The sequence below is a fragment of the Equus quagga genome, chromosome 11 (assembly GCF_021613505.1).
Source record: "Equus quagga isolate Etosha38 chromosome 11, UCLA_HA_Equagga_1.0, whole genome shotgun sequence".
Lineage (NCBI taxonomy): Eukaryota > Metazoa > Chordata > Mammalia > Perissodactyla > Equidae > Equus > Equus quagga.
In genome coordinates this window covers 70,889,141-71,033,319 of record NC_060277.1, presented here as the reverse complement: position 1 = coordinate 71,033,319, position 144,179 = coordinate 70,889,141, and the positions used below count along the sequence as shown (strand labels likewise).

Here is a 144,179-nt window from a genome sequence, read left to right as displayed (position 1 = left end):
TATAAAAGCAGATCTAGTCTAGCTGACAAGAGTACAGGTGTGGGGTGTGCAGCTGCCCAGCATGCAGGACTCACCAGGGAGAAGGGCAGGGGCTTGGCCTGGGGCATAGAACCCGCCGCCTTGGGCTTGGTTGTGTGTAATGGGGAGACTCCCAGGACTTTGGCCCCTGGAGCTCTGTCTCCACATGTGGCTCCATCCAGAGGCCTGTGGGCAGCCAGTCGCAGTCTTAGTCCCTTGCTGTCCCCAGAGCTGCTGTATGAGGATGTGTTTGCTGTGTGGGAGGTGATCTGGGCAGCCCGGCACATCTCATCGGAACACTTTGTCCTGTTCATCGCTCTGGCCCTGGTGGAGGCCTATCGTGAGATTATCCGTGACAACAACATGGACTTCACTGACATCATCAAGTTCTTCAATGGTAGGAACTGGTCCAGCCATCCTGGCTGCCCCCATCAGGGGTATGAGGGCCTCCTCTCCTGGCCTGAGCAGAGTTGCAGGGGCTGTCAGAAATACCAGGTCCCTTCCCCGTAAGCAGATGTCAGGAGTCCAGCAAGTGGAAATGGAGCAGGGTGGGTAGCCACAGGGCTCCTCCCAGACTACTGCCTCTGCTCCGGCATCCCCACTGTTATCCATGTTTCCCCAGAACGGGCTGAGCATCACGATGCCCAGGAGATCCTGCGGATTGCCCGGGACCTCGTCCACAAGGTGCAGATGCTCATAGAGAACAAGTGAGGGCTGTGGCCAGGAGGCAGCAGCCGGCCAGAGCCAGGGCTCCGTGCCCCTGGGTCCCTGCAGGAAGCGTGCACAGGGGCAGTGCAGCTGAGTCTGCCCCAACTCCCAGCTGATCCTCACCTGACTGTGTTCCTAACAAAGTGCTTGTGAGCCTGGGATCCGACTCTGGGCAGTGCTGGCCCTGCAGGGCGAGTTGGGGCCAGGATGCCCTCAGGTCAAGGTTGGGATAGGAGGGATCGGCTTCAGGGAGCGACTGCTTTGGGGGATACCTACTGTGCTCTCCACTCAAATGCCCAGGAATAGCCCCACTGCCCCCTGCAGCCTCAACCTAGACTGTTCCCCATGGCCTCTCCAGGTCAGCCCGGGGCCCTGCAGCGTTAGCAGGGCTGTAGTTGCCTAGACCCCACCTGGCGAGAGTTGTGTTGGGTCAAGGGACTCTGTGCTGTATCTCTCCTGAGAGTCCCTTTGCAGGCCCAGTGCATGTCTGTGCACCAGCCCCAGTTGGGGCAGTCAGAACTGCTGCCAGTTCAGGCGTGCGCCCTAGGTGTAGGAGACCTGGGCCACCTTACAGGTCCTCCCCTAAGACCGGGGCATTCAGAAGATGGGACCCTGGGTGGGAACAGGCCACCTCAGCAGCACTGCCACTGCCTTTGGCCACCTGGGGTGACCCCATGCACGCCCAGCCCATACAGTGTACCCGCGTGTGTCTGCACAGTCTCACTCCTGCCAACTCGCTCTTGCTTTATGCATTAGATGCATCCCTACAAACTGTGTGTAAATGACGCTTTTGCCAGATGGATGATCTGGAATGTGGTAGGAGCACTTGCTCTCAAGGAATCCCAGAGTGATTCTTTAGGGAGGCAGTCCTGTCACAGCCTCCTCTCAGGAACAGGCCCCAGAGTTTAGGGGCAGCCCATTGCCTATCCCAGGCATCTGCTGAGTCCCTGAGGCTTTGGGGGTGGTTACCTGTGTCTCCCGTTTGTCCCTGGTGAGAAGCAAGGCTAGCTCTGCCTTCCACACATTTCTCAGGATGTCGAGAGGCCTTGGGAGCTGGGAACTCCCCTGGAGGAGCCTCACTCATGGGGATGCTAGGAAGGGCCCAGCCCCTGACCCTAGGCCCAGGAACACTGCTTGCTGTCATTCCTACCTCCCTTCCCCTCAACACATTCAGGGTAGGCCTTGCTTTGGGGCCAGGAGGCCACTCTGCCACTGGGGCTGGGGCCTGCCTAGCAGTCACTAAGGTCTGGAGACTTCTTGCATTTAAGAAACATGAAAAATGGCCCAGCAGCCCTTCTGCATCCAGCATAGCTCCCAGCCCACCTCTGTCCCAGGCACTGCACGCCTGTTTGTGGGCCAACCCACCTGCCCTATTGCCCTCCCGTCGTTGTCTGTGAGTCCTTGGCCTCCACCAAAGCACGGTGGCCATTGTGTCCCTGCCTTAGTGACTCAGTGGTTTTGTGAGGAGCAGAGTGTGTATGTATGTTTTTTGGCTCAGAAACTATACTCTTCAATGTAACAGACCAATAAACACAGCATTTGGCGATGCTTTAGGCTCTGGGGGCTGCTTTTGGGCTGGCACTGGACAGCGAGTGACTATGTGTGTTAGGGAATTCTGTAAACTCCACAATCAAATGGTAAAGAGGGCCAGCCCCGCAAGGCAAGGATGGTGAAGAGAGAGAACCAAAGTTTCCAGGGGAGAGGGCCTTTGGCTGTGGGCTGGGGTGGGGGTGATAGCCAAACCCCAAGTACTCAGAGGTAGCCCTCGGGGGGACTTCACCCTAGAGCCAGCGGTCCTATCTCAGACTGACCATTGACCTCTCCAGCCTCTGGATGAGTGTAGGTCCCTGTCCCATCCCTTCCCCAGCCTGCCTGCCCTTCTGGCTGGCTGCAGTGGAGTTGGAGTTTGACGGGGAATCTGCAGGATCTCCTGACCTCTCCAGCCAGTGGAGAAGGATCCTGTCTCTCTGGCCTTGGCTTCTGCCCACTGAGCACTGTCTTTAAGATGCCTGCTTCAGGCTAGGGTGTTGGGGGAGTATTGGGAGGGATCAGACCTGTTGATGTATGGAAAGGGCCCAACTATAATAGCTTCCCACCTGCTTTCCCCGACCCCAGAAGGCCACTGCCCCATCATCTATGGCTCCAGGTAGAGGCTCCAGTCACCAGCATGTGGTCTGGTGTAGCTTTCCGGGCATTAGGACCTGTTGTCAGCTCCCTCAGACCCATTCAGACAGACAAGGAAATCAGTTGACACAGGGAGCTCTGGGACCAGGGAAGCTTATAAGCCCCTCAAGGGAACACCTCCCCACCCCCTGGCTGATCCTGTTGCCTGGAACAATCAGAATTCCCTCTGCTGTTTCTCCTCCTGAAAGAAGTTTACTAAAGGCCCCTGATAAACTAGCCTGGAAATGGCCTGGTTCCTTCAAATACCCACCCCTCCCTTCCCTGCTCCACCCACAAGTACTGGCACTCCCCAGGTCCCTGGCTGGGCTTCTAAGACCAGAGGGAATCCCATAGCCAAAATGATGCATCTGCTGAGGACAATGTGTGTGTGGAGAGGTGGAGCTGGAAGTGTGAGCAGGGCGCTATAATGCCATCTCAGGGAGCCCTCCTACCCTGGAAATGAGTCTCCCTCTCTTACAGAGCAGGAGCTGGTAAATGGAAGCTCCTGGATTCCTACTTGGGATTTTTGTTTTCTGTTACCTTAACCACAGGCCCCTTTCTTGCAAGCTCTAGCTGAGCAGAGAGAGGGGAGTTTCTGCCTACTCTTAAGATATAGTGATAGCCCTTAGATGATATAATACCTACTTCACTGTCAGGGGCAGTGTTTTCATCCCCAGTGCTGGGCACAGTGTCTGACACTGAGTGGGCACTCATGAAATATTAACCCTAACCCTAGGCCTTCCCTAAAGTGGAAGGGACCGGTCTTCCTGGAGCTACCAGCAGAGGGAGCTAGCATCCCACAAGTGAAAGGGCCTGGAGGGATTGTGGGGCAGTGGGGAGGGGCGCTGGGTCCGGCCTTTCTTGAGGCTGGCTCTTCAAAGAAGGGGACTCCAAGACATTCAGCCACCACTCCCTTTCCTAAGGATAACCCCTCGCATCCCCAGACCCACCCCAGGAAGAGACGCTGAGTCAGTTCCCCTGACTGGGGCTGGGAGTGTGACAGGTGTCAGGGTGTTAGATGAGGCAGCCAGCCTAGTCTATAGCTAGGCCCAGCTAATTCATTCTCCCTCACCTCCCCACTTACTCCCAAGACAGCCTGCCAAAGGGCTGGTTTCCCCTAAACTGGGGAGAGAAGATGTAGTTATAGGGACAAAGGTCTTCCAGGCCCAGGTTTGCAGACCCAGCTTAGAACATGGCTCTTTGACCTCTGACCTCCAACTTCTTCCTCTTCTTGTTCCTTTCCCTGAGAGGACAGCCCATGGACTCCTCAGATGACCTGCCCTAACCACAACCCCAGAAGCACATCCCTCTCAGGAAGCCTCTCACCCTTCTGTGTACAGATCCTCCACCTTTTTCCCATTGGAGCTTTCTTGAGTTCAGGTTCCTGACTCTGCAGCAGGCCCCAGGGCAGGGTGGCACACACTCAGGGGAGAACTCTGCAGAGTTGAGATCTGACTGCAGCTCCACAAGGTTCCAGGCTAGCTGTGTGACCACAAGTCACAGCTACCTCAAACCTGTTTCCTTATCTGCCAGAATGGGGCTAGTTCTTATTTACTTCATTGTGCTGTTAAGAGATGAAACAAGATAGCGTTTGTAAAAATGGTTTGAGGAAGTATCAAGTAGTACAAAAGTTCAAGGAAGCCCATAACTGCAGTTCTCAGAGCTTGCTGAGGATTGAACATTGGGATCAGAACTGGAAGGTCCCTAATTGTTTTCTAAAATTGACCAGCACGGAAGCTACTGGAGGACAGTTCCCCACAAATGTCAACAGGGAAGACACTGCTGCTTCTTGCTGGAGGTCTTTCCCTAAAGGTGGCTGCCTCCTTTTGCAACAAAATGACCCAGACGCTGCAGGCTGGCAGCTCCATCTTAGGTTTCAGTGCAGGTTTATTTCAATTTTATATTTTATTCCAGGCAAGTGCTTATTACATGGATAGTATTCATGTCTCAATACCTAAAGTCTTGGAGCATGAACAGCCACTAGAATACAGTTCAATAGTAAAAATACAATATGTACAAAATTAGGGTTTTTGTAGTTTTTTTTTTTTTTCCCACACAGCAGATGTATCCAAACACATAAAAATCTCTACAGTCTGGGGTCGCTACGGTTTATATTTCAGGAAACGGAGACACAGTGACCAAGTCCTCACTGTAAACAAGGGCCACCTCTTTGGGGGATGGGGGTGGGACCCTGGGATGGGGGAAGAAACTGTTCCTGGAGAGAGCAGGGGTTATGGTGACCCCGCCATTCCCTCCAGGCATTCCCTGCCCTTCTTTGGCCCCCCCAAGGAACTAACCTCCCCCTCTCCTCGAGGTAAAGACTCCCAGCCAGTGAGTCACTCTGAACATCAAAAAGTAAAACACGCATGAGAGGTAAGATGTGTGTATGTGTGCGTGCACGCGCATGCACGGGCACACGCGTCCCCCAGGCTGGAAGGGCTAGGGAGGGGAGGGGCGGGAGGTCCCACAGGCGAGGACAGATGTGGTCCTGACAGCTCTCAGGGGAGATGCCCAAGGAAGGGCTGGCGGTGGCTGCCCTCTTGGGCACACAGCGTCACAGCGTTCACAAACAACAACAAAACAGCAACAAGACCCATTGTCACCAATCTGGACATAGTCATTCGGCACTAGATTCAGAGGCCCCCACTGATGGGGGGCTGGGAGGGGCAGGGGCGGAGGGCAGATGAGGTATCTGTGCAGGCCCAAGGGGCAACTGGTTAACATAACCGTTTCATCTCTGGAATGGCCTCAGGATGCAGGTGGTGAACAGAGCTGAGAGGAGGGGCGGGTTCACCAATACTTCTCTGACTGTTCCCTGGGCGCCAGGCCTACCCATCTCCCTCTGCTTTTTCCATTGTAATCACACTGGGAAGAATGAAACTGGCTCCCCCAAGAACAAGGGTGGCAGGTGGCAGTGGCTGCAGGCGCAGGGAGGCAGCAAGCTTGTGAGGTGGGAGCTCTGCATAGGGTGGGTACGGGGCCCTCTCCTAGAGGCCTCTAAGGCGTCCATAGGCCTTCCCCTTCCCCACCCACAGGAGAGAAAAACAAGAAGACAGTCCCCTGGGAGGTCTCCAGCACCGGGAACTGAAAGGGAATTCTTAAGTGTCTAAATCTATTCAAGACCGTTGCCAGGCTCCCCAGTGTCCTGAGGACACTCCAGAGGATCCTGGGCCCTGACACTCTCCCACCCCCAGCCTGTCAAACTTCACACTTAGAAATACTCACATCCTCCTCCCACACTGAAAGGCCATTGGTGAGTGTGTCCAAGTGGGGAGCAGAGTGTGCACATGTGTGTAACTGAGTGTGTCCAACACAAGGCCACTTGTAATAAATACCCACATAAAGAGAAGCCAAAGCCCTTGGCCAAGGCAGAGGCAGGGAAAGCAGCATCCCCTACACAGGGCCCCCCACTCACTCCTCCCCACCCCAAGCTGTGCCCTGCTCTCAGCCCAACTAAGGACTTTTCCTCAAAGGAAGGCAGTGGCACACAGCAGCCCCCACCAGGGAGGGGACACTCAGAAAGGCCCATGGAAGAAGGGGGATGTTCAGGAGAAAGAGATGACACTAGAGACAGAAGTTGGAGCAAAAGCAGCAGCCCTCCTCCCTAGTCTGGCCCTGCTCCCTCTCTACAGGTCCCCAGGGGCCTGTGTGGGAAAGGATCAGGGGCCAGATTTTAACTTCCTGATTGCCTCAACAGTGTGGCTTCAGGATCCTGGAACCCAGACCAGATGCTGGCCAATGTCTCCCAGGCAGCATGAGGCACCCAGGGGCACCTATCCCTTGAGGGAGTACACAGCACTGAGCAGAGGGGAGTGGAGGCCAGACAGCACACCTCCTCTCTGCCTTCTGGAAGCTGAGAGCCATATCCAGGGATGGGGGCAGGGGTCCAGAGCAGCTCTCCTCAGTCCAGACGCAGGCTGGGGGCGAAGGTGATGGGCACAGCCAAACCCTTCTTTCCCTGCCCCCACCCTCAGCCTGCCCTCCTGAGGTCAGGAGCTCAGTGGCAAAGATTGGCGGGCTCAGGGAGCTTGGCAACAACTTGGGTTTGGTTTACTATTGGCAGACAATCGTTAACTAGTTTCTGCTGTAATGAGTCATAGTGACTGCAACTGGGTTGGAGAACCCCATGCTGGGGCACCCACCTGTCTGGATGGGACGCCAGAGCAGCCACTTCCTAGGATTTGTCACCTGTACTCAGCAGGGTCCCCACAGTCTTCAGCTTTCTGGGCCAAATTGCTTCAGTTCTGCTTCCCCGTTTCCCCTCCAAAGGCCTGGGAAGAGAAGGCTGAGGCTCGGGAGGGGAGGGCCCGGGCACTCAGCCACCTCACCAGACAGAGCAATAGCAGCAGCAGCACAGGAAGGCGGGCAGGGTAGGGGAAAGTCGGAGAATACCACGTCCACATCGCACTGATTTCAGGGGACAGGGTTGGGAGGCAGGGACGGCACTGGAGCTGGCACCAGGCCCAACAGGTGGCATGGTCACCAGAGCGTCTCTCATCACTTCATCAAGTCCTAGTGCAGTGGGGTAAGCCCCTGCCCTGTGCCCAGCTACCTGGGGTGGCCCCTCCCTCCCCTGGCTCAGAGTCTCTGCACCCCCTTCCCCTAGGAGGCCTGGGGGTGGGTGTGGGCGGGGTGGGCCTGGCCTGGCTGGAATGTGTGGAGCTGGTGGGTGGGAGAGTGGGGGACAGGTCCCCCTCCCTGCCCCCACTGAGGGCCTCTGAGTGGCCTCATCCTCAAGCCAGCTTGAGTGTGCTGACCGGGAAGGAGGGCATGGTGACCATGGTCACAGGGTTGAGCACCGTCTGGCCCACCAGCTGGGGGTGGTGCACCACCTGAGCCCCCACAGCTGGCTTTGCCATGACGGTGGCTGGGGGCCCCAACCCAGCTGTGCCATTTACTTGCTGGTGCGAGAGGGTGTGGGCGATGTGGCTCACTGCCACAGGCTGGCTCACTGCCACAGGCTGCGGGTACAGGGGCAGCTGGGAGCCAAGGTGGGCCACGTGGTTGAGGGTGGCAGGGTGTACTGTGATGTGGCCAATGGGGGGTGTGGCAGGTGCCAGCTGCACAGCAGGGCTGGGGGCCGAGGGGGCGATGTGGGCGATGTGCTTGCCACCCGGCCCCTGTAGAACATGGTTCACAGTCTGGATGACTGAGGCGTGGGTGGTGGCCGTGTGGGCGATGACTGTAGAGCCTCCCCCAGCCGCGGCCACCAGATGGGCTGGAGCGGACACCAGAGCCTGGGCAGGGGCAGCTGGTGGGGGAGGAGGGGCCGGCAGAGGTGTCTTCTGCTGTGGCGGTGGCTGCTGCCCGGGCAGATGGGCAGGAGACAGGGCCACAGGCTGGGAGTGGGGGTGTGGGTGGGGAGGCAGAGGCGTGGGGGCAGTGCTGGGCGGTGGCTTCGGCAGCTCCGGGTGGGGGTGATGGCTCAGCTTAGGTGGGCCCAGGCCGGCCTGGTCCTCCTCCATATCCTCGTCTATGTTGTCCTCACCCTCTGTGGGGGGACACAGGGAGAGGTGAGAGGGCTTGGGAAACAAGAAGTTAGAAATATAGATGTCCCTGGGGATACGATGGGGCTGGGGTGAGGGGCATCTTTTCCAGCAGGCAAAGGCCTGGCCAGGGCAGCTGTCATTTGTGAAGGGCGGAAGCAACATGGAACGGGTGGCAGGCAGGGCTCACCAGAGGCTGTAGAAGTGGAGGCCTGGTCGTCCTCCGGCTGGCCCGTCTGCCGGAGCACACGGTCGATCTCCAGCACATCCATCCACTGGCTCAGCTCGTGCTTGAGCTCCGCCAGCCGCTGCTGCGTGGCAATCTTCTCTCGCGCCAGCCGCTCCATCTCATGCTCATATTCCTTCTCCTTCCTCTTTAGGGACTGGAGAACAGGGCAAGGGACAGCAGGATACCCTGAGCAGCAGCCATGGGGCCCACAGATTACCATAAACATATCCCCACAGCCACCCCTGCCTCCAGATCACTCAGCCCACAGGGCAGGTCTGCACTGACCGGGCCCCAGGCTGACAGGGGCCGTTGGAGACAACACCTGCCTCCTGGTCCTGGCTCTGCCTAGTGAGGCCCAGCGTCCCGGGTACTGCAGGCTCTCAGGCAGGCGCCATTGAAAGAAAGCACAGATCCAGGTCAGCCCCTCTCCCATCCCCACATCAACTCTGTCCTGAGGGGCTTCCCCACCTCATGCCCCATCCACCCTCCTGGCAGCATCTCTCTCCATTCTGCAGAGAAGGACAGGAAGGGTAACACAGACTTCTGGGGTCATGCCCAAGGCCTCCACCGCTGTTCATACCATTCTGTCACTCACGGATACCACAAGCTACTCTCCTTGGAACGCATTCCCCAAAGAACCCCCAATGATCCTGCCCTTCTCTCCACTTCATCATTCACTAGTCTCCTTAACTTCAATATCCTTGGAGGATGACCCGCCAGACTTTGTGGCCGTTTCATCTTGACCTGCCTCCATCTCGTCTCCAATAGCTGCTGGCTCTGTACCTCCTCTCCAACTTCCTGGGCCCCTATGGTGCCCACCTGTGTCGCCACTCTACAATGCTCTATTTTCACACTGCCTACAGGCCTCCAGACTCCCCAGGCTGCTAAACAATCCCCACGCCCTGGAATGTGCCCCTCCTTTCACACAGTACCTGAGCTGCACTCTTCAATGAGAAATGGCTCTTGGGGTGATGGACAGCACAGCTGACTCGGACTGAGCACCCCTGGAGAGGTTTCTGTCCCTCACCACAGGTTCCAGGTTGCTCCCACTCCCACAACGCTGATGCCACCCCCTTCCCTAAGAACACCAAGAGGGAGTTCCCTTATCCACGGTGCCATATCCCTCTCAACTCCTTCAGGGCCACAGGTGACCTTGTGCCACTTAGGTTGCCCCCTCACGGAGGTGCTGGACGCCCTGCCTCCTAGACTGTGGCAGCGCTCCCTTATTAGAAGGGTCTCCAGTTTCTCTCTGCAGGAGGCTTATTATTAGCAGTTCCAAAGGCCAGCTCCTATCCTATTTCTCAGCTCCCTTCCAGACCAAAAGCCTCTCCCCTCCTCCATGACCTCCCAACTCTGACACTTCATTAAACCAACTCATCTAAGTCTCAACGGCTTCCCTGTTGCCAGCTTCTCCTCGGCGTAGGCATGTCCTGACCGCTGGGTCAACCAGACAACATGGACAGTGCTGCCTTGCTGCCTCCTGAGTTTCTTACCTGACCTGCTCCTCAACTTGTAGCTTCCAAGGCTCACTGGTCATGGCCAGGTGCAGAGCCCACTGGCTCTCCACACCAAACTCCCCAGCTCGTCTTAGTTTTCCTCTCCAAACTCTGTCTGCCCAGATGCTTACACACGGAACGCCCCCTTCTCACCAATCTAGATCTTCTCTGCTCCTCTTCTGAGACCACACCTGAGCCCCTACATTCTCCACTGCCCTTCCCCAACCCATGCCCTTCTCAGCACCAGCATGCACACCTGAGCGTTCAATGACATTGACTGTCAAGTAGTACTTAATCAGACACTGGCTCCTATGACCCCCTAAATATTTCCTGTTTTGTCTTTCCACCTCAACACACACTGTTCCTGTCCAACCCTGTAAGTGAAGGCAAGCGCTGTTCTATAATTAGCTTATATCCCCTGACCCTACCAGGCCAGGACAGAGCTAGGCACAACGTTTTGCCTAGCCCCAGGGGAAGGATCTGAGGGGACTTCACCATGTTAGCTCCAACCTCTATCCTGTCTCTCCCCTTCATCACAGGAGAATCACAGTCACCCAGTAGCCTTGACTCCATTTCCTATGGGCAGTTTTGCAGTAGTCTTTCCTGACTGTTCATCTGCCCCTCCTGAGCATGGCAACGTCTTCAACTCAACACACCAACTAGGACTAACTTCCCCACGCTCCCTCCTACAGCCCCAAACTCCTTGCATTTCTGACCTCACCAGTAAGAGATGCCTCAAACCATTAGTGCCTGCGACACATAACCCAGATACAGCCATGCTCTGTACTGGCCGGAAACCTGGTAGCTCTACACTTTTGTCACCAGTCCCAGGCTACACACAGTCCCTTCTACCATCCTGGCTTTGAGATTAACCTTCTCCCCATATTTCTGCCAGAAAGATCCCTCCCCTTACACACTCACCTGTTTGGTTTCTCACCTGGCTCTACCCCAAAAGGCCAATGCTGGACACGACATGAGATGAGGCCTCATCATTGATGTGAGTCAGCCCTCACTTGAATCTGGCTGCTGGGGGCTGGAAGTGGCCATCCTGAACTCTACTCACTAGCAGGGAGGGTAGGCTTCTGGCTCAGGGAGAGAGAACATCAGAGGCCAAAACCTCCTCTTCTCACTTAGCCCAGTTCTCCACAGGCCTAGAGGCCCCCAGAAAGTTTCCCCAGGGTCTAACTTTAGACCACATTGCTTCATCTTAGACCCATTTCCTTTCTAAGACTACCTAGATACCTGGTTTGGTAAATGCCCACTCCTCTTCCTGTTTCTGTCCACTTCACCGTGGCTTTCTTCAACTCCTTTACCACCTCTAAGCCACTATAGGTCTGGCTGGGTTCTCCAGCTTTCCCACAGCTTTCCACCTGGACACACATCCCAAGCCCTCAGTCTACATGCTCTGTGTGATCTCTCCAGTACTCCCTTCTGGCTCTCATCGAGTGCCCTGCTGCCCCCCATCTCTACCTGGCAACCCTCCTGACCATCTTTAACTTCCAAAAACGCATCCTGCTCCCTCCTGCTGGAGAAACTTTGGACTGTGCTGGGCTCTCTGCCCTCCACTTTGCCTTGGTCATCCGGAGACCTTCAGGTCTCAGCTTGAATGCCCCTTCCTTAGCAACAACTTCCCCACCTCCCCAGAACAGATCCTGTGATCTGTCCCTGTGACACCTGCATGGCACAGTCTTCCATCTTGTTTATAATCTGCTGCAAGACAAAACCCATGAGGATGCAGACCTACATTTTCCTCTTTGCTCCCCCACTATATCCTCAGAATCAGACACAGAGCTTCCCAAAAGTACCTGAATGAACAAATAAATGAGTGAAGTTCAGGATTTATGCAGTCTTCTAAGTTTTCGACTGTTTCTGCTCTCCCCTCCCTAAATATGTATCTATAAAGAGGAACGTGCCATTCCATCCTCCCCACTTCTTAATAATCGCAATTAAGTTAATATTTACAGAGGCCCAATCCTAACATCCTCACGACGAAGATACTATTAATTTTTTTCCCAGTTAGCCTCATCGCAGTACAGAAAGCTGATATTCGCAGAAAATGTCACCGCATTTGGACTGAGATTTTCTCCCAGGCCATATAACTGCGTATGATTGAGGGACCAATCAATAACATACTCAAGCCCACGTTCGGCAAATACATCAAAAAATAAGCCTCCTGGGTACCCTCGGAAACCCAAGGCAAGCCCCCGACGCCGTGCCGTCCGGGCCGCAAGCGAGGACCCGCCCCTCCCAGAGCACGCGCGCACCCACGCGGCCCGGGCCATGCTGCGTCACTCCCCGCCGGCCGCACCCTCCCTCGGCGCGCGCAGGAGCCCCGCCCCCCGCCCGGCCTCGCCAATCCGCGGGCCCGGCCCCGCCCCTCCCGGTGCCGGGAAGCGGCCTGGAGACGCGCCAGCACCTCCCCGCGCTAGAGGGCGGGCGGAAGGGCGCGCGTTCACGGGAGGCGGGGAGGGAGCCGCCGACTGAGAGCCGTCGCGAGTCAGGCTCCGGTTACCTCGGGGCTGTGACCCCGCAGTCGAGGCCGGGGGAGGGGTGGCGACCCGCTTCTGGCTCCTCGCCCGGCCCGACCCTCTACCATCCACTCCCGCCAGGGCCGTGACGCCGCCCAGCCCCCAGGCTTCCCAAGAGCGACGACCAGGGGACCCTGAGGCTCCTCCCCCCAGCTGGCAGGGAGCCCCCAAGCCCCTCCCACTCCCCAACGGCTCCGTTCGGACTCCGTCTCCGCGGCAGCGGAGCGTGGCCACCGCCCCACCCCCACCGCCGCCCTCCCCGCGCGCGCAGCCCGCCGCGGGTTTCCAGGGAAACCGAAACTCGGGCCGCCATGGCAACTAGCTTATCTGGCGGGCGCCGGCCCGGTGCCGCAGAGGGGAGCCAGGGCTCACGGCGAGGGGACACGGCCAGGAGGGCGCCCTGGAAAGGGCTTTTTTAAAACCCTGACGGAAGGAGAGAGTAGTTTTTAGAGGTTCGGTGACCCCGGGGCTGCTTGTCTCCCACTCAAGCTGCCGCATTCCTCCAACCCCGAGGTTTAACCCCCAAACTCGGGTCGTGGCACCTCAGTGCGCTCACTGCAAGGATCTGAATCCTTCTCGGGTAAAAGTCGGGGGCTTCACTGGCGCGCAGCCGACTGGAGGGAGCCACGCCCGGGGACACCCCTCCCCCGGCCCAGCGACAGACTCTTGGGCCGAATCCGGGTTCCGCCCAGGCGCTGCGGGCGGGGTGGAGGCGCCAGGCTGCTCCACGCCCTCCTCACCCGCGGGTGCTCTAACAGCGGCAGGCAGCTAAGCGGGGCCGGGCGCCGGGGTGACACGGATTCCGCAGGGCGGCCCGACGGGGGAGGGGAGGGAGGCCGAGGGCAGCACCGCTCCCGCCCTGCCCGCGCACGCGCGCCCGTCTGCCCGCCCCCTGACGGGCGGGGAGCCCCGTGACGTCACCGGGCCATGTGCTCAGCGCCCGCGTGGAGGAGGGCGGGGGAGCCGGGAGGGGGCGGGACCGCGACGACCGGGCGAGGGCGGTGGGGCGCCGGGAGGAAGCTGGCTCTGCGGCCGTCACCACCACCGCCCGCCTCCTCTGGGCCGCGCTTCCCTCCCCCATACCTGGATGTACCGCAGCGCCGTCCGCAGCACGCTCAGATTCGAAGTCTTCTTGTCGTCCACGTTGGGGATGTTTCTCTTCAGGGTCTCAAAGCATTCCTTCAGATGGGCCCTCCTGGGGAGAGGTAGCAGCGCGGGTCAGCCACTGCCGGGGGCAGAGGCACGGCCTGGAGGCGGGGAGGGAAGGCCCAAGGACAGCTTGGGGAACCAAGGGTGGGACCAGTCCCCACGGCGGGCGGGGCGGGCCCAGAGTCACACACGCTCGCACACACACCTGTTCTTCTCCAGTTTGTTGTGGACTTCTCTGGTTCCGATCCTGAAACCCAGACAGACAGGAGGCTCAGAGAGGAGGGCCCAGATTAGGTGGCCTTCCTGCCCCCTGTTCCCGTCCTCCAAATGCCACAGGCTTTTTGTCCCTGACATTTTCTCTCTATAAAGCAGCAATGGGAGATGCTCCTTCTGTGCCATGGCACGTACACCCCATGGAGGACACATGTATGCTCATAATTCATGACCCCTTTAACCCCCAATGCCACCTGTCCATCTGTGAGGAGATGGAAGTACTCCTGGGACTCAGAGAAATAGCCAGTTGACCCCATCCCTCAGAAGAGGCCCATAACCCAATACTCTGTTCAAAGGCTGGGAAATGCCATCAGCCCCAACTTTGGAGGAGGTCAGAGAAAACAGAAGTCAGAGAACAGAGAGCAATGGCCATTCCCCACTCCCGGGGCCGGGATGGGCAAGAGCACAGTGAAAATGTGTCCAAATATAGGAGGGCACTTCTAGGCTGGGGAGGTAGGGTACGGCCCTGAAGGCCTGGCTGGGGAGGGAACTTTCTCTTGCACACACAGCCCAGCGGGTGGGCAGTCCTCCTCTCCACCCCAACAGCTCTGACTCTGCCACACCTCACTCACCCCCCAGGCCTCTTCTTCTGTTCACTGGATTTGACTTCTTCAGCTGGTGCCAACTTCAGTGTCCCAAGAGTGGGTGGGGGTGGCTGCTGGGGGGCCAGCTGGGGCTGGACTCCAGGGTGTGGTGCGATGGTCAGGATGGGTGTGGGGAGGGGCTGCAAAGGCTTGGGGCTGCCAGTGGGCGGAATGGTGGTCTTGGAGTCTGGCAGTAGGGGAGCAGGGGTGGGCACCTGTGGCCTGGTGGGCAGGGCAGCAGACTCCTTAATGCTCAGTCCAGGGGTGCTCACCAGGGTGGGCTGGCGAGGTGCCAGGGGCAGAGGCTGGGCTGCAGGGGGCAGTGGTGGGGGTGGGGGCAGAGGCTGAGGGGAGTTGGTCACTACTGGAATAGGAATGACAGTCAGTGGGGTGGGGGTGGCAAGTGGGGGTGGAGGTGCCGGCGGAGGTGCTGGGGGGGACAAAGGCAGGGGTGGTGCCTCGTTGCGGGGTTCTTCCACTGGCAGGGCATGGGCCAGCCTGGCCAGGCTGCTGGCCTTCTTCTGCTCCTGTTCCCGCTCCCGCTCCAAGCGAAGCCGCTCCTGCTCATCTACGCAGAGAGAACACAAGGGGTGTCTGAGTGGGCCAACAGCCCTGGGCCCCAGCTTCACCTGTCCTCCAGCCATAACCCATCCTCTGACCGTGTCCCAGTCAGTGCTCAGTGACACCCCTGCTCTGCCTGAGACACCACAAATACCCATTCACACCCAGCCAGGCGCTGGCTAAGCATTGAGACACAGCAGTGAACAAATCACACAGACCTGGTCCGTGTCTTTGGGGAGCTCAGGGCGGGCGGGTGCAGGGAGGGACAAGAGACAGAATAACAGTCCAGGCTGGGGGGAAAGAGGCTGTGTAAAGGCAGAGCAGGAGCGTCCCAGAGAATGCTGGAGGCCTGGCAACCTGGAGGTTGAGGGGTTAGGCAGATGGTGAGCAGGGATGGTCAGGAGCAACAAGGTAGAGGGGAGCGGGCTGATAAGGTGGGCAGAGGCCAGTCCATAGAAGACCTCACAGGCCACCACAGGAGAACGGAGCGGGGCAGACAGATCATAGTTTCTGGGAAAGACCTTCAACAGTGTTTAGCAAGTACCTTGTAGAGGACAGGCAGTACCTTCATTTCACAGATGGGATAAATCAGCTCAGAGAGGCAAAGTGATCTGTTGAGGGTCACACAGCAAGACACAAGTAAAACTGGGGCCAGACCCAGCCAGGTCTCCTGACACCTGGCAGATTCCTGGTACTTGCTGTGCCAACATATGCTCACTAGGTGTCTACACACACACACACCCCTCTGGATCCTCACAAGAGCCCCACACCACAGTCAGGGTAGGGACACCACCTTCAGTTCCCACATGAGGAAACCAGGCCCAGGACTCTGGACTCCCAGGCTAGGTCCCAATGCCTCTGGTTTGTCCTCAGGGGGACCACACAAAACACACTTGGTCCTTCTCTGCCCTTTGTTATGCTAGAACTAATTTCCCCCAAATCCCCCTCCCTCCCTCCCATCCCCTCCACCACCAGCAGCACAAACTAGAAAGACACAAGGCAGCCAGAAAGGAAAGCTGGGCTTTGTAATAGGGGTGAGCAGGGCCATGAGCTCAGGCAAGCACGCACCCATCAGTTCAGCATCTCTGCTGAAAGCCCCGCAGGAAGGGGAGGCCTGCTTAGCAGCTGGCTGAGAACAGGGGGAGGGGAGAGGGCCCCTCTCCATCTCCACCCTGCCCCGTCCTCTCCCAGGCCCATCATTCCAGTCCCTGGGCTACAGGGCTGGGCCAGGGCCCTGGGGAGCAGCTGCAGCCCCCCAGGCCAGGGAGCAGGCTGGTCACCCAGCCCTCCCCACTGCCCCGGATTCACCACACTGCTGACTAACAGAGCTGACAGCACTGGCAGGTAGCCACGCCCCAAACACGCCCCCCCACAAGGGGTGGGGCTGGGGTATGAGGTTGGCTAAGTGCCCCCTAGGGAGGAAGGCATCCACCCTCCAACATGTTTTTCGGGCTGGGGTGGGGGCGGCCCCCAGCAAACCTGAGGCCTCAGGGCCCTTTGACCAATCAACAATGAGTGTGAGCCAGGCCTGCTCTGAGCCGAGCCCTCCCTCCTGCAGAGGAGAGCAAGGAGGAAGTAGAGGGGGAAGTGTTCCGAGAGGGGAAGCACTCAGTGGTTTCCCAGCAGCCAGAGTTCAGGGGCTGGACCGGGCAGCACAGGCTTCTTCCTATCTCCCCTGCCCTTCAGGAAGGGGAGCTGCCAGTCCGGTGCAGGCCTGCTCCAATGAGGGGAGGTCTTGCTCTCCTAGGCCTTTCCAGCCAGCACTAGCTTATGTTACAGGTGCAGAGAAAACCAGCTCTCTCTGCCCCAGCTTCCCAGACTACACTGGGAAAGAAGCCTGCTGAGTTCCAGCTCCGGAGCCCCGCCTGGGACATCCCCAGTCCTCTCCCCACTTGCCACCCTCTAACCCCACCTGCCCCCATCTCATCCCCAAGACAAGGCCCTGTAGCTCAGGGCCCAACACAGCCCCACCTCCATTCCTTTGACTGAGCCAGGCCCCTAACTTTCCTGGGCCTTGGGGCAAGTGTTCCACTCTCCCATAAGCGGTGGGACAGACAAGGCCCCAGGCCCCAAGCCCCAAGGACAGGTGCTCTGGGAACCCAGACTGATGGTAAACCTCATATTCCCCATGTTTTAAAGCAACTCCAAAGCTCACCCAGGAGACGGTAACCTCCTCCTCACCTACTCTCTTCCAGAGCGAGGCAGGTGCGCCTCACAGGTGCCAGGAGGAACCCAGGTGAATGGCCAAGTTCTATCACACCTGGATCAGCATGAAAAAGCTTGACTGGCGGGGAGGAAGAGAGCGTGCCCCAGGCCAGATTCAGCTCACCAAAGCTTCCTGCCTCCTCCCTGCCACTTGGACTCATTCCTTACTCAGTGATGACCCTCTCCCTGTGCCCTGGAGTGGGGGACACAAAGCGGGGGAAGCAAGCTGGCAGTCACTCAGGGGCCTCCCTCAGCAGCAAGATGAGTTTAGGCTCTTTAAAATAATGCTCTGCTGCACCCATGGGTGCACACCCTCCCTCACTCCCATACATGCACGCACACTCAGGCACTTTCCTTGGGCTCTACACTCAGAGAATTTAGCACGACTCCTCTGGGGTGATCCAGGGGCCACAGGGGAGAGTATGGGCATTGTGCTCCCTTCAGCCATCCCAAGTCACTGTGGCCAAAGGGGCTCAGCAGGCACAGGGCTGGGGCCTGAGAAGCCCACACCTGGTGCCCCCGAATGTTCAGGGGGATTCCCCCTTCATGCTGACAGGGAGCTTGGCACATAAGGCAGGCCCAGGGTACGACTGGGTCAGGAACCTGTGGACACTCCCACCAGCTCCCTCCAATCACGGCAGAAGAGGGTGCCATTCGAGCTACCTCCATGAATGCTAGAAAATGACCAGGCCCCCCTGCTGACCACCACGATGCCTTGCCCTTTCCTCTCTTCCTCTCACACAAGTGCACACATGCCCTAGGCTCATCATGTAAATAAGCTAGCTGGTCTAGGTCGGGAAACCAACGCTTGAGGTTGAACGAGGGCACAGATAAGACGATCCCTGTTCAGAGCTGCTCATCAGGTATGTACCCCGGGAAAGCGCTTCTGGTCAGCAGGGTCACATACCACCTCTTTCTCTCCCATCCTTCCCACCCCAAGTCAAAGGACAGAACCTCAAGAAGGAGATAAAATGAATTCTGGAGATTAAACTGCTGTGGCCAGATGCAGCCATCTGTATGACAGTTTTTGGAGTAGATGTGGTTTTCCAGCATCCACCTATCCCCTAAACCCACCCCCCCCCCCCAACAAGAAGCTGTGACTGGGCAGCTAACCTAGACCTCAGCTCAGCTCCTTGCCCCTGGTTCTCACCACCTGAGGAAGGGGGCTGGGCTCTCCAACTTAAGAGGGAATGTTCCCCGGTTCCTTCACAGTGTCACATACACACATTCTTACTGGTCAGCTCCGGATTTACTTATTTTGCAAAGGATGAGAGAGATGACAGTGTGAGTCTTGTACCATTCCCCATATAGCCAACCAGCCTAGGGGTAAAGTGAGGGTGAAGTGAGTGTTCCCTTGGGGCAACATCAGGGTCAATCCTGTTCACCTCTAGCACAGTGCCTGTTACACAGTGGGGACACAATAGGTATTCTTGAACTGCATTGTGTTGATGGTGGCAGCAGGTGACTCAGTCTCTCCAAATCTTGTGCACGCTCTCCCCCTCCCCCGCCCGTCGCTGGGCCCGCACGCAGGACATTCACGGTCACCAACAGCACTGTCCACCTCCTGACCCTGCTCTGGATGCCGAAGGCAAGGGGGAGGGGCGCGTGGGCTGATGTGCCAGCCCATCAGTTCTGCAAAACTCAAGCATCTCAGTCTCACATAGCTCGAGTGACTCTTGACCTTGAGAGGCCGGTCTACCCGACTAGGCCGACGGACCCGCAGCTTCCCCGCCCCTGGCCGGCTGCCGCTCCCCCCCCCTGCCTGCTCAGCCAGCGCGGCGGCGGCAGCACACGCTACAGGCGCGCGCGCGCGCGCGCGCGCACACACACACACACACACACACACACACACACAACACACTACTACCTCCTGCATGACTCATCATTGAAGCAACAATAGGCAGAAAGAAAGGAAAGGAGGGCGAAGCACTCTCTCCACCACAACCAACCCGGCCGCAGGGTTGGGGGATTGGGTTGGAGGGGACAGGACTCTCCGGATAGTGCACACAAAACGATCCAGGGCTGAGGCCCTCGTCGCAGTCCAGCAAACGGAGGTCTTCCCCCCAGCCCCTATTTCTGCATCACCCGGAGGGGCGCGTGGGGGTAGGGGTGGCATCTAAAATCTTCGTCTCCCCCACTGTTCAGGAAGCCCCCAAATTTGCCCATTCTCAGCCTGGCTCATTCCACAGTGTGGCCAGGGGTGTTGCCAGGAGGTCCTGGAGAGAACGTTTTGGGCGTCAGAGGGAATATGCGAGCTCTAAGTCTTGTCGCTCTGCGATTCTGAGCGTTTCCCTCGCCCCACGATCAAAAACAGAAGGTTAGGGCGAGAACCGACAGGTGAGCTCGGCTCCACCTTCGCAGGGCCCAGGCCCTCCCTGGGAGATGCCCAGAGGCCAAAGCTGGGGCCCAACCCTGCGCAAGGCCCCTCGCCGGCCCCACCCAGGCCCCGCCCCCGGCTAAACGCGAGGCTGCGGGGAGGGGCCGAGCCGCGCCGTCCCCAGCGGGAGTGTCCCCCGTGCACGTGGTCGGGGGCGGGGCCCATCCACGTCACCACCCGGTGTAACCAACGGGCTTGGAACGCAGGCACGCGCAACATTCCAGCCGAGAGCGGGTTTGGAACGCGCAGACACGCCACATTCCACACCGGCTAAAGTGGGGCGCAGCAAGGGGGGCCCTGGGGCTGCCCCCAGCGACCCGCGAACCGTTTCACATACACCCAATCAGCCCGGCTCTCGCCCAAACCCCTGACGCGCGACCCAGCCCAGCTCTGGGAGGCGGGGTCAGGCGGGGCTGGCCAGGATCATAAGACACGCGATGTCATTTCATTCTGCAAAGGCCGCCTCCGCCCCAAGCGGCGCGTAGATCTGCCGGGAGCGCCCCCCGCACCCTCCCCACAAGGCCAGGGAAGCCGGGGAGCTGCTCGGCGTAGAGTAATTCCCACCCCCCACTCCGTTACACACACGCCCACTCGTGTGCACTATACACTCGCCCCGTGTACACGTCCGTTCATCCGCTTTCCTCGAGGCTCGCATCACACATCCCCCGTGCACACACGCACACACACGCGGGTCTGCCACCTCCACGCAACACCATTCCTCACCCCACCCCCCCGGCTCACACATCCTTAGCGCTACCGAGGGCACCGCTGGCCCAAGCGAAAGAAGCCCCCCGCGAAAGGTGCACAGGGGGTGGCAGGCGGCTGGGGTGGCGCCCACAGGAGACAGGTTCCTCGCTGCATGTTAATGAATTCATTAATTAATTTCACTGCCCACAACACTCCTCCCCGAGCAGAGGCTCTTGCGCGGAGCTGCGCTCCCCGGCTTCGCGGGCTGCTAAGGAGCGAGTCCTGCCCGTGGTTCCACGTTTGTTCGGGGACCGGGGTCGCTCGCCTCCCCTTCCCCGGTGCCCCTGGGGCCCAGCCCGGCCGCTCACCACGTGCTCTCTGTTGTTGCTGCGCTTGCCATTCCAGGAAGCGGGCCGCCTCCAGTAGCGTCTCTATGCTCATCGCGCCGAGAGCTGCCGGGGGCGCGCCGGAGCCGAGACTGCGGCCCGCGAGCCGGGCACAGGTCAGGCTGGCGGGCAGGCAGGAGGGAGGGATCACCTCCGGGGGGCGACAGGGCTGGGCGGCGCAGCGCACTCCGCAGGGAAGAACGGGGGAGCACGGGGAGAAAAATCAATGTTTCCCAAAATATTTGCAAGATAGAATTTGCAAATGTAAAAAAATTTGATGCAAAAAAAAAAAAAGGCGGCACTGCCCCTCTCCTCCCCCCCCTTCCTCCCGTCTGATGCCTCCCGCCCCGCGGCCCCCGGGAGTCCCGCCGACAAGAAAAGGCTTTGCAACAAGATGGCGAGGAGGCACCGACACACACAACAAGGGAAGGAGCCGCGCTGCCCCCGGCCGCCGCCCCCGCTACTACACCGGGGCCGCAGCCAAAGCCCGGACCGGAGCCCCCGCCCGCAGGGCCGCGGCGTCTCACGAAGGGAGGGGCGGGGTCCGGAGCGGGCTGACCCGCCCACTATAGAGCGCGCGCGCACACGTGGCCTGGGTGGGGGTGGGAGAAGCTCGAGCCCGGTTCGCGCCCTGCATTTCCGCTTTCCCGCCTCGCCCCGCCCCGGTTGCAAGCCACAAGTTGTGCAAGGGCTGCGTGTTTGGGACATTCACAACGAAATTTGTCCTACAGGAGGGAAGGAAGGGTGGAAAATTCAAGACTTAAGTTAGCTCAAATAAGAATACTCCAGGTCCGGGAAACCTTAGGTAGAGACTGGCCTGACCCCTGGGTCTCCACTCCCTACCCACACGTGACCTAATTCCTGCAACCACCCGCCTGTCGCAATTCCCCCGGGATCCGCCCCTGGGCGGAGCTGTCGGCAGAAGGCTGCCAGAGAACAGGCGGGAGGACCGGAGTGTCAATCCGGTTCCGTATCTTGTCTCCGTTCCTCCCCCCGCAGTGCGTTCGCATCCTATTAGGCGACGTCACCGGGCCGCGGGCCAATGGGCGGGCAGGACAACACGGCATGGAGCAGCTCCACATGGACACCCCGCGCCGCCAGCCTTCGGTTTAAAGGGCCAGTGTCTAGCAGGGTCACACTCGCGGGTGCGGATGGGGCCCAAGGGAACGGAGGGTGCGACGCAGAGAGGGAAATTCCGCAGTTGTGCCCTGGCCTATCCTTTACTTTTCACCACCCTCCCTTTAAAACCAAGTCTGTCTCTTTCCTTCCCCTAAACTCTTGTCTTTGTCCACGCGTGTCTGACGTGGGTGGAGGCGCCAACTATGCCACCTTAGAGGCCACCCTTTGCTCTGGTGCCGGGGCGGGGGTGGTTAAGGCGAGGCCCCCCACAGATCAGATCAAGGGGGCGTGGCCCAAATCGGGAACAACAACGTGGAGAGCGGAAGCCCCGCCCTCCCTGCGGCTCGGCGACTGAGGCCGCGGGCGGGGCGCGGGCGCGGGGCGCCGGGCGCGCGGGAGGGGCCGCTCCGCCGGGCCTCCGCCTTGCTCGCTGGGAGGGCGGGGACCCTCGGCTGGAGCTTCCTACCGCCGCTTCTTGTGCTGGTATTTTTGGGCGTGCCTAGGGAGTACAATCAGAAAGTTAGACCTTTGAGATCAGCTTGCCGAAATCCTCTCATTTTGCCCGTAAGGAAACAGAGGCCCAGAGACGAGAAAGGACTTATCTAAGGTCACTCTGTGTTCCAGTTTCTCCTCGCCCGGTAGGGAGGAACATTTACCCCTGACCCCACGGACGAGTCTTTTGAAGCAGCTCTGGGGCAGGGCCCACAATTAGAAAAAAGGCATGGAGGAATATCACACTGCCCAAACGGGAAGGAGTCTGACAACTTAACATATTATGACTGGGGGCCAACAAAATTCTCACCTGAAACCCTGCTGTTCTGCTGCTTTAGTGGAGGCCGCATAAATCCTAGTGGTGCCGTTGGTAGTGACAGGCACAGACCAGTTGAAGACGTATTTGGGACACCTTGGAGCATGTCCAGCTCTGCTGTCCCAATGACGGCAGGCCTACGGCCCCTCGGTCCTGGCCCCACCTTCCTTTCTTTGCTAACCAGTTCAAACAGTGGGACAATGCCAGTTTGGTTCAGGATCCTGCGGCCTGGGTTTCACCATCATAAAAAGCCAGAAAGCAAACCTTTATGAGGACAGCTGAGTGGCCGACCACCCCGCTATTCCATGCCTTCCCATCTCCACTGCGGCCTCAGAGGGGGTGTGTTCCTATTTTGGGGACTAGGTACAGGAGAGCTAGACGCATAGAAAGCTGGTATAAATGCATACTTTCTGGCTTTGCTCTTTTCCTTTGAGGGCATAATGCATCCTAGGGAAAGAAAATCTGCACAGACCCTGGAAATCAAGAACCCAGTGAAGAAGAAGGTTGTTTGCCAGCATCAGTCTACAGGGGGCTCTGATCTTTGCACATTTAATGCCCCAGCAGGTGTAGCTGAGCATGGAAAGGCCATTACACACACAAATGCAGGGGTGCCACTGGCTTTGCTTATGATGGAGCTGGAAAGCAATGGGGAATTAGAGCACAACAGCCCAGTTCTTCTCCATGGGATGAACTCCCTTTTCCTGTGCTGCTCCTGACATTGCTTCAAGGTGTTTGTCACCTGAAAATGGGGAGTTTAAAGGCAATATATAGGTGGGGGGGAGGGAGTGTTAAACAATATGTATAATATATATAGTAGTGACCTGAAATAATGTTGTTGACCAAGTTGTCATTTTGTTTGAGGTCAGTACTGTACCATTCTGCCCAGTGGCCCAGGATGCCCAGAAAGCTACATCTAGCCATATCCTTCTGCTTTCCTCAAGTGGTCATGGCACTCGTACATCCCTGGTCTCTTCTAGAGGCTGAAGTCCAATTTTTCTGACTCTTCTTGTCGGAGGCCAGCTCTATCACATTAAGAAGGCAACCATCTAAAAAGTAGTATTCTGAAGACACTTTTTCCTTCAGGGGTTGGGAAGCAGGAGATAAAAGTGCAGTGGACACAGATTCAAGTGCCAGCCTCTCCCTTGCCCCCAATACCCCATCTGCTCCAGAGATTAGCAGAGACGCTTGCTATTTAAAACAAACAGTCTTACTGGCTTCACATGATCATCTGTTTATTTGGGTCATGTGGGGACAGCAGCCAGGGGATGTTAGGCAAAAGCAAGGGTTTAGAAAAGAGGCTTTTTCTGGGCCTGTTGTTGCCTACGGGAACCTAAAAATGGCCAAACAGAATTTCTCATCAACCAAGGTGTCCCCGAGTGGGGAATGGACAGTGCAGGTGGGAGACACCGATGGGGGGCGGGGTGGGGAGAATAAAAGGAAAGAAGGGAATGAATATGAGGGCTGTTCAACATTTTAGCCCCAGCTTCCTTTTCCAAGGGGGTGGAACTGGGGTAGAAGCTGGCAATTGTATTCATTCAAGAGAAAGGGAAAAAAAGTCTTTGATGTTTCAGCAGAAAAGTTAGCATGTTTGGCGAAAGATTCAAACCCAAGCCATCTCTAAAAATTTGTTCCTCAGGTTTCTTTATGGCTTCTATGTACTTAGGACCTTTGGGGCAGAGAAACCCTGGGCCATCCATCACTGCGTTTTTCTCATGAGAGAATTTCTATTTTCAGTCCTTCTCAAGTCTTGTGCACCTCAGCGCCCAGTTCCAACCCCTCAATTGTTAAATATGCTGCACCAGAGACTCCCTAATGAGACTGTCTTCTCCACAAAGCTTTACGTATACACACCACTCCAAGAGCTATGCAAGTCAGTTCCCTGACCCCTTGAAGTATAAGTAATGAATGGGACAAGGGCATGAAGCCAGAAGTGGAGGTATTCACACTAGATCCCACAAGAGGTCCTAACTCTTCAGGCCTGACTTCTCAAGTTTGGCAAGTGGTTTGCAGTTTTTCACCTATCATAGTTAAAACAAGAGCAAATGGAGAAAGTCAGCTATGAGATGCAGAGGAAGGGACAGAAAACTAGTAGACTCAGGGACACACTAGATGACATTCATTTAACAAATATTTATTGTGTGCCTAACATGTGCCAGGAACTAGGCTAGGTGTCCTTGTAGCCAAGATCAGGTGACCTTTGGTAAACCAGACTGGGGTGAAAGGTCACAGAGCAGAACTCAGTTCCACAGTAATACCTAGAAAAGGGTAGCTTTGTTCTCTACCACCATGTAGCACAGATCACATGTCTACACAAAGACCCATTAAGGTAGTGATATACTCATTTTAGAAGCTTAGGTTCCTAGATAACCACATTTTTCTAAGAAGGGATAAGAAGAAATTAAGTGAATTTAAGGTTGGATTGGCCAGCTGAACCAGATTCCTGACAAGCCCAGTCTGAATGATGAACAGGAGTCTGAATTGCTTCGACAGAGGTGTACCCTACAGGATACTCATTCGATCATTAGCAAGTGGGCTCCCCAGAGCCGAAGTTTCCACCCAAGTCTTCACCCACCTTCCTCCACTTGCAGTAAGTTGTCAAAGGACCTCTCCTGAACCTACAAACAGGTACAATCAAGTTCCACCTTCCCATATATGTACTTCCCCCTTCACTGCATCAAGCAATGTCACAGGTGGAACAGTTGAGATCACTTAGTTCAACTGCCCAAGAGAAGATGTCTTATCCAAGGTCACAGAGCTGCTTAGTGTCAGCTGGGATGAGAAGCAGCCTGGTTCTCCCCCAACTGTGTGGCATGGCCTGGCCTGAGGAAGTGGGTCCACAGTCCTTGAAAAACTCACTGAAATGGCTGATGATGGGGAGATAACTTCTTCCCTCCTGGCTAAAGACAGGAATAATCATTAACTTTGCTTAGTGGTGCCCAATAAACAAGCTTAGCAGATGAGTGAGATGGCAAGGAGCGCAACAGACTTAGGATCCAGGGGCAAGATGACCTCAGAGGACACTGTACTGCCTCAGGTCACTCTGAGGAATTAAATGCTTCTAACTGGGCCTGGGTAGACAGCCATTTCTCACGGTACTTATGTCCAACTTGAAAAGGTAAATGGGGGAAGGGGCAACTGGCCTGGGTGTGGACACTGAGTAATAAGGAAAGAAATGCAGTTCAGAAGCAAAAAGGGAGGAGCTACACACTCTGAGCTTTCCTCAGAAACCAAAGAGGCTAGCCAAGCTATGCAGCTAGAGATGGGGCCTGTGGATGACTTCAGAAGGAGGAAGCTGATCCAAGTGGAAAGGCACAAGGGATAAGGATGAGGATTTCAGTTATCCCTTTGGAGAGAAAAAGAGGTGGCTTGGGGCAGGCCCCATGGCTGAGTGGTTAAGTTTGTGTGCACCGCTGCGGCGGCCCAGGGTTTCGCCAGTTTGGATCCTGGGTGCAGACATGGCCCTGCTCATCAGGCGATGCTGAGGCAGCATCCCACATGCCACAACTAGAAGGACCCACAACTAAAAATACACAACTATGTACCGGGGGGGCTTTGGAGAGAAAAAGGGGAAAAAAAATCTTTAAAAAAAAAAGTATTCACTACATATGCTTAAATGAAAACTGGAAAAAGTCAGGAAAGCAACTCAACTAAATGCATCAATGTTAACAAAGATATGATACTATGAAAACCAGGCCAAAATAAATACAAGACGTAGAATGGATCTGTATTTATTTGTGCCTCTCTGCAGGGCAGAACAATGCTGCAAGATTACTTAAAAAAAAAAAAGAGGTGGCTTATGAGAGTAAATTAATTCAGGTCAAGGGAGGGAGACTGGGCAAAATTATGAGGATAGGCAGAGTCTTGGAATGTGAGTTAAGAACCAGATGGATGAAATGGGGGGGGTATGCTGACAATAGAGAAGGCTCCTCCCAGGACAGAGGGGAATACAATCAGTGTCCCAGGGAAAGGCCTAAGGTGTACTGTCACAGCAATTCAAGCTTACACCTAAGGAAGGCTGCAGGGCCAAGCCTTTAAAACGCAAGAGATCAGCTACCTGTGCTAGTGACTGACGCCCTCAGGGAGTATGTAAGGCCCAGAACAGTGGCTTGTCACTAGCTGGACTACCTAGATCCAGGGCTCAGCTCCACGCCCACAAACATTTCTTACCAAGGCCCCAGGGCCCATGGGGAGAGTCTATACTGGGCAGTGCTGGGGACACTCTAGGACACTCCAGGAGGTGGGTCCACCCTGTGCCTTGCCTCCCACTTCCAGACTGGGGGCTGGAGCAGTATGTGCCCCTGCCCCAGCCTGCTTGAGCCCCCGGCCCATCACCAGCACCTCAGAGGGCGGTGCTCAAGCTTACTGGTCATCTCTCAGAAGAGTGGCTCTGGGACAACTCTGAACCATTGGTTACACACAGTTAGGTCCCTAAAACCTCACACCACACACCAACATAAATTCAAGTGTTAAATGTAAACAATAATGCCCTAAAAGAACCATAATAAAAGAGCCAAACATTTTTCTGCTGCAAGGGTGTGAAGGAGGTTTCTACCCATAAAGGCAAAGAAAGAAAACATAAAGGAAGAGTGTGACACATTTGATTGCATAAACCCTCTAAAAGCTCCTAATTGTAAAAACAAAAAATCACCCATAAATAAAAGAAAAAGGTAAATGACAAAATGGAGGGAAATAGTGGCAAGATGTGCCCTTGCAATTCAATAACAAAAAGAATACTTGCATAGAAAAATGAACATAGAACATAATTTAAATTTTACAAAACAATAAACATATGAAATAATATATTTAACACAATTATGTATAAATATATGAAAACCCTTGACCTTGCCAATACCATAATAAAATTTGAAAAATGAAAATATTCTTGCCTATCAACTGATAAAGGATTTTTTAAAATTCGCCTTCTAGTGCTTTCAAATGAAGGCATGGTAAAAACAGGCACTTGTGGAAACATAAACTGGCACAACCTGTTTAGTGAGCAAATTGGCAATATATACGAAGAGCCTTTAAAAGAGTCAGATCCTCTGCTTCAGCGATTTTTTTTTTTTTTGAGGAAGATTAGCCCTGAGCTAACTGCTGCCAATCCTCCTCTTTTTGCTGAGGAAGACTGGCCCTGAGCTAACATCCGTGCCCATCTTCCTCCGCTTTATATGTGGGATGCCTCCCACAGCATGGCGTGCCAAGCGGTACCATGTCTGCACCCGCGATCCGAATTGGTGAACCCCGGGCCGCCAAACCAGAACGTGTGCACTTAACCGCTGCACCACCAGGCCGGCCCCTGCTTCAGTAATTCTTATATAAATTTATCCTAAAACAATAACACAAAGATTTTTATACAAAGATATTCACTAAAGCATTATTTACAATAGTGAAAACCAGAAAATCTACATTTCCAACAAAGACTAACTGGTTTAGTGAAGTAACACGTACAATATGGCATGTGAAGCAAGCAGGGTTGTTAATAAACCAAAATATTAACAGCGGTTGTCTTTGGGCAGTGTGGTTATTGGTAATTTTTATTTTCACAAGTTTTCTGACACAGAGACTACTTTTATAATCAGAAAAAGGTTGTCACAACATACTGTTAAGTGAAAAAGATTATAAAACAGTAATACACAGTATGACCCCACATTTGCTGTTTAAAAATATATATGCATATAAAAATACTAAGATAACAAATTGTAAAATAACTCCATTTTAGTGGAATTATAAATTCTTATTATTTTCTAAATTTCTTATAATGAAAATGCATTACTTTTGTAAAATGAAATAATTAAAGGGGAAACAATTCCTCCTGTGCTTTATCAGGAAGAGCCTCCTATCTCTTGATCTCCACTAACTTGACCTGTTGCTATGGGTCTCCTTTCCATCCTAGTCTGCCTCTCAAGCCTCTCTCGTTTCACCCCCATAAGCGTTTTTCTTCATCCTTCATCTTTCCCCCTATCTAAAACTGCTCTTTCTGCGGCTTAGCTCTGAAGTTCCTCAGAAATGGTTCAGGCTACCCTTACAGCCCAGGTGAGAGGCGAGGAACAGCACTAAGCAGGGGTATCATGGATGGAGAGGCTGGGCTGCATTTAGGAGAGATTTCTAAGGTGAAAGATTTTAGTCCCTGGTGGTGAAGGGAAGTGGAGAGAAGAGACGTCTCATCTGGACAGCTGAAGGGATGGGGATCAAGAATATAGGAGAGAAGCAGGCAGAGACAATAAGTTGAGTTTGACACAGCCACGGTCCTGGGGGAGGTGTCCAATAGGTGGCTAGGTATGTGGATGTTGGAAGTTGAGGAAAGGCCTAGATTTTGGCATGATGAATGTATGGGTGAACAGTAAGTAAAGTCATGGGAGAGAATGAGGCCAGCTAGAAGTGGGAGCAAAGAGCAAACAAGGCCCATGGACAGAATCTTTAGGATTCTCCCTTTAAGAGGAGAGAGCTCTAAAAAAGGAGGGTGGGCAGTAACCAGACTGAAGTAGCTGAAGTAAATGAGAGTTAGGAAAGTAGAGGCAGCAAATATTTGGACAGTTCTACTGCCCAATGGTAGAAGAGGTCACAAACAGATGGTCTATTAGGGTTTATAAAATACTGAATTAGTTGTCAGTTTCTCATAAATGTGGCGTTCTGGCTTCCCTCAAAATATCAGAAGATCCAACAACACTGGGCACCTATGTTTGTATGGCAGTAACCAGCTGGAATTAAATAAAAGCTACTTCCTTTTAGTCAGAGCATGAGCTCTGGCCCTTTTTGCCTGGCCCCTGGTGTAGAAGATGAAGAAATACTTCCCTTTGTGAATGAAAAAGTCCTTATTAGTGCTCATCTAGAGTTCACTGAAATACAGGCCAGAGCTGAATCCATAAAGCCCCACGCTTGGCCTTGAAGGCGGGAATCCTGAGAAAAAGATATCTGAAACATACCCCATGTCAGACCAGACTGGGAATCTCCCCTTCCCAGCAAGAGACATCAAGTCTCTGGAACGTAAATCTATGGGAGCAGGCCCTGCCTCAGCCACTGCCCCAGGAGGAGGTCCGGCTCAGCACTGCTCCCTGGATAGCCCTTTTTGGACAGTAGCACAAGCTGCCATTTCTCTGGGGGCTAACTGGCTGCTGAAGCCGGCCAAGTACCCCAGCTGGGAATTTCCTGGCTCTAGTTTCTAGACTCTCAGGCCACACTTCCTGAATGGGTCCACCAGATGGCACACAGCCTTTTCTTTTCTCCGGATTGACACAAGTTTATTCACCCTACCTAGGGAAGACGACTTGCTGTTTTTCTGACAATTGCTACCTTCTCCAGCAGGATCAAAAAGCACATCAGCTTTGTGTTCTGTAAGTGAAATATTTGGAGCTGCCTATTAAAATATTAAAAAATAAAACCCTTCTTCTATTATTATACAATTACACATTGTCAAAGAGTCATTATCTAATTATCAGTTATTTTACATTGATTCTGATCCAACATGTGCTTGCGCTAAACATTTTATTTTGTGGTTTCACTGACTAAAATATCTGCACTACTGCCAAATACAAAATTCTATGAAGATTTGGTAGCATAAATTAAAAACTAATCATAAGCAATTTCACTTATTAAGGCTCATTGATCATAGGCTGGAAAATAATATTACCTTAACGTACTAAATCGTGAAGTTGGGTAAGAGACAGATGCTTGTTCTCTCTTCCCTGTGTTCTGTAATTGAAGTCTCCTCCCCTAGAGGCAGGTCGAATGATCCTAGAAGTCCACTGCCATCCTAAGTGCAGCGCTCGGCTCAGATCTTGAGACGTGGCGCAAGATCCCAGTCTTGGACCTGACTTCAAAGCCCCTTCTGTGACTTAGCTCTGTGAACAACCTTAGGGACAGTCACTTAAGCTCTCTGAGCTTCCATTTCTTTAAGCTATCACACAGGGACACCACACTACGTGGCAGGGTTACTAAATGAGACAATTTACGTAGAAGATGGCCAATCAATATTGGCTCCCCGTTTGTCCCCCTCCAGTAAAGGGAAGCCTGGGTTTTGCTCTTGGTCAAAAAAAGTGACAGAGGTCTCGGCCTTTTCACTCAAGTCTACTGGTAGAAGATTTTCTGACCAAAAATTGAAAACTGAAAGAATAAGAATAGATGAGCAAGTTGAGAAGCCTCCTCTTTGTTTATGCACCCTTCTAGGTGTTTTAGTCCTTCTCTTACTTATCTATAACTGTGTGAAGCAAGAATTCCTCATCTTTTGTATGAGGAAGCCAAGGCCTAGTGAAACTGACTGACCCTGGAACGAAAACCCAGGCCTGATGAACTGTGAGGTCTGGGCTCTCTTCTGTTTTTCCTTCCCCTGGAAAAGCATCTGGGATTTACACATCCTTTGCCCTCTTGAGAACCATCATATACAAGCCAATTCTGCCAAGTACACCTGCACTTTCTGGTCCACTCCTCGTCTCAGTTCCCTGGCTCATAATAAGTACCCATGATCCTCCACCTCCCCACAGAGAGCCTAGTGTCCCTGACGTTTCTGCTTGGACTGAGACAGGCAGATAGGCTACACCTCAAAAGGCATTCAGAGGTGCAAAGCCTTCACTCAGTAACAACACAGCTCCCCAGAGTAAAAGCACAGCCTCCAAAAGGGAGCATGAGCTGTTCCAACCAGCAATTAAAAAAATAAACCGCTGTTTTAGTCATCTGGATGAGTCACAGCAGAGGATCTGAATGTCTTTACAGAGCAGAGCGGGAACTCTCTGGTATGTGTGTGAGGCCCTGGTGCTAGTGGGGTGAGCCCCATGCAGGGTTTTCTAATACTATGCTGGCACCAGCACCAGGAGGTTTGTACTAAGGAGCATTAGAAAGGTTCAAGATCAATGCCCTGCTCCAGGAGGCAGAAGCCAGTCCATTCTCACAGGTAAGCCTCTTCTCAGTTTCACCAGGGTTAGTGCCGTTTGGCAAACCAAATCTCCCGAGCACTGACTTCTCTAAAAAAGATGTGGTCACGCCCCCCTTTCCTAGGGGAACCTCCTGGATGGCTGTAAAAGTGCTGCACCGCTGAGACTTTTTCTGCTCCCAGAGGGCTCCTTAGTTTTCCAAATTGGATTTTCTTCCTCCTAACGTGGAGATCTGTTGAGTGGCCGCTCATAACATCTGATCCTGTGCCATAAACATAAGGGTAGATGGAACTTCTCCTTGAAGCCACACAGACCCCAGGGTGAGTAATTTACATGTTCCACACACAAACACCCCTTGTGGAAAGAAGGCCCACTAACCCATGTAATACACACAACACCAACTGTGCCCACTTTTGATGTAAACAACACATTATATGCATGCTAGTCACCCTGCCAGATAAACCAAAACAAGAATTAAAAGACAAAAGAACATCGGAAACAGTTTCTTTCTTAGAGCTCTATTAATCTTCCTGGAACATAAAGCTTTTGAAAAGTTACTATTTAAGATCACTAAAAATTCACCTTCAGTACCCTCATTAACTAGATACCAATAAAAAGTTGATCCAAAGGACCACCCCAACTTGGATATATTCTAGAGTAGCAGGACAGATGGAAAGAAAAGAAAAAATAGTCAATTGGGACTATCAAGAAAAATAAAAAGGTTAAAAGATTATGCCCAGATAAAAAGACCACAGGGTGGTGGGTTTTTTCTTCTTTCTGTTATTTTTCAAATTTTATTTATGTGAAAATGTACTTGTTTACATAAAAATATTTAACTGGTTAGCAACTGGATATTCCAAGAAAATACCAAGGACACAATTTTATCCATTTCCACAGTGAAGTTAAGGCGCTTCATAAAAGGGCCAAAGATGCCCCCGTGTGGCTAAAGAGGAAAATGCTGTGGTTTAAGTAAGATGGACGGGCTACTCCTGTCTCTTAAGAGGACTTGGATTTTCCACAGGCTTTGGCATCTTTTCCACACCTTGTAGTTTTATTACTTGTCAGAGCTTAGAAGATGGTGTGATCATATGGTAAGCTTTGACTCCCATCAAGAGAAGAGAGGTTTCACGTTTTAAAAGACATATACTAAAGTTGTAAGAAATCAACATGAACCCTTAAGATTAGCTGAACCTCCACCATGGAAACACTGACCCTGCTAGGACACGCAGGAGTGCTCCGGTGCGTGACGAGTTGGGCAAGGATGTGGGGTGAAGGAACCACACTGGTGGAAGCCAAGCAGATCCCAAAGAACAAAAGCAGCCTTAGTCCCCTTGGAAAACAAGTTCAGCCTCTGTTCTCACTCTAGTTATCAAGAGGTCAGAAGCCAATGCCAGGGACCAAAACAGAATTTAAGATAATACCACAAAGATTTAATTCCATACCAGTCTATCAACATGAATTTGACCTCCCCATACTTAAGGCAAGTATCACTCAATATTATGATACATGGGTGAATAACCTATTTCTTTAAAGAAAAAAATTCCTTTCCCCCCCTGTATCAGAGGTCTATGCTATCACACATCACACAATTATAAAGTATATGCATAACTAAAAGAACTTTTAGATGTCTTTTAAAAATGTCTCCAATGTTCTCTCATTAGATAGAAATAAACTATTCTTATCAGAGAAGAAAATGAAGATATGCAAATGCAAAGAAGGCACTCAACAGCTCTAGTAGTGGAAGCTCCTTCATCACATACTTTTTAAATTCTAAGAGCGTTAACACCTACAAAACCTCCTCCATGACACCAAGCCTTAAACCTGGGCCACTGGAAGAATACAGACACAAGATCCATTTTTTGTGTCTCCAGTTACACAGAGTATTCTCGGGAATCTCTAAGTACTAGACTTAAATACAGGCTAACACTGCGCCTGAAATACATTTTGAACAGACAAGGAGTATAAATAAATACATTACTGTTAATAATATAGAAAAATACAAGATGTTAAATGAAAAAAAGCATAATATAAAATTGAATACACACCATGAGTACAACCAAAGTTAAACCCACACACTCACATACCCCATCTACAGAAAGAGACTAGAAGGAAACACTAAGATACCAATAGTGGTTGTGTTTAAGACGGCTGAGACTTAGGAGTGATTCTGTTGCTGTTTTCTACTTTCATTTCCCCAAATCTATAATGAGCATGTGCTACTCTTTTATAATGAAACAAACAAGCAAACAATAAATACTTATTGATCACTTTTCCAATAAATAGTTGCCACCTAACTCAATTATCTTAAAATTCTATCAAGATGGAAACTAGGTTTGGGTCCAGCACATGATTCCAATGTGTCATCAGAACTAAGCACAGGGGGTGGTGTGGGGGGCACAGATTATTGGATGGGAAGAATCCAAGGCCCTGGACTGAATCTTGGCTCTATGAGGCCCTGGGCACTGGTTTCCTCATCTTATCAAATGAGAGGTTGGACTAGAATCGTGGTTCCCAATCCTCAGTGGGTTACTGATCCATCTAAGTCAGGGACCCTTCTCTCCAGGAAAAAAACCCACACATGTTCACAGAGCTTTTGGAAATAATCCAGGAAGTTTATGGATTCTCCAGAGATGCATGGACCAGGTTAAGAACACTGATTGGTTAACAGGTTCTCTTCTGCAGCTCTGTCTCCAATGCCACAGGGAGGTATAATATGGTCCTTTTCTCATTTCCTGTTTTTCTGCTGAGGGACTGGTCTAGCTGCTGCCAAAATATGCCAAGGTCATCAGTTTTCTGCCCTAACCAACAGCCACCTTTCAAAAGCATGGCTTAACCACTCATCCCCAGTCTTCCTTGCAGAGGGTAGGGAGCTCTGGCATCACATTCAAAACTTTCAGTCTAAATAGAACCCTAGGCTACTGGTATAAAATCAAGCTGTGACAGTCAAGCACAGCAGAGGGTAACTGAGACACCAAGAGAACAAAAAAAGGGACTCCTTTTCCAGAGGCATTCCTGCTGAGCCCTGATATTCCAATTAGAAACATGTTTTAAGGCCTCAGAATTCTCCAATGCTATCAGGTAAGCATAGAGGGGAAGAGAAGAAAATCCACAAAAAGCAGTATTTGATCAGCTATAATTTGTATACCAATAGATCAGACTTTCTTAAGCAACCTACTGCACCTAACTATCTTGCTCCATTTCTTATTTCTATCATCAATCATTTACCCATTCGAAGCCAAGAAAATACTTTCCACAACCCTAGGATTCAAACAGGATTGACAATTTTCAATTCTGAATACTCTTATATTAAACACAAAACAAAGCTCCACTTTAAATGTCAAAACAAACAAAAATGATACAATGGTGAAGCCGTTACAAAACAGTACTTTTAACAGGTTAGAGGTAAGGGTATGGCTTCATTCTGCTGTGCCTCATCTGGGAGTTGTGCTTACCTAATTCTGTTTCTGAAATAAGCAACATCAAAACAGGCATGAGTTAGGAATGTGACATTCCCAGGTGTCCTCAGATTGGCCCTTCTTCCTGGCATTACTAAGCTTTCCTTCCCTGACTCCCCCACCACCTAGCATCAGGCCAGTTCTTTTCTCAGGATTGACACAGGGTAATCAGTCATATGTACCCAGACAAAGTCTTCAGTCTTGAAGTTGACTCTAGAAGAAAGCAGAGGGTGTATCTGCCCTGGTGTACTGCCTCAACATGGGAGAGGAGAAAGTCACCCCTGCTCGAGAAGCAACTATGGGTGAGAGAGAGCATGACACTCTGTTCAGTTCTGACTCAGACTTCAAAAATAATCCTTTTGGCCTCAGAGAACCAGTCTAAAGGTAAGGTGATCAGCTCAAGTCAGGTTTAAATCCCTTATGAGTTTACTGATGGCTTTTTGTTGATGCTGATAACCACAATTCTTCCTCCTGAACTACCATACTACAATGCCCTGTTTAAAAAAAAAAACAGGGAATTGGGGGGTGGGGGGAGTGTGTGTGTGTGTGTGTTTAAAAATGGACTAATTTATTTGTTTTTTAGGACAACTCCACATAATGGGCCAATGGTGGAATTCCTCTTGCCATCCCACAGGCCACTCCAAAGCAAGCTGCTTTACACGACTTTCCCAACTATGCAAAAAGTTTGGAGTTAACTAGCAACAAGCCTGAAGATCTGGTTACGTATATAGGTACAAAGCTGGTTCATCAAATCCCTGTTCTGGCCCTCAACCCAATGCATTTCGACCAGGGCATCGTCTACCTCCTTCTTCACGTTTATCAAACACTTGAACAGGTAATGTCCAGCTACTTCCTGGAGATGATTCCCCCTGTCAGACACTGGGTTGCTGGACTGCTCAGAAGCCTCTTCGTCTTGGGCTCCATTGCTAGAGCTTTTACAACTTTCCAAAACCTCTCTCTCTCCCTTTTCCTCATTCCTTTCATCCTCCATGGGTTCTGGGTTTTCTTCCTGGGAAGGTGAATCTTGCTTTGGGCCATGGCCCTCAGCACTGGCAGTCTCGCCTTCCTGCAGAGTGGACCCACACGGGGTGCTCTCCAAGGGGCCCTGAGCCAAATCTTGGCTGCTGCCAGACTCTCTGGGGGTGGACTTTTTCTCTTCCAAGGCTTGGATGACGTCCTCAGGAGCTCGGGGAACCTCTCTCAATTGTCTCACTCGTTCTCTTTTCTTTCTCCTTAAATGAATCCAGGAGTTTTCTACGGCTGTTAGGAAAAGGCTAACTTCTTCCTTTCCACAGGGAACTCGTTTATGCTGGACCTATTTGGAGGAAAAACAGAATTTTATAGGAAACCACTTTTTTCTTCTCAAAACTCCTTTTTAAAAAAGAAAAAAGAGAGAGAGATTATTCTAAGTACTTCTTCAATGTGCTTAACCAGGTACCTTCAAATCAGTGAGAATTTTTTCAATCCATGTCGTCACAACTACTATGCCTTCCACCGTCTCAGAGCCCAAAGATGATGCTTTGAGGGATAATTCTTTCATCACAGACTCCAACACTACAAATGTAATGGGTTTTCTCGGCTTCTCTAATTTTCTTCGCTTACTTGGTGGTGACTGAAAGGAAAAGAAGGCATGAGAGAAGAGGGGAAAGTCATCCAAATAATTAAATCCCATGTATTACAATGAACTCAGCTACACGAATTTCCATAACTTCTGCTATCAAACACAGGGCACTGAAAACACAAAGGCCTTTCATGTTTACTTTTCTTACATAAAAAAACCTTATAAAATAGGTTTATCACTCCCCATTTTGCAGAAAGGAAAACTGAGACAGAGAGAGGCTGTGTAACCAGCTCAAGGTCACACAGCTAGTAACTGCAAAGTTAGGATCTGAACCAGAAACCCAGGTTCTTTCTGCCATACCGTGCTGCCTGTGTTCTGGCTATCAGTATGTAATCTTAATTACTGAATGTCCTTAATCTATCTGTTGTGCCCAAAACAGGCCTATGCAATTATTTCTTTCATGGCATCTCAAGGACCCTGGGGATACTGTGTTCTTTTTATACTCTTCCTACTCTTTCTACTCGTCTGTATTCTGAGTTTATGCTTGCTGAGGCTTGAAGGCAAGGAGCCGGTGAACCACAGCTTGTAAGATCACATGCTAGGAATGACCAGGGCCAGCAGAATCACATGGGCAGAAGAGAAGGGCTGCTGAAGCTTGGCTAATGTCAGGGCCAAGCCAGTGGCTAGCTAAGCACTGCCCCTCAGCTGGGGAGAGGGGACACCAGCACTGACAAGAACATGTGAAAAGCTGGTTCCACATAATTCAAGACTGTCATCTTTCTATTCAAGCTTGGAAAGTGAATCATACTCTACCCACTAGAGGGACTCAAGTTCCATTTTAAAAACCAAATGACACGTCTGTATTTAAAATTTATTTCTTTAATATGTCATCTATACTGAATAAAAAATAAATAAAATTTATTTTTTTAAGTAAAAACTTACTAATTGTTTCTTTTAAATGACTCTTAGCTAAGACCAGATATATTATGGATGCTTCATTTTAAGTGACAGACTTGTACTTGTTGACTAAATTTATCAAAACTTTGAAAAATAATTCTAAGATCAGGGTCAAAACAAACAGGTGAGGATTATATAGAGAAAGGCTCAAAAAGAGAAAACATCTAGTCAGCTCTTTTTTTTTTTTTGAGGAAGACTAGCCCTGAGCTAACATCCACTGCCAATCCTCCTCTTTTTTGCTGAGGAAGAGTGGCCCTGAACTAACATCTGTGCCCATCTTCCTCTACTTTATGTGTGGGATGCCTGCCACAGCATGGCTCGATAAGCGGTGTGTAGGTCTGTGCCCAGGATGCAAACCAGTGAACCCCAGGCCCCCGAAGTGGAGTGTGTGAACTAAACCACTACACCACCAGGCCTTTCTCCCTAGTCAGCTTTGAAAATCTTTGCCTATAAAAAGGAGCTCCTGATAATTGTGCTCCTGTTAACTTCAATTCTGCCTGGAAACAGTGACAGAGCACACACAGTAAGGTCCAATGGCTGAGCAAGGTCTTATAAGAACTAACCAGCAACCCCATACCCCATGCAACAAAACAGCTAGTTTATTCTATGCTAGAAAACTTTCAGAAGGTATTTCTAAGAAACAATCCACATTTTCTCTTTATATCAAATATAAATTAATAAAAAATGGAAATTAAAGAACACTGGAAGACAAGTTTAGAAGGAAAGGACCAAAACCAAAGGGTGTGTGTATAAGTAAGAACCTGCTCTTGAGAAATGGATAGTGGACTCCTAGCCCTGTCTGAGTCTGAACTTGTTTAATTAATGTTTCAGACAAGATGAAAAAAATTAACAGGGACTGTAAGACAGTAGCATTGTTATTACTCAATCATGCAGCATAAGCAACAATTTCTACAGTCTCCTGAGAGCCTAACACTTTGCACTCAAGAGCTTAAGATACAACTATTAGGCTGGGGAGGAATAGAGATGGTAGTGTGTAGGAGGAGAAAGGCAGACAAGAATCAGACTCCCCATTCTACTTCCCAACACCCAAGGCTGATACTACAGCGAAGTCACTGTAACAGGGCCACCTATGACAGCCCACCCAGCACACCAAAGGTCATCCACGAACAGGCCTAAAAGAATAGCACCTCATATCTCTTCCGACAGAGGCAGTAATTATTTGTGCTCACAAATTCCAACCAGCAAAGTGAAGATATTGCTGTGTTTCTCATTCGCCATGCTAGAGCTGGCCTGCAATACTCCTCCAAAACGGACTCATCGTCACTTTACAGGAGAGAAATGCGTCCTCACCAAACCTAACAAGAGCTCTACCAAGGATCCACTTTCCAAGTTCTGAGGGAGTCAGAAACAACAAAATAGACAATTTATTGCCCTTTATCCCAGGACTAAAATGAAAGCTTCTCCACCTCATATATGGCTCCTTTACCTTGCATCCGGCCCCAGTTATCTATATACAATGGTCAATCAACAAATCTGGTATTTCTGAAGATTTTTAGTGAATTGTTTTAATACACACATCCACATACATATGCTCAGGATTGTTTTAGTTTGACTCTATTACAGAAACTAGGCATTCAACAAACAGATAATTTATACTCTAGAAATTCTCAAAGTTTTTAAATGATTGAAGATTAACTTAAGCCTGGCTTATAGCAATCATTCCTTTTCTCCTCTTGTTTGTATGGGAAATTCTTTCTTTTTTTAAAGAACTTTTAAAAATTTTTCCTTTTTCTCCCAAAGCCCCCCAGTACATAGTTGTGTATTTTTAGTTCTGGGTACTTCTAGTTGCGGCATGTGGGATGCCGCCTCAGGGTGGCTTAATGAGTGGTGCCACGTCCCGCACCCAGGATCTGAACCGGCAAAACACTGGGCTGCTGAAGCAGAGCGCACAAACTTCACCACTTGGCCATGGGGCTGGCCCCCTTTCTTTCTTTTTTAAAGATTTTTTTTTTTAATGGGAAATTCCTAATAGGCAAGGGCCAGAGTAAAATACAAGAGCAGGTGTTAGAAATTAATAGTTAAATTCAACCCCACAGGTCCTTGGTATTGGTAATTTTATACCCTGCTACAATGCTAGTAAACAGAAGCTATCTGTTTTTCCCCAACTGAAATGATCTTATTTTGCTAATATGCTTGTAATCTCAAACCACAAATATTTTAAATAAAGAGTGGTACACTCACTCAAACTGTCGTAATCTAGTTTAGCAGGCAAGATAACATAAATAATTCAACATTTTCAAGTGTAATAAAAAAATAAATCATTTACAATGGCTAATTCAGTTTAATGCGAAGAACCAGAAGATGAATTTACAACTGATTTCAGATTAGAAAATGCACTAGTATATCACCCAGATGAAATTATAATGTGAAAGAAGTTTGGTGGGGAGTTGTAAATCTCATAGGGGATACAGGTCTTATATCTTTGGAATTGCAAGGATTCAATGAAGAGTAATCAATAGGAGGAGGAGCTTCAAGTGTTATTTTGTTGCATCATTAAAAACACATTAGACTGAAACCAAAAATTGGACAAAAGCAGTTCTTAAATTTTGAAATATGCTTTACCTAGCAGGGCTGCCTATAAATTCCCTACATCCTCACTCTTTCTTTAATTTCTAGATCTCAGTGGTGCAGTCAAGAGACCTTCAAATCAGGTGTAACTTGACACAAATCCGTGTAGCATCTGCTATGCTGCCAAAGTTCTGCGTTAACTATAGCTAAGACAAAAACTTCCAATGAAGCCACAAGCTGCATGAAATCACTAAGTTCTCCCTGGTATCTGCAGGAAAAGAAGACAGTCATTCACTAGAGATCTGCTGAGCATGAAGCCACGGCCTCCTTGTTGTGACAAAGCAGCTTCTAGAATGGTCCTGATTCGGGGAAAGGAGTGCTCTTGGCCACTGCACTGGAGTCTTCGTTGCTCTACCACACTCTGAACGGCTACTGCTCCAGGCCCTTCAGGAACAAGCAGAATGCCTGTGAGCTGTTATTTGGCACAGGCCGTCATTATTTGCAGAAATAAAGCCAAGGAGCCAACACTGACACCTGGCTGGAATACTGACAGGAGGTGTGCTGGGAAGGACAGCCAGATTATCTCACCAACTGTGTCTTATTCAAACACTGCCATGAAGTAGACTGAATACTTTATTGTTTAGGAAGGGTGCAGCTTCCTTATTAACAGTGCAGTGGGTGTTCCTATTATCTTAATCTGACAGGTTACTACTTAAAACTGAAATCAATCCCAGGATACATGTAAAAACTGTACAAGTAAGAAAGCAAGGGGAAGAAAAGTTTATGTAGAATGCTACCTATCTAAGAAGGCGTTGGTTATAACTCTTTATGTGTATTTCCTTATATTAAGAAAATAAACAACGGAAGGATAAATTATAAAATCATTTAATTGGTAACCCATGGAGAAGTGAGGGATTAGGGTGAAAAAGACAAGAGAAAGAAGCTAGATTTTCTGACTATATCTTTTTTTTCAGATTCGATTTTCGAAACCATGTAAATATCTTTTACAATTATAAAACAAAATTTAACACAAAAAAAGACAATTCCTAAGAATATAATGTAAAATGAAACAAATGAACCTGTGTATAGACTAGGTGGCATAGACCCACAAAGAGGAAACATTCCAAATAACTTTAAAATCCATCAGGACATAGTCCCCAAGGACAAAAGAAATGAAAAAGGAAAAAATAGCTATTTTCACAAATCATTTTCTTGATGGTAATGTTAATTCTGAGATAGTTGTGGGATACTGTGGACCAAAACAAAGAAGTAATTACGTAAGTATGGTTGAGGACTAAGATTTTTGGTATGCAATTTTTGAACGGGAGATATTGATGGACAATTGACGAAGGTAAGTAGAAACTGAATAGAAAGTATCACGGTGGGGGCCGGCTCAGTGGCGCAGAGGTTAAATTTGCACATTCCACTTTGGCAGCCCAGGGTTTGCTGGTTTGGATCCTGGATGTGGACACGGCACTGCTTGTCAAGCCATGCTGTGGTAGGCGTCCCACATACAAAGTAGAGGAAGATGGGCATGGATGTTAGCTCAGGGCCAGTCTTCCTCAGCAGAAAGAAGAGGATTGGTGGTAGATGTTAGCTCAGGGCTAATCTTCCTCAAAAAAAAGAAAAAGAAAGAAAAAGAAAGTATCAGGGTGAACTTAGGATGTATTTTATCTTTAAAAAGAAAATAATAATTCCTAACTCTACCCACTGAAAAATCCTAGAAACAATGAGCAACTTAGTGCCCATAGATACCTTTAAATACCATTTCCCACTGAAATTAACCAGATGTCCCTGGAGAAATGGTTGATGCCAGGTCTGGGACAGGAAAAAATATGAGCCATGAACAACTTATCACCGTAGAAAGCAAGGAAGCTACCAAAGACTATGATGGTCATGATCAGAGCACTCGGGAATCAACTTTGAATAAACTCCTCACAGCCAAAGCAGGGACACAACTTGTGCATCAATAAAGAAGGCAAGTGCAATGGATTGAAAAATATTGAAAATGCAAATCCATGAGTTCATAACACTCCAAAAACAAAAACCAAAGCACCCTCTCTGGCCACTGTGGGAGATGCTAAGGAACCACTAACTCACTATTTTTAAAACTGAAAACTAAAGTAAAATAATCAACTATTTATCCTACCTTTACCAGAGGAACTGTACCTCAAGGTAACCAAATAATTGATAAGGGGAAGTTTCTCTTTATAAAAGTACTTAGCTAATAAACAAGGTACGATAGAATTGTCAACATTTTGCAACTCTAAATGAACTAATGGATCTAGGCAATGATCATAACGACTGCTCACATTTCACAAAGACACAAGCAGACATTATGTGCCTCCCAATGGAAGTACACCAAACAGCTCCTAGGAAGCAGTCTTGTACCTCCCCTCCCCAAAATCAAGCCTGTATCTGAACAAGCCTCTAGCTCTAACTACCAATTTACAGGAAACACAGGGTCTGAGGGCCATGCTGACATCATGCAGATTCACTCAGAAAAATCCAGATGTAAAAAACTCAACAGAACAAATACGCCCGTTTCTTCAACAAACTGAAAGGGAGGGAATGAAAGAAGAGGGGAAGGAGAGAAGGAGTGAGAGAGAGACAGAGAGAAGGGGGAGGACACTGCAGAGAAAAATCAATTTAAAGAACATATCACCCAAGTGCAATGTATAAAACATTAAGATTCTAGTTTGACAAACTTTAAAACATTTGAGACAATGAGAAAAATTTGATCAACTATATAGTTGACATGAAGGAATTACTGTTAAATTTTTTAGGTGTGACTATGACATTATGGTCATTCTGTTTTTTAACAAGAACTTTTACTTTTCAGAGATAAATATGAAAATAGCTATGGATGAAATAATAACATTGTCTGAGATTTGCTTCAGAATAATCAGGGCAGGGGGAAAGGAGTACGTGGGAGTACAGATGGAACAAGAATGGCCACAAACTGTCAATAGTTGAAGTGAGTGAGAGGTAAATGGGAGTTTATTAAACTGTTCTTTTTTTTATAAATTTGAAATTTTCCATAATAAAAGTTTTCTTAAAAAGTTCTTTGAATGTGAAAAATGAAATGATAAAGCTTCTTGAAAATAATATAGAAGAATATATTCATGACCTTGATGTAAAGATTTCTTAAGACACAAAAAGCACTAACGACAAAGGAAAAGACTGGTACATTGGGCTGCATTAAAATCACAAATATTTTGTTCATCAAAAGGGTTTCGCAGGGGCTGGGCCAGTGGTGTGGCAGTTAAGTTCAGGCACTCTGCTTCAGCAGCCTGGGTTCGCCGGTTTGGATCCTAGGCGGGGACTGTGGCAGGCGACCCACACAAAATAGGGGAAAATGGGCGCAGATGTTAGCTCAGGGCCAATCTTCCTCAGCAAGAAGAGGAGGATTGGTGGTGGATGTTAGGTCAGGGCTAATCTTCCTCCCCCCACCGGCCAAACAACAGGTGTTCGCAGGCTATAGTCTAGGAGACAATATGAGTAATACACACAACTAAAATGGGCCTATGTCCAGAAAATTTAGAAAATGCTTACAAATCAATTTTTTAAAAAGACAGAAAATCTAGTAGGAAAATAGGCAAGAACTTCAGTAGGAAAATATGTCAAGAACTCTTGACATAAAGAGAATAGCCAAATAGTCAATAATTACGTAAACAGATGTTAAACTTCATTAATTATCAGGGAAATGCACGTTAAAAACACAATGATACAACTGTTAGAATATCAAGTGTTGGTGAGGATGTGGAGCAACTCCCAATACTATCGAACACCACTGGGTCTGAACAGCCCCTTTAAGGAAGATCTACTATGGTTACACTCACTCATCCCCACGACCCAGCAGCTCCACTCCTAGGGTTATACTCAACTGAAACGTAAAATCACTGTACAAGAATGTTCACAGAAACATTATTCAGAATACCTGCACACTGGAAACAATTCAAACGTCTCTAAATAGTAGAATGGATAAATAAATTGTAGTATATTCATACGATAGACTAATACTATTCCAAAGGATGAACTCTCCTTCCCATAACAATACGGATGAATCCCACATACACAACTTGCACAAAAGAAGCCAGATACAAAGGATTGCAAACAGGCAAAACCAACCATGGTGACAGCAGAATATTGAGAGAGGGAGGGTTAGTAATTGGGAGTGAGCACAAGAGGGAATTTGGGTTACTGGTAAATAAGTCATTAACGCATAAATTTATAACATATGTTTTTATAAAAGCATGTATTTTTCAATATTTTTCAAAAGTTTACAGAATTATGAATAGAATATATTTTACTATACATACTACAAAATTATGAATAGAAATTCTGAATAGAAACAGAATCAAGGCAATTAAAACTGTCTAAAGTTGGGGCTGGCCCCGTGGCCGAGTGGTTAAGTTTGCACGCTCCGCTGCAGGCGGCCCAGTGTTTCGTTGGTTCGAATCCTGGGCTTGGACATGGCACTGCTCATCAAACCACGCTGAGGCAGCGTCCCTCATGCCACAACTAGAAGGACCCACAACGAAGAATATACAACTATGTACCACGGGGGCTTTGGGGAGAAAAAGGAAAAAAAAAAAAATGTCTAAAGTTGATAAATAAAGTTATTTGGCACATGACTGTAACTAAGAAGAGGGTCCTTAGCTTTGGTTTGGCTCAAGAGTTCAGCTCCCTAATCGTCACATCTGTTTTATAGCATAATGTATAGCCTGGTATAGTACTGGTTTCCAAACTTCTTAACAACAGAATCCATGCAACAAGTAAAATCAACACAAGATATTGACAAAAACAGATCAGCTCTGATGAAAATGAGAGTGAGGCCTGAAGTACCAACCTGATGCCTGCCCCCAACTAATACTATCGAACCCTGGGGTATAAACAACCCCTTTAGGAAGATTTACTAGTGTTAAACTTACTCATACCCCATAACCCAGCAACTCCACTGGGGGTATCATACCCTGGGGCACCTACACGGAATCTATCTACAACTAGTCTGAGGGGCTAGCCCCAAAGCATGGTGGCTAAGTTCGGCACACTCCGCTTTGGCAGCCCAGGGTTCATGGGTTCAGATCCTGGGTGTGAACCTATACCACTCATTAGCCATACTGAGGCAGCGACACATATATAAAAAGTTGAGGAAGACTGGTACAGATGTTAGCTCAGGGCAAATCTTCCTCAAGCAAAACAAGAGGAAGATTGGCAAGAGATGTCATTGCAGGGTTAACCTTCCCCAGGAGAGAAAAAAAAAAAGAACTAGTTTGAAAACCTATGGAGTAGTAAGTAGAGCACTGTTGAGAGACTCCAGCTCTGACACTAACAAGGCTACCTAACTAATTTGACCCCTTACCCCATCTGCTCTCCAAAAAGCCCTCTAGTTACTACTCCCTAGACAGGAAAGTCTCAGGAAATGTCTTAAATGCAGGGGAATAATTTTTTAAAACCAGAGTTCCTGGGCAAGGCTCATACGAACAGTGCACAACTTACTAGAGCCACGTTATTTTTCCTTTTCTTTTAACAAGTGTCAAACTTCCGAAAGCAAAGCTAAAACGACACCTTGAACAACTAGAGGAGAAGCTGGGACAAAGAGGCATTCTAAGTGGCTTGTTAAAATTCTGTCAAGAATAGTCCTTACAAGATGCTTCCTTATATTCATCAGAAGTCAGAAAGGATAGTACAAAAATTCTATCAACACTAAAACTTGTCTTTTTGTTGCTAAAATAAAGTTTGCACGCTCCACTGCAGGTGGCCCAGTGTTTCGTTGGTTTGAATCCTGGGCGCAGACATGGCACTGCTCATCAAACCACGCTGAGGCAGCGTCCCTCATGCCGCAACTAGAAGGACCCACAACGAAGAATATACAACTATGTACCAGGGGGCTTTGGGGAGAAAAAGGAAAAAAAAAATGTCTAAAGTTGATAAATAAAGTTATTTGGCACATGACTGTAACTAAGAAGAGGGTCCTTAGACAAGAGCAAGATGATGCTCTTGTCCTCCCAGACAAGAGCAATGGGCTTAGTATAGGCACTTGAATCAGCAATAAATCGGAATTTTTCAGCATTCAGCACCAACAGAAAGGAGTCAGTAGGCCTGAGATAAGTGAAAACAGAAGTTGCCATAGTAACTTGCACATTTACCCTAAAAAGGCGGGAATGGGGGTGGGGTGGGGAAGTAGGTCAATACTTCTGCTTAACTAGCTCTAGTCCTTGGCTTCCTCTCCTTATCTAAGGCAGAATCCTCCTCCCTCTCCACCTCCAACAGGAACAAGGTGGGGGAAAGCCAGATGAGCATTTCAAAAGCGAGGGGTAAGGAGAGGTCCAGGTAGAGGGAAGGAGAACCAAGACAATAGTCCACTGAACACCTCACAAGGCGCTGGTGTTACCCCTGGGAAAGCAGTTGCTGATCAAGGGAACCAGTGCTAAGAAACTGTTGCTGGGTTACCACAAATCAGAAATTGCCATTTTCCCTGTAGCAGTTTAAGTGCACCTAATGGAACATCTGGGAATGCATTATTAGCAGCTTTGGGCTGGGGTAGCAGTGGGGAGGGATAAGCACTCTGGCATGGGAGAAACCTGAGGTCCTTAGCAAGAGGCATTCTTTGATGGCTGAAACTCTGAACAGGGCTCAAGGATAGCCTAAATGACAGGGAGGGAGGGAGGAAGGCTTAGAAGATTCCTTTTCAAAATAAGCTGATTTTCCTAACATAGAAACATAGTGGCCTTTGATACTTTGATCTGAAATACCTACTAATCTGAGAGGGCAAGGTCGACTCTGGTCTCTGAGATGGCGTGGAGAACGCCAGAGCTCATTATCAGCTCTTCCAACTGCAGTGCCGACAAATGTGGGAAGCAGGTTAAACAGAAAGCATTTGCAAACAGGCGCAGTTCCACTTTCCTGCAGCTGTTAGCGTCTGCACAGGGATAGCCTAGGGTATTACTAATGATTTCAACCATTTGGTGTGAAAGCTCTGGTATTCTAAAAGATGACAGAAAGGAGAACCTGTCAGGGAGGTCAAAAAAAGCAGAAACATCTTTTTAACTAGTGAATATTTCAAACAGTAACCTCTAGATACCCTACTGCATTGTACAGAAGTGAGTCTAGGCTTCTAAGCAACAGGCCATTCAAACTTCACTAGGAAACTTCACTAGGACTGCACTTGAAACTTATTTCAACCCAGCAGCACATCTAGTTGCAGAGTACAGGAAGGACGGGCTCAGTTTTGAATTTTGAACTCATGTATTCAGGAGCATCTGTAAACTGTCCCCTTGTACTTCTGCACATGTCTCTAACTCCTCTGCCCTATGAGAGAAAGGAAAGAGGCTCACAGACACAACAACATTTAAGATGACTTTAGAGACCAAGAGCGGCCAAGACATTGGGAGAGGAGTACCCAGAACAAGCCTATTGTATGGACAGGGGTTTAGAGACCTGAAGGACCAGGTACCAGGCTTTCATAAGTACTATGGGAAGAAGGAGCATGTGCCGAGCAACGTGTGCATAAACTTAAGGCAGGAGGCTCCAGGGAACAGTAAGTCAATCACTCTTGTGAGGGAAATGTGAGAACAAACAGGTGCTATTCTATTACCACCTCTCAGTACAGCCCAGAAACATTATTCAGTCCAGCCAGTTCATAAGCATTTTTCCTCTACATATAGCAGTACAGAAGACAAAGAGAAGTTTGTGGAACAAATCATTTTTTTAAACATTCTACTACAGAAAATGTTCAAGGTCAAGTATACACAAAGCAGAGAGAATAGGATAATGACGGATCACCCAGCTTCAAAACTGATCAATATTCTAGTGCTCATCTTAAAGCCAAAATGGGGATCATTCTAGTGAAAGGTTCTAAGTGTTACACATCAAAAGCCCGCAACCCAAAATCACAATTTCTGTATTCACCCAGGAAACCCAGGAGACAGCTAGGAAGGCAGCAGTGATAAAGTAAAATTAAAAGACTTCAATTTAAATTCTTGAGGAATGTCCAAAGGAGTAATTACACCCACAAGGTGTTTCTAACAGATTACATTACCTGAATTTTTAATTCCTAAAAGATATATTTCCAATTCATTTATGTTTGCTGAACAAGAATCAGTGTGTTGCACAAACCCAGAGAGAATGGCCCCACCGTCACCACAGTCAGCCTTTCAGGACCGTGTCTTATTTAAAACCCTCTCTCCATTATGACATAAACATTTGAGGCAAACTTCATGGAAACAGGACAGTAAAGATTTAGTTCATTTAGGACCTACTAAAACCCACCATGTGCTTGTATTAGGAGAAGCTGAAGCAAGGTCTCTACTTACTGGTACTGTTACATCATCATAAAAACTCCAAGCTAAAGCCCATCTCATTGTTCGACCTTGACAGAATTCAGTATAGGTGACTTTAGGAACCTGAAACCAACAAACAGCATCTCATCAAATTGAAGTCATTCTACCAATATGTTTCTGGCTACTGCCTCATGTGAAATTATATGTTAGTTTTTCTTTTTATCAGTTAACAGACATTACTATCCAAAAACAGTTATGCACAGCTGCCTAATAATCAATGAATAAATGATCTCTCAACAAAGTTGTGTTTCTTTTCCTCCTATAAAACATTAGAATTTATAGTTCCAGCTGGAAAGTCCAAATATATGAAACACCCAAAACATGTGAAATACCATGATTTCAGAGAATCACTGGTAAAATGATTCAAAGGGTTTTCTGTTTCCTTTCTTAAGAAAGACAACTGCCAAGGCCCGGCAAGACACAGCTATGTAGTCTCCCTATTGTCTATTGGCTTTTAGGAAAGAAAATGGAACTACTTTGTAGCTGTTACAATTTTAACAAAGAAGAGGTGTGGTAGGGAAAACAGGATAAGAGGAACATCAGAGAGAAACCAGAAATCAGAAACTTGGTTGCTACCACTGATTCCACATCTGACCCCTTTCTCTGAAAAGTCATCTTGCTCATGCTTACTCATGCTGAAATACCAGAAACTGGGAATATTTATTTGCCACCTGCTTTTCCAAACAGAAGGAGCTGAACTCATATGGACTGCACTCCAGTGGGAAGCACACTGGACCAAGAATCTTTCTGGGTCTAGTAACTTATCATGTAGCCTTCAGTTTCTCCAACTATAAAGGAGTCAGATGAGAGATCAGCAACAGTGTAGACACCAGATTTTTTGATTTCTGGTTTCTCTCTCATATTCTACTCATTCTCTTTTCCCTACCTTTTCTCTGTTATAAATGTCAAAGAAGTCCTTATTTTAATAATTTATAAGAAGTACCTTTTAGCCCCAAAATTACAAAATTAAAAAATAAACAAGCAAAAATAGAACAAAAAAACCACACTTAGAGTTTTAAGGTATAAAGGAAAATTCTTTACTCCAATTGCCATCAAAAGTAGATAGAAACAGAAATGACAAAGCCTTACTCCTTGGATGCGAAGTTCTTCCTTCAGAGGAGCCAGGCTGCATTTCTTTCCCAGCATACAGCTATACCACCTAGGAAAAAAAATTCAGACAAGTAAAACACTGTTTGTGTGGTTACTCTTTTTTTTTTTTTGGCTGAGGAAGCCCTGAGCTAACATCTGCTGCAAATCTTCCCGTTTTGTACATGTGTCACTGCCACAGCACGGCCACTGACGAGCAGCATAGGTCCACACCTGGGTACTGAACCCAGGCCACCAAAACAGAGCACACTGAACTTTATGTGGTTACTTTCTGTGTGTGTGTGTGTGAGAAAGATTCACCCTGAGCTAATATCTGTTCCCAATCTTCCTCTTGTTTTGCTTGCGGAAGATTAGCCCTCAGCTAACATCTGTGCCAGTCTTCCTCTATTTTGTATATGGGTCGCTGCCACAGCATGGCTTGATGAGTAGTGTAGGTCCATACCAAGGATCCGAACCTGTGAACCAAGGCCACTGAAGTGCAGCGCCCTGGACTTAGCCTCCATGCCATGGGGCCAGCCGCATGTGATTACATTTTTAAAATAAGCATTACTCAAAAACAAATACTGAATCAAGTTACAAATGATAACAAGAATTGTATATAATGTATTTAGACAAAGAACAAATCTAGCAAAGAAAAACAAGCACAGAGCAACTTAAAACAAAAATCCACTTACCCTCTCCAGTGATTCAGGGCTCTACTATATATTTGGAAAGAAAGTGAAAGAAAGAGTGATCTCACCTGTGATGCTCAGAATGAAGGTCATTTAGCTCTAGGACAGAAGTTAGTTAATAAATAACAATAAAAACACGTATACCTGAAACTAATAGGATGATGTATGTCAATTATACCTCAATTAAAAAAATTCATAAACACCCCCCATGCCATATTAAGAGAAATTTTTAAATCTAGCACAAATCTGTATTTTGAGATACTCTCACCTCAAATAATTTAATGATATATATTACATTAGAGTTTCAACAGAACATGAAATCAATTTCTTATATGGTAAATAGCAATCCAGAAGAAGTGTGGAGAAGAAGAAGTGAACTGGTTAAAAGATAAAAGGACAGAATTTATTTCTTCCAATTATTCCAAAAAGTTTTGCAAAGTATAAAATTTATATAGGACTTCTGCTTCAGCCTATGAAGAATTAACTACTATGAGAATTGCCCTTCCACCATAAACAACTAGGAAACTGAACAAAATATGTGAAACAATTGTTTTTCAGACATTGGATAACTGCAGTGAAGACCTATGATCTCAGAGAGAGAAACAAATAAGGTGAACCCTACAACTGCCAGAGCTTACTGCCTGAAGGAAATTTCCAAGCTGCAATGCAGAGAAAAGAAACTCAAACAGAGCCTGACAACCTTGCTGAACTGATGGGCTAGAGGCTGGAGTTCAGAGAGGCCGAGGCAGTAAGGATTTGAAGAGCAAAATACACAAGAGAAAGGAGCTGCGTAGAGAGAGAATTCTGGGCATCTGCAGAGAAGTTCCTTGGAATATTTTGCAGAATAATGATCTGCATGTGTGGGGGTGGAACTCTATGAGGCTAGGGAAAGAACTCCGAGAAAGCAGTAAGCTAAACAATTCCTCAAGTCCAGACAGAGCTGGGACTAGTTTGCGGTTCTACTAGCCAAAGCAGAAAGCCATTGTTAATAAAAGGGGCATCTGGTAGAGACCTGGAAAAAGATACTGCTTTGTAATGGGGCTAGAGACTGCTTGATTTCTACCCTAATAAAGCTTAAAAAGCAAGACTCAAAAGGACCAAACTAATCACAAGTAACTTAAGCAAGCATCAGAACAAAGCCCAACACTCTTTAAAGGAATACAACGAAACAGCACCCCAAAATATAAGATTTGCAATGTCTAGCATCCAATAAAAAATTATCAGACATTAAAAGACATAAGAAAATGACTCACATCCAGGATAAAAAGACCAATCATTAGAAACAGAACAAGAAACAAGAGAGATGATGTAATTAGCAGATGAAGACATGCAAACAGCTATTAGAAACATGCTCCCTAACAAAAGATGGACACGATGAGGAGGAACAAGAGAGAAGATATAAAAACTACTCAAATGGAACTTCTAGACATGAAAATTACAGTATCTACAATGAAAGATTCACTAGATGGTATTAACAGCACATTAGACTCTGCAAAAGAAAGGATCTGTGAACTTGAAGACACAGCAATAGAAACCATCCAAAATAAAGACACAGGGGAGAAGGAAAAAAAGACTGAGAAAAATACACACAGCACTAGCGACCTGTGGGACACTACCAAACAATACATACCACTGGAGTTTCAGAAAGGAGGAGAGGGGCCGGCCCCATGGCTGAGTGGTTAAGTTCGTGTGCTCCACTTCAGCGGCCCAGAGTTTCACCGGTTCGGATCCTGGGTGTGGACATGGCACCATTCATCAGGCCACGCTGAGGCAGCATCACACATGCCACAACTAGAAGGACCCACAACTGATAATATACAACTTAATATATACAACTGTGTACTGGGGGGATTTGGGGAGAAAAAGCAAAAAAAAAAAAGATTGGCAACAGTTGTTAGCTCAGGTGCCAATCTTAAAAAAAAAAAAAAAAAAAGAAGGGGAGACAAAAAACATTTGAAAAGAGGCCAAAATTTTTCCAAAATTGATGAAAACTATAAACACATATACAAGAAGTTCAGTGAATCCCACACAGAAGAAACATAAAGAAAAACCATACGGAGACACTTCACAATCAAATTACTGAAAATCAGAGATAAAGAGAAAATCTTTAAAGCAGGGAGGGGGTCGAGACGCTTTTTCTTCAAAAGAGGAGAGAGAAATAACATTAGACTTCTTATCAGAAATAATGCAAGCCAGAAGACAGCAGAACATCTTTAAAGTACAGACAGAAAAAACCCTCACCCTGAAATTCTTCCAAAACTGAAGGCAAAATAAAGACATTTCCAAAAAAATAAAAACTAAAACATTTTATCACCAGCCAACCTGCATTACAAGGAATGCTAAAGGAAGTTCTTCAGGCTGAACTCTAAGCAGAAGACACGTTTCTTTTCAAGTGCAAATGGCACATTCACCAAAACACATCATATTCCTTGTGGGCCCATAAAACAAGCCTTGAAAAATTTCAAAGGATTAAAATCATACAAATATATTCTCAGAGTATAATTATTTGGACTAGAAAACAGTAAGAGAATCATAGTTCTCATAAACATTTAAATTTTATTTAAAATGTTTAAAGTATGATGGGATTCCCCTGACATTGGGGATGAAGCAAGGAAGTCCACTCTCCACCTCTGTTCAAAAGTGCACTGCTGGACATTCCAGTCAGCACAAAAAGATGAGAAAAAAACAAAATAAAGCATACAAACTGGAAAGAAAGAAAGAAAACTGTCTTTATTCATAGACGATATGATCAGCTATGTAGAAAACACTGGAAAAATCTAGGAAACAGCTATTGGAATAAATGAATTCAGCAAGTTCACAGGATAAAAGCTCAATATAAAATCAACTATTTCCTTATAGTAGCAATACACAATTAGAAATTAAAATTTAAAAATACTACAATAGCATCAAAATACACAAAATAGGAATACAGTTAACATGTGTGTAAGAAAACAATGAAACACTGCTAAAGAACTTTTAAATCTAAATAAATGAAGAGATACACCATGTTGGAATGGAAGATTCAACGTTGTTAAGGTATCAATTCTTAGCAAATTGATCTATAAATTCAACACAATTGCAGCAAAAACTCTAGTAAACTTTTTCATAGAAATTGATAAAATGATTCTAAAATTTATATGGAAATGCAGAAGACCGCAAACAGCCAAAACAATATTGAAAAAGGACAACAAAATTGGACTTACATTAACTGAATTCAAGACTTCTTATATAGTCACTATAATCAAAACAGTATGGCAGGACCGGCCCAGTGGCATAGTGGTTATGTTCACATGCTCCGCTTCATCAGCCTGGGGTTTGTAAGTTTGGATCTGGGCACAGACCTACACACTGCTCATCCAGCCATGCTGTGGTGGCGTCTGACATACAAAATTGGGGAAGACTGGCACAGATGTTAGTTCAGGGACAATCTTCCTCAAGCAAAAAGAGGAAGACTGGCAACAGATGCTAGCACCAACCCCCACCCCCCCCGCAAAAAAACCAAAACAATATGGTAATGGCACAAATATAGACAGACAGATCAAGAGAATGGAATACAGTCCATAAATAGACTGTTGATTTTAAATAAAGGCATCAAAAGTTTGCTCTTCAAAAGACACTGTCATAGAGAAATGCATATCAAAACTACACTAAGATACCACCTTACACCTGTTTAGAATGGCTAAAATAACCAAAACTAAAAATAACAAATGTTGGAGAAGTTGTGGAGAAAAAGGAACCCTCATACACTGCTGGTGGGAATGCAAACTGGTACAGTCACTATGGAAAACAGTACGGAGATTTCTCAAAAAATTAAAAATAGAAATAACCATATGTCCCAGCCATCCCACTACTGGGTATCTGTCCAAAGAACCTGAGGGGCCAGCCCCGTGGCTGAGTGGTTAAGTTCTCGCGCTCTGCTTCAGCAGCCCAGGCTTTCACCAGTTTGGATCCTGGGCACAGACACGGCACTGCTCATCACGCCATGCTGAGGCGGCATCCCACATGCCACAAGTAGAAAGACCCACAACTAAAATATACAACTATGTACCAGGAGGCTTTGGGGAGAAAAGGGAATAATAAAATCTTAAAAAGAAAAGAACTTGAAATCAGCAATTCAAAAAGACCCATGCACCCCTATGTTCATTGCAGCATTATTCACAATAGCCAAGACGTGGAAGAAACCTAAGTGCCCATTGACTGATGACTGGATAAATAAGATATGGTATATACATACAATGGAATACTACTCAGCCATAAAAAATGATAAAATCGTCCCATTCACAACAACATGGATGGACCTTGAGGGAATTATGTTAAGTGAAATAAGCCAGATGGAGAAAGACAATCTCTGTATGACTCCACTCATATGTGGAAGTTAAACACGTGGACAAAGAGAACCGATTAGTGGTTACTAGGGGAAAGGGGGAGAGGGGATGGGCACAAAGGGTGAAGTGGTGCACCTACAACACGACTGACAAACAATAATGTACAACTGAAATTTCACAAGGTTGTAAACTATCAAAATCTCAATAAAAAGTAAAAAAAAAAGGGTCATAAAAATGAAAAGGTAAACCATAGACTGGGAAAAAATATTTGCAAAATACACCTGATAAAAGATTTATATTCAGCATATCTAAGAAAGTCCTACAACTGAATAAGATTAATAAACAGATAAAAAGAGACACAGAAAGACTTCAGGTTGGTTGTTTTTTTGTTTTTTTTTTTAAAGATTTTATTTTTTCCTTTTTCTCCCCAAAGCCCCCCCGGTACATAGCTGTGTATTCTTCGTTGTGGGTTCTTCTAGTTGTGGCATGTGGGACGCTGCCTCAGCGTGGTCTGATGAGCAGTGCCATGTCCGCGCCCAGGATTCGAACTAACGAAACACTGGGCCGCCTGCAGCGGAGCGCGCGAACTTAACCACTCGGCCACAGGGCCAGCCCCGAAAGACTTCAGGTTTTTAGTCCAACATGTAAGAAGCTGAAAGTCACCACTCTGTCTTAACAAAAAGCAAAAAGCTGCACAAACTGAAAAATCAACAACTCTTCTTAGATCCATCACCAAAGCAACTCACAGGGCAAACCAGTGCCTCTAAAATTGGAGAAACCGACAGAGGAATACAAAGAATCACAACTTACCAGAGCAGAAACCCACAAGCAAAAACCTCACGGGAACTGGTGCTGAGGTAGGGAAACTGGAACTATAACTGGCAAATTGCTGGAGACTCAGAGTTGACAAGCCCGAGAGATAAAAACTCCAGGGGACCCAGTTATCTGGGGCCCCCACACTTTTGTGAATTTCACCTGCAGGAGCTTGACCAGGTTCCCACAGTGAACACGGGAGAAAAATTCCCTTGTGCTTTCAACAAGCGGAAAGGAAAAGGAAAAGGAATCATTTGAAATATGCCAGAGCATCCTGTTCTTCTTAACAAGATCTGCCCTCAGGAGAAACTAGTTAACCAGAGCCTAACCTGCTGGGGTTTTATCAGCGCCTAGTTGACCTACAGGAAGGGCATCATCCAACTCCAGCCTACACCTAGCCGTCCTGTCCCCCCAAAGGGGGAGAAAAACTGAGAAGCATGTGCAAAGTTCACAGTCAAGAGGTACAGGCTCACCAGAAGACTGACCCCTACTCATAGGACTACAGAACGCTTCCCCTCCCCCACACCACATTACCAAAGGCTTATTTACACAAGTTCCTTTTACCCAGTACATAATGTCTTTGTAGCAAGAAAAAAATTACAAGACATACTAAAAGGCAAAAAACAGCTTGAAGAGACAGAGTATGCATCAGTACCAGACAAAGATATTAGAGTTATCAGACCAGGAATTTAAAACAACTATGATTAAGAGGCTAAGGGCTCTAACGGATAAAGTAGACAGTATGGAAGAACAGATGGCTAATGTAAGCAGAGAGATGGAAATTCTAAGAACGAAAAAGAAATGCTGGAGATCAAAAACACTGTAAGGGAAAGAATGTCTCTGACGTGCTCATTAGTAGACTGGACACAGCTGAGGAAAGACTCTCTCAGCTTGAGGACATCACAAGAGAAACTGACAAAACTGAAAAGCAAAGAGAAAAAACACTGGGGGGAAAAAACCCCAGAATACAGTGTCCAGGAATTGCGGGACATTGTGTAATGGGAATCCCAAAAGGAAAAGAAAGAGAGAAAAGAACAGCAAAAAGAAAGGAACAGAAGAAATAATAACAACTGAGAATTATTTGGGGACCCCAAATTAATGTCAGACACCAAATTACAGATCCTGGAAGCTAAGAAAACAACAGCAGGAAAAACGCCCAAAAAGCTATACACAAGCATATGATTTTCAAAACAGAGAAAATCAAAATAAAGAAAAAGTCCTGAAAGGAGCTAGAGCAAAAAACACCTTATCTATAGAGGAACAGAGGTAAGAATTATATCCAACTTGTCTTAAGAAACCATTCAAGCAAGAAGAAAGTAGAGTAAAATATTTAAAGCATTAGGAGAAAAAGAATTCTGTACCCTGCAAAATTATCCTTCAAAAGTGAAGGAGAAATAGACTTCCTCAAACAAAAACTGCCAGTAGACCTGCCCTGCAAGGAATGCTAAGAGACGTTCTACAGGGAGAAGGAAAATTATACAGGTCAGAAACTCAAATCTATATGAAAAAAAGGAAAAACAGAAAAAGAGAAGTGAAGGCAAAAAAAAAAAGCTGTTGTATTTTATTCTTAATTGATCTAACAGATAACAGTTTGTTCAAAATAATAATACCAAGAATGTATTCAATTACGTATGCCTACGCATACATGTATATGTGCACTGAATGACAGCAAAGATACAAAAGACACAGGGAGGAAATAGATTATTTTGTTATTATTAAGGTAGTCAAACTAGCTAGTGAAGTGGTATAGTGTTATTTAAAAGTGGACTTGGGGGCCAGCCCCATGGCCAAGTGGTTAAGTTCGCGTTCTCTGCTTCGGCTGCCCAGGGTTTCACCAGTTTGGATCCTGGGCGCGGACATGGCACTGCTCATCACACCATGCTGAGGCGGCATCCCACATGCCACAACTAGAAGGGGCCCCAACCAAAAATACACAACTATGTACAGTGGGCTTTGGGAAAAAAAGTAAAAAATGAAATCTTTAAAAATAAATAAATAAATAAATAAAAGTGGATTTGGATTAGTTGTAAATGTATGTTGCAAACTCTAGGGCAACTACTAGAAAAAGTTTTAAAAAGTATAACAGATATGCTAATACAGGAGAGAAAATGGAATACATAAAATGCTCAATTAACACCATATAAGGCAGTGCTGGCCCAGTGGTGTAGTGGTTGAGTTCACATACTCCACTTCGGCAGCCCAGGGTTCACCAATTCAGATCCTGGTGCAGGCCTACACACCTCTCACTGAGTCAGGCTATGGCAGCATCCCACATAGAAGAACTAGAAGGACTTACAACTAGCATATACAACTATGTACTGGGGCTTTGGGCAGGGAAAAAAAAAGAGGAAGACTGGCAACAGATGTTAGCTCACGGCCAATCTTCCTCACCAAAAAAATTAACTTAAAAAAAAAAAACCACATAAGGCAGAAAAGAGTGGAAGACAAAAAACAGGGCAACAAATAGAAAACAATAACTACAGTAGAGAGTCATCCAACTATATCAATAATCACTTTGATATCAGTGGTCTAAGTACACAAATTAAAAGACAGAGATTGTCAGAGTAGATCAAAAATCAAAACCCAATTACACGTTATCTACAATAAATCCATTTTATTTATTTATTTTTTAAAGATAACGGATTATTTTATTTATTGTGTAATTTTTTTTTTGAGGAAGATCAGCCCTGAGCTAACATCTGCTGCCAAGCCTTTTTTTTTTTTTTTTTTTTGCTGAGGAGGACTGGCCTTGAGCTAACATCCATGCCCATCTTCCTCTACTTTATATGGGATGCCAACCACAGCATGGCTTTTTGCCAAGCAGTGCCATGTCCACACCCAGGATCTGAACCAGTGAACCCCAGGCCACCGAGAGGCGCAACGTGCGAACTTAACCGCTGCGCCACCAGGCCGGCCCCTGTTTTGTATTCTTTTATGAGATAGTCAGGTGCAGCTGTAGGAGGAGACAGAGAGGAGGCTCTGGAAAAACCAAAGTTTCTTATACTCACAGATCCTATGACAGGAGGCAAGGCTCACTGTGCAGGGCCACATGGGAAAGACACTAAGGTGGTCAGGAGGCGGATAACAGGAGTGAGGGGAAGGATTGGGCCACGGCTTTTCCCGGGGTTTCCTCAGGACAGGCAAGGCAGGGCAGGGGGAACAGTTTAAGACCTGCTAGTCTGAAGCATTTCAGTGGGCTTTGGGCTATAGAGCGGTCCCTAGTTGCCGGGCACCTGGCCCTGAGATGACGGAGGCGGAAGAATGTCACCCCCTGGGGTGTAAGGGCCAGACAGAGGAGGTCTGGCTCTGGACTCGTTAGTCTGCGTATCAAAGGCATGCTCAGGCTGGGTTAGCCCAGGGAGGCACAGTCTCTCCACCTAAAAAGGTTTTTTAAGGTGTCAAAACATCATAATATACAGAAAGTAAAAATATCTCCAATGCTAAGCCAAACACAACAACATTCTGTATGATTCTATTTATATGAAAGTCAGAATAGGCAAAACTATTGTGACAGAATGATCAGTGGTCACCAGCAGCTGGGACACGGTGCGAACAGAGCACAAAGGGGTACTACAGAACTTTTTAGGGTGATGGAAATGTTCTATACCTTGATTGTGGTGGTAGTAATGTACACACTTGTCAAAACTCATCAAATTGTACAGTACAAATTGGAGAATTTTGCTGTAAGTTACACCTCAATAAAACTGATTTAGGGGCTGGCCCTGTGGCCGAGTGGTTAAGTTTGCGTGCTCCGCTGCAGGCGGCCCAGAGTTTCGTTGGTTCGAGTCCTGGGCACGGACATGGCACTGCTCATCAAACCATGGTGAGGCAGCGTCCCACATGCCACAACTAGAAGGACCCACAACAAAGAATATACAACTATGTACTGGGGTGCTTTGGGGAGAAAAAGGAAAAAAAATAAAAATCTAAATTGTCTCCTCTTTAAAAAAAAAACAAAACCTGATTTAAATATAAATTTCTAAATATGATTTCTTATACCTTCAAATATACGTAAAGAATAGTTAACAATATAGTAATTTTTTTACATATTTCTTGGTATTTTATAATAGCTTAGTTACAAGCAATACATAGTCTGTATCTTGCTTTTTTCACCAAGCATCATAACTACTCCTATTTCATTTGAAATTCACCTAATTGCACATTATGTTCAAACAAATTTCAGATTAAGGGGATATGCATTCCATATTTACTTATTTATATACAAAATAGCTACTATGAAGGTGAATTTTAGAGTGACTAAAATTCTAAGTGAATTTAAGAGCCTCTAAAATCAAACATTAGATTCAAACTTTATGAAATTGCCATTTTTATAGGCTGAAAACTGTTAAAGACTAGCAATTTCATATGGTTCAACCTAATAAAATAATATAAATGAAAACTTTATTGTTAAAAGTATAATAAATACTATTACATTGCTTTAGAAATAGTGTGTATTAACCAATATTTTATTTGTTTTCCTTGTCTGTGAGTTCAGTAACAGGTAACTGCTCCAATTTTTGTTTAGTCAATCCTTTTTCCCTTTGAAAATACCAAGAAATAATTGTCCTGCCTAAACCACTTTAACAAACCTCAGTAAATTTACTTAGAGCATAATCATAACCAATTTCATTTGGTGGTTACAAAATATTTGGAAGAAAAATAATATGCTCAATATGCTCCCTTTAAGAAGACAGAGTATGAATCATTAACCAAGAATAAAAGCCTTCGGTATTTTAGGAACCACACGTTGGAAAAGAAACTAAGACCAATTAGTGCTCACATAGTAACAGTATAAAATAGGTTAATTAACACCTTTCCTTTAAAATTAGCATTCCTCAACAGATTAGATGTCACCAGAAGCCAAGAAATGGCCCAGAACACAGACAAAAGAAAGATACTACAAATTTCTTCAGAAGATAAAGGAAAGCAAATATTTAGATAAATAAGGCTTATAAGAGTTAAATATGTCATTAGTACTTAATATAGGCTGAGGAGAGTTCATATTTCTTTTAATCCTTGCTATAAACTGAATACCGTACTGTGAATCTTTTAAAATTTAATCTCATCAATATACCTACTGTCTTTTCCCACAGTTATATTTCTTATAGAAAAAGCAAAAATAACTGGGTGTATTCAAAATTCTATTTTAGCTGCACTTAAAAAAAAATGCCAACCCATTAGATCCTAGCTACTCTCAACAGTCATCTCGTGACAACTAATCAAAATGCAAGTAGAAAAAAAATGAACAAAAGGAAGACCTAGTTACCCAAGAGACTCTGAACCTATTACACTATTTTAATGATGAAAGTAGCACTCTACTCATTACAGCATTTTAGTAATTCCTCTGAGACAGGAGATTTCAACAAAATTTATTTTCAAATACTTTCAAATGTACAGAAGAGTTGCAAGATGATACAAATGATTCCAGTCTACTCTTCACCCAGATTCACCAATTAACATTTTCCCCCATTTGCTTGCTTGCTCTGGACGGGTTTTTGCCCTAAACCATCTGAGAGTTAGCTACAAACATTATCATGCCCATTTAACTCTAAATATTTTGGCACATACGTTTTAAAAACAAGAACATTTTCTTTCTTAACCACACAACAATTATCAAACTGAGAAAATTTAACACTCATACAACACTATTTTCTAGAACACAGTCCATATTCAAATTTTACCAATTATCCCAATAACGTCCTTCACGGCAATTTTCTCCCCTGATGCAAGATCCAATCTAGGATCATGCATTTCATTTACGTGTCAAGTCTCTTTAGTCTCTTTTAATCTCGAACAGTTCTTCAGTCTTTTTTTACTTTCTTGACCTTAATATTTTTGAAGAATTGTTTTACAAAATCCCTCCGGTTGGTTTGTCTGGAAGCTTCCTCATAGATTCAGGTTATGTATTTTTGGGCATGAAGAGCACAGAGGTGCTACTGTGTCCTTCTAGGTTCCTCATGTCAGGTGGTCAAGGTGGTATCCCCTAGGTTTCTCTACTATAAAGTTACCATGTTTCTCTTTGTAATTAAAGGTAATCTGTGGGGAAGACACTTTGAAACTATGTAAATATTCTGTTACTCTTCAAATTTTCCATTGTTGCTTCTTCCAGGAATCAATTATTACTATAATGACTGCAAAATGGTAACTTTTCTAACTTTATTATTCCTTCTAAATTTATTAGTTGGATTCTATTGTAAGAAAGAACTTTTCCTCTACTACCCTTATGTATTTCATTTGCTTATTTTTATTCAATGGGTTATACTCCATTATTGTCATCACTCATTCTGAAATTCATATTGTCCCAGATGTCGCTTGAGCTGGGTTCTATGTCCTTTTGACATATCATTTTTTTGAGTACTTCCTTACTTTTTGGTATTATAAGGTATTCCAGGCTCATCTTTTACTTATCCTTACCCATCACTGGAATGACCCATTCCTCTAAGCGGTCTGATTCTTTTTGGTGGGGACTGGTTAGTGAGAAACTATTTAAAAAACCAAACCTTGGGGCTAGCCAGGTGGCGTAGTGGTTAAGTTTGTGCACTCCACTTCGGCGGCCCAGTGTTCGCCAGTTTGGATCTTGGGCACGGACCTACGCATTCCTTATCAAGCCACACAGCAGCAGGCGTCCCACATATAAAGTAGATGAAGAAGGGCATAGATGTTAGCTCAGGGCTAATCTTCCTCAAAAAGAAGAAAATTAAAAAAATCTCAAACCTTAAACTGAAATGTAATATGGAAAAACACATAAAAGCACAGGTTTGGGGTGTAAGCTATGAGCATAGTCTAAAAACTTCTCTAAGTAGTAAAACCTAACACTTCGCTGCCTGTAATAAATTACCATAATAAATGTTCCTAGATATGCACCAAAGCAGCCCTAATGTCCACCTGATCTCAAAATGTGCCATTTAAACCATCACAAATTCCAAACCTATGTGGTTAAAAATGAACTTCTATCCTGTGTTCTTATTAATAAGTGATATTAATTATCCACACACACTTCTACATGTGTAAGAAACATTGTAACAAGTTTCTCCAAGGCAGTAGAACCAATGGTTTTCATTCTTTGGTATTCCTTTGTATACTGCCTGATGTACTAAAAATACACATCTTGTTCATTTTAACAACTTTCCTCTTTGACCACCTAAAGCAGAACCAATCGGTGACTACTTACTATAGATAGAAATGACATAAAAGTTGATGCAGCTAGCCAGTCAAGGCACGAGCCAATGGATTCAACTTTTTCTCCCTAAGACTTTAAAGCAGTCACTGATCAATGAGGCTCTGCCATATCAAATCTTGAAGGGAATTAAACTACACACGATATGTAAGTTAAGGTGATGAAAAGCACATAACCTAATTCTTTAAACAAAAAAAAGAAAGACTGTGATCTCAGCATCATGGCAGAGTGAGTTGTTCTCTGTCTCTCCCCTCTAATTACAACTAAATGGACATTTGTCAACCAACAGAGGATTCCCAACACAGCACAACAGGACACCTGAGAGATCCACGCAGCCATACATCTGAGGTGGGTGGACTGGATCCGTGGGAAGCAGTGGAACTAGGTGAGCAGATGCTTCCCCCTCCCCCTCCTTGGCAGAAGCTATCCAGGTCATGGGTCCTCACATGGTGGCCCACGAGACTGTAAGAGGCAGCAGGGGCAGCACAGCCCCCATACCAATGCTTTCAGAGCTGTAGCCCAGCCCATGGGAGTGCCCACCATGCCACAGTAGCCCCTCCGGTGGGAAAACTCCCCAGTGAGGGGTGGTGGCTTGGCCCCCTCGAAGAAGCCCCACACACCAAGTGCAGCAGCTCAGCCAAACAGCCCATGAGCACAGAGCCAGCCTGGGCTTTCCCCTCTCCTGCCAAGTGTAGCAGCACAGCTGGTCGCCTGCCTACATGACAGCAACCCACCAGCACAGCACAAAGGCCCCACCTGCACATGTGTGCGAGACCTGCCAGGAGGCTTGCAGCCAGCCTGTGCAAATGCAGAGCACCCCTACCAGCACAACTTCCAGCAGATGGGGCAGGATCAGAAAACACAGCTTCTGTCCCCCACTCAAGCAGTGGCAGACAGCATCTGAAACCTGACACTACCACAAGTGCACTGGCAAAAGATCAATTCATCAAATACCACGAAGAACAAGAGTAACACTTCAGAGCAGAAGGAAAATGACAAGTCTCCAGAAACCAATTCTGAAGTCACAGAAATTTACAATCTAAATGACAGAGAATTCAAAACAGTCATCATAAAGAAACTTAACAAGTTACAAGAAAATTCAGAAAGACAGTTCAATGAGCTCACAAATAAAATTAATGAACAGAAGCACTACTTCACCAAAGAGACTGAAGCTGTAAAAAAATACCCAAATTCTGGATATGAAAAACACAAATAATGAGATAAAAAATAATCTACAAACCACAAAAATAGAGTTGTTCTAATAGAGGACAGAATTAATGATTTAGAGGATAGAAAGATAGAAATGCTTCAGGTGGAGGACGAAAACTAAGATTTTTTAAAAATGAAGAAATTCTTTAAGAAATATCTGACTCAATTAGGAAAAGCAACATAAAGATTATAGGTATTACAGTGGGAGAAGTGAGGGAGAAAGGAGACACGAGTTTGTTGAAAGAAATAATAGCTGAGAACTTCCAAAACATGAGGAAGAAAATAGACTTACAAGTCCAAGAAGCTGATAGAACTCCTAATTACATTAATGCAAAAAGACCTTCTCTAAGGCATATAATATTAAAACTGTCAAAGTTAATGACAAAGAAAAAATATTAAGGGCAGCAAGGGAGAAAAACATAAGCTACAAAGGAAGCCCTATCAGGCTTTCAGTGGATTTCTCAGCAGAAACCTTAAAGGCTAGGAGAAAATGGAATGACACAGTTGAAACATTGAAAGACAAAACTTTCAGTCAAGAATACTCTATCCAAGGGCCAGCCCTGTGACCCAGTGGTTAAGTTCATGCACTCCGCTGTGGTAGCCCAGGATTTCACTGGTTTGGATCCTGGGAGCAGACATGGCACTGCTCATCACGTCATGCTGAGGCCGCATCCCACATGCCACAACTAGAAGGACCCACAACTAAGATAGACAACTATATACTGGGGGGAGTTGGGGAGAAAAAGCAGGGGAAAAAAAAAAAGAAGATTGGCAACAGCTGTTAGCTCAGGTGACAATCTTAGGGGAAAAAAAAAAAAGAATACTCTATCCAGCAAAACTATCCTTCAGATACGACGGAGAAATAAAAGCTTCCCCAGATAAAAGCTGAGGGAGTTCATCACCACTGGACCTGCCTTACAAAAAACAGTGAAAGGAGCCCACCCATTTGAAACTAAAAGCAAAGGTTTACAAAACCTTGAGAAAGGAGATAAATAAACAGATAGAACCAGAAAATTGCAGCTCTATATCAGAATAGGTTAGTAAACAATTGTACCATAAAAGCTAAAGGGAAAGAAAGCATCAAAAATAACTATAAACACTTTAATTTAGTCACAAATTCACAACATAAAACAGAATAATTTGTGACAACAATAACTCAGAAAGGGAAGAGGAAAGACATAGAACCTGCTTAGGCTAATGGAGATAAGAAGCTATCAGAAAATGGACTATCTCATCTATGAGATCTTTTATACAAACCTCATGGTAACCACTAAATAAAAAAATCAGAGCAGAGGCACAAATCATTAATAAAGAGAACAACATCAAAGAAAACCACTAAACTGAACTGGCAGTCAGAAATACAAGGGAAACAAAACAATGGAAATATACAACTAGAAAACAAGAGATAAAATGGCAGTATTAAACCCTCACATAGCAATAATCACTCTAAATGTAAATGGATTGAATTCTCCAATCAAAAGACATAGAGTAGCTAGATGGATCAAAAAAAACAAGACCCAACAATACACTGCCTCCAGGAAACACATCTCAACTCTAAAGACAAACATAGGCTCAGAGTGACGGGATGGAAGACGATACTCCATGCAAATGGCAAACAAGAGAAAGCAGGTGTTGTCATACTTAAATAAGACAAAGTAGACTTCGAGATAAAAAAGACAATGAGAGACAAAGAGGGGCAGTATATAATGATAAAAGGGACAGTCCACCAAGAGGACATAACACTTATGAATATTTAGGCACCTAACACAGAAGCACCAAAGCACATAAAGCAACTATTACCAGACCCAAATGGAGAAATTCACAGGAACACAATAATAGTAGGGGACCTCAGCACTCCACTTACATCAATGTGTCCACTGTCACAAGAGTAGCCTTTAAATGAAATACTAGTCAACAAGCCAAAGTCAACAAGAGTAGCCTTAAATTAAATACTAGACTAGATGGACTTAATAGATAGATATAGAACATTCAATCCAAAAACAGGAGAATACACATTCTTCTGAAGTGTACATGGAACATTCTCAAAAACAGACCATATACAGGGAAACAAGGCAAGCCTCAATAAATTCAAGACTGAAATCACATCAAGCATCTTTTATGACCACAATGCTATGAAACTAGAAATCAACTACAAGAAAAAGGCTGGGAAAGGCAAAAATATGTGAAGACTTAACAAAATGCTACTGAACAACCATTTGGATCAATGAGGAAATCAAAGGAGAAATCAAAAAATACCTGGAGACAAATGAAAATGAAAACACAACATACCAACTCTTATGTGGTACTAAGAGGGAAACTTATAGCGATACAGGCCTATCTCAACAAACAAGAAAAATCTCAAATAAACAAGCCACAACTAACAGAAATAGAAAAAAAAAAAGAACAAAGCCCAAAATCAGCAGGAGGAAAATAATAAAAATTACGAAATAGAGACTAAAAAAACAATGGAAAGAATCATTGAAACTAAGAACTGGTTCTTTGAGAAGATAAATAAAACTGACAAACCCTTAGCCAGACTCACTAAGAAAAAAAGAGAGAAGGGTCAAATAAATAAAACTGAAAACAAAAGAGAAAAAAATTACAACAGATACCACAGAAATAGAAAGGAATATAAAAGCATACTATATGCCAACAAATTGGATAACCTAGAAGAAATGAATAAGTTCTTAGACTCATACAACCTCCCAAAACTGTATCAAGAAGAAACAGAGACTCTGAATAGACCAATCAGAAGTAAAGAGATAGAAACAGGAATCAAAAACCTCCTAAAAAACAAAAGTCCAGGACCAGATGGCTTTTCTGGACAATTCTACCAAACATTCAAAGAAGAGTTAATACCTATCCTTCTCAAACTATTCTAAAAAATTGAAGGCGATGGAATGCTTCCTAACTCATTCTATAAGGCCAACATTACTCTGACACCAAAATCAGACAAGGACAACAAAAAGAAGGAAAATTATAGACTAATATCACTTATGAACACAGATGCAAAAATTCTCAACAAAATATTAGTAAACCAAATACAGAAATACATTAAGATATTCCATGCTTGTGGATTGGAAGAATAAACATAGATAAAACATCCATACTACCTAAAGCAATCTACAGATTCAATGCAATCCCAATCAGAACGCCAATGAGATTCTTCATGGAAATAGAACAAAGAATCTGAAAATTCATATGGGTCAACAAAAGACCCCAAATAGCCAAAGCAATCCTGAGGAAAAAGAACGAAGCTGGAGGTATCACAATTCCTGACTTCAAAATATACTACAAAGCTTCAGTAACCAAAACAGCATGGTACTGGTACAAAAACAGACACACAGATCCATGGAACAGAACTGAAAGCCCAAAAATAAAACCACACATCTATGGACAGCTAATCTTCAACAAAGGAGCTAAGAATATATAATGGAGAAAGGAAAGTCTCTTCAATAAATGACGCTGGGAAAACTGGACAGCCACATGCAAAGGAATGAAAGTAGACCATTATCTTTTGCCATACCCCAAAATCAACTCAAAATGGATTAAACACTTGAAGGTAAGACCTGAAACCATAAAACTCCTAGAGGAAAATACAAGCAGTACACTTTGACATTGGTCTTAGAAGGATCTTTTTGAATACCTTGCCTACTCGTGCAAGGGAAACAAAAGAAAAAACAAACAGATGGGACTAATCAGACTAAAGAGCTTCTGCAAGGCAAAGGAAACCAGGAACAAAACAAAAAGACGACCAACCAACTGGGAGAAAATATTTGCGAATCATATATCCAACAATGGGTTAATCTCCAAAATATATAAAGAACTCATACAACTCAACAACAAAAAAAAACAAACAACCCGATCAAAAAATGGGCAGAGAGGGCGGGCCTGGTGGCACAGTGGTTAAGTTTGCACGTGCCGCTTTGGCGGCCTGGGGTTTGCCAGTTCAGATCCTGGGTGCGGACTTGGCAAGCCATGCTGTGGCAGGCGTCCCACATATAAAGTAGAGGAAGATGGGCACGGATGTTAGCTCAGGGTTAGTCTTCCTCAGCAAAAAGAGGATTGGCAGCAGATGTTAGCTCAGCTAACCCTCCTAAAAAAAAAAAAGGGCAGAGAATATGAACAGACATTTTTCCAAAGAAGATATATAAATGGACAACAGGCACATGAAAAGATGCTCAACATCACTAATCATCAGGGAAATGCAAATCAAAACTATGAGATATCACCTTACACCTGGTAGAGTGGCTACAATTCCCAAGACAAAAAAGAATAAATATTGGAGAGGATGTGGAGAAAATGGAACAGTCATACACTGCTGGTAGAAATGCAAACTGGTGCAGCCACTATGGAAAACAATATGGAGATTTCTCAAAAAATTAAAAGTAGAAATACTATATGACCCAGCTATTCCACTACTGGGTATTTATCCAAAGAACTTGAAATCAACAATACAAAGTGACATATGCACCCCTGTGTTCACTACAGCATTAGTCACAACAGCCAAGACGTAGAAGCAACCCAAGTGCCCATCAACAGATGAATGGATAAAGAAGATATGGTATATATACATACACACACAGAATACTACTCAGCCATAAAAAAAGACTAAATCATCCCATTTGCAATAATATGGATGGACCTTGAGGGTATTATGTTAAGCAAAATAAGCCAGGCAAAGACAAACACCACATGATTTCACTCATATGCGGAAGATAAACACACGGATAAAGAGAACAGATTAGTCGGTACCAGAGGGGAAGGGGCTGAGGAGGTGGGTGAAAGGGGTAAAAGGGCAGATATGTATGGTTATGGATAAAAACTAGACTATTGATGGTGAGCACAATGCAGTCTATGCAGAAACTGATACATAATAATGTACACCTGAAATTACACAATGTTATAAACCAGTATGACCTCAATAAAATAATTTAAATAAATAAATAAAGTAGCCCATTACCTTTCAGGCTGCTTATCCGTCTACCTACCTTAGCAGGAAGAAAAATCAAAATACCAGTACTGGCCTCCAGTGGAGCTCACAACTGAGAAATGCTCCTTCAGGTTTTAATTGAAAAAATGCCGTTCTATCTACAGAACAAGCTGGTATACTATCTGTCCCCAATAAATCTCCAACTTCTATATCTGTGGTGAGTTGGTACACTGTAGCAAGGAGTACGTTTCTTTCTAACAATACCCCAAAAACACTTTTATTGATTTGCAGCCCTACTTTGGGTCCCAGCCAAAGATGAAACCAGAGGTCAAAGATAGCTATCCATAATAATAGTCTACTCAAAGACTAACTATGGCCGTTTAGTAACAAACAAGAGAAATGGTACATTTTTTGTTAATAGTGAAAAAAAGAAACAGAAACATCAATAAGGTATTAGTTAATTATGGACTGTTGTCAAGCTATTTAAAATTACTGTCATGCATACCACTAACCACAAAGAAACATAAGAATGAAAAAAAAGTAAAGTTAAAAATAAGAGCAGGGGCCAGGGGCTGGCCCTGTGGCTGCGTGGTTAAGTTCACGTGCTCTGTGGCAGTGGCCCAGGGTTTTGCTGGTTTGGATCCTGGGTACAGACATGGTACCACTAGTCAGGCCACATTGAAGTGGCATCCCACGTGCCACAACTAGAAGGACCCACAACTAAAAATATACAACTATGCACTGGGGGGATTTGGGGAGAAAAAGCAGAAAGAAAAAAAAAAAAAGCAAAGGTCAGCTCAGTGGTGTAGCAGTTAAGTTCATGCACTCCACTTCAGCGGCCCAGGGTTCATCAGTTTAGATCCTGGGCATGGACCTACACACTGTGCATCAAGCCTTGCTGTGGCAGCGTCCCACATGGAAGAACTAGAATGACTTACAACTAGGATAAACAATAGGATAAACAACTATGGACTGGGGCTTTGGGGAGGAAAAAAAAAAGAGGAAGACTGACAATGGATGTTAGCTCAAGGCCAATCTTCCTCACTAAAAAAATAAATAAATAAATAAAAAGCTGAGAACCTCAATGTATTTAAAATAAATAAATAAATAAAATCAGTGGCCAGCCCAGTGGCATAGTGGTTAAGTTCATGTGCTCTGCTTCGGCGGCCTGGGGTTCACAGGTTCAGATCCCAGGCATCGACCTAGACACGGCTCATCAAGCCATGCTGTGGCAGCAACCCACATACACAATAGAGGAGGACTGGCACAGACGTTAGCTCAGCAACAATCTTCCTCAAGCAAAAAGAGGAAGACTGGCAACAGATGTTAGCTCAGGGACAATCTTCCTCATCAAAAAATAAACAAATAATATAAAAGCAGAAGACAAAATTCTTTGTATTCATAATTACGACCATGGGAATAAAAGAGGGGCAGCTGAATGGAAATGCACCCAAAATAAGCTAATAGTTGTGTCAGAGTGCTAGGATCAATGTTTTTTCCATTTTCTAATTTTCTGTAAGTGTGGTTATGTTGCTTAAGAGATAAAAAAATTATACATTTTAATAATATCTAACATTAAATAGCACTTCACAGTCTACATGCACATTAACATGTAATTTTACGTCATTCTCAGAACCTTAAAAGATATTATTCCGACGTTATAGACAATAAGAAAGAAGTGGCTTACCCTTTTATAAAGGCAAGTCAAACTTCGTAATAGAACTGGTCAGTCTTTTAGCTGGAGAATTAACTAAAAGCTCAGTTACAAAATCTACAATTGTTCCCTGCAACCATTACTTATCGCACCACATAACTATAGTAGTCCTAGTTCAAAAAAAACAAAAGGGAGAGGGAGCTCTACGTGAAAATAAAATAACAAGGTGCTTGTAACACTTCCTTTCAGCAAAGTGACCACAGAATTTAAATCTACTGGATTCCTAGAACAGTCAAGAGTTAAAATAATTCTTTTTAATATTCATTATTATCATATACATATTCATTTAATTCTAGACCCTATGGGGTATGAGGTAGCTATAATCATCCCATTTTACCAATGAGAAAACAACATTTAAAAGATTAAGTCAAAGAATCATATTGAAAAGGCCCAGATTATTAAATGTATCACCTATCACCAAACATGGATTGGACCCAAATCAAAGAAGCATCCACCATCTGCCAGGGGGTAGGGAATAGAAAGGAAAACACAAAAAGAGGTAAAACGGGTGAAACCAGTATTAAGTTGGAATTTTGTAAGCTATAGATCTTTGGTTCCTGGAAAAATCATAAAATTACTGCCATACTGGGTTATCAGCTATAGACATAACAGGCAATGACAAACCTAATAACCAGGTAGAATTCAGGCCACGAGGAGTTTGATAAAGTCTGCTAATTTATTTAGAAGATTAGGTGAGTGGATCTCTAAAAAAGAAAATGCTACTAAGTAAGCTCAAGTCACAGGCACAAAAAGTGAAACGTAAAGATAACAAGCACCTGTAGATCTTTGTCAATGGTAGAAAGGCCGTGTCTACTAAGAAGTCCAGGGCAGGCTGGGCTGCAGAGGCTGCATGGGGTGGCGGAAAGACTACCGGACCAGAATCAAGAGATCTGGGTCCCAAGTTCCTAATCTGTAAAACTAAGAGTTTAGATAAATTTACCTCCCAAGAGCCTCCCAGCTGCAAAATTCCTTAAGATGGAAAACAAAACTGCAGTTGCTGCTGAGGGCGACTTAGGTGAGGCACGAATCACAACAGGGAGGTGAGGCATCTTGAGTGCCATCACTGAGATGAGTCCAACAAACAACTCATTTTGCCCCATAATTTTAAAAATTCTGCATATTTTCTGTACTTTGTCAGGAACAAGATGAAAAACAGTCTAGAAGGACAAAAAGTAGATGGTGGGGTTAAAATACTTGTTTTTAATCCCTTATTTTTCTGAGCTTCAAAATATGCAGTTTTCACAGCACTCTAAAATTTGAGAGTCGCAGTGGTATAAACACTATGTCAACTATAAAAACATGCAGGAGGACGTGAACTGGTAATATGTACAAATGAAAGTCGTCATGGTACAATGTGAAATTCTAAACAATATTTTTGAATACTGTTTCAAAAAACATTGCTCTATTCTCTTTTCAATAAAAATCACTTCATTTCTTCCCTTCTTTCTTTTATCGTCCCTCTCAACCTGCCTGAGTCTTAACAGAGCAGACAAGACAGCTGTCCCCCTTTTTTAAATAAATCATAACTGGGTAACATCTCCCATCTATGATACCAAGCTTGAAATGATCAATTCTCCAGATACATGATGGGCCCTAGCAATTTATCCTTCCCAGCAAATGTATGCCTTTCATTTAATTTGGGGCTACCATAGTCTGTACAGGCAGACTTGGAATACTGACCAATTTCTCTACCTTAGAATGGTATTCCTTTAAAACATATTTTTGTAGTTCAAATGGAACTTTGGAAATAGAAGTTTACTGATTAAAAGCCTCCTAAAAACAACCTTCTCCATTTCCCTGATTGGCTCCAGTCCTCTCAAAAGCCAACAGATACTAAAATGGCCACAAGGCCCTGGTTACCACTTTTCATGAATTTCTACGTTCTGTTACTTTATTTAAGTTTATTTTAGTTACTCAGACTCTTCTGAATGCTCAGTATAACTTAAGCCTCTTTCTTCTTCATATCCTAATGTGTCTTCGAAGAAACCAATTTAAAGCAAAAGTTGCCTAACCTTTGGTTGCAATAATGTGTAAATTTTGTGAGAGGTAGACCATCCAATAATCCAGTTCCTTTACACAAATATTTAAACAAACTCACATTTAACAAATCAGGATATTTGCTGATTTTGGAATTGGCCTTTTATTAAAATAAGCAGCTTTAAACACCTACAAATCCAAAAGAAAAAGAAAAAGAAAAACTTCCCTATTTAGCAATTCCACTTCTGGGTATATACCCAAAAGAATTGAAAGCAGGGTCCTTTTTATTTAAAGATTTTATTTTTCCTTTTTCTCCCAAAGCCCCCCGGTACATAGTTGTGTATTTTTAGTTGTGAGTCCTGCTAGTTGTGGCATGTGGGATGCCTCCTCAGCATGGCCTGATGAGTGGTGCCATGTCCACGCCCAGGATCTGAACCGGCAAAACCCTGGGCCGCTGAAGCAGAGTGCGTGAACTTAACCACTTGGCCACAGGGCTGGCCCCGAAAGCAGGGTCTTAAGAGACATTTGCACACCCGTGTTCACAGCAACATTATTCACAATCATCCAAAGGTGGAAGCAAGCCAAGTGTCTACCAACAGATGAATGAATAAACAAAATGTGATCTACACATATAATGGAATATTAGTATTATTCAGTCTTAAAAAAAGGGAAATTCTGATACAGGCTATAACATGAATGAATATTGAGGACATGATGCTAAGTGAAAGAAGCCAGTCATAAAAGGACAAATACTGCTTGATTCTACTTATTTAAGGAACCTAGAATAGTCAAACTCATAGACAGAAAGCAGGAGTAGTTATTGTCAGGGACTGGGGGGAATGGGGGAATGGGGAGTTGTTGTTTAATGGGTATAGAGTTTTAGTTTTACAAGAAAGTTCTGGAGATTAGTTGTACAACAATGTAAATGTACTTAACACGACTGAACTGTACACTTTAAAAATGTTTAAAATGATAAATTTTATGTTATGTGTACTTTATGACAATTTAAAAAAATCTTCTCTATGTCCCAAGGCTAAATCCTAGGGTTGAAAGCCCTTTTAGTTTTAAACTACAGCATTAGCCATCATTGCAACAACACTTGGTAGGGTGAGAAGTCAAGCAAGACAAATAGCTTTTTTTGAGTACCTTATGCTGCTTAATGACAGGTATGTTGTCCAAAATAATCAGCTGTTAAAAAGGAATAGCCTTAACTCTCCCCTGGAACTGGTTAGTGATCTCAGTTTCCCTTCATTAAGTTCTTGACAGCTCAATGTCCTCACATCTGTCACTGTTTGGGAGACTGATTCCAAGAACATAAATTGCTTCAAGGACTAGGCAACAAATTTATTCTGGTTCATGGGACAGATCTGAACCCATCTGTTTCCAAATCAAAAGCCATATTTGAATCAGTTTTGTTCCATCACAGTATCGTACTAATGGGAGCAATACAATCAAACAGTATTTTCCTCCTTTCTATCCACGTAATATAGATGATTACATGAAACACAAATCAATTAAAGCACAAGAGCATCCTCAGAAACAGGGTCTTTGCAGACCGTAGGATCTGATACCTTTTCAATTTTTATGTTTATTCTTCAGACCATTATGATTATGTTTCCTCTAAGTGATACGGTTTCTTTTGGAAATTACACAGGAGGAAATATTTCCACATTGTAATAACCAACTTACCTTAATCTTTTTTTAAGTTGTAAACTGTCATGGATGATCCTCTTAACAAACTCTAATTCACCTCCTTCTGCCATGATCTCTGTGATACCGCCTGTGTTTACAGAACTAGGTGGAGGTCTTCGAGGATTTCGAGAGTTTACTCCCTGAACAACAAGAAACTCTGGTGAAAAATTTTTACACCTTAAGATCAAGTCTTTGACTGTAATCCAGTTCTAAGTAAGGATGCTTAGATGTAATTTTAGTTTCCAAATATCATGCTAGATTTAGGATTTAAAAATCATATAGCCATTGCAATTTACATTTTAAACTGCATTCATGCAAATATTCCTTTCCAGGGTCTTTTATCTTCCCTCTTTGTGATTAAACACACGCACACACACAAAAAATGTTTTTACCTTTTTATGTAGTCTAATCCGTCACTTTTCCTTTATGCTTTCTGTCTTGGCATCATGCACAGAAAATATTCCACCCAAAGACTATATAAATGTTTACAAATGTTTTCTTCTAGTACTTTCATGGTTTCACTTTTTAAATTTAAATATTTAATCCACTCCTACCTGATACCATATTAAAAAAATTAACTCAAAAATGGATCAAAGATCTAAATATAAAAGCTAAAACTATAAAACTCTTAGGAGAAAATATATGAGTAAATTTTCATGACCTTGGATTAGGCAATGGTTTCTTAGACATGACATCAAAAGCACAAGCAATAAAAGAAAAAAACAGATAAACTGGACTTCCTCATAATTAAAACTTTTGAGTTGCAAAGGAGACCATCCAGAAAGTGAAAAGACAGAATGGGAGAAAACGTTTGCAAATAATATATCTAATAAGGGACTATGTCTAGAATACATTTTCTTTCAACAATAAAAAAAAGAAAAATAATACAATTTTTAAATGGGCAAAGGATCTGAATAGGTATTTCTCCAAAGAAGATAAACAAATGGCCAAGAAGCACAGGAAAAGATGTTCAATACCATTAGCCATCAGGGAAACGCACATCAAAGCCACAGTGAGATACTACTTCACACCCACTAGGATGGCTGTAATCAAGAAGACAGATGTAGATAACAAGTGGTGACAAGGATATAGAGAAATTGGAACCCTCATACACTACTGCTGGTGGAATGAAAAATGGTCAGCCACTTTAGTCTGGCTGTTTCTCAAACAAACAAACATACAATTACCATATGATCCAGTAATTCCACTCCTAGGTATATATCCAAGAGAAATAAAAACATATATCCACCCAAACACTTTTATAAGAATGCTCACAGCAGCAGCATTATAATAGCCAAGACGTGGAAACAACCCAAATGTCCATCAACTGATTAAGTAAAATGTGATATATTCATACAGTGAAATATTATTCAGCAATAAAAAGAAATGAAGTACTGATCCATGCTGCAATATGGACGGATACTTAGTGAAAAAGTCAGTCACAGAAGACCATATATTGTATGATCCCATTTATATGAAACGTCCAAAACAGCAAATCCATAGAGACAGAAAGTAGAGGGGTGGTTGCCTAGGACTAAGGGGGCTGCAGGGAAACCGAGAGTAACTACTAATCGGTATAGGACTTTTTGGGGGGGGGTGATGAAAATGTTCTAAAATTGACCATGGTGATGGCTATACAACGCTGTAAATATACCAAAAATAATTAAATTCTACTCTTTAAGTGGGTGAATTGTCTGGTATGTGAATTAAATCTCAATAAAGCTGTTATAAAAAGATATTTAGTTCTGGCGCTAGTAATACTCTATTTCCTTATCTGGATGCTGGTTTCACAGGAGTGTTCACTTTGAAAAGTCCAGTTTATACTTACAGCATGTGTACTTTTACATATGTACGTCATACCTTAATATTGTTAAAAAAAATTGTACTGCAGGACCTAGCTATCTTATAACTTACCTTCAACAAAAGCTACAATTTAGATTTCTTAAATCCTGCTTCACTTTATGTTCCAATCTAGAATATTGGTATTGCTAATAAATTTCAGTCCAACATCCTCCCCTACACCAAAAAAAAAACTAATCCATCTGGAATTTACTTTATTTTCAGGTATGTAAATTGTACTTTCAGGGTATTTGAGTGATTCTAAAACAATTTATTCTCCCAAAGTTTTAAGCATACACACCTCCTCATTTCCTTCTGATTAATATTTTTCAATTTCTATTAATGGGGAATTAAATAGATGAAGGAAAACTTAGGTAAAGACAATAACATTTTAGAGCATTGAGTTTCTTAATAGGTTAGTTGTTTTCATCCAACATTTCTCTTTCCATATTCCTGAGCAAATAAATTTTTCACCTGAAGTTGAAAGACTAAACTGGACATTTTACTATCAAATGACAGGTGGCAGTAAAAACAGTGATCTCCCCCCTAAGCCAATAAGCCCAATATAGGAGTGGACTGTGACCTAAGTTGATCCAATCAGAGGAAATCCAAAGGTTCAATGGTTTGGGGAAGAAAAGAGTTTTCTCTTCACTCTTTCCCCCTCCCTAAATATTACTCTGCCAAAAGTAAATCAGCCTAAGAACAAAAAAAAAAGGCCAGGTCAGAGCCAAAAGAAACCTGGAAAAACACAGCCTCAGCCCTGACACTACTATGAACTCCTTAATCAAGTTGTTCCTGAAGTCCAAATTACTGCTGGATTTCTTAGATATGTAAGTCAATAAACTTTCTTTGTTGTTAAGGCCATTTGAATTGGGTTTTCAGATGCTTGACACCAGAATGTTCTGATACAGCTTCCAAAATAAAAGTTGCTCTTTGCTCTTATCTTCACAAACAAGGAAAACTTAGGCAAATATTTAATTGCTTTAAAGCAGAAGATATTTTACCTTGGCTTCCAACTGATTGGCAAAAAAGGGAGGGTTGCACATGCAAAAGTCATAGATTATCTCAGATTCCTCTTTAAGAGCGTCCATCAGGAGTGTCTTCTGTGGTACTTTTACCACTAGGAGAAAAAATAGGAACTGTTAACTAGTATTAATGCTGTGGTAGTTTTCACATATGTCCAAATTCTTTGACAGAAGTGACCTCTAGTCCCTTCGAGAGGTGAAGTTTAATATCCCTCTCCTTGAGTGTAGGCTGCTCAGTGACTCGCTTTTACTGAACAGAAATGATAGAAGTGACACAGGGCATCACTTCTGAGGCTAGGTCATAAAGAGCAATATGGCTTCCTCCTTGCTCTCTCTGTTGAATTACCTGCTCTAGGAGAAGCCAGCTGACATGCTGTAAGAATGCTCAAACAGCCCTCAGGAGAGAGCCACAGGGCAATGAACAATGCTTCCTGCCTACCCCCAGTCAGTCCTCCAGACGACTGCAACCTCATTAAAGACTCTAACCAGAACCACCCAGCTAGGCCATGCCCAAACGCCTGACCCATAGAAACTAGGAGATGATAAATGTTTATTGTTTAAAACTGCTAGATTTTGGAGTAACCTGTAATATAGAAATGTAGAAATAAAAAACACATAAACAATATTAGTATTTCCCCTTACAATGATATGTTTAACACTAGTAATAAAAGCCTACTTCTTCCATAAAGAGACATAGTCTAATGACAAAAAAAATGAACAGCCTTTTATATATACAATAAGCACAAAAATAAAAAGTAACTGATTACTAAGGGGATGTGACTATTTGTAGCACAGTTCCACATACTGAAATTAAAAAGATGGTATATTTTAATCAACAGTAGGGTTCTCTTCCTTTTAACATCTTGGTGACTAGGTTACTTCATATACAATAGATACTCATTATTCATAGTAGTGATGTTCTATAAAGTCACCACAAACACTGAATTAGTGAATAGTGAACCTTTAGCTCCTAGAAATACAGGTTTAGGTTAACTGTGAGCCTCTGGTCACAACATTTTCATCAGCTAATCAATATATAACCTTGTTTTATGTGTGTTTCTGTTTAAAGACACCTTATTTAATATATATTGCTAATTCATTAACATTGAACTCACAGCCAACAGCGCTCTAACTCATGTGTGAACGAAGCTCATCTAACACACCTATTTTCTCTATAAGGCACACCACAACCTTTTTGTACTCAGTAACACTGGATAGCATTTAAGCACTATGTTTAGGGACCATTTTAAACAGCAAAATCACCAAGAAAAAACACAAAACTGCAAAAAAATGTGGCACTAAATAGATCATGAAAAGACACTTATTTACAATATGAGAGCTGAAACAATAGCAGAGTGTCGCTTGTTTCAACTTCAGCTTGGAACATGCACGTTGGGTAACGATTTTTTTTACTGCTCTGCATATGTCTTTGAATGACCACAAAGGTACCACAAGTATTGATTTTGAGGTTAAAAATAACTCTGAGTATTCCTCAAAAAACTAAAAATAGAACTACCATACGATCCAGCCATCCCACTACTGGGTATTTATCCAAAGAGCCTGAAGTCAGCAATCCCAAAAGTCCTGTGCACCCCAATGTTTATTGCAGCACTGTTTACAATAGCCAAGACGTGGAAGCAACCTAAGTGCCCATCAACAGACGAATGGATAAAGAAGATGTGGTACATATATACAATGGAATACTACTCAGCTGCAAAACAGAACAAAATCATTCCATTTGCAATAACATGGATGGACCTTGAGAGAATTATGTTAAGTGAAATAAGCCAGCAAGAGAAAGATAATCTGTGTATGACTCCACTCATATGAGGAATTTAAAACTATGGACCAAGAACAGTTTAGTGGATACCAGGGGAAAGGTGGGGTGGGGGGTGGGCACAAAGGGTGAAGTGGTGCACCTACAACATGACTGACAAACATTAATGTACAATTGAAATTTCACAAGATTGTAACCTATCAATAACTCAATAAAAAATAATAATAATAAAAAAGAATCTAAAAAAAACAAAACAAAACAAAAATAACCCTGAGTAGGCAAATTCACAAATATTAAAGCCATGCAGTTATGGGGATCAACTGTATTTACTATATGTCTTCCTGACTTAATTCGGATAACAAAACAGCAAACTCAATTACAGATTTTTAAAAATTACCAAAGTTTGTTTATTAAAGCAAAAAATAATGAGATACGTTAAATTAGAAAGGCAGGTTAATAAAGCTTGAAAGGGATATTTATTCTGTAGAGCTAACCTTTTATAAGATCAGATAAGTTATTCTGTTCCACATTTTTCTTTGCATAGTTGAAACACATATCATCTACTTCTGTTGCAAGGAAATACCAGCCATTTAAGGTTGTTCCAAGTAAAGGATAGATGCAGGATGCCCCGGTACCTAGCAAAAAGAAAATTCAAAACACACTGAGCACACCTGAGGGAGAGATGAAACTAACAAGCAAAAACACCGTGCTTCTCTTTTTAGAATTCTTTTTTTTTTTCTGCTTTTCATCCCCAAATCCCCCCAGTACATAGTTGCATATTTTAGTTGTGGGTCCTTCTAGTTGTGGCATGTGGAATGCCACCGCAGCATGGCTGGATGAGCAGCGCCATGTCCGCGCCCAGGATCCAAACTGGAGAAACCCTGGGCCGCTGAAGCAGAGCGCAGGAACTTAACCACTCAGCCACAGGGCCAGCCCCTCTTCTTAGAATTCTTATAGCCTTAACAACAAGCGGGTACCTGATTATATACACGCTCTGGCTACTGGGTTCTCTAATCATTTCACATATGTTAGTCTTACCTCACAATGGGATTCAAATTTCCTAGAAGACAGAAACCTTGCTGTCCTCTTCTTTTGTATATTGTATGCAAAATTAAGTGTGTACAATTAGCTGATGATCAAGGAATATATGACTAATCAACTGAAAATGATCAAAACTCAACTTAATCTACTTCATAAAGTCTTCATTTTAAATCTCAGACAAAACGTGATTTTCTTAAAATAAATCCATGCTCTCTGTTAAAATACTACAGTAATATCTTAAAATAAATCAACGTACATCCCAGTCTCCAAAAGCAGAAAAAAATACATAGGGTATAAAATTTCTATGATCTTAAACAGCCCAATTCCTCCTATATCTGTAAACTGTTACTTGAAGGAAACGAGAAGAAAAAAAACTAAAGAGAAAATTCATTTCTTAGACGTGGAGACATGGAAAGACATTTAATCCAGATACAAAACATCAGTCATTGGCTTACCCTACCATAGTTTCAAGGAAGACATCCAGAAGGAAACGTTTCAGGCAAAAATCACCCTGACAACCAGGGTTTGATCCTAAACATGTACCTTGAATAATCTCGATCCATGGACTGGACAACACACTAACCACAAATATTGCTTTCACATCTACTGACCAATCCTGGCCAATAAGCTTTTAAAGAGGATATTCAAGAGAAGAAAAGCCAATGTTTCTCCCAAAGGTCTACCCTTGGGAGAACGTACAGTCAGCCCGTACCAGCCACTCTAGGCCTGCTTCCTCCTGACCACATCTTGGTGCCAATCCAGCCTTCTATGGATTTGGCAGGAAGAGGTGGAGGCTAGAGATATTCCTAACCCAGAGGAAATCCAGGCTTATCTTATTGCTTCTTCATTAAGTATTCTGAACAAGATAGTAAAATACACGACAACAACTGATGGCCAGAACATTTAAGCTCTTTGACGGTCACAATGATTGCTACACTTCCTATCATGTTTATCTAATAGCATCCTGGCCCTGATGCCACTGGGCAAATACCTCCTTGGGGATGTGTGAGGTGGTGAGGGAAGGGTTGGTAAAGGGTACTCAAGCTCCTCCCAGAGGCCACAATTATTTAGACCCTGCTAGCCATTCTTGTAAGCCAGAGTCACTCAGAATAAGGATACTTAAGTAGCACTTTCAGCAATGTAGGAAAAAAATCCAGACCAGATTCCAGGACCTTGGTTCTCACACAACTGCCTCTCTCTTCATACTTCAATTTCATTTAAAAGGAAAAAGAGAAAAAGTACACTTTCTTTCAGTTACCCAATGATCAGGTACCTCCAGGGTAATAAACAGGTAAAAAGAAAGACCTGCCTTCAGCCAAAAAAATCTAGTTTATCAATTCTTACAATCCAAAGTCTTGTATTCTAACATCCTAATCCCCTCAAAAAGCTGAATGACATTTTTAAATGGGTAATAATCTTGTAATGATAAACAAAAATGGAAAGTGCATAATCATAGAATTAGAGCAAACTGATGGAGTCTGGGGGGAGAATTTATATAAAACCCTAATTAGAATCAATGTGATTTCAGCAAGAGTGCCCCTTGTGAAGAGCTAAAATCCATTAACCTCCTATATCCCCAAGTGTTATTTTAGAAGGTTTGGGGCATAATTAAAATAAATTAGCACCAAACAAGCTCTCAAGCTTTCTAAGCTTTCTATAACCAATCAGCCAATCTTCTGCCATGAACATAAAAGGGCAGAAGCTTTTGTTAAATCCCATTATTTTTACACAGTGCTTAGCTCATAGGGGGTGTTCAGAAATTTGAATGTTGAAAGAATGATGTATTTATCCATCAACATTCAATAAATTATTTATTGGACACCTACTATGTACCAGAAATTTTGCTAGGCCTTGGGATATTATAGTAAGCAAAAAAGTAACAGGCTCTGAACTTTACAATCTAGTGGGTGTTTACCACAGAGGCTTTTAAAAGGAACCCATTACAGTGGCCAAGATGTGATCAGAAATAGATTTACACACACTTTCTGTAGAATGGAAGAGAGAGGCAACAGAGTGGATGAGAAGAGCGCAGTTGAGAAGGTATTCTGTAGACCAGGAGAGATGATGGAGACTTGGTCCAGGGTGGAGGCAGTGGAGAGAAGCAGACGATTTAAGAAATATTTGAGAGAGAAAAACCAACAGGAAATGGTGACAGACATTCTCAATGAGAATGGGGAGAAGTAAATATCAAGGATGACAGGGTGGACTGTGGTGGATTCGCTGAAGTAAGAAACAAAGGAAGAGGACCAAGATTAGGAAAAAAGAATATGAGCCTGATCCGGGACGTAGGAAAGTCTGAGGAGTTTTTCAGATATCTAAGTTTCTGAAATACATGGGACTAGAGTTCAAGAAAACAAATCTAAGTTGGAGGAATATACAGATTTGTAGGTTATTTGCATGGAGGTGGAAAATAAAGTCACAGATGTGGATGAAATTGCCCAGAGGTAGGCTGCTGCATAAGAAAAGGGCTAAAGACTGAGCTCAACATTTAATGGCCAGATACAGGAAAGTAAGCCCGAAAAGGGGAGAAGGGTGATTAGAAATGAAAGAGGAAAACCAGAGGAGTCTGGTGTCATGCAAGTCAATGGAGGAGAGTGCATAGAGGATAAAGGAGGGGTCAATAAATGCTGCAGAAAAGGTAGTGTATGATCAGGACTGAAATGCACACAAACATCAAAGTTAAACATTTACTACTACCTAGAAATTGTGTTTCCTATTAACTATACTATATTTAGAAGTAAAGTCATAGAGTTTTGAATTCCAGTTTTCCCATAAAGGACTAGTAAAGGCCAAAGGATTAAAAAATTTTTAATCCTAGTAAATGAAAACACTGGCTATGATAAACATAAATTTATAATTGCAAAACATAGCCTGGCTTCATTTCCTTCTGTATCTCCACTTACTCTTTCAAAGGAACCAAACTGGAACAGTTTTCTCCATTGTAAAAGTCTACAATTAAAATCTTACCCTACCCTCTACAAATAATCACTCAAGAGATTCCCAAAAGTATTCAGGCCCACATGATCTTTTATTAAATAGCCATCACCACAAAATCCCAATATGGGGACTACTGTACTAATACCAAACAATTCAGAGTAAATATAATGCCCAACAGACACAGACATCAACATGGTAATCTGGAAAGCTAAGAAAACAAGAGCCTCACTTCCCTTCTGCACCTCTCTTACCCTGTTTGGTGCTGACAATCCCTTCACAAGAGAAATTGAGAAAAAGACAAGCCCAGGTGTAGCAAATAAGAACAGTAATATCCACAGCCAGCTTCTTTCACCCAAGAAACACCCAGAAGAGAAGTTCACAGAGAATTTGACCTTGCAAAATTTATGAAACTTATGTTTAGCCAAAAAAGAATTTTAAACCATATACCTATGTCAATTCCTCTTCGGAGAGTACTTTTGTCAGAATCCTGATGACCGATCAGATCTTCCACCCAATGAATATAGTTGAGTCTCAAGGGAACTGTGGGAATTAGTCGCTCCAATGGAATATCAATAGACAGTCCAAAATCTTCCCTTAGGAGAGTACAGGTCAGAGCTCTGACTGCTTCAGGATCTTTAAAATTAAGACTGAGGGGTGGAGAAAAAGAAGTAAAACTGATTAGTAAGATTCACTAAGCTGTAAAAACTCTATGGCAGCCAGGCAATACCAAACTCCCATTTGAATTTCCTAGGAGATCACAATAAATAGCTCTATAGAGCATTCAGCACAGTGGCATACACACCTGGGTGTTTAACACAGTCACAGTAAATGAAAAGCAGTATAAATTCCACCGAAAACACTGTATTTTTCACACATGGAGTATAGAAGAGCAGCGTGCCTCCCTTCCAATTCCTGCCTGATCCTCTCTTTACTTCGTTATGTGAGGCTGGACAAGTTATTTAACCTCTACGAGACTGTTTCCTCAGCTGTAGAATGGAGATAATGGTACCTATGTTATAGTGCTGCTGTGAGATGATCTGTGAAGCGTACTTAGCATAACGTCTAGTACAAAGTAACTATTTTATAAATGCTGGCTATTCTTCTATTATCATTAACATCATTCGACATTAGCATTCTTTGAAAATCATACTTAAATGTGGAAAGAAAGCAGTAAAAAATGTTTAATAATGAAAATATAAGATACTTAAATATAACAAAGACTATAGATACCAAATTTAAAACGTAACTATTTTTAGCAGCTTTACTGAGGTACAATTTACATACTATAAAAGTCAACTGTAAGTAAACAATTCAATAATTTTTAGTACATTTGCAGCAGTGCAATCATCACGACAATCCAATTTTAGAACACGTCCATCACCCCAAAAAGAAACCTCATGTCCATTTGCAAGTCATTCCTCGTCCACCCTCAGCTCTAGACAACCACCAATGCACTTTCTGTCTCGACAGATTTAACTTTTACAGATGTTTCATATAAATGAAATCATATAATATGTGTTCTTTGTATCTGGATTCTTTCACTCAGCACAATGTTTGTGAGGTTCATCCACTGAGTAGCACATATCAGTACTTCATTCCTTATTATGGCCAAATAATATTCTATTGGGTAGATAATCAAATTGTAGTTTATTTGTCATATCGATAACCACATCTGTGGTTTATCTATGCACCACTTGATGGACAGTTGAACTGTTTCTACTTTTTGGCTATCACGAACAATGCTACTATAAATATTCTACATACAAGTCTTTGTAAGGATATGTTTTCATTTCTCTTGGGTAGATACTTAGGAATGGATCCTATGATATATCTGTTTAACTTGTTAAGAAACTTGTGCCAGTAGAACTATTCTAATCTTAAAATGCTGCTAAGCTGAAAATCTTAAAAAGAAAACCAATGGATGTTATTTATAACAGGGTAATGAAAAGACAGAGCAGAAAGCCAGTAGATGGGACTGAACTATGAAAGGTAAGAAGAGCTTTGAAACTGTCTGCTGGGGCCAGCCCAGTGGCGCAGCGGTTAAGTTTGCACATTCCGCTTCTCGGCGGCCCGGGGTTCGCCCATTCGGATCCCGGGTGCAGACATGGCACTGCTTGGCACGCCATGCTGTGGTAGGCATCCCATGTATAAAGTAGAGGAAGATGGGCACGACATTAGCTCAGGGCCAGGCTTCCTCAGCAAAAAGAGGAAGACTGGCAGTAGTTAGCTCAGGGCTAATCTTCCTCAAAAAAAACACAAAAAACAAAAAAACAAATAACAAAAAAACTGCTCAGAATTCTGGCCTGAAGCTGTATGGTCAGACAGCTGGCCATCCTCAAACAACTCCTGATCTGTCCCATCTTCTTTTCTGTTTCTTTCTTGGTAATCAAATGATCAATCATTCTGAAAACCTCAATGCCCAGATGCTTGAGTGCCAGGATGGAAGGAAGAGTGCTCTATCTGGCTACCATGGAAACTTTAGGAAGGTACCATGGACCCAAGCTCCTCCATCACCCACAGCAAAAGTGTTCTACCATGGGAGTTCAGAAACCTGGACTCTAACCTTGGTTCTGCAATCAACTAGCCATGAACTTAAAGTCACTTCAGTTCTTAGGTCTCAGTTTCTCCATCTGTAAAATTAAGAGATTGGACATAATGATCTAAGGGTCCTTCCAAGTAAAATTTCATGGCTCTATGAAGAATACTACAAAGCAGCACAATGATAGAAACTGAAATATTTGTAGAGCAAATTACGGAGACATGGAACAATCAAAAGAGTTCCTGAAGACAGAATAACCAAACAACAGTAAACATTTCCATTATCCTCCAGCCTGACCCCACAACAAACTCTTTATTCTTCTGCTGCATGATATTAAGCATACAGTAACAGTACTGAACACATATTAAGGAATACACAACCAGTGGTTATTAGATGACATGACCTACTCTTTCAAAAAATTCTTTAGAAAAACACAACTTTCAAAGTAAAAGAACTTGTGAAAAGAGTGATGATGGGCAGGATTAGATTTCAGGAATATAGACTTGTTTGTTATCTATACAGAAATTGCACTCTCTACTTGAATATAATGTTTTTTTGATGACCTTTAAGAATGCTTCAGGGGCCGGCTCCGTGGCCAAGAGGTTAAGTTTGTGTACTCCACTTCGGTGGCCCAGGGTTTCGCTGGTTTGGATCCTGGGCACGGACATGGCACCACTGATCAGGCCATGCTGAGGCGGCGTCCCACATAGCACAACCCGAGGCACTCACAACTAGAATCTACAACTATGTACTGGGGGACTTTGGGAAGAAGAAGAGAAAAAAGAAGATTGGCAACAGTTGTTAGCGCAGGTGCCAATCTTAAAAAAAAAAAAAAACAATGCTTAGGGTACAATTTATAGGGAAAAAATGGAAGAGATTAAGAATGAATGTTTAATATAATCTACAGCAAACAGAAAGAGGATGGCTATAGCGTAATCTCAAGAGATACAAGAGCCTAAAAACTATGACACTCCCCAAAGCAATGAGCATACCTAATGTTCCAGATCTTGGTTTCCAAATTATCACTCCCCACCAAAAGGAACCAGAGTTCCTTGGATAAATGGTGGTTCCAGGTCTGGAGTAGGGGAAGTACAAGATGAGTCTGGAACATTTTAGAAAATAAGTCATGCTCAAAGAAAGATGATGACAAATCAAAAGGACACGGGCCAGCTTGAAGGGGCTCCCACTCACCAAATCTGGGAAACCTGAATGAAGAATGCCAGCAAGGAATTATAGCCCAAGACAAAAATACATGAGTCCATACTTATATAAATAAATAAATGAGGGAGAAGGGACAGCTCTTTCTTAAAGAAGAATGACAATTCAATGTAGAATAAAGAAGTCAGGGGCTGGCCCGGTGGCGCAGTGGTTAAGTGCGCACGTTCTGCTTCAGCGGCCCGGGGTTCGCCAGTTCGGATCCCGGGTGGGGACATGGCACCACATGGCAAGTCATACTGTGGTAGGCGTTCCTCATATAAAGTAGAGGAAGATGGGCATGGATGTCAGCTCAGGGCCAGTCTCCCTCAGAAAAAAGAGGAAGATTGGCAGATGTCAGCTCAGGGCTAATCTTCCTCAGGAAAAAGAAAAAAAAGAAGTTAGCAAATTACACTTGGAAATCACCATACTAATCACTGTTTCAATTAAGAATCATTAATGGATGCTAAAAATAGTAGGCAAAAGTTTGAGGAAAAACAATATTTTCATAGTCTCTAAGTATTTCCCCACAAATTATCAACTACCAAGGAGAAAATAATAACACTGCAACGAAGAAATCTTTTTTTATTTTTGGCACCTGAGGTAACAACTGTTGCCATCTTCTTCCTTTTTTTTTTCCCCTGCGTTTTCTCCCCCCCCCCCCCAGTACATAGTTGTATATTTTTAGTTGTGGGTTCTTCTAGCTGTGGCATGTGGGACGCCTCCTCAACGTAGCCTGATGAGCAGTGCCACGTCCGCACCCAGGATCTGAACCGGTGAAACCCTGGGCCACCAAAGGCGGAGCGCACCAACCTTAACCACTCGGCCACGGGGCCAGGCCCTACAATAAAGAAATCTGATGGATATCACCTTAACTAAGTGATTAAAGTTAACATCTCTAATCACGGGACAAACTTTATATACTTCTGTGACACACTGAGAAGGACAAAAGAGGGCAAAGAAAATAAGACTTAAAAAAGCATGCAAAATGAAAAGGAATTCAGAAATGAGATAGTGGTAGTGCATAATCTTGTCAATATATTAGAAACTACTGAATTATACAATTTAAAAGGGTGAATTTTATAGTATGTGAACTATATCTCAATAAACCAGTGAGGGGCTGGCCCGGTGGCGCAGCAGTTAAGTGTGCACGTTCCGCTTTGGCGGCCTGGGGTCCGCGGGTTCAGATCCCGGGTGTGGACATGGCACCGCTCATCAAGCCATGCAGTGGCAGATGTCCCACATATAAAGTAGAGGAAGATGGACACAGATGGTAGCTCAGGGCTGATCTTTCTCAAACAAAATAAATAAATAAAAAATAAACCAGTGAAATGGAAATGAACAAGAGGTGAGAAAAAATAAGAAACACCAGAAAGGCAGATAATGGAGACTCCTTCACACACATAATTGGTGTTCCTGAGTAAGAGAACCAAAGGAGTAGAACAAAGAAATATTCAAAGAAATGATTCAAGGGGCCAGGCCCGAGCCGAGTGGTTAAGTTCACACACTCCGCTTTGGTGGCCCAGGGTTTTGCCAGTTCAGGTCCTGGGCATGGACCTAGCACTGCTCATCAAGCCATGGTGAGGTGGCGTCCCACCCAGCAGAACTAGAAGGACCTACAACCAGAATATACAACTATGTACTGGGGGGCTTTGGGGAGATGAAGAAAAAAAAAGAAATGATTCAAGATCATTTTCCAAAAGCAGAAGATTCACTTTGTCCCTAGGAAAACCAATACAGGGGCTGGCCTGGTATCATAATGGTTAAGTTCACATGATCCACTTCGGGGGCCCAGGCTGAAGGGTCAGATCCTGGGCATGGACATACACACTGCTCATCAAGCCATGCCGTGGCGATGTCCCACATACAAAAAATGGAGGAGGACTGGCACAGATGTTAGCTCAGCGACAATCTTCCTCAAGCAAAATGAGGAAGATTGGCAACAGATGTTAGCTCAGTGAACGTCTTCCTCACAAAAAAAAAAAAAAAACAAAAACCAATACAGACTAAGCAACACCAGGACATATTCTAGAAAGTTACTAGACTTTAAGAATTAAGAGGAAAAACCTTTACACATCTAGGCAAAAAAGTTAAATCACTCACTGGGGGAGGAGGGGCAGCAGGGTAAAGGAGGCTGGCTTCAGACTTCCACAGAGCACTATATAATAGCAGAAGACAAAAACACGGCCTACAAAGCCGTAGGGGAAAAAAGAACGCTACTCAACAAGTTTATACTCAGCCAAATTGTACTTCAAATATAATGACAATAGATAAACATTTCTGAGCTTACAAGAACTCAAAGAACATAGTTCCCATGATCTCTTTGTGAAAAAATTCCTAATGGATGAAGTTCAACCAATCAAGAGACAAATGAAGAAACTATGGCAAAAGGACTAGCAGTGGGCACTGAGGTTATTTTAACCAGAGACCTGAGATTAAAACACCTGTGAATTGTGGCTACATAACAGAATGTATCTGTAAACCATGATTATCTACATGTAATTAAAATTCAGTAGGGGGAACAGGAAAGGAAGAAGTAGGTAAGTACATTATTTCCTCATCTTTTATACATGGCATCAAAAGATTTCACCTAAGGGGGCCAGCCCAGTGGCATAGTGGCTAAGTCTGCATGCCCCGCTTCAGCAGCCTCAGGTCCACAGGTTCAGATCCTGGGCACGGAGCTATACACCACTCAGAAAGTCGTGCTGTGGCAGGTCTCCCATATACAAAATAGAGTAAGATTGGCAGAGATGTTAGCTCAGGGACAATCTTCCTCAAAGCAAAAAAGAGGAGGATTGGCAACAGATGTTAGCTCAGGGCCAATCTTCCTCACCAAAAAAAAAAAAAGAAAGAAAGAAAGAAAGAAAGAAAGATTTCATCCAAGGCTGATAAATTAAGTAGCAGAGACATAAGCATACATTTAAGAATATAAACACTGGAAAAATTAAAAGAAGTAACATAATCAAATAAAATCAGTTGGGAAAGGAAGGGGAGGTGAAAACCAGATCATAGTGTAAAGAAGAAAAAAAGAAGCAATCAAAACAAAGTACAACATAAAACAAATGTGAAATAAATAAATGTAAAGAGTAAAATAAAATAGTAAACTCGGGGGAAGGGAAGAGGGCAGAAGGGGTGAATAGGCTCGTGTACGTGATGATGGAATGTAATCAGTCCTTGGGTGGCGAACATGATGTAATCTACACAGAATCTGAAATATATTACGATGTACACCTGGAAGTTATACAATGTTATCATCCAATGTTACTGCAATAAAAATAAAAATAAAAAATACTAAACTCATGTTATAAGACTCAGATTACATCATAAAGCCAAAACCAATTACAAAAACTATGTTATAAACAAAAACTATGCCTAAAACAAAGTGAGCCAAAGATTGACAATGAAAGCTTAAGTAAAACTATACCAGTCAACTGCAAGTAAAAAACAAAACAACAGTCGTGATCTTACAATAGATAACCCTAAATTTTGAGGGGGAAAAGCATTTAACAAGATGAAAAAGCAAAACGCTGGAGTGAAGTCAAGAAGATACGAACTTCAAAAGTGACTGACTTTACATTGGTGATCTTTTAAAGCTAAAACCAGTTTCTATAAAACAGTGGAAGTGGAAGTTTATTGTATAAATATACACTAACAATAAAAAGTCTCATTAAAATATATTAAGCCTTTTTAAAAGGGTATTAAGTCTATTCCTAGACATCAGAAGTAGATATATATTAATTCTGTCATTTGTGGGAGACGATAAAAGAGAGTTAATCCATGGGCAAGCAACCATGAACACATTTCTGCTTCACTCAATCGCACAGCAATTGCCTCAATTTTCACATTAAAAAAAAAAAGGACTCATACTACCCTTGTATTTCTTCCTCAGTTAAAAGCAGTACAAACTCAGCTTTAACAAGATTAAATGATGTAGCAATAAAAAGGTATTAAATCTACAAAAACTTTATTTTTAATTCTAATAAGAACACTGTATTTTACTCCTGTGAAATCAGTCAAGTGTATGCAAAAGACGGGCCAACTCCATTTCCTTCAATGACAGAGCAATGAGAGACCATTTTACACAAGGAAAGAAGCTCTCACTGAGCACCACACTAAGGCATTCAAATAAATTCACATGCTTTATTCTCTAACAGTAGCCCAATCTATTTCTAAACTTCATTGCTAAATATGCAAAAGGAAAACATCCCAATACAATATCTATGCTTAGTCTTAAAATCTGAAATGAAAAATTTCAGAATTTTTCTATCAAAGAAACTTAATAACCGAGACACCTTATAAAATAAACTCAATGAACAGTATTACCTAAGAACAGTACATACTGACATAAAACTGTCCTACAACTTCTGAATGTTATTTTGCACTGGCATTTTAAAGAAAACTGTGAAAATCAGGGATTATAAACTCAGATATTTACAAGGTGCTACTCAAAATGGCAGTCCCTAATAAGATATACAGCTTGTGCTAGAATGTAAATCAATACACTGAAGAAAGTCATGCAGCCAAGGAAATGTCTGCTGAACTAAACGTGTGGTGCAAGGTCTGTGGACAGTGACAAACAGTTTGTGGCCAAGCAGCCAGTTCAATAACCACATTTTTAGTAACACTATGCCAGATGACATAAATGACGATTTCAAAGGGTATGGCCACCATTTAGTTCTAGGTAATTCATGTCAAGTGGGTCTGCCAGCCCAGTTTTGCCAGATCTCTAAAATTTTCAAATGAAACCAGCAACCCATAATTTTATATGAAACTTCCCCAATTCTTAAAATCTATGTTGGCAATAAACACCCGCAAGCCTTATACAACTCACACACTAACAGGCTGCACTCTCTATTGTAAACTAATGGAAGTATAGAGAAAGCTGGGGTACTTGGCTACTCCACACTTTTAAAGAAGTATAAACATGTTTCACTGCCTTTGAGCACTACTTTGCTCAACTGAGTTATAGAGAATAGGTTAGAATTTTTAAGAAGTTATGACAGCTGGCATTCATTTCTCTATTCATTCAACAGATGTTTATTATGTATCAACTATGTGCCAGGCATTGTGCAAAAAGCTGGAGATACTGCAGTAAGCAAATACAGACATATTCTCTCCCTCCATCAAGCTGACAGTCTGATAGAAGGTAGGTATTAATCCAAGAATCACTCAAATACATGTAAAATTGTCACTGTGATAAATACTGTAAAAGATAGGTACAAGGTGCTATGAAACCTATGTAATAAGTGGAACTGCCTTAGGAGGGTCAGAGAAGGCTTCTCTGAGGAGGTAACTGAGCTAGGAACTGAGAGTATAATGAAAATTAACAAGGAAAGAACTGGGGGAAGAAAACATGGCATTCTAGGATCCTAGGTAAAGAGAACACCAGGTACAAAGACCTTGAGGCAGAAGAGAACTTATGGGGCATTCCAGGTACTGAGAGATGGCCACTGTGTCCAAAACACAGAGGGCAACATAAGCATGCATAGTTCAAGATGAGGCTGGAGAGGAAGACAGGGTCCAGATTAGGTAGGGACTTACAATTAGGGTAACCATCTAATTTTATCATCTAATCCAGAACTCTTTTGAATGTGAAAGTAAAAGGTATTAAAAATCACACCAGGATAATTATAATCTATGTTAAGCATTTAGGTCTGGTATGGAACAAAGTGGAAGCAGAGATGCCAATCAGAAAGCTGCTGCTGTATCTGAGTTAAGAGCCTGGATAAAGGCGGCAGTGGCAAAGGCAGGGGAAAGCAAAAGGAATTAAGAGATAATTAGGAGGGAGAATTTACAAGATTTGGTGATGGACTGAGATGCGAGCTGAGGGAGGCTGGGTTCACAGATGTGTCCTAAGATTCTGGCCTGTTTAAGAGGATAGACAGTGCCATTTACTGAAATTGGGAACTCTGGCAGAGAACCATTTTTGAGGAGAAATATCATAAATTTGAGCTGTATTGAGACATCCAAGTGGAGATACTGAGTAAGCAGTGATCTCTAGGTATATAGTGCAGAAAACTGGAGAAAAATGCATAAATGTGTAAGTGATTTGCAAACAAATGAGGCCCTGGCATAGATGAGAGTGCTTAAGGAAAAAATACAAAGTGAGAAGAAAAGAGCCTTGAAGAATCCTTTAATAGTTGTATATATAATCATTACAGAGGAAGCTACAAAGGAGACAGGAAGGGTGGAAGAAGGAAAACCAGAAGAGCGTGGCGCGGTGCCAAGGAAGCCAAGAGAAGAGGGTGTCCACGAAGGAGAACAGTGTCAGCAGAGTAAGCTGCTTCTCAGAAGTCAACTGAGAAACAAGATTGGATTTAGTGACATGAGATCACTGGAGACCTCTTCAAGAGCTGCTCTGGTAGTGGCAGAATTAGAAACCACCTGGAATGAGCTAAAGATTAAGTACGGTGTGAAAAAACAGAGACAGTAAAATTAGACAATTCTTCAAGAAGTTGTGCTGTGCAAGGGAGAAGAGAGATGGGGCAGTAGAAGCTGTAGGGTTGATGCAGAGGTTTTATTAATAATTTTTTAATAGAAGACAAACATGTTTAAAAGTCAATGGAAAGTCATAAAGGTCACATATCATGATTCCATTTATATGAAATGTCCCAAACATGCAAATCTGTAGAGTCAGAAAGCAGATTAGTGGTTGCCAGGGGTTGAGGAGACAAAGAAGTGGGAGTGGTTGCTAACGGGTACAGGGTTCTTGTGGGGTAACGAAAATGTTCTGGAATTAGTGGTGATGCTTGCACAACCTTGTGAACATTGTACACTTTAAAATGGTGATTTTATAGTATATAAATTATATCTCAATTTTTTAAAAAGTAAGAACAGAAGAAATTAGTTGACAAAGAGAGAGATTAAATACTTAAGAAAATGAATACCAGAACTGCGTAAAGTTCCTGAGATGGGGAGAGGGTATGGGATCCAAACTATAGATGGAATACTTAATTGAATTAGAATATAATAATAGTAAAAGCAATAATAATAATTGGTTGTTGAACAGAATCAAAAACCAAACCCATGGTCTTTTGTTGTGTTTTCCGCTAACTCATACCTATCCATGACAGAGTTCAAGAATTTTTAATAAGCAATTAGGTAGTAATATCATATAAAACAAAGATCCTGGAACAGTGGAAATGACCATTATTGATAACCCTAAGTTAACCAAAGAACCTAAAATCCTACTTGCAAAATAGTAAGAAACTACCTTGATCAATCAAGTTGATCTTTTTTTTTTTTAAGATTTTATTTTTCCTTTTTCTCCCCAAAGCCCCCCGGTACATAATTGTGTATTTTTAGTTGTGGGTCCTTCTAGTTGTGACATGTGGGATGCTGCCTCAGCATGGCCTGATGAACGGTGCCATGTCTGCGCCCAGGATCTGAACCGGCGAAACCCTGGGCCACCAAGTGGAGCACACAAACCCAACCACTCAGCCATGGGGCTGGCCCCAAGGTGATCTCTTAAATGCAGATCCCTATGCTAGCTAAAGAGCAAATGACAGGAAAGAAAAACTTAGTCATCCAAATACCTCTTTACCCTTTCTAAGTACAGTTAAGAGTACTGCAATTTTCTAGCAAAGCCGAGTGACTTACCCTAAATTCAGTCCAATAGTAAGAGAAACAGTTAAAATTTTGCATTACAGAAAATTTAGGAACAACCTAAAAGTAATCAACAGGAAGTTGGCTGAATAAGCTGTAATACATCCACATAAGAGAATACTCTGCAGTCATTAAAAGGAGTAAGACTGGGCTGATCCACACAGTCTTGTAGAAAGAGGCTCCTTGACATATTAAACCAAAAAAAAGAACACCACAAGTTTGGGGCTGGCCGCGTGGCCGACTGGCTAAGTTCACGCGCTCTGCTTCAGCAGTCCAGGGATTCACCGGTTCAGATCCTGGGAGTGGACAGAGCACTGCTGCTCATCAAGCCATGCCGAGGCAGCGTCCCACATGCCACAACTAGAAGGACCCACAAGTAAAATATACAACTATGTACTGGGGGGCTTTGAGCAAAAGAAGGAAAAATAAAATCTTTAAAAACAACAAGTTTGAGTAAAAGTACATGCATACATTATAATCACATTCCTGTAAAAACAAAACAAAAAACACTCCTGTACATGTATATCCACAGAAAACAGTCTGGAAGGGTAAGAACCACCTCTGGATGTGGAAATGGTGGGTAGATGAGTAGGGGTGGAACTTCCATTCTCATATTTTTGTATTATTTGAATATATTTTACATAATATCACCTTCATAACTAAGTGTTTTACAACTCTATGGAAATGCTTATAATATAATGTCAAGTGGGGGTAAGAAAAAAAGTATGCCTATATAGTAAAAAAAAAATTGCTATATAAGCATAAGGACAAGGGCTTAGAAAGGAATACAAAGTAATTTGATCTTTGGGGTAGAAGAACAGTGACTTTTTTTCTTTTATGTATGCAACATTACTACTATAAATGTAGTTACGAAGGCTATGTTTCTGTAATTTTCTCATTAAGGTCTCCATAATGTGCTCTAAAATAATAAAACATTGTTTGTTTTGATGTAATTTGGATCAGTCATCGTTGAAGGGAGATTAAACAGTTGTTAATTAGTCTATTACAGGAATTTAACCTATAATTTAACTGTGACAAAGTTACGTAATTTTTACTAATATCTCATTGAATAATAAAAAACAATTCCTGGGACCAGCCCCGTGGCCAAGTGGTTAAGTTCACGCGCTCTGCTTTGGTGGCCCAGGGATTCTCCAGTTTGGATCCTGGGTGTGGACATGGCACCGTTCATCAAGCCATGCTGAGGCGGCGTCCCACATGCCACAACTAGAAGGACCCACAACTAAAAATATACAACTATGCACTGAGGGGCTTTGTGGAGAAAAAAGAAAAAAAAAATCTTCGAAAAAAAAATTTCCTTTTTCAAAAAAGGAAAACAGGTCTTCCAGAGTGCTTGTTTCCCATGAAAGGGGGCCAATTCTGCTGAAGACTAAACCAGGATATTTCCCACGGTCACAGCAATCACCAAAAGATAGTACTGCAGCTTAAGCACTAATTACATAGCTTCATGAAACATTTGGAGCAAGAGAAACAGCAATATAATTAATGTTTTCTTAGTGCCTTCAAACAGAGTTGTTGTTTATATAAACAATTCTTATTATCCAAAAAAAATATATGTACGTATTCACTTTGATGGACTAGAACATACAATTTATTAATAAGGAACCACATCCTAATCACCAAAAAGTACAAGACATCAAGCAGAGGCTAGTCTAATTGAAGATATAACCTGAAAAATCAGTGAAGAGCTGATTTTTAAACTTTGTTAACAAAATGAGCGTTTGTTTTCTTACTTCTAAGAAAATACAGACACTCATCTGAAGGTTGGAAATCCTTTTGTAGGGCAAAGTCTAGTAATCCGACTTCACTAGTTAAATATCTAGGTCACTTTAGCACCCTGGGACATTCAGAAATCCTGAACACTGGCAAGATCTTTTTTATTCTCATTTCTGAGATCACAGAGAGGCACAGGAACTAAAATTAGCGCTCACGTGGAAATCAGCAATTTATTCCATCAGTCTTTGTTTTTTGTTTAACACATCCAGCTTCACAAAATAGCCTATTGTCAACAAGCTCATGTCCAATTTCCCCAGAATGACTCCTCTGCTACTGATGAATACAGTATTACCATTATCGACAGAGTTTGGAAAGATACATTCTGTAACCCACGGTTAAAATAACCATTCTGACATCGTGGAGGCCAAACCTCATGTAACAACAAAGGATAAAGCTCATACTCCAACACTGGTTTCTATTCGTTAAATCTTCACTGAGGTGCTACAAATGGTAGCCACAAAGTAAGACACAATCCTTCAGTGCCGAGTTTTTGGTTCAAAAAAACAAATCAGTTAAGTGTCACACTCTATTCAAACTCAACTGACAGGGCTCAAGTAAATTGTGGGATGTTGCTATGGGGCTGGTTACTGTGAAAAACCACAAACTAAAAGCTAATTGCAATGGTCAGATATGATTATAACAAAGCTGTGATGGGTGCAGGGAAGAAAAACAGATCACACTGGCAATCTTTGCCACCTTATTAATAATACCAGGTTTAATAACAATAAGTTACCTATCATTTACAAAGTGTCTACAGTGTACCAGTCACTTTACATGCATTATTGCTAACTTTTATGACAACCATCCAAAGTATGTCCTTTTATCCCTCTTTTTTAGAAGAGGAAATTCAGTCTCAGTAAAGCTAAGAAAATTATCTAAAACCTGACAGCTGGTAAGAGGAACCCTCAACACTGGTCCTTAGGATGACTGACACAGAAATGCCCTCCTCTTTCCATACCATACCCTGCTTCCCTTAAGAGAACATTTAAGAGTTGAGCAAATAAATAACACTTTAATCCATCTCAGGTCTAAGGTTTTGTCTGATATTCCTTTTCCATCATTAGCTAAGTTTATATTTTGGCCATTCTTTTTCATAAATCTCATGGAATTAAATAAAAAGCCATTATAAAAATAAAGAACGTTCTATCAATGCAGACAATCAACAAGTCCTACCTGAGTAAGCAGGAAGGAGGATGATGTCTAGCAGCAGCTAGGTCATTTACATCTCCTCTCCCCTACATCTATCATAGAGCCCTTCTAAATATGCTGTCTTGCCAACTAAAAATGACTCACACTGCTTCCATCTTTAAAGAAATAAGAGGCTCTCCTCAAGCTTGCCTCACCCTCCTCTCATCTCTTCATACAAGTTGTTTTTCCCTGCAGAAAATTTTTAAGTTACTTTTGCCTATTACAAAAACAACCACTTTGAACATCACAGCTCTTGACTTTTAGTCCCATTCCATGCACAGCATATCAGCACAGATAATCTTGATTTCAGTTTGAAACAAAATTGTGTGTTATAATCTGCGACACTCATTCCATAGGCTTCATGGTATTCCATTGTATGGAACTGCATTCCAACAACCTACATACTGGATATTTAAATCATTTCCAATTTTCCTCATTATACACAGCCTTGGGATAAACATCCTCAAACACACATTATTTCACTTAAGTATGCTTTTTAGAACTTACTTTCTTTTTTTTTTTTAAAGATTTTATTTTTCCTTTTTCTCCCCAAAGCCCCCTGGTACATAGTTGTGTATTTTTAGTTGTAGGTCCTTCCAGTTGTGGCATGTGGGACGCTGCTTCAGCATGGCTTGATGAACAGTTCCACGTCCACGCCCAGGATCCGAAACGGCAAAACCCTGGGCAGGCCAAAGCAGAGAGCGCGAACTTAACCACTTGGCCACGGGCCAGCCCCCTAACCTTCTTTATTTTTTAATAAAGATTTTATTTTTCCTTCTTTTTCCCCAAAGTCCCCCAGTACATAGTTGTATATTTTAGTTGTGGGTCCTTCTAGTTGTGGCATGTGGGACGCTGCCTCAGCGTGGGTTGATGAGGGGTGCTATGTCTGCACCCAGGATCCGCACCCGAGAAACCCTGGGCCACCAGAAGCAGAGTACGGGAACTCAACCATACAGCCACCGCCCGGCTTTTTAGAAGTTTCAAGGCCGCATTTTATCACTATGCGCACTTGACTACACTTTTGCCATTGATGGATTATTGTATATTTTATCTTTGCTAATTTGGTCCTTTTTGTCTTTCTTCTTTTGTGAATTGCCTGTTTTAATCCTTAACCTTATCTGTTAAGGTTTCTGCCTTTTTTCTTACAGTCTTTTAAGAGTTCTTTACATTAAAGAAGGCAATTCTTTGCTATATGCCATGAATATTTATACCATGTTGTCACCTTTTACTTTTAGCATTTCCTGATACATAAAAGTTTTTACTTCTTATGTAGTTGAATCCGCCCATCTTTTATGAATTCTACCCTTAGAGTACGCTCAGAAAGAACATTTCTACACCCAAAGTTACAGACATTGACCTATTTTTTTCTAGTACTTAAAAATTATATATATTGAAATCATTAAACCATCAGGAATTTATTTTGCATAACATACAGTAAAGGAAATCTACTGCACCTTCCCCATGGCTGTCCCAACTGCATCTATTAAAAACCCACTATTTAACACTGGATTATAACATTATATAGGTAATGAAAAAATTTTTTAAATAAAAAAAATCCACTGTTGAAAAAGAAATCCTTTATTGTCTGCCCCCACCCCTAAAAATCTGAAATGCTGACCTTATTTTACACTATAGTCTTTACATGATGGGGTGGTATCTTACTTGGGAATCAGGTTCTAAAGTAAGCACATAAAGTGAAAATCCAGTATGATCAAAATTACACTGCAAAATCTCTTTAATCATTCACAGCACTGTGAGATATTCACACTATGAGAAACACATGGAAGTCAAGACTGATTAAGAAAGGAAGATTCACCCTGCTCACTTTACTCTCTCTTTGGGAGGTACATTACTGAGTAGAATGACAGGCAGGAATCATCCTACTATTTAACGTGTATATGCATTTGTTCTGCTGTTTAGACTGAGGTGTGTTTCAAATTGTGCGGGACAATGATGGCCCTTTCTTGTGGCAATACTAGTACTGCAACACTGTAATACTAATGTTTTAATTACAGCCATGTGACGCTTAATGACGGGGAGATGTTCTGAGAAATGCATCGCTGGCAATTTCACCTTTGTGCAAACATCATCGAGTGTACTTGCACAAACCCAGATAGTCTAGCCTACTACACACCTAGGCTATCTGGTACTAATCATAGGGAGCACCACTGTATATGCGGTTCATGTATGCGGTCCATTGTTGGCTGAAACGTCACTGTGCAGTGCACGACTGTACTCTAACTTCACAATACACTTAGATGCCTATCTGGGAAAGTTTACACCCTTACACCTTTCCACCACCCAGTGATAACATTTGCCTTGAGCATCTTTTCTTTGAACTAAAGAAATATTATGTCACTTTCTCTTCCAAAAAACTTACAGGGATTTTGATTGGGGAAAGAATCGACATTATCATATCAAGTCTCTCCATTCAGAAACACAGTATATCCTAGATTCACTGCCTTCGCCTAAGCCCCTAAGGGTAATTCTGTTGTTTTCCATATAGATCTTTACGTGTTTCTTTGCCAAGTTTCTGCCTATTACCCTTTGTTACTGTGGATGGCGTCTTTTATTGCAACTATATTTTCCAATCAGTATTTGAAAACCTATCAATTTTGTTATATGTATTTATACATACTTAAAATATTTATATGTACACTTTATTTAGCAATCTTGTTATTTGAATATTCTTTAGGTGACTGAAATGTTTTTTCAGGTAGACCATAATCAAGCCATTTGTAAGATTATAATTCTTTTTCTTTCTAATATTTATAACTCTTAATAAATAAGAGAAACAGTAGACCCTGAGCCAGAGAGAGTTCCAGCTGTCATTTCTTAGGGTTATAAGTCTATGCAAGTTATTTAAAAAGAATGTGCATTCATATTTATAGGTTAAAAAGTTCAAAATATATCATTAAATCAAACTCATTGATTATTTAGACTATCAGTAGTACTTACCTTTTTTTGGGATAATGACCCTTTTAAAAGTGAAGTTCTAAATTATAGGTTAAAGCTTTGAACCCTATTTCCTCAAGAAAAAGAACACACGCAAAAGGTATTTTTATGTAATTGTCTTTGAAGTATTCATGGATCCTCTGAAAGTCCCCAAGGCCACTGTGTCACCCAGGGAAGTCCCTAAAACATTTTCCACGTTTAATGCTTTGTCTTTAAGTTGTGATTGCTTACAGGAACCGAGGCAGAACAAAGGCAAATGGCCAAATGGCAGAATAGTCCAAAGCAGAAAAGTCTAAGATGGTGATGGGCTGCCATGTGCAGAAGGTGCCATGTGCAAGAAGGGAAGATCTGCGCATGCCCCAAATGCCCCCACCCCAAGCGATAACAGAGACCTTTGCTCCTTCACATCCATAAGAACCTTGCTTACCCTCCCTTCAGGGAGGTGTTTTAGAAGACGAACTCTGCTCCCCCATTCATTGATCAATGAGTAAAATTTCTGCTCCGCTGTCCTAATCCAGTCTAATTCTATTGCCGCCAGTGGCTCCAGGCAAAAGGACCCACTTGAGAGTCACCAGTCCCTCAGGGCTGGGTAACAATTGCTATTTATTTTTGTCTACTTGATTAGAAATACAAAGAAAATGTCTCCGAATTATGTCAAATGCTTTTTAAAAGATATTTCTGTTATATTTTAGAACTATTAGATGCTAAAAGTCATCTTTTTTAATATTCATTGAAAATTACTTCCTTCATCAATATAAACTAGTGCTCTTTTTCCAATCTGATGCTTTTTTGCCTTCCTTTTATTTTTTTATTTTGAGGGAACTCTCATTTGCCTAGTATATTTTTGCCCCCTCCTTTTTCATTTATCTGTAATTTTGTTTTAGGTATGCCATTTGTAAGTGGCGTACCGTTAGATTTTATAGAGGAATTATTCTCATGCATTCAACAAATATTTACTGAATGTCTCTTAAATTGCCAGACACCTTTAATCCATTCTGATATGTTGTGATAATAGATCTGTCTGGTCTGCTGAGTGATTTTTTTAAAAAGTATAAATCTTAAGCCATCTTAAAATTCCTAACCATCTTGAAAATCCTCCTCTGGTTCCTCAGTGTCTGAGCAATCAAGTCCATTCTAATTTGCACGCTGTGAAAGGCTCTTTGTAACCTGTTCTTTGTTTTCCTTTCAGTCTCATCTTTGGTTATCCCCTAAAGTGTTATCCTGAACCCACTTCAGTCCTGTCTACATGCTGTTCTGCAAACTTACCATACCTTTCACAAAATTCTCTTCTATATACTTGGAGTTCTTTCTCCCCTTCTATACATGCTTCAGTATTCAGTTCAAAGACCCGAGGCCTTCACTAACCCCACCCCTACATCACCACTGCGTCCCTCTCTTCAGACTTCCATTTTCAATTACCTACAAAATACCAAACTTGAATATTCCACAGACTTCTCAGATTCAATATGCCCAAAACTGAAACTATCATCTCCCCCAAACCAGCTCATTCTCCCTTGTTCCCTACTGTAGTAAATGGCACTACCACCTATCCTCCTGCTAAGTTGGAATCCCAAGTACCATATTTGGCTCGTACCTAACTTCTACCATGTCCTGCTAATTCTATTCATGAATTTCTCTCAAATACATCCAGTTATCTCTATCTCTCTTGCCTCCACTTAGTTAGGCCATCAATTTGTCTAATTTGGATTACTGAAACCACTTCCCACTTACTTCTCTACATATCTAGTCTTAATTCCCCCTGCAATCCATCCTCCACAATGCTCCTAGAATACATCAGTCTGAATGCAATGCTGAACATGTTATTCCTCTGCTTTAAAACTTTAGTGGATAAGAATGGGGATGGGTAACTTTGAAGATACAGGAACTCTCTGCACAATGTCCTTAAGATAAATTCCCAACTCCTTACTAGGTATTATAGAGTACTTCGAGCATAATCATCCTCACCCTCATCTCCTGTCTTTTGCCCACCACACCACATCCTAGGCATCCTCAACTTTTCCAGTTCCTCTACTACTCAGTGCTCTTTGCACATGCTGCTCCCTCTTCCTACAACATTTTTCTTCCTACCTGGCTAACTCCTACTCATTCTTCAGAACACAAACAAGACACCACTTCTGTTTCAAAAGATTCCCTAAATCTCAAAGTTGGGATTCAAGGCTCCCTTCTATGTGATTCCACTGTATACCCCACAGATTCTGCCACTCTGAAAGGTTAACTGCTTGTTTATCTGTCCACTTCCCCCACTAGTGTGTAAATTCCAAATATGAGAGTGACGATGCCTTTCTTGTTTATTATGGCTTTCCTAGAACTTAGCACAAAACAGTTAATCAACAGGTATTTGTTAAACAATTAAGTACAATAGTAGGTATAGAGAGGAAACAAAGAATAACAAAGCTGTATCTGCTCCAAAGCTACTAGGATAAAGAAACACATCCACATACATAAGTATGAAATAAAGATTTGAGAACAATGTAGGGATGATCTAAACAGAGGAATACCAATTCAATTTCTTTGGTGTGATCTCTAAAATAAAGTGCCAAAGATGATTCTTTAGAGTATGCAAAGAAAATATTAGAACTCTTATTTAAATATATTTTTAATTTCTATTTTGAAGTATGTTTTCTAATGTGCTCAACATAGTAACACAGTAAGTAGTACACGCATTCATGTATGGGGCCATGCTCAACTTTTCACTAAGTGGAGTAGACAAAAAAGCTTGGAAACCACAGTTCTAGGGCATTTGATCTTAACCTTTGTACACTGGGGGCACAGTGTGTGTGTGCATGTGTGTCACAGATCCCTTTGAGAATCTGATGAAAACTAAAGATTATCTCCCAGAAAAATGAACGGAAATGTATTTTTTAAAAACCTTGGGGCCGACCCAGTGGTGCAGCAGTTCGGCCGGTTCGGATCCCAGGTACGGACATGGCACTGCTTGGGAAGCTATGCTGTGGTAGGCATTCCAAATATAGAGTGGAGGAAGATGGGCACAGATGTTAGCTGAGGGCCAGTCTTCCTCAGCAAAAAGAGGAGGATTGGCAGCAGATGTTAGTTCAGGGCTAATCTTCCTCAAAAAAAAAAATTTATATGATTTCTAGGGTATCTTGGCCTCCAGGTTAAGCACTGCCCTAAAGCCTCCATTTCTAAAGCCATAAGGAGACTGCTGGAGGAAGGAAGAGGTCAGCAAAATACCTCAAACCCTATGATCTTATTATTCCTTACCTTCCCTTTTCTCCACAAATCCTGCTTCTCCTCCTCCCATAGTTAAATTACCACACCTTTCCCCAGGAAGGCTTGGAATTTCTAATCTCCTCTGTAACCCCCAAGAGTTTAGGAATGCAGTCAAAGATTTCCTTCTCAAGGGTACAACACACACATCAGATATTACCATACCATTATCATAACATTTGCCATTTCCTGAAGCACTTATACTATTATTTTCTTTATTTTTAGTAATTAACTTTTTTGTGTGTATGTGTATGAGAGGAATACTGGCCCTGAGCTACCATCTAATGCCAATCTTCCTCTATTTTATGTGGGATGCCACCACAGCATGGCTTGACGAGCAGTGCTAGGTCTATGCCCAAGATTGGAACCTGCAAACCCCAGGCCACCGAGCAGAGTGCACAAACCCAACCACTATGCCACTAGGCTGGCCCCTAATTTTTAGTGACTAATTTTTTAACTTAAATTTAGTGACATCCTAAGTAATAATATCTGTGAAATCAGTTTTGATGCCCTGATTATTATTTTCCTACCTTACATCAAAATAAACACACACTTAAAATAAGAGCACAATCCTAAGGTTTCCGCAGATACTCTGGGATCTCTGTTGGGTAAGCAATAATTTGGACATCAAGAGGGTTTTTTTTAAGACAGAAGGAAACAGAAGCATTTGGTCCAATCCTCTCATTTTATAGGTTAAAAAGCTAAAACCCAGAGAAGTTAAGTGATTGACCTTGTCCAAGGTCAGACGAGAAGTTTAAGAAAATGTCTAGGATTAGTATGCAGGTCTATTATCAGCCCAACAGACTTTCCACTACACCGTGTCCATTCAGATTACACCAGAATAACACAGTATCAAGAATTCTTCATCTGTTACTTACCTTACTCTTCCACTCAGATTTATCTGAACATGCTGCTTAAAATCTGGATATTTAGATGCCAGATATGCAAAGTCAGGAGGTTTGTCCTTGTATCTATTTCTTACATGCATTGATTTACTCAGAGCCATCCTTAAAAAGAAAAAAAAAGGGAAAAATCAGCATATTTAGTTTAAAAAATACTAACGGGGAAAAGCTGTGGTTGATAACTCAACAGTTACAGCAAACACACCATTACCAATCAAGTGAGAAAGTAGAAGTTATATTTTTAAAATGTACACAACAAATAAGCATGTGAAAAGATGCTCAACATTATTAGTCATTACGGAAATGCAAATTCAAAACCACAAGATTACTTTCATACCCATTAGGATGGCTACTATTAAAAAATTAAAAAAAGAAAACAAGCATTGGAGAGGATGTGAAGAAACTGGAGTCCTCATGCACTACAGGTGAGAATGTGAAATGGTACAAACTATAGTGGAGAAGAGTTTGGCAGTTCTTTAAAAAGTTAAACACAGAATTACCAAACGATCCAGCAAGTCCACTCCTAGGTATATACCCAAAAGAAGTGAAAGCAGGGATTTAAACAGATACTTGCACACCAATGTTCACAGCAGCATTATTCACAAGAGCCAAAAGGTCGAAGCAACCTGAGGTCCATTAACAGATGAATAGGTAAATAGAACATGGTATATACATACAATGGAATATTAGCCATAAAAAGAATGAAACTCTGATGTATGTTACAACATGGATGAACCTTAAAAGCATTATGCTGGGGCTGGCCCCGTGGCCGAGTGATTAAGTTCACGCGCTCTGCTGCAGGCAGCCCAGTGTTTCGTTGGTTCGAATCCTGGGCGCGGACATGGCACTGCTCATCAGACCACGCTGAGGCAGCGTCCCACATGCCACAACTAGAAGGACCCACAACGAAGAATATACAACTATGTACCGGGGGGCTTTGGGGAGAAAAAGGAAAAAAAATAAAATCTTTAAAAAAAAAAAAAAGCATTATGCTAAGGAAAATAAGCCACATGCAAAAGGACAAATATTGTATTATCTCACTTACGTGAGGTACCAAAAATAGGCAAATTCATGCAGACAGAGAGTGGAACAGAAGTTGCCAGGGCTTGAGGAAAAGGAGGAATGATGAGTTATTATTTAATGGGTACACGGTTTCTGCTTAGAATGAAGAAAAACTTCTAGAAATGGATAATGGTGATGATTGCATAACATTGTGAATATACTTAATGCCACTGAATGGTATTTAACAACTTAAAAATGGTTAAAATGGTAACTTTTATGTTATGGATTATCTTACTACAATTTAAAAAAAAGGTACACAACATATGACGAATTTTTTTTTAAACCAAGGGAAGAAAATTAGAAACTATTCCTTTAAAAAATTAAACTGGGCCTGGCCCTGTGGCCAAGTAGTTAAGTTCGTGTGCTCTGCTTTGGCAGCTTAGGGTTTCACTGGTTCGGATCCTGGGCATGGACATGGCACCGCTTATCAGGCCATGCTCAGGCTACGTCCCCAAAAGCACAACTAGAAGGACCTGCAACTAGAATATACAACTATGTATGGCATGGCGGGGGGGGGGGGGGGGGGGGGGGGTTGGGGGAGAAGAAGAAAAAAAATTTTTTTTTAAAGATTGGCAACAGATGTTAGCTCAGGTGCCAATCTTTAAAAAAACTAAAGAATTTAAAAAATATCAAAATGACAGAAGGGAGTATAATCTGGGGCAAAGAATATAACAGTCAGAGGTTAAATTTTTACAGTGGGCTTGCATGGATTAAATATTCAGTAGTGCACCATAAAATCATTAAAGTTTCAAAAAATATCTTCTATTCCAAATTCTTACATAAATTTCAGTCTTGTCATTCCTAGGTAACCAAAACCAAATGAAAACAAACATAATTTTGTCTTCTTCCAGATTACAGAGAGGGAAAAAGTTAACACAGATATAGCAAGAAATAAAAAGCGAAAGAAACCCCATTGCAGTGGTTTAGTAAACTCTGAGTTGTTGGTAATTTTAAAAATATTTTAGTGTATATCTCTGGGTAGTAGGTGATTTTTACTTTCTTCTTTGTATCATTTTGTATTTTCCACTTTATTTTTTACTCATGAGCATTCATCTAAACATGATTATGTAAACCAGAAACCTAGGAGTCACCTGATAGTTCTCTATCCCTCTTATATCCCAAGAAATCAATAGTCGTGTGGATTTTTCTTAATAATTACTTCTCAAATCCATCTATTTTTCCCTATCTCTGCCAATATCAGCCAGCACAAGTTACCTAGACTGCTACAACAGCCTCTAAATTGGTCTCCCTGAATTCACTTTTATTCTCTCCATTCCTTGTTCCACCTTGCAGTGTTCATTTCTAAACGCAAATCTCATTATGTCCTCTTCCTATGCCCACTTGATCAAAACCTTACTCTTGGGATAAAAACAAAAACTATCCGAGCCAGCCCTGATGGCCTAGTGGTTAAAATTCAGCGTGCTCTGCTTCAGTGGCCCAGGTTCAGTTCCCAGGCATGGAACCACACCACTCGTCTGTCAGTAGCCATGCTGTGGTGGCAGCTCACATAGGAGAACCAGAAGAGCTTACAACTATACACAATTACATACTGGGGCTTGGGGTGGGGGAGCAAAAGGAAGATTGGCAACAGATGTTAGCTTAGGGAGAATCTTTTCCTGCAAAAAAAATTAAAATAAAATAAAATAAAACGCATTTTTTAAAAAAACCATACATATAAGGCCCAGCATGGTGTGGCCTTATTTATTTTTTCACCATCAGCTTAAGGCATCTCCCTTGCTCTTCTTCTTGTCCCCTCCACTCTGGCGACAGGCTCTTTACCCCGGTTACTCCTTTTGTCTACAATGTTCTTTCCTCCCCCTCTTCACCTGATGAATTCCTATTCATCCTGAGGATCACAGTTCAAGCATCTCTTCTTCAGGCAGGTCTTTCCTTCCCTCATCTCCCCCGTGAAGCCATATCCCCTATTATAAAGTCTCTTAGCAACAAGCACCTTTCCTTTGCCGGCTTTGTTAGAGATGTAACTTTACATAGTAACAAATTTGTTAACACTCTATTTCAGAAGGTTTGTTCTGACAGCTTTCTACACGAGAAATTTAACAACCATTTTCAAAAAGAATTGTTGTCTTCACCCCAGACCTTTCCAAATCACAATATGCTACTGCCCACCAGACTTCTCACCTGAATGGTTCAAAAGTACTTTATGCACATGTCCAAAATTAAACCATTTCAACCCACCCCAAACTGGTCCTCTTCTAATCTTCCCTATTTCCCTGAAAGATACCACTACCTTTCTTGTGGCATACAATCCAGAAAGCTTTAAAACCTGCTCCACCTCGCCTCCTCCATTCCAAACATACATGTCCTCAATAGCCTCTATCTCCTAATTATTATTATATTATTACTATTATTATTATTAATTATCTATCCATTTTTCACCCTTCACAACTGCACCTCTCTAACCCAGATCATTACCATCTCTTTCTTGGATTACTATAACAGCCTCTAACTGATCTCTCTATAACCACTCTTGCCCTTGCAATCCACCTTTCAACCAGCAAACAAGTCTCCTTACCCCTCTGCCATGCAAATCTGAACATTCCTTGCTAAATCCCTTCAGTGGCTTCCTAAAGCTATTAGGCTGATCAAGTCCAAAACCATTAACAAGGCATACGTAATTCTAGGCCTTGCTTATCCCTCCAAACTCATTGGTTGCCACTTTTCCCCTTCCTGCACTATGTTCCATACTGGTCCAAATATACTGGTCTTCTTTCATTTTCTCTGCTGCATCATGGTTGTCCCACCATGTGCTATTCTTACACCCTCCCACCATCCCTTCAACTTGTGAAGGCCCACTAGTCCTTCAAATCACACCTTAAGCATCATTTTCTCAGGTAGGCTTTCTCTGACACCACACATCCAATCAGACGCCCACTCTATATGCTTTCCAAGCACTTTGTGCTTTTCCTTCAGAGATCTTTACATTTGTCACACACACACACCAAGCTGCAACCACGTCCACCTTATTCTTCATCGTACCCCCTAGTAACTGGCATAAAATACATATTGGTTGAGTAAATAAAGAATTCAGAATTTGGGGGAATTAACAGTCACTTGGAAGTTTTTCAGCACACTAAATTACCACCTTTTGCCCCTCACATTATCACAAAAACTAAGTATACACAAGTTTTAATTCCCTAACATTAACATACCCTTTATAGACCATCTGGAAAGGCAGAATAAAACTAGGATAGGTGTCAGTCCTCAAGAAAAAGGTGAAAAAGGAAAATGCTTTTCTTTCCTGTGATCTGGCAAGAATCAAAAAAGAAAGCTACTCTATCAGTAGTTTCAAGAGACAATAGGGGGCCGACCCCACTGCGGAGTGGCTAAGTTCGCACGCTCCACTTCGGCGGCCCGGGGTTTCGCTGGTTCTCGGACACGGCACTGATCCTCAGGCCACGGTGAGGCAGTGTCCCAGATGCCACAACTAGAAGGACCCACAATTAAAGTATACAACTATGTACTGGGGGGATTTGTGAAGAAAAAAACAGGAAAAAGAAAAAGATTGGCAACAGTTGTTAGCTCAGGTGCCAAGCTTTAAAAAAAAAAAAAAAGGAAAGACATGGTATGTTAGAGCTCTGCAACACATTAAGATTCTAAAGACTACATAGCTGACACCAATGTACACACATAACACTCTGAACATATGCAGAACAAATTAAATTACAGATATGGTAGATTCAATTGATTTCCTACATTACTCACCCTTTCTGGTCAAAATAGACACAGAATGAGTCAATAAAACCACTTCTTTGATAACCAAACTCTTAATACAAGCAATGACTTTAGCTAAATCTACCCCATTCTACAAAATATAACTGAGTGTCAACTCTGGCCTGGCATCAGCATTGCTACTCGCCACTTCTCTCTAACTTAATCTACTTTTCTCTTCCTGGTTCATTCTCCTCTAGCCACATTAGCCACCTTGTTTCTCTATCAAGTCGGACACACTCCCGTCTCAGGGCTTCTGTACTTGCTGTTTGCTCTACGTGGACTGCTCTTCCCCTAGAAATACGTACAAAATCCACTCGCTTTGTTTATGTCTTTGATCAAACATCACCTTCTCATTGATGCCTTTCCTGAGTACCTCCACTTAAAAGTGCAGTGAGTGAACACACTCCTTGCCCCTTTCCTAGGTTCTACTACTAAGATGAGCATATCCATCTGAGATTCCATATGTTTTACTTATTACTTTTAATCTGCCCTGCCAGTAAAGCTTCATGAGGGAAAGTATTTTGTCTGCCTTGTCCACTGCAATATCCCAGTGCCTAAAACAGGACCTGGGGCACTCAATAAGTATCTGTTGATTGAAAACACGATGGAACTCTTTTCACTCTCCAGGCTACTGAAACACAGCACCCTCATTCTTGGTAAACAGTCCCCATCTTGACCCTCAAAAAAACTTAGCCCTAGGGCTGGAGCTTTTTCTTCCGGGTTACCTGAGTCAATCCAGCAAACCAAAGTAGTAGACCCCCGAAGCTGACGCTTCGACTTTCTTTGATCTTTCCCATCTTCATGCTGTTTCCTTGGTTTCTCCTGACCCTTAATAATCCTCTTCAACTACCACTTAGCCTAAGACAAAACAGCCTAAATTCCACTTTCAGAACTTCGAATTCCTTCTGCATAGATCCCTCCCACTTCAACTCCAATCTCCGTTTTCTCTCGTCGCCTTCCCTCATAAATTCTACTTTTTCCTCTAGTCCCGCCACTGCCAGTTTCTTCCACACCCTCATCTTACCCACTCAGTTTGTCTTCCCGCCTGAGTTTCGGAAGTCTCTAAACCTCCTCAGCCCGGGAGGAGGGTCTTTCCTACTTCAAGGCTACTCTCCATTCTATTCGCCAACTCCTCCCACCTGCCGCACCACCACTCCCGCGCGCGCGCACACACACACAAACCCCCCACCCACCCAAAAGGTCTCTCTTCCCTAAACCCCGAAGTCAGTCCCTCACGGGCCCAGAACCCGAGATTGAGGAACGTGAGTGATACATAGGTTAAGTGAACTCGCAGCCCGCGTGAGAGATAGTAAGTGACTCACCTGTGAGGTCAAAGTTTCTGCCAGACGACCAGTCTGGAGTGGGCCTCTGCAACCCCAGAATCTTAAGCCACACGCAGCGCGAAGCTCCTAGAAACGCAGATGTTACGCTCCCAGCGCGCCGCCATCTTGGGCGGCCATCCAGCCTCGTAATTGGACAAGCCACTCTCGCGCGACCTGTAGCAGATTCTGAAGATAGAAAAAACTGTCGCGATACCTGGAGTTTGCGGGCTCCTTGTGACAGAGCGAGGGCGCGCGGAGGGAGCAAGCGGAGTCGTGTGCGTGAGGCCGCCTGCAGTAGACTGTGCTGGGGAACTTGTTTTTCAAAAACGTAGATTACCAAGAGAACTGTAGCTTTCTGGGCGTCACTCCAGACTTACTAAATCACACTGTGGAGTTGGTTGGGGAACAAGATGGCGGGGCTGGAGGAGACGTTTGGATTTGATGATGGCAATTAGCATTTTTTGTGCAACAAGTCTCTCTCATGCGGTGTCTCATTTAATCATCACAGATAAACCTGTGAGGTGAGAAAGAGTAGTCTCATTTACAGGGGAAGAACTGGGGGTCAGGAATATTGAGTCATATGTTCAAGATCTTAAACCCAGTTGACAGTCCATGTTGCTTGTATTTCTTCACCTGCCTCTTGAGCTGAAGCTCTTTTAAATGCATTTCATTTTTCTTTTCAACTCGGTTATACTAATTTTTCCCCTCTGGTAAGTACAGTGAGCATTAGTCTCCCCATTTTAAAATTGACAAAAAGGTAAATGACTTTCAAAAGGCACACAACTAGTAACAAAACTAGGGCTAAAGTGAGACTCTGGACCCCCACCTAGTACCTCTTTCCGTTAAAGTTTGCCTCAGTTCTAGTAATAAAAGCGAAAGCTTCTGGCAAACTATTGCCACAAAATTGAGAGGGAGTAAGGAACAGAGACTTCGGCTTTGTGAAGAACTGAGTGTACCTGTAGTTAGTTGCGCAAGGAAAGGTGAGGAGGTGTTTTCATTATTTATTGTGTAACAAACCACCCCAAAATGTATAGCTTAAAACAACCACCATTTTGTTTGCTCACTGTTCTACAGTCTGGGCTGGGATTAGCCCCGCCATTCTTCTGCTGGCCTTAGTGTTGGTCATAGCATCAGCTGGGGGCTGGTTCAGCCGGAGTGACTGGGCCTCTCTCTCCCTGTATCTCGAATTCTCTTCCTGTCAGTGTGACCTTTCCACCCATCTCTGGGGCAGACTTTTTATATGTTGGCTCAGGGCTCCCCAAAGGGCAAAAGTGGAAGCTGCTAGGGTTTCATCAGGCTCAGGCCCAGAACTGGTGCTTTCATCATATTCTATTGGTTAACATAAGTCAAAGGGCCAGCCCACATTCAAGAGTGGGTACTATTCCAGGGTACCCTCCAATACCGGAAGGCCTGGTTCACTGGCCCCGCCAATGCAACAGAATACCACTGAGAGTTTTCTGTCTTTAGTTCGTAGTGACTTTGGCACTGGTTGTTTTTATAGTATTTAGTGCTTGCTTCTTGAAATGAAAAAGAGAAAATGGCTTTGGAGGTATAACTGGTAGAGTTGAAGCTGGATTGTATTTAAGATGCTGGTGAATTTCTCTGTTAGCTCCAGACATCCAACTCTCCTGTGGGTCGAACCAGAGAGACCCTAGCTCTGCAGCCAGGGAATTTGGGCTTTAATCCTGCCCCCACCGCTTACTAATCCTATGATTATGGGCAATTTATTTAAACTATTCAAGTCTCAGTTTGCTCAATATTGCAAAACAGGATAGTAATGCCGTAGGGTTATTGTGAGAATTAAATCAGATAATGTATATAAAAAACTTAGCATAGTTTCTGGCACATAGTAAGCTATTATTATTATTATTACGATTTTTATTCCTTATAGCTTCTCTGGTCAGTTTCCATTTTTAAAAAAAATTATTTCATCAAGATAAAACATGTTCATTATAGGGAATTTGTAAAAAATTTAAGTAATACAGGAAAGTATGAAAAAGAAAGCAAAAATTATCTAAAATCTCACCACCTGGAGCCAATCACCATCAAATTTTGGTAACCTTACTTCTAGACCTCTATATAGTCATAGGAACATATAACTAAATAACTTTTATACAAATAGTATCACATATCTATAATTGGTATGTCAAATATAAGTCTTAGAGGTTCTCCTACTTCAATTAATATAGTTCTATATCATCCTTTGTGATGGGTACATAGTATTCCTTGTATGGATGTGCCACAATTTTTTAAAACTAATTTCTCGCTGAGTGGACATAGGTTGACCTGCTCCCAAAATTCTGGTACAATGATATATACATCCCCTAAAAATTTTTTTTCCACATAAAATGAAAATTGTCTAGAGACTGCACAAAATAGATTAATAAGATATTCAACATCTGCCTCTTAGGGCTTTATCTCTCTGACTTATCCTCAAATCTCCATGGATTTAATCTTCTAGGAGAAGTTTGTCCAACTTTCACATGTCAGCAAGAACATAGGTATCCAATTAGTCACTTGCAGCCTTTGCTTTTTGCTGCCTCTTTGTAATAGGAAACTGATTCTGCACATTCAACAGGCAATGCTGCTCATTTTGAAATATTGCGTAGCTTTCAGCATCAGCCACCTATTAGGCTGAAATCAACCCTTGAGGGCATCAACCTGGACTCTCAATTTTTTTTTTCTGAGGAAGATTCACCCTGAGCTAACATCGGCTGCCAATCTTCCTCTTTTTGTGTGTGAGCCGCTGCCACAGCATGGCCACTGACAGAATAATGGTGTTGGTCCATGCCCACAACCAAACCTGGGCCAACGAAGTGGAGCATGCCAAACTTAACCACTAGGCCACCAAGGTTGGCCCTGGGCTCCCACTTTACTGAAGTTAATTATTTCAGAGACCTTGTTGCTGTACCCTGCCACTGTCCTTCGGCCAGGGCCAGCCAGTCAACATCCATAGGTCTCACTAACTTCATGTCTCAGGGAGCAATGATTGAATATTAGTTCCTTCTAGCTCGGAAGACTCTGGCCTCCTTACATAAATTTATCCAGCTCCCTCTTAGGGGACAAGTCAATATTTTAGAGATCCAATTGCCACCTAAATTAAGTCATAAAAGCCACACCCTAATCCCAGAGTAATGACTATTTCTCAGCCTACATTTACGTAACTGAGAGAGCTACTCAAGTGATGCTTCACACGTTGGACACTATATTTTTCTTTATTATAAATAATGCTGAATTCTTTCAAGATCTTGAAAAGCAAATTTCAAAATGTAATAGCTGATGGAAGAACTGGATCTAAATGTATATCCGACTACCCTCCCTCCTATTCCAAGTCCCACAAGACAGAAGATGTTAATTTAAAAAATAAAATAATAAATTTCAAATAGGACTAAAAACACAGAAATAGTGTCATTGACAAGCCAGACAATTTGAAGATACTCTGAAAAAATAGAAAGCAAATAAAAATAACAACTAAAATGCCAAAAGGGGGCTGGCCCCGTGGCCAAGTGGTTAAGTTCACCATGCTCTGCTTCAGTGGCCCAGGGTTTGGCCACTTAGAATCCTGGACGTGGACCTGGCACCATTCATCAGGCCATGCTGAGGCGGTGTCCCACATGCCATAACTAGAAGGACCCACAACTGAAAATATACAACTATGCACCAGGGGACTTTGGGGAGAAAAAGGAAAAATAAAATCTTTAAAAAAAAATGCAAAAAGGTTTTTATAGGGACCTGCAAAAGATTTTGAAATTTATATGGAAAACAAAAGGTGCCAGAGTAGCTAATAATAATGTTTTCCACTTGGAAAAAATTTAAATTACACCACATATAAAATAAATCCCATATGAATAATAAACAAAACAATTACAAAACAAGTAAAATCAACTACAGAAGTGTTGGAAGAATGTAGGAGAATTTTTTATAAGTTTAGAATAGGGAGGGCCTTTTAGAGACGCAAAAATCAAAGAACATAAAGTAAATGATTGCTAAATTTGATTATATAAAAATTTAAAACTTCAGTATAATAAAAGATACTACAAATAATAGACAACAAACAGGGAGAAAATATTTGCAATAAATATAACAGAGAAAGGGTTAGTATCCAAGATATATTTTCCAACAATGACAAATCAATAAGAAAATAATCCAGTGTTAAAATGAGCAATGGATATGAACAGGAAATTCAGAGTCGACCAATGAAGATCTATGAAAAAATGCTCTAACACATTAGTAATCACAGAAAGGCACAGTAAAATACCTATAATATACCTTTTTTTTGAGGAAGATTAGCCCTGAGCTAACATCCACCACAAAGTCTCCTCTTTTTGCTGAGGAAGATTGGCCCTGAACTAACATCCATGCCCATCTTCCTCTACTTTATATGTGGGATGCCTGCCACAGCATGGCTTGCCAAGCAGTGCATAGGTCTGCACTCAGGATCTGAACCAGCAAACCCGGGGCCACTGAAGCAGAGCACGCAAACTCAGCTGCTACGCCACTGGCCTGGCCCCTAATATACCATTTTTAACACATCAAGCAAAATAAAAAATATTGATAATATCCAATAGTGGCAGAGGTTAGTGTGTTGGTTAGCTTTTGCTGTGTAACAAACCACCCTAAAAATTAGTGGCTTAAAACAACAGACATTAATTATTAGTCACAAATCTGTGCATCCCCTGGGCAGTTGTTCTGGTCTGGGCTGGGTCAGCTGATGTTGGCAGTTTGCTGGAGGTTATGCTGGGGCCTTGATGGTCGAGGATGACCTTCCTCACATGCCTGGCAGTTTGCATGCTGGTAAGGATGTCTAAGGTAAGGATCAGCAAACTACTGCAAGTGGGCCAAATCACAATACAACAGCAGAGTTGAGTAGTGGCAAGAGAGATCATACAGCCTTCAAAGCTGGAAATATTTACTATCTGGCCCTCTACAGAAAAAGTTTGCCAACTCCTGGTCTAGGGAACCTAATCTGGGAGTGTTTGTCTCTGCTTCACGTTGTTTCTCACCCTCCAGTAGGATAGATTGGGTTTATTAACATGGCAGCAACATTCTAAGAGAGTGAGTAAGCAAGCTACAACAACTTTTAAGGCCTAGACCAACCCAAATGGAAGGAGCAGACAAATAGACTTCACTTCTGGGTGGGAGGAACAGCAAAGAATCTGTCACCAATTACAATCTCCCATAATGAGTATAAATTGCCTTTTGGAAGGGCCATTTGGCAATATATATCAAAATCCAAAATGTCTAATCCTAGAATATTTGTGAAAGGAAGAAACTGAAGACAGTAATCGCCTCTGGAGTAAAGAACTGATGATGATTAGGAGACAGGAGTAGGAAGAAGACCTGCTTTTCAATATTATTGATTTTGTACTTTGAATTTTGTGCTAAGGATATATTGAAAAATAAATATGTATATATTCTTCTAACCAGCAATTCTGTTTTTAAATTATGTCCCACAGAAATGCAATTTACAATGAGGTTGAGGTAGGTACAAAGACATTCATTGTTTTTGTTGCTGTTGTTTTTTGGGGGGTTTTTTGCTGAGGAGGATTTGCCCTGAGCTAACATCTACTGCCAATCTTCCTTTTTTTTTGTATGTGAGCTGCTGCCACAGCATGGCTGCTGACAGACAAGTGGTGTAGGTCTGTGCCTGGGAACCAAACCCAGGCTGCCAAAGAGGAGAGCACAAAACTTAACCAGTAGGCCACAGAGGCTAGCTGAGTGTTCATTGTTACATTGTTTATAACAGAAAAAAATGGGAACAATGTAAATATCTCTCAATAGGTCAATGAGCAAATAAATTACGGTATATCTGTATTATGGAATGCTAATGTTAAAAATAAATAACATGGGGCCGGTCCCGTGGCCCAGTGGTTAAGTTCACACACACTGCTTGGACGGCCCGGGGTTTTGGCCCAGGGTTTCACTGGTTCGGATCCTGGGTGCAGACGTGACACCGCTCATCAAGCCATGTTGAGGCAGCGTCCCACATGCCACAACTAGAAGGACCCATAACTAAAAATACACAACTATGTACTGGAGGGGCTTTGGAGAGAAAAAGGAAAAATAAAATCTTTAAAAAATAATAATAATAAATAAATAAATCTATATCTACTGACATGGAAAATTTCCAAGATATAGAATAAGGTAAAAGGAAATTGTGGAACAGTATGTTCAGCTTGATACTATTTATATAAAGCAAAAGTGAAACACCTATTTCAACGTGAAAATACAAATAGAAACATATAAAATTTGCCATAGGAACAGATCTGAAAGGAAAAACTCTAAACCAATAGCAGTGGTTACCTTGAGGAAACAGAGTTGGAATGTTGGAGGCAGGACATGAGAGTGTTAAACTCTTTTGGTATCATTTAAGTGTTTTATAATGATAATGAATTAATATACAGCTGTATAATCTAAAAGTTGGTTTAAAATAATAAAAATAAAAAGGAAAGGAGAGAAAATCAGGTTTGTCAAAAAACCACAGCCTGAAAATTCATGTAAGAAAAGAAAGTTTGGAGGGGAGGCAAAGTTGGATGTTATGAGATAAGAGATTTAGAAGAAATAGCCAGAAGTTCCAACTCTGATTAGTAGGAGTTCCTGAAGGTGAGAACACAGAGACTAAAAGAATAATGGAAGAAAATTTCCTAAAGCTGAGAATACATATGTCTTCAGATTGAAAGAGTTCACTGTGTACCAAACAATGAATTTTACCTTTGTCCACACCAAGTCAAGTCGTTATAGCGGATTCTAATCCAATATGACTGGTGAGGAGAGGAGATTATATCACAGGCAATGCAGAGGGACCACCACGAGAGGACATGGCAAGAAGGGGAACACCTTCAAGCCAAGGAGAGAGGCCTCAGGAGGAACCAAACCAGCTGACACCCTTATCTTGGACTTCTAGCCTCCAGAATTGTGAGAAAAGAAATCTGTGTTTAAGCCACCTAGTCTGTGGTATTTTGTTATGGCAGCCCTAGCAAACTAATACAGCTTCCTTGGTTATGTTCATTCATAAAACGTTTTATTCTTTTTGATGCTATTGTAAATGGAATTGTTTTCTTAATTTCCTTTTCAGATTGATCATTGTTAGTGTATAGAAATGCAACTAATTTTTGCTTGTTGATATTGCATCCTGCAACTTTACCAAATTTATTAGTTCTAACAGTTTTTTGGTAGAATCTTTAGGGTTTTCTACATATAAGATCATGTCACCTGTGAACAGAGATCATTTTACTTCTTCCTTTCCAATTTGTATGCCTTTTATGTTTTTCTTGCCCAATTGTTCTGGCTAGGACTTCCAGTATTATGTTGAAAAGAAGTGGCAAAAGTAGGCATCCTTGTCTTGTTGCTAATCTTAAAAGAAAAGCTTTTGCTCTTTCACCATTGAGTATGACATTAGCTGTAGGCTTTTCATATATAATATTTATTGTGTTGAGGTGGTTTCCTTCTAGTCCTAATTTATTGAGAGTTTTTATCAAGAAAGGGTGCCAAACTTTGTCAAATACTTTGTCTGTATCAGTTGAGATGATTATGTGTTTTTTTTCCCTTCATTCTGTTAATGTGGTGTATTAATTGATTGATTTTCATATGTTAAACCATCCTTGCCTTCCAAGAATAGACCCTCTTTGTCACAGTGTATAGTCCTTTTAACATGCTGTTGAATTTGGTTTGCTAGTATTTTGTTGAGGATTTTTGCATTAATTTCCATAAGGGATATTGATCTGTAGTATTCTTTATCTGTAGTATCTTTGTCTGGTTTTGGTTTCAGGGTAATGCTGGCCGTATAGAATGAGTTTGGAAGTGTTCCCTCCTCCTCAATATTTTGGAAGAGTTTGAGGAGGATTGGTGTTAATTCTTCTTTAGATATTCACCATTGTTATTATTAACAATCTACCTGGAATCTAGTGAGGTACGGATCTTTTCCAAATAGCTAGCTGGATGTTTGAATACCATTAAATTTTTTTTTAGGGGCCAGCCCAGTGGCACAGCAGTTAAGTTCACACATTCCACTTTGGTGGCCCTGGGTTTGCCTGTTTGGATCCCAGGCGCAGACATGGCACCACTTGTCAAGCCATGCTGTGGTAGGCATCCCACATATAAAGTAGAGGAAGATGGGCACGTTTGTTAGCTCAGGACCAGTCTTCCTCAGCAAAAAGAGGAGTATTGGCAGCAGATGTTAGTTCAGGGCTAATCTTCCTCAAAAAAAATTAAAATAATTTTTTTTATTATTGTGGTAAAGTTTTGTTTTTGTTAGTGCCATCAAGTTAATTCCAACTCCTAGTGACCCTGTCTATAACAGAGCAGAACCCTGCACAGTGTTTTTCTTTGTGCCATCCTCTCACCTTCTGGTGCTGTCTCAGACAATGCTCTGCTGCTATTCATAAGGTTTTCATGGCCAATTTTTTCAGAAGTGGGTAGCCAGTCCTCTTCCTAGTCTGTCGTAGTCTGGAAGCTCCATTGAACCTTGCCTACCAGCCTGCTGGCATTTGAAATACTGGTGGCATAGTTTTCAGCACCACAGCAACATGCAGACGCCACAGTATGACAACTGACAGACAGGTGGTTTGGTTCCCTGACCAGGAAACAAACCCAAGCTGTGGTGGTGAGAGCACCGAGTCTTAACCATTAGACCACCAGTGATAAAATGCACATAACATAAAATTTACCATCTTAACCATTTTTAAGTATACAGTTCAGTAGTGCTAATTGAACATTGTTGTGAAACAGATCTCTGGAACTTTTTCAACTTGCAAAACTAAAACCCTATATCCATTAAGCAACTCCTCTTTCCTCCCTTCCCCAGGCCCTGGCAACCACCATTCTACTTTCTCTTTCTATGAATTTGACTATTTTAGATAGCTTATATAAGTGGAATTATATGGTATTTATCTTTTGTGAGTGGCTTATTTCATTTGAATACCATTTTTAAAATATTTTTTTAATTAAGATTATGATAGTTTACAACCTTGTGAAATTTCAGTTGTACGTTATTGTTAGTCATGTTGTGGGTACACCACTTCACCCTTTGTGCCCTCCCCCTACCCCACCCCTTTCCCCTGGTAAACACCGATCAGTTCTCTTTGTCTATATGTTAACTTCTACCTATGAGTGGAGTCATACAGAGTTCATCTTTCTCTGTCTGGCTTATTTCACTTAACATAATACCCTCAAGGTCCATCCATGTTGTTGTGAATGGGACGATTTTGTCCTTTTTTATGGCTGAGTAGTATTCCATCGTGTATATATACCATATCTTCTTTATCCAATCATCAGTTGCTGGGCACTTAGGTTGGTTCCACATCTTGGCTATTGTAAATAATGCTGCGATGAACATAGGAGTGCATGGGACTTTTGGAATTGCTGATTTCAGGTTATTAGGATAGATACCCAGTAGTGGGATGGCTGGGTCATAAGGTATTTCTATTTTTAACTTTTTGAGAAATCTCCATACTGTTTTCCATAGTAGCAGCACCAGTTTGCATTCCCACCAACAGTGCATGAGGGTTCCTCTTTCTCCACAGCATCGCCAACATTTGTCACTCTTGGTTTTGGATATTTTTGCCATTGAATACCATTTTTAACCCATCAATTTTCATTGTCCTCTTGGTAATTTATAAATTCCCACATATGCTTGGGTTTATTTCTAGACTTGTTGCATTGATCTGCCTACTTTTCTACACATGTGCACATTTGTTTTAATTATTGTAATTTTCTATTGTTTAACTCTTCTCACATGTTTATGCTTCCAAATAAACTCTAGAACCATTTTATTAAATTTTCTACAAAAATCCTTTTTGGATTTTTTATTGTTATTACATTAAATATACAGATCAATTTTGAAAGGATCAGCATCTCTATAATATTGACTCTTCTATTTACATATAAGACTTCACCCTAGCATACAACACCATTCACAACAGAGTCCCACTCTTCCTTTTCCTCTCAGGTTTAGCCACCCCCAGCCAAACTGACTATGATCTGGTCCCTGAACACACTTCACGGTCTTTTCTGCCTCTCTCCCTTTGGTCAAGCTTGTCTCTCTTCCTGAAATGTCCTCCTCTTCTCCTTCCCACATTTTTTTTTTTTTTTTTTTGGAGGAAGATTAGCCCTGAGCTAACTACTGCTAATCCTCCTCTTTTTGCTGAGGGAGACTGGCCGTGAGCAAACATCCATGCCCATCTTCCTCTACTTTATGTCTGGGACGCCTGCCACAGCATGGCTTGCCAAGCAGTGCCATGTCCGCACCTGGGATCCAACCCAGCGAACCCCGGGCCGCCGAAGCAGAATGTACGCACTTCACTGCTGCGCCACCGGGCTGGCCCCATTCCCACAATTTCTACTGGTCCATATTCTACACGTACTTTATGTCCCACCACAAATTGCCACTTCCTCCATCATACTTTCTGATTCCTCCATCTAGATGTGACTTCTCCCTCCTTTGAAACTAATAGCACTTGGTTTGTCACTTTATTAAGTGTTCACCTCAATTTGCTCTGTTATTATTTGTGTGCTTCTCTTATTGGTCCACAATCAACAACAATTTTGCATTAGAGCAACAGGTCTCAACTAGGAGTGTACATCAGAATCCAGGGAAATTTTTTTAAAAATGCACATGCTTTGACCCCATTCCAGGAAACTGACTCAGTAGGCCTGAGGTAGGGCTCTGACATCAGTATTCTGCATGTATATTCTTAAAAATCTCCATAGGTATCCTGTGAACGTCTGGTTGGGAACCACTGTTTTTAGATAAACCTCATGAACTCCTGACTATATATATAATGTCCTACCAAGTTTTGGCTCTCTGAGTGCAAGGCCTTTGTCTCATTCGTTGTTGCACTCCCCCCAAGTACATAGCCCAGTAAAGTTTTGGTAAGTACACCTGCACTGAATCAAACCTATACTGGCATTAAAGGGCAATGTTCTCTCTAATTCAATACCCTGGCCACCATACCACCTGCTATTGGCCATAGTCACCAGCCAGGGCCCTCCCTTTGCACCCTGAAGCCCTGAATACTGCAGTGGGCAGAGAGAAAAGCAGGAGAAATGCCAGCCCTACAGATATCCATAGCTACAAGCCTGGTGCAGGAGCTCTAAGAAGCCTGGCCCCAGAAAGCAGGCCAGACTGGGTCCTACATAACATTTAGCTGGGTTACTCTTCTGAGCCTCAGTTTCCTCATCTGTAAAATGAGAATAACAGCATTAGCCTCGTCTATTTCCTAAGGACAGTTTGAGGCTCAGAAGAGAAAAGAGCAATGAGTGTGCTTTGACATTGTCCACCAATAGATACATGTAAGGGATTATACTAGTCGACTGTAGTACTTCTTGACCAGGGCTCCCACCACAGCCTTCCACCTCTACTTCTAGAGTGTCAGGGGGAGATCTGTGTCCCAGGAAAGGCAGGTCAATCACACAACCATTCACTTTGTATTCAACCATCATCTACAGAGAGCCTACTGTGTGCCGGGCACTGAGCATAGCGAGATGAAAAACCAGCCTGCCAGCAAGGACTCCAGAGGTCTACTGCAGCCCATGAGAAGGACACACTTTGGATCCTGTCTCCACGGTTTGAAACGAAGAAAAAGCAACTGCGCAAACAAGCTCAGACTAGCGGAGGAGACAAGTGAGTAAACTGAGCCCTGTGACCTGGAAGGGTGACTGCGCAGCCCAGAGCGTGCGCTTAAGGCAAGGCGGCAGAGCGAGGTCAACGGAGCGGGGCAGGGGGAGGCCCACGGTTGCCGACGCCCCTTTGGTTCCTGCGACCCCCAACCCGGCCCCTCAAGGTCCCAGCTTCCTCTGGCCCCCGCAGCCCAAGTCCCTGCACCCCACGGCGCTCGCATCCCCAGATTCCCGCCCCCGATCGCCTCGGTGCCCGCGTCCCCGCGCAGGCCTTCCGCGCCGGAGGCTCGTTCTCCCGCTCCCCCGCCCCGCTCCCCGCCCCGCTCCCCGCCCGGGCCGCTGAGCCCCGGGCCTGGGCTGAGGCCGCAGGAGACGCCGGGCGCGCCTTTCCTTGCCCGGGGGCGGGCACCGTCCGCGGACCACCGCCCCGAACTCTTGGCCCGGCGCCGGCCTCCTTCCCGCCGGGGCGGGAGCGCGGCTTCCGCAGCCCTGGCCCCAAAGGCACCGGGTCCTGGCAGGGGCCGGGTGGGCGAGGGAGACGAGCTCCCGCGCGAGAAGGCCTTAGAACGGGGCCTGGCACCGAGGAAGCGCTCAATAAGTATTAGTGTTGCTTTTTCCTGACATCCTCTCCTGCCTGCTCTGCTGCATTGTGCTTACTTAAATTGCTCATTCTGGGAGCATGAGGGACGTTCCCAAAACTTCCGCGTGTAGGGGGTTGTCTAATACTGACATTAAATAGCTAAGTGTTTACTAAGTGAAACTGTGTTTACTAGGATCGAAGTGTTTACGAAGGGCCAGACGCTGTGCCTGGGGCTTTAAAAACGTTTTCTCTTCTAATCTTCACAGCCTGAGGATAACACAGGGACTATTATTGCCCCATTTTAGTCATGAGGAAACTAAGAATTAGATTAAGAATTCTGCAGAAGGTGTTGCAGCAACCAGGACTCTGATCCCCAGTGTCTGGCTCTCAGGTGCCTATTTACCACTACAATGTACTGTCCTCCCCAGCGCCTTTGCAGGTCCTGTGTGCAGCGGTCCTGGGGCGCAGTGGGCCCCACGTCCTGGAAGAGTCAAAGGAAAACATGCATATTGGGTTGTGTGTTTTTTGGGCTTAAAAAAAGTACTTTCAACTCAAAACACGTCTTTTTTATTGTTTAAGGCAGCTTGAACTGGGTGTTCTGTTACAACTGAAAGTATCGTTATTGAGTAAAATTTACATAACATAAAATTCACCATTTGACCATTTTAAAGTGTGCAATTCAATCTTTTTAAATATGTTCACAATGCTGTGCAACAATCACCAGAACCTTTTCATCACCCCAAAAAGAAACCCCATACCCATTAAGTAATCATTTCTCATCTCCCCCTCCCCCCAGCCCCAGGCAACCACTAATCTACTTTCTGTCTCTATGGATTTGCCTACTCTGGACATTTCATATAAACGGAATTATATAATGTGTGATCTTTTGTGTCTGGCTTCTTTCACCTAAGTGAAATGTTTTCAAGTTTCATTCATGTTGTAGCATGTATCAATACTTCATTCCTTTTTATGGGTGAATAATATTCCACTATATAGATATACCACACTTTACTTATCCATTCATCAGTTGATGGACGTTTGGGTTGTTTCCATTTTTTGGCTATTGTGAATGGTGCTGAACTATTCCTGTGCAAGTTTTTGTTGAACGCTTGTCTTCAATTCTCTTGTGTATTATAGTAGTATGCACCCAGGAGTGGAATTGCTGGGTCATACAGTAACTCTGTGTTTAACTTGTTGAAGTTAATGGCTACATCATTTTGTGTTTGAGCATTTACTTTGCTGAGCAGTGTATGAGTGTTCCAACTTTTATCATCAAAATAATGAGTGTACAGGGGCCAGCCCAGTGGCACAGTAGGTAAGTTCGTGTGTTCTGCTTCAGTGGCCTGGGGTTCACTGGTTTGAATCCTGGGCGCAGACCTACGCGCTGCTTATTAAGCCATGCTGTGGCAGGTGTCCCACAAATAAAATAGAGGAAGATGGGCATTGATGTTAGCTCAGGGCCTATCTTCCTCAGCAAAAAGAGGAGGATTGGCAGCGGAAGTTAGCTCAGGGCTAATCTTCCTGAAAAAAAAAAATGAGTCTACATAGTTAAAAAAAAACTAGTGCTACAAGGCTTATGGCAAAATACAACAGTCCTTTACTCATACCCCTGTCCCATTCCCCAGAGGCAATCACTTTCGACTCTTTTAATTGTTTCTTTTCCCTTGTTTTTCTCCGTATTTCAAAATAATATGCATATGCTACAGTTTCATAGTTTACCAATTTTAGGCATTATGCTGACTTCCAATACTCTATGTTTTCTTTCTTGTACGACTTTTTGGTTTTCCTGAAATGATCAGTTGTCATATTTTCATTTGCTTAGCTTTCTGTGTGCCTCTATTTCACTACTTTTTCCCAAATGCTCCAAAAGATCTGTCTCATAACAGTCAATAGTTTTTCCATAGACCCAAACACAGTTTGAACCCTTTGTTGGTTCTATTTGCATTTTTCTATCTGGAGGCATCCATCCCTCAGCCCCCTCCTCCTGCCCCAATTTGGACTAGCTGAGCCCAGCTGGGGCCTGTGCATACCTGGGTGCTGCTGGGCCTAGCCTCGCAAGTGCCCTGGGTTGGATCTCCAGTTTGTAGGGTCCATGACTTCCTTTTTCATGTTGCACATTCTCATTTTGCTAAAATACATCCTCCACGAGTATGCTAAGATTGAATGCTTGGAAAATTAAATATTGGTGCCCTTGTATGCCTCAGGATGTCTTTATTCTACCATCTGATGTGCTAGGCTGTTTAGATTAGATATGGAAATCATTTCTCCAGATTATTTTGAAAGCAAAGCTTCATGGTCTTATAGTATCCAATGCTACTGATAGGAACCCAAATACCACTCTGATTCTTAATGCTTTGTCTTTGACCTGTTTTTCTTTTTTTCTCTTGGGAAGCTCTAAGGATCGTCTCTTTATTCTCAGTGTTCTGAAGTGTGATGATCAATATCTGCATTGTTTTCCTGTTTGTTGTGCTAGCCTTTTGGTGAGTTCTTTCAATCTGGAAACTCGGGTCCTTCAGATCTGGGAAAATTTCCTGTAGTATTTCCTTTGATAATTTAAAGAGATTTTTGTTATCAGGGCTTGTAGAATAATCTAAACCAGCCCCTTTATAAATACCCAGGAAATGCTTCTGGATATTTCTTTGTTTTGTGGGTTTTCTTTTTTTAAGATTTTATTTTTCCTTTTTCTCCCCAAAGCCCCCCGATACGTAGTTGTGTATTTTTAGTTGTGGGTCCTTCTCGTTGTGCCATGTGGCATGCCGCCTCAGCATGGCTTGGTGAGCGGTGCCATGTCCACGCCCAGGATTCGAACCGGCGAAACCCTGGGCCACTGAAGCGGAGTGCGCAAACTTAACCACTCGGCCACGGGGCTGGCTCCTGTGTTTTGTGTTTTATTGTGTTTTTCTCATTATAAAGATAATGCCCACTTATATAGAAAACTCAAACAATACTGGAAATTGTAAAATTTAACATATTTACTTTTTTATTTTTTTAAAGATTTTATTTTTCCTTTTTCTCCCCAAAGCCTCCCGGTATATAGTTGTGTATTTTTAGTTGTGGGTCCTTCCAGTTGTGGCAGGTGGGATGCCACCTCAGCATGGCCTGATGAGCGGTGCCATATCTGCACCCAGGATCTGAACTGGCAAAACCCCGGGCTGTCAAAGCAGAGTGCGCGAACTTAACCACTTGGCCACGGGGCCGGCCCCTAACATGTTTTTTAAAGATCCCATGAAAGTGGAGATGCAGTAATAAAGACAAAAAGTCACTTTTAATAGTTGTATAGCATTCCATGGGAAAGGTGTGCCATCATGAATTTGACCAGGCCTCTCCCACCAGCCAGCTGTTTTCACTTTCTCTTGACTGTAAATAATGCTGGGATGCACATCTCGTATACACAGATGCTACAGTTTAAGTGGTCTCCTTATCCCTGCTGCCCTGGGCGAGGGGGGGGGGGGGGGGGGGGACAGTGGAAGTAGGGGAAGGGTCATGGGAAGATGGGATTCCACTTGTTCCTTATGGAGGAGCTGTTGGGAGAGGTGAACCTGCCTGGAGATGACCTTGGCCTGACCTCCTATCAGGCAGTGCTCAGAGCAGCAGCTCTCAAGCCCCACTGTGCACATGGATCACCTGGGGACCTTGTTAAACAGTGGGTTCCTGAGCTGCACCCCAGAGAGTCTGATTCAGTGTGAGGAGGGGTCTGAAAATCTGCATTTTTAACAAGCACCCCAGCTGATGCTGATGTAGGTGGCTGGTGGACCACACTTGGAGAAATGCTGTCTTAGAGAGTGGAGGAGAGAGGGGAGACAGGTCAATAGTGTTCACCTGAAAAACAGGAGATGCTGTGGGGGGCTCATAGGGAAGAAAATTAGTTAGGTATCTTCAGTCACCCCAGGGACCAGGCTCCAGAGTGCTTTGGACTAGGGCAGAACTAAGAAGTCTACCAGCTGGCCTTCATTTTCCGAGGATCCAGTGATTCTGATAGTCACAAAGACAGACCCCAAATCCCCTAGTCTATCCCTACCCTTGCATTTCCTTCCCTCCCTTGTGTCAATAGTATTCAGTTAGGAATACAAGGGTACATAGAAACATCTCAGCATATTCACTGGTACATTAAAAAGGCCGTGGGCCCTGGCTGGGAAAGGTCACCAGCAAAGATAACCGAGGTTAGGGATACTGCTAGAAAGTGGGAGAACAATACCAAGTCTGGATGAGGATGTGGTGCAACATGAGCTCTGAGTGGGACATAAATTGGTACAACCACTCAGAAAAACAGTTTGGCCCACTAATTCCACTCCAGAGTATATACCCTAGAGAAACTCTTCCACTTGGGTTCTAGGAAACATAAACATCAAAAACAGGATGTTCTTAGCAGCATTGTTCAAAACAGCAAAAAACTATAAGAATCCAAATGCCCTGGGACAAAAGAATGGATAAATTAATTGTGGTATGTTCACACAATGGAATACCACACATAGTATAAATGAATGAACTGTGTACACGTCAGCATGGATGAATCTTAGAAATAAAGTGAGTGAAGAAAGTAATTCATAGAATAAAGACATTCTTGTTAAATTTGACAATAAGCAAAACTAAACAGTTTATTATTTGGGGATTTATAGGTGGGAAAATATAAAGAAAAGCAGAAGATTGTAGGACAAATTTAGAATAGTGGTCACCTCTGGGTAAGGCAGGGAATGAGAGCTTTGAGCACTGGTAGTATTCTAGTTCTTAAGTGGGGTGGTGCATTCACAGGTGTTTTATTATTATTATTATGCATATAACTATGTATAAATAACATATATCCTTTTGGCTAGACCAAATGTTTCAAAATTTAAAAAATAAAGAGAGAGCTAGCCCTGATAGCCTGGTGGTTGAAGTTCCATGCTCTCACGGCTTCGGTGGCCCAGGTTCGTTTCCCACTTGCAGGACCACACCACCCATCTGTCAGTTGCCATGCTGTGGCAGCAACTCACATAGAAGAACTAACAACTAGGATATACAACTATGCAGTGGGGCTTTGGGTAGGAAAAAAATAAAGAGAGAGAAAGATGAAATCCTCTAGCCACTACTGGGGTCTCTCAAGGTCATTTATCCTCTATACACCATCTCTTCTCAAACAGGCATGATGGACCACAAAGCAAGATGTCAGGCCAGAAGAGGCCAGTGGAAGCTTGTAAAAATCCACTTCTCTCTCACAATTCAGAGATTGGGGCAAGCTCTTGTTCTGTCCCTTCCCAGTCTTGTTTCTCATAGACAGTCCTTGTCACTAAGTAATGGCCTCTTTTCCCAGCCAAGCTGATTGCACGTCTAGCTAATATGGCATTTTTCTCTGATGACAACGGGACTATGCTTGAAAACTTTTCTGAACAAGCAAGCCATCCTTGTCCTTTCTTTTTCTTATCCTAATGCATCCCTAACACCCACTCTTTTCCATCTGCCAGGCACGCATCTGGCTGGGCTTGCAGGCTTCCTTTTGTGTCCCTGGTGATGAGCTTCTTCAGCTCCCTTCCTCACTGCCTGTGAGCTCAGCAGCAGACTTAGAGCTCTCCTGGGCCTTGAACATTCTCCCTCTGCCAATGTTTCCTAATTCAAAGATGACCCGACCTTTGGAAGAGGCGCAGAGCTCCTGAGGTGAGGTTTTGCCTTGACCAACGCAGTTGAATGGATTCACGTTCAAAATAGGTGGGTTCCAATCCCTGTCTTCCTCCTGCCTGAATGTATGGCTTTGGATATGTCCCTCATCCCCATGAAACTTATTGGATTGCCTGTGAGATAGAAAGTATTGTCTTTTGGGATGTTGATAATGCGCAAGGACCCTTAAGAGGTGGAAAGGAACTAGAAATTCATCTAGTTTCACCCACTTGTCTTAAAGATGGAAAAACTAAGACTAGGGTAGGGAGGAGACCTGGATGGGCCAGGGGTACTTTACTGGTAGGTATTGGGCTAGAACCCAGGTCTCCTGCCTCTTCATCACCTTGCCTCCCTGTTGGGTAGAGGTGAGGGAGGAGGACCTACAGCCACTTGCTTAGCCCTGCCCCAGCTCCATCCAAGGCTAAGACACACATCTCTTAGATGTTGCTTTTGAAACTACTGATGAGGCTGACACTCTTTGAGGGTAGGTAAGCCTGCCTCACCTGTCAAGTGATCCATTGCACAATCTGGCAAGCCGAGGCCTGAGACTCTTCTTCCCACGCTAGCCCCAGCTATGGAGGGGAAAGGTCAGGGAGCAGGCAACAACAAAAAAGTTAGAAACTACCACTGTCTCTCTCTCTGACCCTACCCCCTCTCCCTGCAGGGATTGCAATGAGTTGAGGGTGAGAGGCCCAAGGAAGTGTAGCAGGAGTGGGAAAGTAAGCTCTCCACAAGAGTTGAAGTGGGGCAGGGCTAATCTTCCTCCTCATCCCCAAAGTGGTCTTCTATTTTGGGGAGGGGATTTTTGGACGAGGTAGAAAGGAGGAGAAAGAAGCTTTCAGCTTGGTCTTTCTTTCAGCCCATGAGTTGAGTTTACCTATGAAATGGAGAAATGGGAGAAGGTAAAACAGGGAGCTGAGTTGGTGTGTGAGACTGCCTGTGTAGACTCTAATGGAGGTAGCAGAGACTGGACTCAGGGCAAAGATGTCTGGGGTCTCAGTTTGGTCCTCTGAGCTGTGAGGCAGAAAATGGAGAAGGCAGGACTACACAGGGCCTTTCCCGGCTCTGGCGTGCGTGCAGACTGCCATATTTCAGCCCCCATCTGAAACATAGCCACTCATTGAGGATTCCGTCAAAGGCCCCTGAGCCATCCAATTAGAGGTTGTTGGTTTTTTAAAATTATTCAACTGTCATATGAAACTGCATGAGTATCAGACCAGGGGGAGTTCTTTTTTCGTTTAACATTACAATACACACAGCAAGTCCGGGCTAGATCTTACACTGGAACACAGGGATTTAGCCTTTTCTATCCTGTTTATATTTATAGCGCACCAAGTCCGGTAAGTGAAGCCATGCCTTTTGGTCGCTAGAGAAGCCTTTGTAGCTGCCACAAACTTCAGCCCCCAAACTCAGTTGTATAAGAAACAGAGGTTGGTTTTTTGGGGTTTCCACATTCCCATGAGTTATGTACAGTTTGGGGAGGCTTTTGTTGGGGGCCCATCAGGCGCTCAGGCATTGGTCCCTGCAGGTCACAGTGGCTCTGTCGACTGTTTCCATTCCCAATTTGGTGACGTGGGACTCTGTCCCTGGATGCAGTGAGCAGCCACGCTCTCCCTGAGGACCCAGTCTCCCGCTCTCAGTCTTACAGATCCCTCTCTGCTTTTTCCTTCTTTCCTTCCACCAGCCTGGGGGGAAGTATTGACTTAGGATTATCAAAATATTTTTTAAACAGACTTATGATATAGTAACATATGGATTTTTTTAAAAGCACATTAAATACCAAGATCTGGTGAGAGATCTAATAACATTATACTTTTGGAGTAGTGATAAATGTCAACAATATTTCAACATATTGCAACAACTATAATAGGATATGAAAATAGCTGATTTTTTCTGATGACAAAGGCACAGGTACTGTTAATATAACAGTGGTTTGTTGCCTACACTCATAATTGAAGGAAATGCTACATTTCAGATACAGGTTAATGAAAATAACGACATAATTTTTTTCCCATTCAAGTTCAAGGGCTCCAAATCATAAGAAACCATTGTCAGAGGAAACCCTTCTGTTCTCAATCTGGATTTCTTCTTCTTTTTTAAATTTTTATTTATTTTTTATCTTTTTAAAATTATTATTAATTATTTTTTGGTGAGGGAGATTGGCCCTGAACTAAGATTTATTGCCAATTTTCCTCTCTGTGCTTGAGGAAGATTGTCGCTGAGCTAACGTCTGTGCCAGTCCTCTTCTATTTTGTATGTGGGACATCGCCACAGCATGGCTTGATGAGCGGTGTGTAGGTCCACACCCGGGATCTGAACTCATGAACATCAGGCCACCAAAGAGGAGCACGTGAACTTAACCACTACACCACCAGGCTGGACCCTCAACCTGTGTTTCTTCAATAGGAACCACAAACCTTCTCTGAGACTAGTAGCACAAGACCCATTACCTGTTTGAATGAAAAGGGAGAGAAAGTGCATGCATAAGTTAATATCTCTGTAAAAATTTTCCATTTTACCTTCATTGGGTTACACCCACAATCCTATGTCCCTTTAATCCTGGAGTTCTTCCTACAGAACACTTTTAATCTTCCTGTGCTCCCCTGGGAGTAAAAGGCAGTGGGACCACTAGAAGAGAACCCATCTCAGTTCAGATGACAACATCCATAGCAAATTACAGAGGATGGAGAACAGGGCCCAGGTGACTCCCATTCATCCAATGATGGTCAGTGCGTACTAAAACTCAGAATTCTGAAATCTTTTCCCATCCAAGCCAAATGTCCTCCACTTCACCCTAGGAACAGCGCCTGCCAGATGAGGCATCAAGAGAGATATCAAGGGCAGACACTGGAAGAGACTTCTGAGCTTGGCTGAGTCCAGCATCTGCCTTCTACAGATGAGGAAACTGAGGCCCAGAAATGAAGTTAGTGTAAAATTAGCATTGTTTCTTCCTTAAATGTTTCGGTAGGGGCTGGCCCCATGGCCGAGTGGTTAAGTTCGCACGCTCCCCTTCCGCGGCCCAGGGTTTCGCCGGTTCAGATCCTGGCCATGCTGAGGTGACGTCCCACGTGCCACCACTAGAAGGACCCACAACTAAAAGAAATACACAACTGTGTACCGGGGGGCTTTAGGGAGAAAAAAGAAAAAATAAAATCTTAAAAAGAAAAAAATGTTTTGGTAGAATTCATTGATAAAGCCATCTTGGCCTGGAGCTCCTTGTAGGAGTGTTTTTAAGTATTGATTTAATTTCATTCATCAGTATAGAACTATTCGGATTTTCCATTTCTTCTTGTGTCCATTTTGATAAGTTTTATTTTTCTCATAATTTGCCCATTTCAACAAAATGTAGAAATTATTGGAATAAAGTTGTTTGTAATATCATTTAAAAAATATTTGTAGATTCTAAAGTGATGTCCCTTTTTAAATTCCTGATTATGACTATTTAAATCTTTTCTGTTCTTTTTCTTGATCAGTTGTGCCAAGGGGTTAGCAATTAGTCTCTCAAAATACCAACATTTATCTTTATTAATATTCTCTATTGTATGTTTGCTTTCTGCTTCATTACGATCTGCGTTTATCTTAATTATTTCTTCTTCCATTTTCTTTGGTTTAATCTGTCATTTAAAAAAATTTCTTGACGTGGCAGCTACGAACATTGATTCTTAGCCTTCCTTCCTTTCTACTATATGCATTTAAGACTATAAACTTTCCTTGGCACAGTTACATCCCACAAGCTTTGGTATGTCATATTGATATTATCATTTGATTCAAAATATTTTGTCATTTCCATTGGGAGTTCTTGTTTGACCTATAGATTATATCAAAGTGTATTTAAAATTTTGCAAGCATACAGATATCTTCTAGTTAACTTTTCTGTTACTGATTTTGAGTTTAATTCCATCATGGTTAGTGAAAATACTCTATATGATTTAAATACTTTAAAGTTAGTTTAATGTAAAATTTGTTTAAAATATCATCACTTTACTCAGTTTTGGTAACCTGCCTAATATATACTAATTTGTATTCTGCAATTGTTGAGTGTTCTATATATGTTAAATAAATCAAGTTTGTTAATTAGTTGCTGAAATCTTTTATATCTGTACTGATTTCTTTTCTTTTTTTTTTTTTGAGGAAGATTAGCCCTGAGCTAACTGCTGCCAATCCTCCTCCTTTTGCTGAGGAAGACTGGCCCTGAGCTAACATCCATGGCTATCTTCCTCTACTTTATATGTGGGACGCCTACCACAGCATGGCTTGCCAAGTGGTGCCATGTCCATACCGGGGATCTGAACCGGTGAACCCCGGGCTTCCTAAGTGGAATGTGTGCACTTAACCACTGCGCCACCAGGCGGGCCCCCATACTGATTTTTTCATTTGCTTGGTCTTTAGTTACTAAGAGAGGTGTATTAAGGCCTCCCATTATGAGTGTAGATTTGTCTATTTTCACTTTTAGTTGTATTAATTTTTGCTTGCTCTATTTTGAGACTATATTATTAAAAGCATTAACACTTAGAATTATTATATTGTCCAGATAGTTAAATATTTTATTATTATGAAATATCCTTATTTACCTCTAGTGATGCTTTTGGCCTTAAAGTCTACTTTGTCTGATATTAAGATAGCCATTCCAGGTTTTTTGTTGTTATTGTTAGCAATTGCATGGTGTATCCCCCACCTCTTTTGTTTTCAAGATGAGTGCACAAGTTCAGTTTCTTTAAAAAATATTTAAATTAAGTATGTGATCAAATTAGCAAATTAAATAGATAACAATTAAAGGCATTTTCCATTTTTTGTCTTTAATGGTCTTTTTACGACTTTCATTTGCTTTTCTCCTTTTACAAATTTTCTATTTTTTATTGTGGTAAAACACACATAACATAAAATTTACCATCTTAACCACTTTTAAGGGTACAATTGGACGGCATTAAGTACATTCACATTGTTGTACAACCAATCTCCAGAACTCTTTTCATCTTGTAAACTGAAACTCTATTCCCATTAAATCCCAATTATTCCTCCTTCCAGCCTCTGACAACCACCATTCTACTTTGTTTCTACGAACTTGACTATTGTAGGTACCTCATATAAGAGGAATCATACAGTATTTGTCCTTTTGTGACTGATTTCTCTCACCTAGCATAATGTCTTCCAGATTCATCCATAAGATGAATTTCTTCCTTTTTAATGCTGAATAATATTCCATTCTATGTGTATACCACATTTTGCTTATCCATTCATCAGCTGATAAACACTTTAGTTGCTCCCACCTTTTGGCTACTGTGGATAACACTGCTATGAACATGGATGTACAAATATCTCTTTGAGACCCTGCTTTCAAATCTTTGGGTTATATGCCCAGAAATAGAATTGCTGGCTCGTATAGTAATTCTATATGTAAGTTTTTGGGGAACCACCATACTGCTTTCTACCATTTTACATTCCCACCAAAAATGCACAAAAGTTTCCATTTCTCCACATCCTTGCCAGCACTTGTCATTTTCTGGGTTTTTTTTAATAGTAGTCGTTCTGATGGGTGTAAGGTGGTATCTCATTGTGGGTTTGATTTCCATTTCCATAATGATTATGATGTTGAGCATATTTTCATGTGCTTGTTGGCCATTTGTATATTTTATTCGGAAAAATGTCTATTCAAGTCCTTTGCCCATGTTTTAATTGGGTAGTTTGGTTTTTTGTTGTTGTTGAGTGCATGGTGTACCTTTTTGCATTATTTTACTTCCATCCTTTCTGCTTCCTTATATTTAATGTGTACCTGTTATAAGAAGCATATGCTTCTCTTTTTTTATCCAGTGAGAATCTTTTATTTTTAATTGGAATATTTAGTCTGATGGTAATTACTGATTGCTATCTATTGCTGCATAACAAATTACCCCAAAACTTAATGGCTTAAACAACAATAAACATTTATTGTCTTACACAGTTTCTGTGGGTTGGGAATTTGGGAGGAACTTAGTTGGGTGGTCTGGCTCATGGTTTTTCATGAGGTTGCAGTCAAGACATCAATGGAGGCTACAGTCATCTAAAGCTAGACAGGGTCTGAAGAATCTACTTCGGTGATATCTCACTCACATGGCTGTTGGCAGAAGCCTTCAGTTGCTTGCCATATAGATCTTTCCATAGGGCTGCTGAGTGTCCTCAGCATAACATGGCAGCTGGGCTTCCCCCAGAGTGAATAATCCAAAAGAGAAGGCAAAGAGGAAACTTCAATGTCTTTTATGATCTATTCTCAGAAGTCACATATCATCACTTTCACTATATGTATTAATGAGAAGCAAGTCACTAACTCCCTCAAGGCAAGGGAAATTAGGCTCCACCTTTCGAAAGGAGTAATCAAAGATTTTTGGGATATATCAGAAAGCCACTGCCATCTGCCGTCTGGTCACAAATTATTTACATTTCTTGCACATGCAAAATACATCCACCTTTCCATGATCCCCAAAAGTCTCGACCTGTTACAGCATGAGATCAAAGTCCAGAATGCCATCATCTAAATCAGATCCAAGTGTAGATAAAGCTCCCTGGATCTGGTTTCTCAAGTACAGTGCCTCTTGGTTGGGAAACCTATTAAGTAAAGAGATAAGTTGTCCGTCTTCCACACATTTAACATACAATGGCATAGGATAACTGCCGTAGACCCTGCCATTCAAAAAGGGGGAAAATAGGAGGCACTCTGGAGTCAATGGTCCATAGAAATTCTGAAGTCCAGTTGGGCACATGTTGGTAGTTCCTTCATTAGGACTTAAGGCCAGGGAATAATTCTTCATGACTCTTGGCTCCACCTACTGAGCTCTTGTTCTGCCCACTAAATAATCTTTCATCCATGAAAGTTAGGCGTATTTTCAGCTGAATAATTTTCTCAGCTTTCTTACTGCTAGTAGAAGTTTGGGGGGCCACAGGCCTGTTTTCATTTTGTACAGTCTCAGTCCCTTTCAATCCAAGCTGGCACTGTTCTGCCAATATAAGTATTTAAAAATTTTGTGAGTCTCCTATTAATCTTATTATTATTGGAGTTTTACTCTGTTAGACAAAAACTACGTTCACAAATCTCTTCTAGATAATCCCTACTCTACCTTGGGATTTTGCTGAGACTGCTGAGGAGGAACAATACACTTATGAGATTGTAGCCAAGGTTACACACACACACACAAACACACACACACACACAAACATACAGCCAGTCCTTACTCTGCACAGTTCCAATATGCATGAATTTCAGTTACCATGCTTTAATTAAATAATACCAGTCCCCTAACAACACAGTTCTAATTTCAGTTACCACAGTACATTACCTGTGAGTAACTGCATAAAGTAAAAATTTCACTACTAGCAATTTAGTCCACAAATGACCATGTGAAGAACAGATGCACATTCATGATAAGTGACTAATCAGGTCACCTCTTACAAAGTCTGTTGGTGATTGGTCATTGTGTATCTGTTACTCAATTCACTGACAGACAGCAAAGTATATAGTTGTGTTTCCTCTTTGTCTTCCAGTGATAAACCCATGTGATATTTTACAAAAATAGAAAATCAAAAGAGAGAATTGGCCAAAAAAGCTGAAACTGAAGCAAAGAAATGAAAACTAAAAATGTTAGAAGTGAAATTGGAGTAATTAGAAGATTTGAAGATGATGACAACAAAGCAAAGATATGAAAAGACTTAGACATGTATGAAACTATAGTATGAATCATATTGAAAAATTTGATGAATATGAAAAAACAAGGTAAAGTTACTTTAACATCTTTTAGTTTAAATTGCACTAGAAACAAAAAGCCACTTATAGTTGAAATGAAGCATTTACTTGTAATTTGGATTGAAGAATTTTTTATTTATTATTATTATTATTTTTTTGCTGAGGAAGATTGGCCCTGAGCTAACATCTGTGCCTCTATTTTTTATGTGGGTCACTGCCACAACATGGCCACTGATGAGTGGCATAGGTCCATGCCCAGGAACTGAACCTGGGCTGCCAAAGTGGAGCACATCGAATTTAACCAGTAGGCCATGGGGCCAGCTCAATAATTGTTTTAAAAAATCAGTTTGGCTACCATTCATGTCAAAGCATTGAAGCTGATAGCCACATTGAAAGAAAATGATAATTACAAGTACATTTACAAAGAACGTTTTACTGCCAGTAATCGCTGGTTTCATCATTTGAGAAATTAGCATGAATTGATTAATGTTAAGCTAAACTGGTGAGACTGCTGCTGCAGATAAGGACACTGCGGTGAAATTTGCATGCAGATTCCAAGAATTAGTTAAGACAGGTAGTTGTGGCAAAGAGGATGAAGATGTCCCAGAAGAAATGATGCTGGTAAAAAAACTTCATGGTACGGGAACTCTCGAAGATATTTCATGACACTGAAAGCTCAAAGGATAAAATGTTGGAAGCTGATCCAGACTTAGGAAGAGGTATGACAGTTCACCAAGCCATAGAAAAGATGCTTGTTCTGTACCAGTCATATGATGAGAAGAAGGCAAGCTCTTTTGGTAAGTTCTTTACAAAGAAATAAAACATTTTAATTGTCAATGGTTCTAATGTTTTAAATAACAGTGTACTAAATAAATATGAATTTTCCTTTTCTTTTTTCATTTTCCTGTATGCTTATAACTGACAGTAGAGAGTTTTTAATGTTTTGACCAAAATATTTAAAGGTCACAGAACAATCATGCTTTTTCTCGTTGATTTTTTTCCCTCGTTGATTAAGACTGTATTGTGTGGTTTCAGCGTGCGGAGTCATTTGTAGAGTCTTGCATTACCATGCAAAGTAGAGACTGGCTGTATGTATTTATTACGGGGATTTTATCTTACGTAATTGTGGAAGCTGGTTAAGCAGTTTCTGGAAGACTGTTGTTTTCACATCTGAAGCTAGAGCTTGAAGTCCACAGAGTAGCCAGCTGGGAAGGAAAAGTGGGTATAAAATAACGGAAAGCAAGAATCAGCAGGAACTCATCAGCATGAGCTGGAGCCCATGAGGACCAACTGAAGCTGGTGTCAGTTCTTGTTACCTCTAATATTGATGATGTGGATGTCCTGCAGAAGCCAGGGCCCTTTGCACGTAGCCAAACGCGCACACCTGGCCCAGGAGTCAGAGACGCTGAAGGAAGATTCAAGGGAAGGTGAAGCAGTTACGTGCTTCACTCGATAGCCAAGTGGTTATGCACACAGGCTTCGGAGTCACACTTCCCAGCTTTGAACTGCAGCTTTTCTTTCAAGCTGTGTGTCCAAGAGTAAGTTACTTAGTCTTTCTCTGCCTCAGTTTCTCTCTGTATAAAATGAAGATATGATAGTAGTACTCACCTTATAAGATCTGTGTAAGGTTTAGTGAGATCATATATATTAGCTGTTGATATATTATTGATCTATTATCAAGACGATGTGGCCCATTGGAAAAGTTCAATATAATTTATCAGTTGTTATTAGTTGTGTGATCTTGGGCAAATCATTTGATCTTTCTGATCTTGAGGTTTTTTTAATCTGTAAAGTGTGAATAACTTCCTTGACCTATTTCAAAGGCTTCTATTGAGGATCAAATTAAATAACCCATCTTAAAGTCGTATTCAATGTGCACAGAGGTAACGGTGATGGTAATGGTGATGTAAGCACCTCTCTTAGCTCCTTTCAGCCTCAGGGCTTATATCTACCGCACTGAGTAACCCTAAGCGAGCTCTTCGGTGATTATTCATTAGAAAAGTGGTTCTCCAAATGTACCATATTAAAAATTTAATCTTAAAAAATAAATTAAACTAAAAAAAAAATTCTCAAACTTTAGCAGGCATCAGAATTCCTTGGAGGGCTTGTTAGAGTACACGTTCCTGAGCCCCATCCCCAGAGCTGTGATTCAGTAGGTCTGGTTGGGGCCAGAGAAGTTGCGTTTCTAATAAGCACTCCTGTGACTGCTGATCTGAAAATCACACTTCGAGAACCTTTTTTCGTTAGAGCCATCGAGTTGATTCCAACTCCTAGTGACCTTATGTACAGCAGAGCAGAACCCTGCTTGGTCTTTTTGCACCATCCTCTCATCTTTCAGCACTATGTCAGACAATGCTCCCCTGCTATTCATAGGATTTTTATGGCCAATTTTTTGGAAGGGGGTGGCTAGGTCCTTCTTCCTAGTCTGTATTAGTCTGGAAGCTCCACTGAAACCTGTCCATCATGGGTGACTGGTATTTGAAACACCGGTGGCATAGCTTTTAGCATCACAGCAATATGACAACCAACAGGTGGTGTGGCTCCCTGGCCAGGAAACGAACCAAGGGCACAGTGGTGAGAGCCCTGAATCTTCCTCTTTTTTTTTTTTTCTTCTGAGGAAGATTTGCCCTGAGCTAACATCTGTGCCAATCTTCCTCTATTTTGTATGTGGGTTGCTGCCTCAGCACAGTTGCCGATGAGTGGCATAGGTCCCCGCCGGGGAGCTGAACCCAGGCTGTCGAAGTGGAGTGTGCCGAACTTAACCAACTAGGCTGCGAGGCCAGCCCCCAGAGCCCCGAATCTTAACCACTAGACTGCCAGGACTGGCTACTTTGAGAACCACTGGCATACATTTTAAACTATATGAGTTTTCCTGTATTTCTCATGAACAGAGGCTCCTATTCATCATTCTGAGCCATCATTTCTTGGCTCATTCCATCCATGACATCACCCAACATTTACTTACCAGGCAAGAAGAAGGAGACAACTGCTGACCAACTCAGTCACTCAGCAGGACAGAGTTAAACAGGGCCTGGAAAATCCCTTTTATCTTCTTCCTTTTCTCCAACCTCTTCAAAGCTCTAAGACATGGATCAAGCCATGCTTAAAATAATACACACACATACATATTTAAACATATAAATTTCATTATAAAGAAAAATGTGCTCCTGGAGGAGAATTAAGGAAAAATAGAAAGAAGAAAAAATTACCCCAAAATTACCCACGGCGTTCCCACCCAAAGACAACCACTTAATATTTTTGTACATTTCCTTCCCAAATTTTATTTCAACTATATCCTTTAGGCTTTTTTTTTAAACATTGTTGTAACCAAAAAGGTTGTATATTTTTATATCCTGCTTTTTCACTTAACATTATATCATAAACATTTTTTTCCCACCCTCCCTCTCTCTCATAAACATTTTTATATTATTGAATAGTATTTGTAAACATCAAATGATTGCATAACCCTGCAACTGTTTCCCTCTTGTTGGATGCTCTGGTTTTTCCAATTTTTCACTACTGTAAAAGGAGATTCGACTTTCACAGTTGTATGAATTCAGATGTGGAAAAATATAACTTCCTTTATTTTTCTATAAATGAAGTGAATTTCTTAAGCCCCAGGTCTCTAGAAGCAGAAAACATAACCAAGTCACTTCCAGGTAAACTCAGTAATAATCAGACTCTTTCTGCTCTCCCCAGCATTTCACCTCTCTGATGCTGAGGGAGTTACGCAAATGTCGCCAAGGAGTAAATGGGAAGGGGACAACCTCTTCTTGATCTCCATCTGCTTTGTCCCCTGGTGGCCTCCTGTTCCAACTATAGCAAGTGAGCCATCCCTGTCTGGCTCAGACTGGGACAGGAGGGAGTAGAAAGGTGGCAGTGGTGGTGGTGTGCACGTGGGAGTTGAGAAGGGTCCCTCCTCTATGCTGACAATCTTCTGATGTGTAGCCACATCCTCGTCTGTCCGTGTGGCATCCTCCCACCTCAGCCAGGAGATTCCTTCCCACTCCCACTACAGGAGTAGAGTGTAGAGGCTGGGAGAATCTGTTTCTGCTGTCAAGCCTAGACATGCCAAGCTGTCATTTCTACTCCATAGTATCTGCACCATCGTGGTGGGAGATTTGCCTTTGAGGCTTTTTGCCTGCCTAGCCTTGCCCAGGAATCAAGGCCTTTTCAACCCCTAGTTAAAGGGGTTTTATTGAACTTCAGATGGGGCCAGGTGCACAGGTCTGCCATTTTGCTTTCTCTTCAACTCCCCACCTATCTTCTGTCTCTAATAAGTCTTATCTTCTCTAGAGTAGAGGTGGTGAAAATTGTTTCTGACTATCTTTTTGACATGTCTCTTCCTACATTGTTCATTCTTACACTTGAGCACATATCCTGTGAGTTTAAAAGCTGAGATTTTGTTGACTTTCTTTTCTGGTTCTGTGCTAGCAACTTCTCTAGGTGGTCTCAGGTCTCACAACCCAAAAGGAGGGATGGTGGTCTTGGATTAAAAGGGATTTTGAGAAAGGGAAAGAATACATCAGTTATCATGTCAAATTATTGTCCTCCCTCATAAATAATGCTGCAAAAATACTTGAGCACATTGTCACCAGCGACTTTTGACAGACAGGGTGGGGCAGACAACTGTGTATGAGCCAAGGCCTGACATCATTGAGGAATGTAAGGGGAGGTTCTGGAGGCTGAGGGTGGAAAGAGTGGTATAAGCAGTGGTCCACCCATCAAACAACAGTGGCACCATCCAAGGAGCTAGAAATAATCACCTGCCCCCACTCTCTCAGAGAGCAAAGATGAAGAGAAGGCCCTGACACAATTAAGAGAGTGCCCTTGACAATCCACAGGAGCAATGATGATTGTCCAAAGCAGTTGGCTTACCCAGACAGCCCCCACCCCACCCCAAAATCTATCATCTAACTATATATCTACCTATCTATCGTCATAAACCCTTTATGAGGGTATAATTTAGTTATTTTCTTTAAATATTTTCCCAGAAGTGCAATTACTGAGTCAAAGGATAAAATTTGTATAATTTTGATGTTAAAGAAGAGATGGACAGCCATGGTCTTAATACAAAGAGTGCCAAAGCTGTTAACTCATGGGTGATCAAGCATCAGACACTGGTGGTAGAAAATAAATTGGTACAATCTTAATGCAGGGATATTTGTCAATATGTCAACTTGTATAACACACTTTGACCCAGCACTTTCACTTTTGGGAATTTATCTGAAGGAAATAATTGGGACGATGTGCAAGGATGTATGTACCAGAAGGTTCAAAGAAGCATGTTTATAATAGTTAAAATAGGCATGATTTAAATATCTAATGATAAAGGATTATTCAATAAAAAGTAGTACATCCATATGATCAAATATCATGCAGTCATTAAAAATGATGACAAGGAGCGGCCCAGTGGCGTAGCGATTAAATGTGCACATTCCGCTTCGGCAGCCCAGGGTTCGCCAGTTCGAATCCCAGGTGGGGACATGGCATTGCTTGTCAAGCCATGCTGTGGCAGGCATCCCACATATAAAGTAGAGGAAGATGGGCACGGATGTTAGTTCAGGGCCGGTCTTCCTTAGAAAAAAGAGGAGGATTGGCAGATGTTAGCTCAGGGCTAGTCTTCCTCAAAAAAAAAAATAAATAATGAAAATAAAAAAATAAAAATGATGACGAGAATCAATACTGACTGAGAAGAAAAAAATATTCATGATATGTGGTCAGTGAAAACAGCAGATTAGAAAAAAGCATATACAGTTTTTATCCCTTTAAAAATTATATTGTGTACATATGCATAAAAGACCAGAAGGAGACACACCAACATGTTAATAGTGGTTATCACTTGGTGGTGGGATTATGGCTGATTTCTCTTTTCTTAGTTATTCTTTTCCATACTTTTTAAATCTTATATTACATTACTTTTTAAATCAGAGGAAAAGAAACACTGAAAGGTAGCATATGTAATTAGACTACCTGGAATGTTATTTTATACGTTGTAATCTGTTATTCACATAAAAATCGACCTGCACTGAAATAGATTTCTTGGATTCCATGCCTCTTTTCACTTCACTCAGCTTGAGCCCTCCTCTTCCTTTGTGGGTACCTCCAGAACTCCCCACTCTCATTCCCACGCCCCTTACTGCCTCTGCTTCCTCCTGCAGCCCCTATTCTATTCCTACCTTAATGGCTTCCTTAGTCCATGTTCTTTTCAAAAGAGGGCCTTGCCCCTTGTGACACCTCTCTGAAGTGCGGCTCAGCCTGGAAAATTTCCAAGGACGGTTGCCCTTTACTGACCTTCACTGCAGCCAGAGTTGGAAGTCACAAGTCCCCTGCTGCATCAGGTCTGGCAGGGACGAGGGTGCCAGCCAAAGTGACACTTCTGAGGCACTTAATAGATCAACCAAAGTCCACTGCCAAGTAGTCACCTGGGCTGGGCTGTTAATGGGCCCTGATAAGCTGCTGGGAAAGTCTGGTCTTCAATCTTTGGACTCCAGCCATGGGAGGACTCAGCAGAACTCAAGGTCCTGCTCATTCAGCCAGCTTCAGGCGTCGGACATGCCAGCTCCACCCTTAAACCTGGACATTGGGACTGTGGTGGGAGACAAATGGCAGAGAAGGCTCACATGAATGCAGGAGGCCATCAAACCTCTCAGGCGTGGCCCCTACACCCACTGAGGGCATTCACTTTCCTTTCTTATTTACTTTCTCAGGAAAACATTAGGGCTGATACCTTCTTGGTGACTGTGGATCATGGGCTGCTATAGGACCCCAGAGCTGGAAAGGCCATGGGACATCATCTGCTCCCAGCCTCTCCCTTTATAGCACAGAGAAGCCAAGAGACTTGCCCAGTGACACTCAGTTTAGGCTGCAAGTACCAGACCCCAGGTTTCCTGACTCCTAGCTCAGAGCTCTTGCGTTAATATAATACTGTTTGTCTTCTTCACAAAACAGAGTATTTCTAAAGCAAAGTGTCTTGTGCCTTGTGTCATCTTACCCTCAAATCAACACTGACTTACTATATGACTATAACCCATTAAAATTAAAAGACAAATGACTCCAACCCATTTATTTTATAAATGAGAAGCAGGCCCAGAATGATTACCCAGGGTCACTTAGCTAAGTTTGGAGCCAGACTTCTGGTCTCATTTATGGATGTTTCCCTTACAAACTACCCGGGTCCTCAGACAAACAGGACTGAACAGCATGGAAAGCAGGTTTGTGCCTCTAGGTACACATAGTCACCTAGAACTTCTTAAGCAGATTACTATTCTCTGCCTCTCTTCCCTCTTTCTCTTACCTGAGTGTTCTTGTTTTCAATTCCTGGAAAGGTGAGTGAACCAGCTTTTGTGGATGTTGATGCTGAAGAATAGAGATCCCAACCTGGGAAGAAGAGAGTAAGGGAAAGTGAGAAGAAGAGCTAGAATGTGTGTGTGTTGGGGGAAAGGTTAGGCTGAACCTAAAGGTGTTATGGGGACTCTATTTTCCAAACAAAATATTGAGCCTTTGGCCTAATGCTTCATTTAATTAAAAGGCAGAATATATGAAATCAGGATTGTCTTCTTTGTAGATAGTTTGAAATTCTGAAAGATATCTGTGCATGAGTTGCTCACTTGCATCTCCCAGGCCAGACAGTTGTCAAATCTTAGAGCAGAAAGTGACAATAAATCAGTCTTCTGTCTCTGGCTTCTAGGTTGGTAAATGTCTCAACAGTCCAAGATATATGGCTGTCCCTTCTCTTCCTGATGTCTCCAGGGATATGATACCACATCCCTTCACGTATTCTCCGAGGGATTGCACACTCAATAAGAGCAGAGATGGAGTACATTAGTTGCCCAAGGCTAGGACATGTGCCCGCCCCTGGGACTGGGGTCTAGGGTCAGCTTCACCCCACCATATGGATTGTAGGTGGGAGAGGTGGTTCTCCAGAGGAAAACCAGGGGACTGTTATTAGAAGATGGGGACATGGCTAGCAGGGAGGGCAAAAATAGCTCTGCCCATAACAGGGACAATGATGATTTCCTAGTGGTGACATACTAGAATCTGTGTGCTGAATATGGTTGATGGCCACTCAGCATTTACTCCAGTGGTCCTTCTCGTGGAAAGCTACACTTCCCAGACTGCATGCAGCTAGAATTCTAGGTGCAAATTAGGTCCTGCCACTTAGATGCATTTCTGTGAGATTTGAAAAGTGGAAGTGAGGCGAAGGTCATGCCATATTCTTGTTGTTGTTGTTGTTGTTGTTGTTGTTGTTTTTAAGATTTTATTTTTCCTTTTTCTCCCCAAAGCCCCCCGGTACATAGTTGTATATTTTTAGTTGTGGGTCCTTCCAGTTGTGGCATGTGGGATGCCGCCTCAGCATGGCTTGATGAGTGGTGCC

The 144,179-nt window shown here is 43.1% G+C and overlaps 3 protein-coding genes across 11 annotated transcripts in view; 1 reads left to right on the top strand and 2 right to left on the bottom strand.

Moving 5' to 3' along the window:
* Positions 1–2,274, top strand: part of SGSM2 (small G protein signaling modulator 2) — a 35,320-nt gene extending 33,046 nt beyond the window's left edge. For 5 of the 6 annotated variants that reach the window (XM_046675799.1, XM_046675798.1, XM_046675797.1 and 2 more), the window contains 2 exons: positions 248–415; positions 641–2,274. In XM_046675799.1, coding sequence (XP_046531755.1) covers positions 248–415; positions 641–729 — 257 coding nt within the window. In that variant the 3' untranslated portion in view covers positions 730–2,274. Of the gene's footprint in view, positions 1–247; positions 416–640 lie in introns of those variants that run through there. The other variant, XR_006890638.1, reaches the window with a different exon arrangement.
* A 2,484-nt stretch (positions 2,275–4,758) lies between these two features.
* MNT (MAX network transcriptional repressor) lies at positions 4,759–21,282 on the bottom strand. Of its 3 annotated transcripts, none has more exons than XM_046676448.1 (6): positions 20,833–21,282; positions 14,623–15,202; positions 13,983–14,024; positions 13,712–13,823; positions 8,566–8,758; positions 4,759–8,380 (listed from the first exon to the last, which is right to left on the bottom strand). In XM_046676448.1, exons 1-6 carry the CDS (start codon positions 20,903–20,905, stop codon positions 7,623–7,625), a joined length of 1,758 nt encoding a protein of 585 aa, XP_046532404.1. In that variant the 5' UTR covers positions 20,906–21,282; the 3' UTR covers positions 4,759–7,622. The 3 variants fall into 3 exon arrangements, with proteins under 3 accessions (XP_046532404.1, XP_046532405.1, XP_046532403.1); XM_046676449.1 differs by lacking the exon at positions 20,833–21,282 and adding an exon at positions 19,268–19,765; XM_046676447.1 differs by lacking the exon at positions 20,833–21,282 and adding an exon at positions 16,264–16,567.
* Positions 21,283–34,923: 13,641 nt separating this feature from the next.
* Positions 34,924–110,401, bottom strand: METTL16 (methyltransferase 16, N6-methyladenosine). 2 transcript variants are annotated; one of them, XM_046674949.1, is made up of 11 exons: positions 110,268–110,401; positions 105,197–105,256; positions 104,128–104,256; positions 83,173–83,372; positions 79,242–79,382; positions 76,950–77,065; positions 74,104–74,246; positions 49,578–49,647; positions 48,462–48,551; positions 36,535–36,708; positions 34,924–36,411 (listed from the first exon to the last, which is right to left on the bottom strand). In XM_046674949.1, exons 3-11 carry the CDS (start codon positions 104,253–104,255, stop codon positions 35,788–35,790), a joined length of 1,686 nt encoding a protein of 561 aa, XP_046530905.1. In that variant the 5' UTR covers position 104,256; positions 105,197–105,256; positions 110,268–110,401; the 3' UTR covers positions 34,924–35,787. The 2 variants fall into 2 exon arrangements, with proteins under 2 accessions (XP_046530905.1, XP_046530904.1); XM_046674948.1 differs by lacking the exon at positions 105,197–105,256.
* Between the last annotated feature and the right edge of the window lie 33,778 nt (positions 110,402–144,179).

Excerpts from the sequence above, each read along its gene's own strand:
- MNT (XM_046676447.1), bottom strand. The coding sequence starts at position 16,360 with ATGGAGAGGGGCCCTCTCCCCTCCCCCTGTTCTCAGCCAGCTGCTAAG. Across the intron at positions 15,203-16,263 it reads CAGAGATGCTGAACTGATGG|ATGAGCAGGAGCGGCTTCGC; the intron begins GTGCGTGCTTGC and ends CTCTCTGCGTAG. Across the intron at positions 13,824-13,982 it reads AACAAACTGGAGAAGAACAG|GAGGGCCCATCTGAAGGAAT; the intron begins GTGTGTGTGCGA and ends ACCTCTCCCCAG.
- METTL16 (XM_046674949.1), bottom strand. The coding sequence starts at position 104,255 with ATGGCTCTGAGTAAATCAATGCATGTAAGAAATAGATACAAGGACAAA. Across the intron at positions 49,648-74,103 it reads CAACTTAAAAAAAGATTAAG|GTGGTATAGCTGTATGCTGG; the intron begins GTAAGTTGGTTA and ends TTTTTTTCCTAG. Across the intron at positions 36,412-36,534 it reads AAATTCTCACTGATTTGAAG|GTCCAGCATAAACGAGTTCC; the intron begins GTACCTGGTTAA and ends TCCTCCAAATAG.